This window comes from Saimiri boliviensis, chromosome 6 (genome assembly GCF_048565385.1).
Source record: "Saimiri boliviensis isolate mSaiBol1 chromosome 6, mSaiBol1.pri, whole genome shotgun sequence".
NCBI lineage: Eukaryota > Metazoa > Chordata > Mammalia > Primates > Cebidae > Saimiri > Saimiri boliviensis.
Window position 1 is genome coordinate 124,919,602 of NC_133454.1, and position 108,390 is coordinate 125,027,991.

A 108,390-nucleotide genomic window follows, 5' to 3' on the forward strand; every position below is an offset into this window, starting at 1 on the left:
GAGCATACACCCCCTACCATCTTCTTTATCAGGCTTTCCCCACAGGCTGCCCATCACTTCTCTGATCACCCCAGGGCCTGGTATCAGACCAGAAGGACAGCCCCTATGCCCCAGAGCCTGAAATTGGTCAATCCTGAAACTGGCCAGCCCTGCAACTGCTTATCCTGTCCTGCCAGCCCGTTCCCTCAGAAACCACAAGACAGCCTCTTGTACAACTCCTTCTGTCCCTTCTGCTCTTGACCAACACCCCCTCCACCATGGTGTGCATGTATGTCCCTTCCTTACGGGAAATGCAACAAGCTCTTCAGTGGTCGTCATCTCCTGATCTGTTGGCCTTACCGGCCCTCAAATTTTCTTTTTTTTCCTCTGTCTGTTGCCCAGGTTGGAATGCAGTGGCATGATCTCAGCTCACTGCAACCTCTGCTTCTCGGGTTCAAGGGACTCTCCTGCCTTAGCCTCCCAAGTAGCTGGGAATACACAGGCATGCCACCATGCCCGGCTATTTTTTTTTTTTTTTTTTTTTTTTTGGTATTTTTAGTAGAAACTGGGTTTCACCATGTTAGCTGGGATGGTCTCAATCTCCTGACCTCATGATCTGCCCAATTCAGCCTCCCAAGGTGCTGGGATTACAGGTGTGAGTCACCACATCCAGCCAGCCCTCACATTTTTTATTCGTGCATTATTTATTTATTTACTTTGAGACAGGGTCTCCCTCTGTCACCTAGGCTGGAGGGCAGTGGCACCCTCTTGGCTCACTGAAACCTCCACCTCCCAGGTTCAAGCAATTCTCCCACCTCAGCCTCCCAAAATGTTGGGATTACAGGCATGAGCCACCAAGCCACAGTGTCTGGCATATTCATGCATCATATTTTAGAACCATCACACAGAATGAACTCTGAACGGGAGAGGACTACACAAGGATGGCAATACTAGAAGGTAGGGAATCACTGGAGCTAGAAACTACCCACCATACCACCTATTTCCCATGGGAAAAATAAAACAGGATAAATATATGTAAAAGCCCCTCGTAGTACAGTGATCCAAACACTCAGTTAAAAGGCCAGGTGCAGTGGCTCACACCTGTAATCCCAGCACTTTGGGAGGCCAAGGCGGGTGGATCATCTGGGGTCAGGAGTTCGAGATCAGCCTGGCCAACTTGCTGAAACCCTGTCTATACTAAAAATACAAAAATTATCGGGTGTGGTGGTGGGTGCCTGTAATCCCAGCTAATCAGAGGCTAAAGCATGAGAATCACTTGAATGTGGGAAACGGAGGTTGCAGTGAGCTGAAACCATGGCACTGTACTCCAGCCTGGGCAATAGAGCGAGACCCATCTTGGAAAAAAAAAATTAAAAAAAAGGAAAGAAAGCCGGGTGCGGTGGCTCAAGCCTGTAATCCCAGCACTTTGGGAGGCCGAGGTGGGTGGATCACGAGGTCGAGAGATCGAGACCATCCTGATCAACATGGTGAAACCCCGTCTCTACTAAAAATACAAAAAATTAGCTGGGCATGGTGGCGTGTGCCTGTAATCCCAGCTACTTAGGAGGCTGAGGCAGGAGAATTGCCTGAACCCAGGAGGCGGAGGTTGCGGTGAGCTGAGATCGCGCCATTGCACTCCAGCCTGGGTAACAAGAGCGAAACTCCGTCTCAAAAAAAAAAAAAAAAAAAAAAAAGGAAAGAAAGAAAGAAAAAAAAAGCAAAAAAAAAAAAAAGAAAAGAAAAGAAAAAAGAATAGTAAAGGATGCACATAAGCAGAATTTAGAGGGAAATTTATAGCACAAAATGCCCACTCTAAGAAAAGAAGATGCCAGGCACGGTGGCTCACAACTGTAATGCCAACACTTTGGGAGGCCAAGTGGCGGGTGGATCATCTGAGGTCGGGAGTTCAAGACCAGACTGACCAACATGGAGAAACCCTGTCTCTACTAAAAATACAAAATTAGCAGGGCGTGATGGCATGTGCCTGTAATCCCAGCTACTTAGGAGGCTGAGGCAGGAGAATCAACTGAACCCAGGAGGCAGAGGTTGCATCGAGTCAAGATCACACCATTGCACTCCAACCTGGGCAGCAAGAACAAAAACTCTGTCTCAAAAAAAAAAAAAAAGGAAAAGAAAGAAAGCTGGTGCAGTGACTCATGCCTGTAATCCCAACACTTTGGGAGGCCAAGCTGGGCTGATCTTGAGATCAGGAGTTCGAGACCAGCCTGGCCAAAATGGTGAGACCCCCCGTCTCTACTAAAAAAAAAAAAAAAAAAATATATATATATATATATATATATATATACATATATATATATATGGGCAGGGTGGTGTGCGCCTGTGATTTTTAGCTTAGGAGGCTGAGGTGGGAGAATTGCTTGAACCTGGGAGGCGGAGGTTGCAATGAGCTGGGATAGAGCCACTGTACTCCAGCCTGAGCAACAGAGCAAGACTTTGTCTCAAAAAAAAAAAAAAAAAAAAAAAAAAGGCCGAGTGCGGTGGCTTAACGCCTGTAATCCCAGCACTTTGGGAGGCCAAGGCGGGCAGATCACAAGGTCAAGAGATTGAGACCACTCCGGCCAACATGGTGAAATCCCGTCTCTACTAAAATACAAAAATTAGCTGGGTATGGTGGCACACACTTGTAATCACAGCTACTCAGGAGGCTGAGGCAGGAGAATCACTTGCACCCAGGAGACGGTTTCAGTGAGCCAAGATTGCGCCGTCGCACTCCAGCTTGGCGACAAAGTCTCAAAAAAAAAAAAAAGAAAAAGAAAAGAAGATATCAAATTGATGCCATTAGCTTCTACTTTAAAAAACTAATTAAAAATATAAAAAAAAATATACAAATATCATACTTAATGCTGAAAAATAATGTTCCTCTCTGGATCAGTAATAGACAATGATGTCTGCTCTTACCACTTCTAATCAACATTTTACCAGAGGTTCTAGCTAGCTAGTACAGTAAGGCAAGAAAAAGAAGTAGGCTGGGTGCGGTGGCTCATGCCTGTAATCCTAGCACTTTGGGAGACTGAGGTAGGTGGATCACCTGAGGTCAAGAGTTCAAGACCAGCCTGGTCATCATGGTGAAACCCCATCTTTAAAAAGAAAGAAAGAAAGAAAGAAAAAGAAGTAAAAGACATCAAGATGGAAAAGGATGAAGTAAAACTCAAATCTTTTTTTTTTTTTTTTTTTTTTTTGAGACAGCGTCTCATTCTGTCACCAGGCTGGAGTGCAGTGGCACAATCTCAGCTCACTGCAACCTCTGCCTCCCAGTTCAAATGATTCTTCCACCTCAGCCTCCTGAGTAGCTGGGACTACAAGCACGCACTACCATGCCCAGCTAATTTTTGTATTTTTAGTAGAGACAGGGTTTCACCATGTTGGCCAGGATGGTCTTGATCTCTTTTTTTTTTTTTTTTTTTTTTTGAGACGGAGTTTCGCTCTCGTTACCCAGGCTGGAGTGCAATGGCGCGATCTCGGCTCACCGCAACCTCCGCCTCCTGGGTTCAGGCAATTCTCCTGCCTCAGCCTCCTAAGTAGCTGGGATTACAGGCACGCACCACCACACCCAGCTAGTTTTTTGTATTTTTAGTAGAGACGGGGTTTCACTATGTTGACCAAGATGGTCTCGATCTCTCGACCTCGTGATCCACCCGCCTCGGCCTCCCAAAGTGCTGGGATTACAGGCTTGAGCCACCGAGCCCGGCCATGGTCTTGATCTCTTAACCTGTGATCCGCCAGCCTCAGACTCCCAAAATGCTGGGATTACAGGCGTGAGCCATTGCACCTGGCCTGAAACTTCTAAAAATATATACATATGCAGGAAATCTTAATTCCAAGACTGCTTTCACTTCCTTGCCGCAGGACCTGGAGCCAGGGCTGGCTATCTCAGGGCCTCTGGCTCCCCCTGGCAGAAACTATGTGCTGCCAGCCTGGACTTGGAGAGTCTGAAGGGATGAAGGTCCTGCCTCACTTGCAGCCCTCCCTACAGGGCCCCAGCTTGCACCTCACGCACCAGCTCCATAGGGGGCAGTGTGCGCCCCTGGAAGGACTCCCAGGGTCTGGTACTTGTGACTCAGGAGAGATCATTCCCCGCAGATCATTCATCTGCCAATTTATGGGAGAGAGACGATGGAGGCCCATCTGCCTTCCCTGCCAGCTCCTGCTCATTGCTGATGGCTGCGTCCCGAGTTCTGGGACCCCTCTCTGGACTGTGGTAAGAGTGCCAGGCACACAGCATGTCTGCCACACAGCAGTGGCCACTGGTGCACCAAGCACACTCCCAGCTCCAGGACTATGGGAAGACCTTTTTGGGGTATGGACGTCCCCTCCCTGTCGTAAAGAGGAGCTCTTCCATGGCCCCCACCTGAGGGGCACAGGAAGTCCACGGCCCGGATCCTCCCTGTTTCCTGGGGCTGGCCCAGGGCTTCTAGCCTGGCCTTTATTAAGGCGGGGGCCAGATGCTGGCCCTGGGGGCCTGTCAGCTCAGCCCCACGTGCCCCTCTGTGGACTCTCAGTCTCACCTTTGTCAGGGTTCTGCCATTTAGAAATGATCAGCCCACCCCAAGACCACGTGCCCCCTAGAACGTCCTGTCCAACTTATTCACCAGCTCATCCTTCCGGGCCTAATCAAGGCCCCACCCTGTCTCTGAAGCCACCCATGCACATGACTCTCCCTGACGCAGGTTCTCAACGCACCGGGTACCTCAGCGGCAGCGTCTTTCACAGTCCATGATGCGTCACAGCTATTTATAGGTGTGCTTAACTCCCTGTGAGGAAGCACTTCAACTTAACGCCCAAACACAAGTTCCAGAAATATGCTTATAAAGATAAAGACAGAGAAAAGGTCTGGAAAAATACAGTGTTGTTGCGTCAGGCACAGTCTGCGTGTGTGTGTGTGTGTGTGTTTTCACTTTTTGCCTCATCACATTGTTTATAAAATTTATCAATATTACAAAGTTGTAAACAAGGTTATTTAAAAACAACAAATTAGCTGGGAGAGGTGGCTCATGCCTGTAATCCAAGCATTTTGGGAGGCCGAAGCAGTCAGATCCCTTGTCTTTTTTTTTTCCTTTTTTTTTTTTTTTTTTTTTTTTGAGACGGAGCCTTGCTGTCTCCCAGGCTGGAGTGCAGTGGTGTGACCTCAGCTCATATTTGGGTATTATTAAAAAATAATAATAAACAAGTCATAGGATGGAGCCAGGAAGCCTGAGGCAGGTGAATCTATGAGGCAAATGTCACGTGCAATAGAGTATAATTGCCTCTGGCAGCTGAGACCAATTGGACATCTTGGTGTGACAGTCTCCCAATGTATCACAGGATATAATTTACAAAGTCATAAACATGACTGTCTTTAACGTGCGTACCAAAGGTTACATTAGGTGTTAAGGAACTACCATCATGGGAAACACTAGTTCAAAGGGAACTGGAGAGACTGAAATATTCAGAGGCACTGGAAAAACTGCTGGAATAAGATTACCGAGTTACATACAAAGTAGCTACTGCCCTGCAGGGTAATAAGTCCATTATCTCTCAAGGTGTAGAGGTAGAAAAATTTTTTAAAAATAATAATAAGCCCATTATCTTGGGTCATCTTTTCTACCTGTGTGCAGAAGCTACCTAAGTCTTATCAATCTACTCAGCACATTTCCCAGCCTCGTCAATGGTAAGTCAGAGACGTGCTATGCCTAGAGAATCCCAAAGGTCATCCTATGGCCACCTGTTGGGACTGGTCATCATTTTGCCTTTTCAAATGTTTGATTTTTTTTTTTTTTTTTTGAGACGGAGTTTCGCTCTTGTTACCCAGGCTGGAGTGCAATGGCGTGATCTCGGCTCACCGCAACCTCCGCTTCCTGGGTTCAGGCAATTCTCCTGCCTCAGCCTCCTGAGTAGCTGGGATTACAGGCACGTGCCACCATGCCCAGCTAATTTTTTGTGTTTTTAGTAGAGACGGGGTTTCACCATGTTGACCAGGATGGTCTTGATCTCTTGACCTCGTGATCCATCCGCCTCGGCCTCCCAAAGTGCTGGGATTACAGGCTTGAGCCACCGTGCCCGGCTGATATTTTTTTCTTAATAGAGGAATGTTATTTAACCCTTTCTTAGGAGCTTCTCTGCTGCCCCCAGTAACTCTCAGCAACCTGAGCCTTGCCCAAGTTACTGGTCAGACCTGGGCCAATAGGGGACTGACCACACCTGGTGGCAGCATTTTGAGCTCTGAGGAGATACCCTGGGCTCTTGTCTTGAGGCCTAAACTGGGCCTGAGAGGGCAGGAACAAATCAGCTCTCTCCCTAAGCTCAGGGAGTCCACAGTGGGACCCCCCATGCCCAGTCTAAGAAGACCACTGGGCAGAACTGAGATTTTTTTTCAGAGACAGAGTCTTGCTCAAGTTGGAGTGCAGGGGTGCAATCTCAGCTCACTGCAACCTCTGCCTCCTGGGTCCAAGCAATTCTCCTGCCTCAGCCTCCTAACTAGGATTACAGGTGTCCACCACCACGCCCAGCTAATTTTTGTGTTTTTAGTAGAGACGGGGTTTCACCTTGTTGGCCAAGCTGGTCTTGAACTCCTGGCCTCGTGATCCACCCGCCTCAGCCTCCCAAAGTGCTAAGATTATAGGCATGAGCCACCGCCTGGCCAGAGCTCAGATCTTAAGGACAAATTGGAGTTCACTCCGTTTTTGGGGAAGGAGGTCTGGGGTGAGCAAGGAACATCAGGAGAAGCTAGAGCAGAGAGGGGCAACCGAGTCCTGAAGGGCCTGCTATAACCCAAGAGAGGCCTGCATTTATTCAGCAAGGTGGGGTAGGAGCAAAGGTTGGCTTATGAAAAGCTTCCTATGGCTGGAGCCCAGGAGTTCGAGGTTACAGTGAACTATGATCACACTACTGTACTCTGGCCTGGGCAACAGAGCCAGACCCTGTGTTTATTTATTTATTTGTTTGTTTGCTTAGAGACGGAGTCTCACTCTGTCGCCAGGCTGGAGTGCAATGGTGCGATCTCAGCTTACTGCAACCTCTGCCTCCAGGGTTCAAGCGATTCTTCTGCCTCAGCCTCCCGAGTAGCTGGGACTACAGGCATGCGCTACCATGTCTAGATAATTTTTTTTGGATTTTTAGTCGAGATGGGGTTTCACCATGTTGGCCAGGACGGTCTCCATTTCTTGACCTCATGAGCCACCTGCCTTGACTTTCCAAAGTGCTGGGATTACAGGCGTGAGCCACTGTGCCTGGCAACCCTGTGTTTTAAAAACAAATCCTGAAAAGTCACAAAATTTCCTAAAATGGAGCCAAGGGTGGGCGCAGAGCCTATAATCCCAGCACTTTTGGAGTCCGAGGTGGGCAGATCACCTGAGGTTGCAGTTCAAGACCAGCCTGACCAACATGGAGAAGCTCCGTCTCTACTAAAAATACAAAATTGGCCAGGCGTGTAATCCCAGCTACTCAGGAGGCTGCGGCAGGAGAATCGCTTGAACTGGGGAGGCAGAGGTTGCAGTGAGCCGAGATTGTGCCATTTCACTCGAGCCTGGGCAACAAGAGTGAAACTCCCTCTCAAAAAATAAAAAAGCCGGCTGGGCGCGGTGGCTCAAGCCTGTAATCCCTACACTTTGGGAGGCCAAGGCGGGTGGATCACGAGGTGAGGAGTTCAAGACTAGCCTGGCCAACATAGCGAAACTCTGTGTCTTCTAAAAATACAAAAATTAGCCGGGAGTGGTGCCGGGAACCTGTAATCCCAGCTACTCAGGAGTGTGAGGGAGAGAACTCCTTCAACCCAAGAGGCAGAGGTTGCAGTGAGCCAAGATCGTGCCACTGCACTCCGGCCTGGGCAACATAGCAAGCCTCCATCTCAAATAAATGAATAAATAAATAAATAAATGAAATTTAAAAAGCCGCAAAACTTCCTGGACGCAAACATTGTAGGGGTTCAAGGAAGGAGATGGGGAGTACAGCGGAGGCAGTGTTCAGTAAGGCCCAGGCCTGGGCAGGTGACCACCCTAGATGCCGAAGGGAAAAGTAGAACAAAATCAGAACTGGAGCCCATGTGAGGAAGCAGGGGATGAAGGTCCAGAAGGGAGCATCGGGCTGACAAAGCCAGGGTGGCAGCCTCGCCCCACCCCACTCCGTGTGGGTCCCCACGGTCGGGTCTGCGCAGCCACAAGGTCCTCCCACCACCCTCGCGGCCCTGCGCCCGCCCAGATCCCGTTTCCCCGCCTTTCGAACGCAGACCACAACACCCGCGCAGGAACCACGGAAGGATCAAGTTATGCCAACTCGGCAGGAAAGCGGTTCCCAAATCCCAAGGTCAACCCAGGCCCGCAGTTCCCTCCCTCAGGGCTGCAGCAGCCTGCAGTGGCCACCGCCGCGGGGACTCCAGCCCCGTGCACGCGGCCTCCTCCCCCACCCTCTGCGACGCAATTCCGGGCTGGGGACACGGCGGGGGGGGGGGGCGGGGGGAGGGGACGTGGCTTGGAGGAAGGCGGCCCCGGCGCGGGGTGGGGGCAGCGGAAGCGGCGCGGGACTCCCAGCAGCCCCTGCGCGGGTACCCACCGCCGTCACGTGACGCGCCGCGCGCTGAGTCACCGGGAAGCGTCTGGCTGCGGCTAGGCCTGGCCAATCTGCAGGACCGTCTGGCCCGGAACGGGGTAGCAGCTGGTCCTGCTTCCCAGGATCTCTACTCAGGTCTTACGAATTGTTGAGCCCAGGGGGTTCCAGGACGGGAAGGGGAGTTTGAGACCAGCCTGAACAACCTGGCGAAACTCTGTCTCTATTAAAAACAAAAATACAACTCTCAGCTCCTTCAAACCAAAATAAATAAATAAAATAAAAAATACACAAAACACACACACTACACACCCCACCCCACGTACCACACAGGGCCAGCGGCCCTCCCTGTCATCGACTCCGTTCCCCTCGCCAGGGCCCTCCCCTGCTCCGTCCCCTTGGGTCCTCTTCTGTACACGTGCCTTCCCTGCCGGCTCCCACCCGGCCCCTAAGGCGTCTCTGCGCCTCCGCACTGGCTATTCCCTCTCCCGGGCGCCATTTCCAGCACACCGTCTTCTCCCTGGTGAACGCCTGGGCCTTCCGGGCTCCGCTCGGGTGCAGTCCTTTCTGAAACGCCTTCTCTCAGCTCCACGATCGGCCTTGCTTCCTTTTTGGCTTCCGCAGGGCCAGGGACCACTGCGCGAAGCCCTGACTCTTTCTTCTAGGCTTGGAGTCCCGGAGCCGCGCAGGGCTGAAGCGGCGGGTCTCCGGGCCGGTCCCTTGGCTTCCGTGGGAGTTGGGAGTTGGCTGTCAAAGGGCTGCGGAGAGAAACCTGTCCTGGGGGCAGGGGTCCAGGGCTGTGCCTGGCCTCGATGGGAGCTGGTGGGCAAGGGGTCACTGTCAGCATGGTCGGCTGGCAGGCAGTAAGAAGAATTTAGGGAGGGCAGTGTAGGTTTGAAATGCAAAGTTTCATTACACAGAACACTACTAAGGCAGACGCGGTGACTCACGCCTGTAATCCCAGCACTTTGGGAGGCAGAGGCTGGCGGATCACTTGGGGCCAGGAGTTCAAGACCAGCTTGGCCAACATGGTGAAACTGTCTCTGCTAAAAATACAAAAGTTAGCCGGGCATGGTGGTGGGTGCCTGCAGTTCTAGCTACTTGGGAGGCTGAAGCAGAAGAATCGCTTGAATCCTGGAGGCGGAGATTGCAATGAGCCAAGATCCGGCCATTGCACTCCAGCCTGGAAGACAGAACGAGACAAGACTCGTCTCAAAAAACAAAAAAAGGAGAAAAACAAACAAACAAAAAAACACCACTACAGAAGAGTGCAGAGGTCACCTCCGCTAGAGGACTGAGCGCACCCTGGTGGATTTTCTTTAGGAGCATTTATGGGCCCTAAAGAAGGAGCTTAGGATAACTTGGACCACGATTGCCACGTAGTTTATGATGAATGATTACATTTGTAGACGCTTTGGTGCCTTAATGTCAGTCAGCAAGGGTTGCACAGTGAGTTTTGACAGGCATGCATTTGGGGAGATGTATAGAAATTCTGATTACTTGGAAATTTTGTTGGACTGGAGCTAGGAAACAATGCTTTAGGGAAGTCTCATTACTTCTGAATTCCTCAGATAAGGAGTTTTGCCTGTGCAGGGTCTGCTTGATGGCTGCCAGGTGACCTTTGCTCTCCTCAGGGGCTGGCGTCGGGTCCAGAGCTGGAAGGAGGATGGGCCGAGTCCTTTCCTCCTTATCTCCCCGCAGCCACACGGGTTCCGGCTGTGGAGGCGGGCTGAGCTCCCTGGAGGGTGTCGAGGAGGGGTGACGTCCAGCTCGTACTGCGGCCCGCAGTCGCGCCGCGCCTCGCTTCCCAGAGCCTGAACCTGCCAAGGGTGCTGGCAGCTGCGTCAGCCCCGTCAGCACCGGCTACCCACCCCAGGCGTCCAGAGCTGGGAGAGGTGCCAGGGAGGTTAGACCGGGGGCTTTTCAAGGCTGGTGATCCTGCAGCTGGTGGACTAGGTCTGCCGCTACTGAGGGGCAGAGGGGTCTGAGGTTCCAAGTTCACCCCGACTCAGCGAACATGTATTGCTTTGTTTGGATGTGATTCCCTTTCCAGGTAATTGTAGGTTACCCTCACACTGCCCTGGCATGGAAGGGATTTAGGCTGTCCTAGGCCCTCACTCCTCCCCGAGATGAGAATCCAGACTTGGAGCCATTTAACAGCTCCCGGGCTTCTCCCACTTAGAGTGTGCCCACTATCTACTACTAAAAACATTTTGAAGTTGACACCCCCTTACGCCTGGCTCATTCATGCATTCAACAGACGTTTACCGAGCACCAAGAGTGTGTTGGAGACTGGCCACTGGTTTACATAATGAACTGTGACAAAACAAAGCCCCAGACCTCTGGGTGATGTTCTCAGGCTTTTTTGAGTTGTGAATCACTTTCCCCTGGAAGCCCTCCTAGCTATGCTACCCTGGTTTAAGCCCCACTTCTGTGCTCTGGTAGCCCCTCAGGGATTCTCCACATCAACACTGACTAAATGTCCACGTCCATGCACCATCTCGCCCAGCTCCTTTAACTCTTTTTTTTGAGACAGAGTTTCGCTCTGTCACCCAGGCTGGAGCACAGTGGCACAATCTTGGCTCACTGCAACCTCCACCTCCCAGGTTCAAGTGATTCTCCTGCCTCAGCCTCCCAAGTAGCTGGAATTACAGATGCACATCACCAGGCCCAGCTAATTTTTGTATTTTTAGTAGAGATGGGGTTTCACCATGTTGATCAGGCTGGTCTCAAACTCCTGACCTCATGGTCTACCTGCATCAGCCTCCCAAAGTGCTGGGATTACAGGCATGAGCCACCACACCTGGCCTTAATTATTTATATCAATCATTTATACAAAGGATTGGAGTCAGCTTGTCAACATACAATGAGATTCAGATAGAGAGGTAAAAATCAAGCAGAGATCGCCGGGCAGAGTGACTCACGCCTGTAATCCCAGCACTTTAGGAGGCCCAGGTGGGAGGATCATGAGGCCAGTAGTTCAAGACCAGCCTGACGAAAATGGTGGAAACTTGTCTATACTAAAAATACAAAAAAAAAAAAAAAAAAAAAAAAAAAAAATCCAAGCATGGTGGTACACACCTGCGATCCCAGCTACTAGGGAGGCCAAGGCAGGATAATTGCTTGAAACTAGGAAGCGGAGGTTGCAGTGAGCTGAGATTGTGCCACTGCACTCTGGCCTGGGCAACAGAGTGAGATTTCGTCTCAAAAAAAAAAAAAAAGAAAAAAAAATCAGGCTGGGCACAGTGGCTCATGCCTGTTATTCCAGCACTTTGGGAGGCCAAGGCAGGCAGATCAGGTCAGAAGATCGTGACCATCCTTGGCTAACACAGTGAAACCCTGTCTCTACTAAAATACAAAAAGTTAGCTGGGTGTGGTGGTGTGTGCCTGTAATCCCAGCTACTCAGGAGGTTGAGGCAGGAGAATCTCCTGAACCCATGAGGCGAACGCAAGCAGAGAAAATTCAGGGCTAAAACATAAGACCAAAAAAAAGGCCAGAGTCCTGGCCAGGTGCAGTGGCTCATGCCACCAACTTTGGGAGGCTGAGGCAGGCAGATCACAATGTCGGGAGTTCTAGATCTGCCTGGGCAACATGTTGAAACCCTATCTCTACTAAAAATTAAAAAATTAGCTGGGTGTGGTGATGGGCGCCTGTCATCTCAGCTACTCAGGAGGCTGAGGCAGGAGAATCGCTTGAACCCAGGTGGCGGAGGTTGCAGTGAGCCGAATTTGTGCCACTCTGCTCCAGCCCTCCAGCCTGAGCAAGAGCGCGAGACTCTGTCTTTAAAAAAAGAAAAGGCCAGAGTCCTGACTGCTAAAATTGTGCCTCAGTTATTGCTTTGAGCCGAAGAAAAAGGAAGAGGAACTTCAGTAGTTGCATGTTCTTGCCTCTAGGGAAAAAGCATCCCACTTCCTCAAGGAAAGGAAGCTTTTTGCTGGCAGTTAATATATAAGGAATTTCTCATATAGGTCTCCATATAGGGATGTGGTACCTACTGAGAACAGACTGCAGCTTTCCTAACTGAGGGCACTGTTCACTGAGCAGCCAAATCAGCAGCATCAGCAGAGACAGTGGGATGGCAAGGAATGACTCAGCTAGCGCAGCTCTGCAAGGCTGCAGAAGGAGCTTTGTGGGGGTTCTGGCCAGACCCAGGGATGAGGGCTAGAACCAAAGAGGAATGGATGGACTGAATTCCCATCAGAGAAGTGTGGCTCCTGGCTTTCTGGCTTACATGGTTAATAATTGTTTTTTTTTGTTTTTTTTTTTAACCTAATGGCTTCAACACCATATATAAAATATTATTGTTTAAAAAAAAAAAAAAAGGCTGGGCACGGTGGCTCATGTCTGTAATCCCAGCACTTTGAGAGGCCCAGGTAGGCAGATCACAAGGTCAGGAGTACGAGACCAGCCTGACCAACATGGTGAAACACTGTCTCTACTAAAAATACAACAATTGGGCCGGGCGCGGTGGCTCACACCTGTAATCCCAGCACTTTGGGAGGCCGAGGCGGGTGGATCACGAGGTCAAGAGATCGAGACCAGCCTGGTCAACATGGTGAAACCCCGTCTCTACTAAAAATACAAAAAAATCAGCTGGGCATGGTGGCACGTGCCTGTAATCCCAGCTACTCAGGGGACTGAGGCAGGAGAACTGCCTGAACCCAGGAGGCAGAGGTTGTGGTGAGCCAAGATCGCGCCATCGCACTCCAGCCTGGGCGACAAGAGCGAGACTCTATCTCAAAAAAAAAAAAAATCCTGGAAAATCAGCCCTTTGGGAAGCCTAGGCAGGCGAATCACAAGATCAGGAGATCAAGACCATCCTAGCCAACATAGTGAAATACTGTCTCTACTAAAAATACAAAAATTAGCTGGGCATGGTGGCACATGCCTGTAATCCCAGCTACTTGGGAGGCTGAGGCAGGAGAAATGCTTGAACCCGGGAGGCAGAGGTTGCAGTGAGCCAAGATGGTGCCATTGGGCTTCAACCAGGGCAATGTGAGTTTCTGAAACTCTGTCTCAAAAAAATAGAAAAGAAAAGAAAAGCAGCTTGGGCAACATTGTGAAACCCCATTTCTACACAAAATACACACACACACACACAAAATAGCCAGGTGTGGTGATGGCATGCGCCTGCAGTCCCAGCTATTTGAGAGGCTGTTAGGTGGGAGGATCACTTGACCCTGGAGGGCTGACGTTGCAGTGAGCCGTGATTGTGCTATTACACTCCAGTCGGCTGATAGACCAAGACCCTGTCTCAAAAAAAAAAAAAAAAAAAAAGAAGAAGAACCCAGGTTGGAACATGCCTCTAGGTCTAATAACTTGTTTACAGGAAATGCAGAGAGAACAGAAGACTATGTCACAACACACCACATCACAGGGCTATGATGGGCAAAATCCAGAACGTGGAAAATTCCAAGGGCAAACCACCCAGATTCATCAGCAAATAAATTCCAAGGAGAAAAAAGGTGGGAAGAGGAAACTTACAGAGTATACTGGAGTCTTAAGAGACATAGAAATCCAAGGAAATGCGTGGATTCTTTTTAGAGCCTGATTGAGCAAACCAACTCTCAAAAAATATTGAGATAAACTGTGTATTTGAAAATTAGTACTTAAAAAAAAGGTCTTTTTTTTTTTTTTTTGAGACAGAGTCTTACCCTCTCACCCAGGCTGGAGTGCAGTGACATGGTCTCGGCTCACTGCAACCTCCGCCTCCTGGGTTCAAGCAATTCTCCTACCTCAGCCTCCTCAGTAGCTGGAACTACAGGCATGAGCTATCGTGCCTGGCTAAATTTTTTATTTTTAGTAGAGACGGGGTTTCACCATATTGGCCAAACTGGTCTCGAACTACTGACCTCGTGATCCACCCGCCTCAGCCTCCCAAAGGGCTGGGATTACAGACATGAGGCACTGCACCCACCTTTTTTTGTTTGTTTTTTGTTTTTTCAGGTGGTCCTTGAATCAGAATAGGTTCAGAGAAGCTCCCTGGTTTTTTTAGGTGTGAAAATGCCAATAGGGTTTTGATTTTACAAATTGAAACAAATTTGTTTTACAAATTGAAAAATGAAAAAAAATAGTTATGTCTGGGGTTTGTTTCAAAATAATCCAGGTAATGGGGATTATAAAGAAAGAAGAAACACTTTCTCCTACCCTCTTATTTCCTGGGCCTTGCAAATTAGACCGACAAAAAACAGACTAAGAGGAAAAAGGCATACATTTTATTTGATGTTAATTTTTTTTTTTTTTTTTTTTTTTTTTTTTTTTTTTTTTTTTTGAGACAGAGTCTCTCTCTGTCAACAGGCTGGAGCGCAGTGGCGCCATCTCAGCTCACTAAGACTTTCTGTCTCCATGGCCATAAACATCCCTGGAAGATATTTATGGCAGTCCTCATTTCTAGGAGTTTGTGCTGCTTGTAGTCCGATAAGGAAAGCTCCAGAAAGGCTTCTTTCTTTTTGAGACGGAGTTTCACTCTTGTTGCCCAGGCTGGAGTGCAATGGCACAATCTCAGTTCACTGCAAACTCCACCTCCCAGGTTCCAGCAATTCTCCTGCTTTAGCCTCCCAAGTAGCTGCGATTACAGACATGTGCCACAACGCCTGGATGATTGTGTATTTTTAGTACAGACAGGGTTTCTCCTTGTTGGTCAGGCTGGTCTCGAACTCCCAACCTCAGGTGATCTGCCCACCTCACCTCCCAAAGTGCTGGGATTACAGGTATGAGCCACCACGCCTGGCCTTCTTTTTTTTTTTTTTTTTTTTTGAGAGGAAGTCTCCCTCTGTCTGTCGCCCAGGGTGGAGTGCAGTGGCTTGATCTCTGCTCACTGCAACCTCTGCCTCCCAGGTTCGAGTGATTCTTCTGCCTCAGCCTCCCGAGTAGCTGGGATTACAGGCTCGCCCCACCATGCCTGGCTAATTTTTGTATTTTTAGTAGAGACGGGGTTTCACCATATTGGCCAGGCTGGTCTCGAACTCCTGACCTTGTGATCCACTCTCCTCAGCCTCCCAAAGTGTTGGGGTTACAGGCATGAGCCACTGGGCCAGGTCTTCTTTTGAGTTTCTGATTAGCGTTTCACGGATGGATATTCAGTCCATCCATTCCTCTTTGGTTCTAGCCCTCAACCCTGGGTCTGGCCAGAACCCCAACAAAGCTCCTTCTGCAGCCTTGCAGAGCTGCGCTAGCTGAGTCATTCCTTGCCATCCCACTGTCTCTGCTGATGCTGCTGATTTGGCTGCTCAGTGAACAGTGCCCTTAGTTAGGAAAGCTGCAGTCTGTTCTCAGTAGGTACCACATCCCTATATGGAGACCTATATGAGAAATTCCTTATATATTAACTGCCAGCAAAAAGCTTCCTTTCCCTGAGGAAGCGGGATGCTTTTTCCCTAGAGGCGAAAAGAAACATGCAACTACTGAAGTTCCTCTTCCTTTTTCTTCGGCTCAAAGCAATAACTGAGGCACAATTTTAGCAGTCAGGACTCTGGCCTTTACTTTTTTTGGAGATGGAGTCTCACTCTGCTGCCCAGGCTGGAGCTCCGTGGCACAAACTCGGCTCACTGCAACCTTTACCTCTTGGGTTTAAGTGATTCTCCCGTTGGAGCTGGGTATTAATAACATGGGGATTCATTAAACTCTTCTTTTCACTTTTTTATGTTTGAAATTTTCCATAATAAAACATTTTAAAGAATTGGATATATTGACAAACAGTGAGCCAACTTTTCCCAAATAAGAAACTTATAGGCCGTGCATGGTGGTACACTCCTGTAATGCCAGCACTTTGAGAGGCCAAGGCAGGTGGATCACCTAAGGTCAGGAGTTCGAGACCAGCCTGACCACTCCAGCCTGGGCAACAGCAGTGAAACTCTGTCTCAAAAAAAAAAAAAAAGAAAGAAAGAAAATTATAGATCTGGCATGGTGGCTCACGCCTGTAATCCTAGCACTTTGGGAAGCTGAGGCAGGTCAATCACAAGATCAGGAAATTGAGATCATTCTGGGTAACATGGTGAAACCTGGTCTCCACTAAAAATACAAAAATTAGCTGGGTGTGGTGGCACAAGACTGTAGTCTCAGCTACTCAGGAGGCTGAGGTAGGAGAATCGCCTGAACCTGGGAGGTGGAGGTTGCAGTGAGCTGAGATCAAGCCACTGTACTCCATCCTGGCAAAAGAGCAAGATTCAATCTCAAAAAAAAAAAAAAAAAAAAGAAGAAAGAAAAAGAAAATTAGGCCAGGCATGGTAGCTCACGCCTGTAATCCAAGCACTTTGGAGGCCAAGGTGGGCAGATCACCTGAGGTCCGGAGTTCAAGACCAGCCTGACCAATATGGTGAAACCCCGTCTTAAAAAAAAATTAAAAAACATTAAAAAAGCCGGGCGCAGTGGCTCAAGCCTGTAATCCCAGCACTTTGGGAGGCAGAGGCGGGTGGATCACGAGGTCAAGAGATCGAGACCATCCTGGTCAACATGGTGAAACCCCGTCTCTACTAAAAATACAAAACATTAGCTGGGCATGGTGGCGCGTGCCTGTAATCCCAGCTACTCAGGAGGCGGAGGCAGAATTGCCTGAACCCAGGAGGCGGAGGTTGCGGTGAGCCGAGATCGTGCCATTGCACTCCAGCCTGGGTAACAAGAGCGAAACTCTGTCTCAAAAAAAAGAAAAGAAAAAGAAAATTAAAACAAAATAACTACCCCAGGACAGGCACAGTGGCTCATGCCTGTAATCTCAGCACTTTGGGAGGCTGAAGCAGGTGGATCACGAGGTAAATATGATGAAACCCTGTCTATACTAAAAATACAAAAATTAGCTGGACATGGTGGCTCATGCCTGTAATCCCAGCTACTCAGAAGGCTGAGGCAGGAGCATTGCTTGAACAAGGGAATCAGAGGTTGCAGTTGTTATAAGCAAAATTTCGACACCACAAATTAGCACTTGAAGATAAGTCCTCTCAGCAAGGCAGTTTACTTCTATACAAGGGTGTGGCATTCAGCTGGAACAATGGCAGCTGCATGCTTGGATGGGGGGGAGGGGGTACTTACCCCGATGGGGGTTGTCCCTACTGCTGTATCATCCCACACTTATTGGCTAGGGTTATACTGCACAAGCTAGACTAATCCCGATTGGCTATTTTAAAAAGAGCAGGGGTCCGAGCTGGAGTGGCTGGTTGGGTGTCTTGGCAGGAAGGTCCATCGGGTCAGAGCAGATAGCCAAGGGTGATCAGGTGACCTGGATGAGTCAGGATGCAGGGAGGGGAGGTATAGCAGATGTTAACTACTGATAGAACTGGTGGAGAAGGTTGTTTACTGGAATTACAAGGAAGTTAAATTTTAAAATAGAGAATTAAAGAATAAGAGAGCTGAACATACTGACATACTGATTCTTTAGGTGATTTCTTTAAGTAATACAGCCAGGCTGGGTGCAATGGCTCACCACCTGTAATCTTAACACTTTAGGAGGCCAAGGTGGGCGGATAGCTTGAGTTCAGGAGTTTAAGAACAGCCTGGGCAACACGGCAAAAACCCATCTCTAAAAAATGACTTGGGGTTCACTGTAACACAGTCAGCCAAGATCGCACCATTGTACTCCAGCTTGGCAACAGATAGGGACTCCATCTCAAAACAAAACAAAACAAAACAAAACTACCCTGCACTGTCACTACAATTTCTTTCTTTTTTTTTTTTAAAGATGGGATTTCACCATGATGGCCAGGCTGCTCTTGAACTCCTGACCTCAGGTGATCCACCCACCTCAGCCTCCCAAAGTGCTAGGATTATAGGCGTGAGCCACTATGCCCGGCTGTCACTACCATCTCATAGGAGAAAAAGTCTGTATACCATCAAAGATACAAGAAGGGCTTGTGAACCCAAAATATCTGAGACAGGGCTCAACCAATTTAGAAAGTTTATTTTGTAGGCCGGGTGCGGTGGCTCACGCCTGTAATCCAAACACTTTGGAGGCCAAGGAGGGCCGATCACCTGAGGTTGGGAGTTCAAGACCAGACTGACCAACATGGTGAAACCCCGTCTTAAAAAAATAAAATAAAATAAAATAGTTTAAAAAGAAAGTTTATTTTGCCAACGCTAAGGACACACCCATGACACAGCCTCAGGAGGTCCAGATGACACGTGCCCAAGGTGGTCGGGAAACAGCTTGGTTTTATACACTTTAGGGAAACATGAGACATCAATGAGTATATTTAAGATGGTGCATTGGTTTGGTCCAGAAAGGTGGGACAACTTGAGATGCCGACAGGGCTTCTAGGTCATAGGTTGATAAGAGACAAACAGTTGCACTCTTTTATTTCTTTTTCTTTTTCTTTTTTTGAGAGTCTTGTTCTGTCACCCAGGCTGAAGTGCAGTGCTGTGATCTTGGCTCACTGTAACCCCCACTGCCTGGGTTCAAGTGCTTCTCCTGCCTCAGCCTCCTGAGTAGCTGGGATTACAGGCACCTGCCACCATGCCCAGTTAATTTCTTGTTATTTTAGTAGAGACAGAGTTTCGGCCGGGCGCGGTGGCTCAAGCCTGTAATCCCAGCACTTTGGGAGGCCGAGGCGGGTGGATCACGAGGTCAAGAGATCGAGACCATCCTGGTCAACATGGTGAAACCCCGTCTCTACTAAAAATACAAAAAACTAGCTGGGCGTGGTGGCGCGTGCCTGTAATCCCAGCTACTTAGGAGGCTGAGGCAGGAGAATTGCCTGAGCCCAGGAGGCGGAGGTTGCGGTGAGCCGAGATCACACCATTGCACTCCAGCCTGGGTAACAAGAGCGAAACTCCATCTCAAAAAAAAAAAAAGAGACGGAGTTTCAACGTTTTCGCCAGGATGGTCTGGATCTCCTGACCTCTTGGTCCATCCACCTTAGCCTCCCAATGTGCTGGGATTACAGGCGAGCCATTCAGCCAGGCCTTTTTTTCAGTTTCTGACTAGCCTTTCACTGAACATGCAATTTACATTTGAGACACGGGCAGAGTAATAGTCACTTATGCCTTAGTCTGGCCTAGTGAAATAAGAGAGCAGGGAAGCAATAAGATGTGCATCAGTCTCCGTGAGATGACTTTGAATTCTGTCTGTCCTTTGTCCACAAGAAATTTCCTTAGGGACAAACTGTGAGGGTGGTATGTAGCTTTCTTATCTTTGTAGCTATCTTATTGAGGGATAAAATGGGACCGAGGTTTGCTTGACATAGTTTCCAGCTTGACGTTTCCCTTGGCTTAGGGATTTTGGAATTCCAAGATTTATTATCTTTTCACAGGCTTAATCTCTGAATAAAGGACCCTCTTAAAATGGGATGTAGTTAGTTTTCTGGAAAAGTCACAGCAGATATTCCCACAAACTGGTTCTGGTTCACAGGCCCTAGATTCAAACAACTCTTCCCAAACCTTGTTTGTTTCAAAGGTTGAGATCAAAGCTAGTGGGTAGCCCATAAGGCTGTGCTTGTTCGCTCTGTGACTCGGGCAAGCTGGCACTTGTCTTCTCTGGGCAGGTTTCTCTCAAAGACTGAGAGTGTTTAGCGTATAAAGGCCCTCAGAGATCTAGGTTAACCTCTTATTTTTACAGATGGGAAAACTGAGGCCAAGAGGGGAAGAGCGACTTGCTGGAAGTAACAGGGTATCACTCAATGGCACAGCCTAGGATAGAACCCGGGGTTGCCGGTGCCTCGTTCAGGGTTTGCTCCACTCCACGTTTTACCTGCTATGAACTGACCCACGTTGTTTCCATCATCATTCCAGTCGGTACCTAGAAAGACAGCTGTGTGGACTAGCTGCTGGGTCACCATGCTCTAAGTCTTGACCTTGCTACTTAGTGGCTGTGCAACCTTGGGAAAGTTTACTTAACTTCTCTGGGCCTCCATTTCCTCATGTGTAAAATGGGTAGGTGCTGTAATCATGACAGCGGTCTTCTGTGAAAAGTGAGTGAATGCATGTGCCCGCAGTGCCTGCCACGTAGAAAGTACTTGACAAGTTCCACAGATTTATTATGGAAAGCAGGCCGGCCTTTAACTTAGGGGTGTGGAATAGGGCTGGAAGGGGCCTCTTCTTTTTTTTTTGAGACGGAATTTTGTTCTCTTTGCCCAGGCTGGAGTGCAATGCCACAATCTTAGCTCACTGCAACTTCCGCCACCAGAGTTCAAGTGATTCTCTTGCCTCAATCTCCCGAGTAGCTGGGATTACAGGCATATACCACCACATCCGGCTAATTTTGTATTTTTAGCAGAGATGGGGTTTCTCCATGTTGGTCAGGCTGGTCTCGAACTCCCGACCTCAGGTGATCTACCCCCCTCAGCCTCCCAAAGTGCTGCTATTACAGGCATGAGCCACTGAGCCCAGCCAGGGGCCTCTTTATTTTGAGACGGAGTCTCACTCTGTCGCCCAGGTTGGAGTGCAGTGGCATAATCTCGGCTCACTGCGACCTCTGCCTCCCGGGTTCAAGTGATTCCCCGGCCTCAGCCTCCTGAGTAGCTGGGACTACAGGCACCAAGCACCACACCCGGCTAATGTTTGTATTTTTAGTAGGGATGGAGTTTCACCATGTTGGTCAGCCTGGTCTCAAACTCCTGAGTACTCGGCCACCATGCCTGGCCCCAGGGCCTCTTGAGATAACTAGAGAGGGCCCTTTCACAGAAGGAGAAGACAAGTCCCTGGGGGCCTTCGTGGCCTGCTGAAGGTCCCCAGGGGCTTTTGGTGACAGAACAGGAATCAAACTCCAAAGGGGCCCTCTATCCTGGGGCTCTGGGCTTGTTGAACAAGTCAGCTGCCCCCATCATCCACTCTACAGAGCCATTAGCCCTAGGGAGTATCAGTGTTGGTCAAGTCATGGCCGTCGGAAGTGCACGGAGCTTTACAGTTTACTAGGTGCTTTTGCAAAGTTGGAGCCTTACTCCAGCCTAGAAGGCAGTGAGTGCTGGAATGAATATCCCATTTCACAGAAAGAAACCAAGGCCCCCCGAGTTGGGTTGGTAACCAAAGCCGTGGGTAGAGGCACAGGAATTCCTTGACTACTCAGGAAAATGAGGGAATTCACCTTCAAAAGAAGAGTTAGGTCAATGTAAAATGGCTGACACCTTCTTCCACCTTCAGAAAAGTACTTCAACTGCAGAGTCAACTACTAACTTCCAAGGAGGACAGGAAGGAAAGCAGTTGCTATGGCAACATCTTTGGCAGCTATTTTCGTCCTTCTCTGGTTCAGAACAGCTTCCAGCAGGTTCCTGTGGGAGGGGTGGGGAAGAAACGGAAAGGCTAGCTTTAGCCCAGCAACTGCCCTCCGCCAATCTCCCACCAGCTTTCGGTGGCAAGAGGAAGGTGGCGGCCAATGAGGAGGCCTGGAGCTTGCATCATCCTCCCGACCAGGGTGGAATAACCAGGAGGCAGGCGCACGTGACGGTTTCCATGGTGACCTCCCTTAGCAACACTGACTGGTCCTGTTTATGAGCCTGGAAAATTCCACCCAGCCTCTGTCCTGATTTTTTTTTTTTTTTACCTACTCTGCCTCTGCCTGCTCCCATGCAGGGATGAAGTCATTGCCAGCATTTAACCCTTTCCCCACTCGGGCCTGGCTCCAGTCAGATCAGGGGTCTGGGAGGGCTGCAGGCATCTGTCAGTTCCCAATGGTTGCAGCTGATCCAGTAACCCATAGCTGTTACCTGCTGCAGCTAACCCTGCCTGGGCTGAGTACCGAAAGCAGGAGGGAAGGTAGCCGCATCTCTCAAGCCAGGCGCTGTCCTAAGCTCCTGACGGCCCCACAGGCCTGAGAAGCGGGCACCACAAACAGGAACCAGGCTTGGACTGAGCCTGTGGACCCTAGTGTGAGGCACCCTCTCTCCACAAAGCCCTCTGTCATGCTGCTGGTGTTGCAGGACACCCAAAGCACAGGGGATGGGTGCAAGGAGGGAGACTTCCGTGGTCTGCAAGGGAGCTGAAGGCAGGCCCCGAGTAGGTGGACATTTAGGCTGAGTGGAGGAACAGGGAGGCAGCAGGACCTGCTGGCTCCAGGACCCCAAGTTTCTAGGCTAGAGCTGAGGCTGGTGGCTGAGGCCAGCCAGGCTCCAGGGAAGGCTGCTCCAGGCAAGGCTGAGTCCTTAGGGCTCAGCCTTTAGAACTGGCCAAGTTGGAATTCCGGCTGTGGGCAGAGAGGGAGGGCAAACCACAAACACTTCTGGCTGGGGAATCCACAGGGACCACCAGCTGGGACCGGAATGAGCCTTTCAGACCCCCAGCACCAGCCCAAGGCCGCATGGGACTGACAGTGCGGAGGGACATGGCCTAAGCCATGTGCAGAGCCATCCTGAGCTGAGGCAGAACTCTAAGACATAAACTCTGTTATCAAGACAGGTGACAATGACAAACAACAATAAAAGCCACACACTATAGCTTCGGATAACAACAGCTGAGTTGGGTTTGGACAATGAGAAGAAAATAAATAATAGACATTTAAAAAACAACAGCTGAGTCACTAAGTGAAGGGCACAGTCCCAGGCATGCTGGTGACATCACTGGGCAGGGAAGGCCGCAGGAGTCTGCAGCATGGACTGACCGTTCAGTGGGGAAGGAAAGGGATCTTGACCTGGTTCCCGAAGTTGGGGGGCTTCCATTGCCGGGAGCGTGGGAGCAATGGAGGGAGGTCAGTGCAAGAAGGGAAAGTGGGGATCTGTGGCCACCAACAAGGGGGGCGTGCCGGGCAGGAACGGAGGAGGCTGGATTGAGGAGGTTTATGGTCCTGGCTCAGGTTGGGGCAGTAGGTGATAAAGAGTCCAGAGAGAGAAACAGTGACCTTTTGTGAGCTGGGCCCCGTTTTTGTTGACATGTTGCTGCAGCTTTGCTTGAGCAGAAGAGTCATGGAAATTTCCACCCAGGTTCCTTTCCCAGTACTCAGTCCCCAGTTCCCCATTCTTCTAGGCCCTGCTGGGCTGAGTAGTGCTTGTGGAGGCTGCAGGGTTGAAGAGGCCAAGGACAGTCTCCAGGTCACAGGGACAGCCACAGAAGGCCGGTGGAGTGGATGTGTCAGAATTTCAAGCATGCAGGGCATTGTGTTACCATGAAATACCAGAGCCATCCCCGTGCCTGACAGGTCCCAGATGCCCCAGGGTCCCTGCTCCTGGAAGGGCAAAGGGGAAGAGTGACAGCTTCTTCCATCACTGCAGAACTCAGATCAGCTCCTCACAGGTGTGCCTCTCCTAGAGTAAGGGCAGCAGGGGTGGAAAAGCCCAGGGGCACCTGAATATTGTGGGTTCAGCACTTCTGCTCCCCAGAAATAATCTGGGTGCACTGTTTTGTCATGGACAGTATTTTATATATCTATCTCTAGAAGCTTCCAAGGGGAAGAACTGACTTCAAGGGGAAAGAAGAGGCCAGGTACGGTGGCTCACACCTGTAATCCCAGTGCTTTGGGAGGCTGAGGCAGGTGGATCACGAGGTCAGGAGTTCGAGACCAGCCTGGCCAACATGGTGAAACCCTGTCTCTACTAATATATAAAAAATCAGCCGAGCGTGGTAGTACGCACCTGTAATCCCAGCAACTGCAGAGGCTAAGGCAGAATTGCTTGAACTTGGGAGGTGCAGCTTGCAATGAACTGAGAAGTCATCCACAGCACTCTAGCCTGGCCAACAGAGTGAGTCTCCATCTCAAAAAAATAAAAAAATAAATAACCAAATTAAAAACTTTTTTTTAATTTTAAAAAAAGTGGGGGAAAGAAGTGCTGGAAGGCCTTGGCAGCGCTTTCCCCTTGCCTGGACTTCCTTTCCCTACTCTGGGCTCCATGCTCCACCCTATCTCCTGTTAGACTTACCCAGAACAGCAGCGGCAGCTGGGAATGCAAAATGATGTCCCTATGATGTCCCCACCCTTTGTGAGGAAGGGTTTCACGATGTTGGCCAGGCTGGTCTCAAATGCCTGACCTCAGGTGATCCATCCACCTCGACCTCCCAAAGTGCTGGGATTCTAAGCGTGAGCTACCACGCCCAGCCTGGTTTCTGGAATTTTCTAGCCAGAATACAGTCTCCTGTGGGCTTTGTTGCTGTTCTAGCACTTCCTGTACTAATCTGTTCCCTCATGGCTAGGCGGAATGCAGCCTGACCCCTTGGATAAGCATTCAGGAGAGAGCCCAGAGCGTGTGCAGCCAGGGTGTGGGTGTCCCTACAGCTAACTCTGGGAGATGTCTGGGCCCCAGAGACCATCTGCCCACATCTCTGCAAAGTGCTCTGGGAAGGTAACTTTTCTTAGTCTTTGATTCTTCAATTGTAATATAAGGGGGCTACTTAGAATTACGGATTTTCAGGATTGGAAGAAAAATCTCAAGTTTTCTTGACCAGCTTCTTTGCAATGCAGGGATACTGCAGAACCCTAGGAAAGTCACCCAGCTTCTGCAGGATAGTTGCAGGAACAGGAACTTGCTACATAGAAAGCTTTAAGGCACAGTCCAGTCAAACACTGAGCTGCTCTGATCCACTTTTACCAGTGCAGAAGGTCCTGTCATTCCCAGGGCTTCTGTTTTAATCTGTCATTGTTGAGAAACACACCTCAGGCAAAGTGCCTAAAACCTTGTGGCTGCTGAACACATCTGTGGGGTGTGTGTGTGTGTGTGTGTGTGTGTGTGTGTGTGTGTGTTTGTGTGTGCTCACGGAGCATGTTTAATCAGCCTCATGCTGGGTGTGCCAGGCCAACACAAACATCCGCCAGGGACCTGAATCGTGACTGAACAGATCAAGGACACAAGAACGTGGCTGTGACTCCCTGGGAGCCTCATTGTTCCTTCAGGCCACTTGGGAAGGCATCTCAGCAGCAGGCATCTCCCACAGTGACTCAACATGCAAGGACAAGGGCTGAGCCGGGCTCACTACCCTGCACTGGGCCAGGAGTGGGTAGGAGGTGGGGGGGAGGGGTGAATGCTCCCGAGCTGCATGGCAAGTGGCCTTTGGGTTTCTTTTTCTCCCCTGCCTCTGTGGATCGAAGTCTGTTCAGAACTTCTGAAAGCAGTTCCCAGCTTCCCACACAGTACAACTAGCTCAGTGCCATTCCTTTCCATCCTGATAGGCAGTCACATTTATGTCAGATCTAAATCTGTTCTGTTCCTGTGGAATGTTCTGTTCCCGTGGGAGCTTTTTGGTATTCTGGGTGTGTTTGTGTATATGCGTGTTGTTAAGTTCCAAAAAAGATACCATTCCTATGTATTCATTGAGTCATTACTCAGTAGACACACATGGAGCTTCTACTGTGTGCCAGGCTCTGGTGACATAGCAAGAGACAGCTCTCTGCCTCAGTTTCCTCATCTGTCTAAGGGGAAAGCAGCAGCACCTCCCCCACAGGGGTGTTGTGAGCACAGCGTTCATACATGCTACAGAAAATAAAGATGCACATGGAGTGGACAGACTGTCCTGCAGACACAGCAGGGACGATGGAGGCCCCCAAGAAGGCATGGGGGCTCTGTTCTGTTGGAGGAGAGGAGGGCAGTTAGGAAATCTCCATCCAAGATGAACTGGGCTCAAAGGGAGGGGCCAGTGGGAGGGCAGGCAGCCTGGGGAGGAAGTCTAGAAACCAGAGCCTAGGATGAAGCCAAGGAGGGGCTTGCAGAGTTTTTAAAGTGGGGAGGAAGGGCCAAACAGCTCCTCTGGACAGCCCTGTTGTGCCCTTCAATGTCAATCTGTCCTCCCACAGCCCACAGTGCTACAGCTGGGCTGCCACAGCCAGACCTTCCGGAAGGATCCACCAACCGGCTGCAGGGCCCAGGGCCAAGTACATTATGCAGCAAATACCAAGGAAGGAACTAGGAGCCTGGAACTCTCAGGCTGGGGGGGTGGGGAATTGCTCTCTTAAGACACTTTCTCCTAAGAACAAAAAATAAAAAAATAAAAGACACTTTTTCCTTTATTCCCTCCGCAAAAGAGGATTCTATCTAACATGGCATCCTTTCGAGAAATAGAGGTGGGTACATTTAGACGATGCTTTTTTGTCTCAGGAAAAGAGAATCTGTTTCCCTTACCCTTCTGCCCTGGTGATTTCATGGCTGTGATGGAAGAGGCCCCAGCTGCCTCTTCCGCATATCATTTTGGGAAGGTCAATGACACAGCCACTTCTAGTTACTACAACTCATTCTTGCTGGAATTGCCCTCAGCTGTCTGTAAAGTGTTAGGCGTGTCTGCTGGGTTTCAAGGGGTGATTTTACATGTTCTTCAGGATAAACTATTAGCTGTCCAAAATCCCCTCGAAGACAATGCTCTGTCTTCTGTATCATGGAGCTTTTAGCTGCGTCATCTCTATGGGTTTTTTCCTGCTGTGGGTGCAGTCACAGTAAGAGATGGAGCCTAAGTTTGTGCAGCAGCTACAGAAGGTCACATTGTTCCAGAAATCAGCTCTGGAAGGTGAGCAGCCATGGGAGGGGGATTGGGAACTGCAAATTCCTAAAATCTTTAGGAAACAAGAAAGTTTGGGCTGGGTGTGGTGGCTCATGCCTGTAATCCCAGCACTTTGGGAGGCAGAGGCAGGCGGATTACTTGAGGTCAGGAGTTCCAGAACAGCCTGGCCAACATGGTGAAACCCCATCTCTACTAAAAATACAAAAACTAGCCGGGCGTGGTGGCAGGTGCTTGCAATCTCAGCTACTTGGGAGACTGAGGCAGGAGAATTGCCTGAACCCAGGAGGCAGAGATTGCAGTGAGCCAAGATCCTGTCACTGCACTCCAGCAAAACAATCTCAAAAAAAAAAAAAAAAAGTTGTTTTCTTGGGACTATCTTTGCCCTTAATTTCTGACCTGCATTTCTTTTTATTTTCTTTTTTTTTTTTTTTTGAGAGGCAGTCTTGCTCTGTTGCCCAGGCTGGAGTGCAATGATGCAATCTTGGCTCACTGCAACCTCCACCTCCTGAGTTCAAGTGATCTTCCTGCCTCAGTCTCCTCTGAGTAGCTGGGATTACAAGTGTGGACGATCACGCCCAGCTAATTTTTTTGTATTTTTAGTAGAGACAGGGTTTCACCAGGTTGGCCTTGAACTCTTGACCCCAAGTGATCCACCCACCTCGGCCTCCCAAAATGCTGGGATTACAGATGTGAGCCACTGTTCCCAGCTTCTGACCTACATTTCTAAAGAGCTCTGGAAACGCAGAATTAAAGAAAAAATTACAGGATTAGATAAAAGGAAGCCTGGGAGGAATCCAGGTGCCATGAAGACTCAGCCACTCTGTCCTCTGGCCTCCAGGGCCATAGATGAAGGGCCTCTCAGAAGCTTGTCTCTTGACTAAGCCTGACTGGGCTTGCCAATCAGGGAAGGGGTGGAGTGGATTCTGGTATTCTCTGGAAGTTTCTGGCCTGGTGTGAGTCAGGAGGATGAAGGTAGAGCCTTGCTGACCGTATGCGTGGAGGCTGGATGTTAGCATTTTTGCCCTTTTAGTCCTTTTCAGCACCCAGCTAGCCTCCTCCAAGGTACAGCTAGGAGGCCTAAAATCTTTCATGTCCTCTCCTCACCCCTTCGGTTATTGTATTTTATAGAATCAGCATCACGGCTTCTTTCATCTAATCCTCTCACTTTACATATCTCAATTGCCACTGAGAAGTTATTTCGGTTGGTGCCGGAGATCACAGGGCTGTTTGTCAGTGGAGTAATTGCCAGAAACCAGAACCAAGGGCCTTCTATTTTTAGCCTGGGCTTTTTTGAAGGAAGCATGAGATGACTGGCTAAAATGGATTTGCCCTCTTATATTTGTGTCCTTAGGCCCAAATGAAGTCTAGGTTTGAGACTAAAGTGGAAGGGAACAGACACGATATTAAAGGACCAGTGGAGGGGACAGCTTCCATCGGACATTCAGAAGTTAAAAGGAGCACGAATCCGGGCCAGAGAAAAGGTGCCCTGAAAAAATTCAGTGTTACGTTAAAGGGATCCTTAGTTTCAAGAGTGGAGAGAAGGCCACATAATCAAATGTAGGTCTCCTCCTTTAGTCTCCTCACTAAAGTACATGGCAATTTTAGGCTTTTATTATTTCATTTTTTAGAGATGGGTTTTTGCCGTGTTGCCCAGGCTGTTCTTAAACTCCTGAACTCAAGCTATCCGCCCACCTTGGCCTCCTAAAGTGTTAAGATTACAGGTGGTGAGCCATTGCACCCAGCCTGGCTGTATTACTTAAAGAAATCACCTAGGCCAGGCGCAGTGGTTCATGCCTGTAATCCCAGCACTTTGGGAGGCCAAGGCGGGCGGATCACGAGGTCAAGAGATCGATACCATCCTGGCCAACATGGTGAAACCCCGTCTCTACTGAAATACAAAAAATTATCCAGGAGTGGTGGCGCATACCTGTAATCCCAGCTACTCGGGTGGCTGAGGCAGGGGAACTGCTTGAACTGAGAAGGGGAGGTTGCAGTGAGCCGAGATCACACCACTGCTCTCCAGCCTGGGCAACAGAGCAAGACTCTGTCTCAAAAAAGAAATAAAAATCTTCTAGAAGAGATTCACAAGACAAAGAAGAAGAAAAATAATTAGAATTTTTTTTTTTTTTTTTTTTGAGACAGAGTTTTGCTCTTGTTGCCTAGGCTGGAGTGCAATGGCGCGATCTCGGCTCACTGCAACCTCTGCCTCCTGGGTTCAGGCAATTCTCCTGCCTCAGCCTCCTGAGTAGCTCGGATTACAGGCACGTGCCACCATGCCCAGCTAATTTTTTGTATTTTTAGTAGAGACAGGGTTTCACCATGTTGATCAGGATGGTCTTGAACTCTTGACCTCGTGATCCACCCGCCTCGGCCTCCCAAAGTGCTGGGATTACAGGCTTGAGCCACCGCGCCCGGCCTTTTTTTTTTTTTTTTTCCTTTTCTGAGACAGAGTCTCACTCTGTCGCCCAGGCTGGAGTGCAATGGCATGATTTCAGCTCACTGCAGCCTCTGTCTCCCAGGTTCAAGCAATTCTCCTGCCTCACTCTCAAGTAACTGAGATATACAAGCATGTGCTATCATGTCCAGCTAATTTTTAAAATATATATAATTTTTTCAATACAATATAACAACTGTTTACATTGTATTTGGTATTATATGCAACCTAGAGCTGACTTAAGTGATATGGGAGGATGTGTGTAGGTCACATAGGAAGTTGAGCATCTTCAGATTTTGGTATCCAAGAGAGGTCCTGGAACCAATGCCCCATGGACACCAAGGGACGACTGGACAGCCATTATAACAGTATAAGAAACATTCTGCAATCTATAAAGGTAATGGAATTAATGTGGTGACAATTAACAATACTTTAAAGCACTTTAGGGCTCTAAACATTCATCTCACTAGCTCCAGAGTAAGGGAGAGAGCAGAGATAGCACAGACCAGGTCCTACGGTCTCCCCCAAATCCAGAAAAACCGCAGCTGGGGAGACTGACAGAAGTGCTGGAGAGGAAGGGAGGCAGCAGGACGTGGAAGATCTGGGACTCAAGAACATTTTCTGCTATTAATTAGCTGTGTCTGATATCAGGCAAATCACAAAGTCTCCAGGCCCCCAAATCCCCCTTCGCAAAACGAGGTGACCTGACTCAGTTTTCCTCCATCCAGTGATAAAATTCTACTAAAAAATTTCCAACCCCAGAGCACACACCCGGACTGTGCCTAAGGGATCTGGCTGCATCTCAGTAATATTCCACTCTTACAGGTTTAAACAAACGAAAAAAAGATACAGAGAAAAGAAGACGGTTTCACCAGCGTCAGTTGAAAAGAGCTGCTTCAATGGGCACTGCTTTATAGGGGAAGGTGTGGAGAAGGGGAGTTGGCCCAGAAAACAGGGCCCTCATTTGCTGGAGCCCCCAGGGAAGCTCCCCCACACCTACACAGCCTGCATCGTTTACAGGAGCCAAAGGGGTTTTTAAAAAATCAACTCTGGGCCAGGAATAGTAGTAGCTCATGCCTGTAATTCCAGCACTTTGGGAGGCTAAGGTGGGTGGATCACTTGAGGACAGGAGTTCGAGATTAGCCTGGCCAGTATGGTGAAACCCTGTCTCTTATGAAAAATACAAAAATTAGCTGGGCGTGGTGGCACATGCCTGGAATCCCAGCTACTCTGGAGGCTGAGGCAGGAGAATTCCATGAACCCAGGAGGTGGAGGTTGCAGTGAGCCGAGATCGTGCCACTGCACTCCAGCCTGGGTGACAAAGCAAGACTCCATCTCAAAAAAAAAAAAAAAAAAAAAAAAAAATCAGCTTTTTAAGAGTTGTTGCTGTATCATCGTGTGGTTGACATCCTAACCTAGATAGTATCACTAATCTCTCCCCTTGGGTTTGACCGCCTAAAACCAAGCCATGAGAGGGGTGCCACCACCTCGTCCTTGGCTCCAAGCTTTGTGTGCCCCGGAGAGCTCCATTTTAGGTCATTGCTTCAGTTTTTTTTTCCTAAAATAATTAGGCTGCTGCTAGGTCAGCCTGAGACCACTTCCGCCCCGAGAATTCCAGACCAGTAAGACCTGGTGACACACAACGAAGATAAGTTACAGTAACGACGTAGCCCTTGATAGCTACATGAGGGTAGCGTTCTGATCTTGAATTAATGGACGACATCGAGCTTATGTGGAGGAAACGACAAAGAACAGGAGAGAGGTGGGAAAGGAAGACCTAGACAGAAAAGAGAACTTGGGCAGCAGCACCCCGAAAGGAAGACCAACCCGCAAGTGCGAGGACAGCGCAGAGAGGCGGCCCAGAAGCCCCCAGTTCAGCTGCCACCCCACCCCCGCCATTCCCCAAAGCAGGCACAGGCGATAGGGCGGGGCGCGCGTGCGCAGTCACGCGCTGCACCAACCTCCACAGCCCCGGGAAGGCGGCCAGGACCGGCTGGAGCCGGTTAGAACCGGTGGCACCCGCCCGCGAGCCAGCGCCTCACAAAGGGAGGGCGGCTCACGGCCCCCGCGTATCCCTGCGCGGTGCGGCGCTTGCGAGCCGCCCCTCCCCCTGGCTTTGTCCCCTCTGCGGCCCCGCCGGCTGCCCAGGCGCTCCCCGCCCCCCCACCCCGCCCCCGTTTTCTCCGCGGCCTGCGGATGCTTCTGGAAAGAACTGGGGACCCGCACTGGCCTGTCACCTGATTTCTCAGGCGCCGCGCCATTTGAGCGCCGCGGAAGGCTGGCGCCGGGAAGCCTCAGCCTCCCAGAAGGCAGGTTCCCGCGCCGCTTCCCCGAGCCCAGGTGTCCCCGAGTCCTTGGGACGCCGCGGCGAGTTGTGTCGTCACGTTAGCCGCCCCTTTAGGTGGGTCCTTCCACGTGGTGGGCACAGAAAGCATTCAGACCGTGCCGTTTGGTCTTGGCATCTGGAGAAAAGCTTTATTTTTCCTCCTGCTGCGGTTCAGAAAGTCTCCACCTCAGACCTAACCAGACGTTACGCAGAATCTGCGAAGCAAAAACCCCCCTAGAAAAGCAGACCCGGCGCGGGGTGTCCCTGGCGGGCTGCCCAGGCCCCTGTGTCTTCGGACACCGGCCGTTCGCTTGCCGGGCGGCTTCCAAAGGCCGCTCGAACTGGCTCTCCGTGGCCATTTGCCTTGTGAACACGTTCAGGAGCTTGGACGCTGCAAAACGGCTCCCGTTGGCAAGGAGCAAAGGGGCGTCTCGGGCTTGCTCGGGAAACGTCCCCGCGGGCCGCGGGGCGCGGCCGGCCTCAAGGGGCCGCAGGTCAGAGCGAGCCCCGGGCAGCGCGTGGACCCCCGGGGCGCAGGCTGGGGGCGGCTGTGGGGTGTGGGGTCGGGGCGTTTTCCAACATTGGGATTTTCACATGTCTGAGACTTCTCAAAGCGGACAGCCCGTGCTGCTCGGATTTCCCGCATAAAAGGGGCAAGCAAAACGTGGGGCTGGCTCCGGAGCGGGTCGCAGGACCGCAGGCAGCGAGCGCGGGGGAGGGAAGTCCGCCATGTTGCCACTTCTCTACCGTCCCGGAAAGGCTGGGGTTCAGTGGCGTCGTGTAAAACCAGTCCCTGAGCTAGCCCACCTTCACCTTCCTTCAAGGGGTAGGAAACGATCCCTACTGTCCCTCAAGAAAACACAAACAGCATTTTAAGAGGGATTAAAAACGTTCCGGGGGAGGGGGTTGGGAGGTGGTCGATGACCCGTTTAAAATGTGATTCCCACGTTTCTTTTGTCTCAAGTTTTCAGCTCAGATCTTTCCACAGGCTAGCAGTTTAGAGATTTCTGAGTGCGCAGTTTGCAGCCAAGCTGTTAGGAAAAATCTAGAAAAGTCTCGTAGAACCATTATCTATTTTTAACCCTGCCGAGGGACTATTTTTTTTGCCTCCCTCACAAAGACGGCGGAAGGTGACTGGATTCCGGGGATGTGAGCTGTCCTCCGTCTATAAATACGCCTCGCCCGGGCTGTGCGGCAGGCATTGAGGCAGCCAGCGCAGGGGCAGGAGGCAGGCGCAGCTTGAGGAAACCGCAGATAAGTTTTTCTCTTTAAAATAAGATAGACGTTAATACAACTGCTTAAATATAAATAGCCGGTAGCTTACTAAGATAATTGCTCAGCATTAAGTTCTTAATTTAATGTTAATAGTTTAAAAAGATTTTTTGATCGTCTGCGCGCGTAAGAGAAAAAAGTTAAAAAGATGAGAAGAGAAAATAGGAAGATTTAAAAGAGTAGCATGAGGAAGGAAGAGAAGAAGAAAAGGTTTCTGAAGCATGACGGAGGTTGAGGTGAAGCTGCTTCATGGAGCAGAATATGTATTTAAAAGAAAGTTGAGAAGGAGGACTAGAGTCCTGAATTAATACGTTTAATTAGAAGGGCAGTGCTTTTAGATTATTAAAATGAAGGTTACTTAGACGTTAAACGTTAATTTAAAAAATCATAGGTGACTAAAATAGTTTGAAGGCGATCATATAAAAAGAGATTAAACCAAAGATGATTAAAAGACCTTGAAATCCATGACGCATGAAGAATTGCGTCATTTAAAGCCTAAGTTAATTTTAACGCGTTTACTAAGCGCAGACGAAGATAGGAAAGATTTATTTAATTGGGAGTGGTAGGAAGAAAACAATGTGGAGAAGAAGTTTGAAGTGGAAAATTGGAAGACAGAAGTACAGAAAGGCGAAGAAAAGAATAGAGAAGATAGGGATATTAGAAGATAAAAACACCTTTTAGAAGACAAAAAAAATCTGAGAAGTAGGAAGCAGAAGAAAAAAATTAGACAAGCTAGAAAACAAGAAAAAAAGCTAGAAAACAAGCAACTAAGGGCAAAATGTGCAAACTTAGAAGAAAACGAAGATAGAAACAAGCTAGAAAATATTGTCAAGAGTTTCAGATAGAAAATGAGAAGTTAAGAAGGACAAGCATAGAAGATAGAAAAATTGGATAAAATAGCACTGAAAAAATGAAATTATTGATAACCAATTTATTTTAAAAGCCCATCAATTTAATTTCTGATGGTGCAGAAGTTAGAAGGTAAAGCTTCAGAAGATGAGGGTCTTTACGTTATGTAGACCAGAAGCACTTTAGAAGAATATTTGAAGCTAGAAGGGAAGTCGGTTAAAATTCTCAACAAACAGCTGCTGAAAGGAATGGAGTAATTTAAAAAAATTAAGGCAGAAGGCTTTTGGAAGAGTTAGAAGAATTTGGAAGGCCTTAAAGTACGGTAGCTTAGTTTGAAAATTTAAAGGACTTTTGTAACGGAAGTAATTCAAGATCAAGAGTAATTACCAAGTTAATGTTTTTGCATTGGACTTTGAGCTAACATGATTTTTAAAATCTTGAGGACTAGCGTTAATTGACAGCTGACCCAGGTGCTACAGAGAAGTGGATTCAGTGAATCTAGGAAGACAGCAGCAGACAGAATTCCAGGAGCCAGTGTTTGGTGAAGCTAGGACTGAGGAGCAAGCAGCAGTTCGTGGTGAAGATAGGAAAAGAGTCCAGGAACCAGTGCGATTTGGTGAAGGAAGCTAGGAAGAAGGAAGGAGCGCTAACGATTTGGTGGTGAAACTAGGAAAGAGGATTCCAGGAAGGAGCGAGTGCAATTGGTGATGAAGCTAGCAGGCGGCTTGGCTTGGCAACCACACGGAGGAGGCGAGCAGGCGTTGTGCATAGATAGAGGATCCTAGACCAGCATGCCAGTATGCCAAAGCTACAGGGAAAGCGATTGGTTGGTAAAAATCCGTGAGGTCGGCAATATGTTGTTTGTCTGGAACTTGAGTATGGTAATCTTTTATTTACTTTCCTAATGTAATGGGGGAGCTTCGTACTGAGGTGTGAAGGGATTTATATGGGGATGTAGGCCGATTTCCGGGTGTTGTAGGTTTCTCTTTTTCAGGCTTATGCTCATGAATCTTGTCTGAAGCTTTTGAGGGCAGACTGCCAAGTCCTGGAGGAATAGTAGATGGCAAGTTTGTTTTTGTTTTGTTTTTCACCAATTTGAGGAAAACCAAATGAATTTGATAGAGCTAAAATTGAGACAATTTCAGCAAATCTGTAAGCAGTTTGTGTATGCTTAGTTGGGGTAATGCAGTGTTTCAGTTTTGTGAATAGATGACTTGTTTTTGCTTTCTCACCCTGAGTCAGTTTTCTAAATGTGGAGTTTGAATGTGTAACTGATGGGGGGAATTTTGATTGCTTTTTTTGTGGGGGTGGGGGCAAAATATGTTTTGAGTTCTTTTCCCCTTAGGTCTGTCTAGAATCCTAGATGCAAATGACTCAAGGTGTAACAGAAAACAAGAAAATCCAGTATAAGGATAATCAGAACACCACAGGTTTACAGTTTATAGAAACTAGAGCAGTTCTCACTTTAAGGTCTGTGGAGGAGCTGTCCATTGAAGAAATGGCTGGTAGTTACTCTTTTTTTCCCCCTCTCCCCTTAATCAGACTTTTAAAGTGCTTAACCCCTTAAACTTGTTATTTTTACTTGAAGTGTTTTGGGATGGTCTTAACAGGGAAGAGAGAGGGTGGGGGAGAAAATGTTTTTTTCTAAGATTTTCCACAGATGCTATAGTACTGTTGACAAACTGGGTTAGAGAAGGAGTGTACGGCTGTGCTGTTGGCACGAACACCTTCAGGGACTGGAGCTGCTTTTATCCCTGGAAGAGTATTCCCAGTTGAAGCTGAAAAGCACAGCACAGTGCAGCTTTGGTTCATATTCAGTCATCTCAGGAGAACTTCAGAAGAGCTTGAGTAGGCCAAATGTTGAAGTTAAGTTTTCAAATAATGTGACTTCTTAAAGTTTTATTAAAGGGGAGGGGCAAATATTGGCAATTAGTTGGCAGTGGCCTGTTATGGTTGGGATGGGGGGGGAGGGTTTAGGTAATTGTTTAGTTTATGATTGCAGATAAAGTCATGCCAGAGAACTTAAAAGTCTTAGGATGGAAAAGGTAAAGAAATCTCAACTTCCAAGTTGGCAAGTAACTCCCATTCCTTTAGTTTTTGTTTCCCCCAATTTTTTAATTGGGAAGCTGGGAGAAGTTAAATAAGAGCCACTGGGTGTACCAGTGCATTAATTTGGGCAAGGAGAGTATCATAATTTGATACTGTGTCTGTTTTCCCTCAAAGTATAGAGCTTGGGGAAGGAAAGTATTGGACTGGGGGTTGGTCTGGCCCACTGGGCTGACAGTAACTATTACGGGAAATGCAAAAGTTGTTTGGATATGGTAGTGTGTGGTTTTCTTTTGGAATTTTTTTCAGGTGATTTAATGTAACTTAAAACTACTATAGAAACTTCAGAGCAAAGGAAGTGGCTTAATGATCCTGAAGGGATTTCTTCTGATGGTAGCTTTTGTATTATCAAGTAAGATTCTGTTTTCAGTTGTGTGTAAGCAAGTTTTTCTTAGCTTAGGAGAAATACTTTTCCATTGTTCAACTGCAAAACAAAGATGTTAAGGTATGGTTCAAAAATTGTGTAAATTATGTATTTTAAATGTATCTGTAAGTCATAACTGATTAAGAATTGTGATAGTTTAGCTTGAATGTCTCTTAGAGGGTGGGCTTTTGTTGATGAGGGAGGGGAAACTTTTTTTTTTCTGTAGACTTTTTTCAGATAACGTCTTCTGAGTCATAACCAGCCTGTGGCAGTATGATGGCCTAGATGCAGAGAGAACAGCTCCTTGGTGAATGATAAGTAAAGGCAGAAAAGATTATATGTCATACCTCCATTGGGGAATAAGCGTAACCCTGAGATTCTTTACTACTGATGAAAACATTATCTGCATATGCCAAAAAAAAAAAAAAATTAAGCAAATGAAAGCTACCAATTTAAAGTTACGGAATCTACCATTTTAAAGTTAATTGCTTGTCAAGCTATAACTACAAAAATAATGAATTGATGAGAAATACAATGAAGATCCAATGTGCATCTCAAAATACTGCTTTTACAAAAGCAGAATTTAAAACAAGTGAAATGAAATGAAAATGGTTATACTACATTAATCCTGGAATAAAAGAAGCCGAAATAAAAGATGAGTTGGGATCAAGTGGATTGAGGAGGCTGTGCTGTGTGCCAATCTTTCGTTTGCCTCAGACAGGTATCTCTTCATTATCAGAAGAGTTGCTTCATTTCATCTGGGAGCAGAAAACAGCAGGCAGCTGTTAACAGATAAGTTTAACTTGCATCTGCAATATTGCATGTTAGGGATAAGTGCTTATTTTTAAAGAACTGTGGAGTTCTTAAGTATCAACCATGGCAGTTTTTCCTGACCCCTTCCCTAGGGGATTTCAGGATTATGAGAAATTTTCCCATCGAGCCTCTTTAAAATTGTAGGATTTGTTCCTGTGGGCTTCTGTGATGGGATAGTACACCTCACTCAGAGGCATTTGCATCTTTGAATAATTCCTTAAAAGCCTCTGAAGTGATTAGTGCCTTAATGCAAGACTAAGGAAATTTGTTTAGCATTGCATCTCTGAAGACTGAAAGGAATAGCATGATGTGCTGTTAGAATCAGATGTAAATCTTGCTAAAATTTACATGTTGTGTTGTGATGTATATTGTGCAGAAAACCATTAAATCAATCAAAATAATAAACTATTTTTATTAGAGAATGTATACTTTTAGAAAGCTGTCTCCTTATTTAAATAAAATACTGTTTGTAGTTTAGTGTTGGGGCAATCTTGGGGGGAATTCTTCTCTAATCTTTCAGAAACTTTGTCTGCGAACTCTTTAATGGACAAGATCAGGATTTGAGCGGAAGAACGAATGTAACTTTCTTAAGGCAGGAAAGAAATTTTATACTTCATAAAGTGATGAGCATATAATAATTCCAGGCACATGGCAATAGAGGCCCTCTAAATAAGGAATAAATAACCTCTTAGACAGGTGGGAGATTATGATCAGAGTAAAAGGTAATTACACGTTTTATTTCCAGAAAGTCAGAGGTCTATAAATTGACAGTAGAGTAATGAAGTACTTTTTCACATTTCCAAAGTTTGCATGTTAACTTTAAATGCTTACAATCTTAGAGTATTAGGCAATGTTTTACACTATTGGCCTTTTATAGGCATTGTGGGGGGGCCTGTGGGTTTTTAAAGAATTTTCCTTTGCAGAGGCATTTCATCCTTCATGAAGCTGTTCAGGATTTTGACTTGCATATGAGTGCTTGGCTCTTCCTTCTGTTCTCCTAGTGAGTGTATGAGACCTTGCAGTGAGTTTATCAGCATACTCAAAATTTTTTTCCTGGAATTTGGAGGGATGGGAGAAGGGGGTGGGGCTTACTTGTTTTAGCTTTTTTTTTACAGACTTCACAGAGAATGCAGTTGTCTTGACTTCAGGTCTGTCTGTTCTGTTGGCAAGTAATAATGCAGTACTGTTCTGATCCCGCTGCTATTAGAATGCATTGTGAAACGACTGGAGTATGATTAAAAGTTGTGTTCCCCAATGCTTGGAGTAGTGATTGTTGAAGGAAAAAAATCCATCTGAGTGATAAAGGCTGAGTGTTGAGGAAATTTCTGCAGTGTTAAGCAGTCGTGTTTGTGACTGAAGCTAAGTACGTTTTGCTGTGCGTTTTTAGGTAAAATGCTTTTTCTTCATTTCTGGTGGTGGGGGGGCACTGAAGCCTTTAGTCTTTTCCAGATGCAACCTTAAAATCAGTGACAAGAAACAAATGCCAAACAAGCAACAATCTTCAAGAAATTTAACTGGCAAGTGGAAATGTTTTAACAACAGTTCAGTGATCTTAGTGCATTGTTTTTTTGTGGGTTTCTCTCTCCCCTCCCTTGGTCTTAATTCTTACATGCAGGAACATTCAGAACAGCAGACATACGTATGAGAAGGGCCAGAGAAGCCAGACCCAGTAAGAAAAAAATAGTCTATTTACTTAAAACAAACCAAACATTCCATTTTAAATGTGGGGATTGGGAACCACTAGTTCTTTCAGATGGTATTCTTCAGACTATAGAAGGAGCTTCCAGTTGAATTCACCAGTGGACAAAATGAGGACAACAGGTGAACAAGCTTTTTCTGTATTTACATTCAAAGTCAGATCAGTTATGGGACAATAATACAGTATTGAATAAATTTCAGCTTTATGCTGGAGTAATCGGCATGTGAGCCAGCTATGTTGGCATGGGGGTGGAGGGGTGAGGTGGGCGCTAAGCCTTTTTTTAAGATTTTTCAGGTACCCCTCACTAAAGGCACCGAAGGCTTAAAGTAGGACAACCATGGAGCCTTCCTGTGGCAAGAGAGACAACAAAGCGCTATTATCCTAAGGTCAAGAAAAATGGTGTCAGCCTCACCTGATTTTTATTAGTAACAAGGACTTGCCTCAACTCTCTTTCTGGAGTGAAGCATCCAAAGGAATGCTTGGAAGTACCCTGGGCTTCTCTTTAACATTTAAGCAAGCTGTTTTTATAGCAGCTCTTAATAAAGCCCAAATCTCAAGTGGTGCTTGAAGGGGAGGGAAAGGGGGAAAGTGGGCAACCAGTTTTCCCTAGCTTTTCCAGAAGCCTGTTAAAAGCAAGGTCTCCCCACAAGCAACTTCTCTGCCACATCGCCACCCTGTGCCTTTGGCCTAGCACAGACCCTTCACCCCTCACCTCGATGCAGCCGGTAGCTTTGGATCCTTGTGAGCATGATCCATAATCTGTTTCAAGGTAACAATGGTGCCGAGGTCTCTGGTGGGTTGTACTATACTAGAAAAGGCCATTAATTTGCCTTCAAATAGTTAACAAAGATATTAAGACCACAGCTAAGTAGTTCTGTATAACACCCAGTAACTAAAACCAACTTAAACCAGTAAGTGGAGAAATAACATGTTGAAGAGCTGTGATGTTGGGTGGGACCGTGTAACTTGTAGACTGAAGGATAGGCATTTTAGTGGCTGAGAGAGGACTGCTGGGTGGGAATGCAAAAATTCTCTGCTAAGACTTTTTCAGGTGAACATAAGAGACTTGGCCAAGCTAGCATCTTAGCGGAAGCAGATCTCCAATGCTCTTCAGTAGGGTCATGAAGGTTTTTCTTTTCCTGAGAAAACAAGTTTTGTTTTCTCAGGTTTTGCTTTTTGGCCTTTAGCTTTTTTTAAAAAAAAAAAGCAAAAGATGCTGGTGGTTGGCACTCCTGGTTTCCAGGACGGGGTTCAAATCCCTGCGGCATCTTTGCTTGTCTACCAATCTGTCTTCTGGACTCTGTATTTCTCCTTATCTCTGCAGGTCCTAGTTCTTGGAGTTTTGGGGAGGTGGGAGGTAACAGCACAGTATCTTTGAACTATATACATCCTTGATGTTTAATTTTTCAGGAGCTTAACTTGATTGTATATTTGTATTTACAAAAGAACCTAATGTAATGCCCTGTCTTTTTTAGGTAATACGGTGCAACTGGTACTTTGAGAAGCCCTACTGCTGAAAACTTAACATTTTTTTTTTTTTTTTGTATTTATCTTACCTTTTTGTTTTGTTTTGAGATGGAGTCTCACTCTATTGCCTAGGCTGGAGTGCAGTGTCTCCATGTTGGCTCACTGCAGCCTCCACTCCCCCAGGTTCAAGTGATTGTCCTGTCCCAGCCCCCCGAAAAGCTGGGATTATAGGTGCCTGCCACCTCGCCTATAAGCTCTTTTTTGTCTGTTTTTGTTTTTAGTAGAGATGGGATTTCACCGTCTTGGCCAGGCTGGTCTTGAATCCCTGACCTTGTGATCTATCCGACTCGGCCTCCCAAAGTGCTGGGATTACAGGCATGAGCCACCGTGTCCGGCCAATTTAACAATTTTATGTAATAAAAATGGAGACGCTCTAAATTGTTCTTTTGTGTATGAATAAATCTATGAGTAAGTGGGAATAAACTGATTCTTTGTGGGCTTGTTCCTAATAAACCTTTAGATTTACAAACACGGCTACAGACAAACATGGCTCCCTTAATTACGGCATAATCTTAAGGAGGGTAGGGGCTTGAAGTGGGGTGGGGGGTGCGGAATTTGGGGGAGGGCTGTGGGTGAGTGGCCTACTAAAAAGCTCAGTAACCCCACAGAAAAATGGGAACTTTAGCCTCCTTTCCACTGTTCAGCAACTGGCCGTGAGCTGGGCTGAGTGGAGAGAAGAGGGGTGGGGGGGTGTGTGTGCACACATGCACACGTGCTCTGGTTCCCCCTTAACCGTCTCAAGTTGCTGGGTTACTGAGGATCACATTTTCCTTTTACCAGTTGTCACTTTTGTCTCATTGAATGTACTGCAAGGCTAGTAGTAGCATCTGGCTGTTGGGAGGACTGGCAAGGATCTCAGGTGAAACAACCTCCCTGGCCCTCCTTACCCTTAAAATGCCCCTGATGTGTCAGATCTAAGAGAGAGACTTCCAGCTTGGGGAACCTGTGATTGACCACACCCTCAATGGAGGGGCCTCAGTAAACCCAGACCTAGGAGAGAAGGGACCCATATGTGAAGAATCTTTCATCCTGGGGAACCTGTGGTTTGCCGCCCCTTGAGCCTCAGAAGCAGAGCTTTTTTTTTTTTTTTTTTTGAGACGGAGTTTTGCTCTTGTTACCCAGGCTGGAGTGCAATGGTGCGATCTCGGCTCACCGCAACCTCCACCTCCTGGGTTCAGGCAGTTCTCCTCCCTCAGCCTCCTGAGTAGCTGGGATTACAGGCACGTGCCACCATGCCCAGCTAATGTTTTGTATTTTTAGTGGAGATGGGATTTCACCATGTTGACCGGGATGGTCTCAATCTCTTGACCTCGTGATCCACCTGCTTCGGCCTCCCAAAGTGCTGGGATTACAGGCGTGAGCCACCGCGCCCAGCCAGAGCTATCTTTTTCTTACTGGCATTACATTTTGCAAATGGAGAGGTAGACTCTGGGTCTTTTTGCCAAGGCAGCAGAGCTGGAGTTTGAATCCTAGTCATTCAACCCTTAAACCTCTATGTTGCTGTTTCTTCAGTGTGTAAAATATTCTCATAGATGAAGCAATGGCCCAGCAGGTCAGCAGCAGACCAGCCCCCAACTTACCCAGCCTCTGTAGGCCTTGGCCACAGGAGCTTTCTCTTCCCTTGAAGTGATCTAATGGGGGAGGAGCTGTCTCTCCGGTGGTTATGGAAGAAGCTCAGTTAGACGCTCTCCTAAGTTGATTGCTAAGTGTCTATTCTGAACTGATGCCCAGTCAGTTTCGTATGAAGAAAGTCGTTTTTCCAAAGCAGGAGGTTTTGTGGAGGCACAAAGACTTCACTGGAGAGCAAATGAGTAAGAGTAGGAGCTGGGGATTTGACGGGAGCTGCATGGTTCCTGGTAATAAGGAAGTTGTCTAGGACTGAAAATGTTAAGGTCAGACACTGATCACAGCAACAGGAAAAGGCTGAAAAGTAGGCCGGAAGTTATTTCCAGCTTCGGAGCACAAAAAGGGAATGGAGAGCACAAATTTCCCTAAAGGGAAATTTGTCCAAATCAAAGGGACTGCTTTTTTTTGGAGACAAAGTCTCACTCTTTCCCCAGGCTAGAGTGCAGTGGCCCAATCATGGCTCACTGCAGCCTCCGTCTCCCGGGTTCAAGCAATTCTCCTGCCTCAGCCTCCCGAGTAGCTGGGACTACAGGAGCACCATCATGCCCAGCTAATTTTTGTATTTTTTTTAAAGTAGAGACAGGATTTTACCATGTTGGCCAGAATGGTCTCGATCCCTTGACCTAGTGATCTGCCTGCCTTGATCTCCCAAAGGCTGGGATTATAGGTGTGTGCCACTGTACCCGGCCAGTTTTGGACTTTAAAATTTTTCTTTATATTTTATTTTTTAGAGACAGAGTCTCGCTCTGTTGCTCAAGGTGGAGTGCAGTGGGGTGACCTCAGCTCACTCCAACCTCCACCTCCCAGGTTCAAGAGATTCTCCTGCCTCAGCCTTCTGAGCAGCTGGGACTACAGGCCCACGCCACAATGCCCAGCTAATTTTTGTATTTTTGGTAGAGAGCCAAGATGACTCCACTGCAGTCTGGTCCGGGTGATAGAGGGAGAAGCCACCTCCAAAAAAGTAAAGAAAAGAAAAAAAAAACACAAGACAAACAAGACACTTTGCCAGAGAAGATAGGCAAATGCGGCCAGGTGGGGTAGTTTACGCCTGTAATCCTAGCACTTTGGGAGGCCAAGGTGGGGGGGAATCACTTGAGCTCAGGAGTTCTAGAACATCCTGGGCAACATGGAGAGACTCTATCTACCAAAAATAAAAAAATTAGCTAGGCCTGGTGGCATGCACCTGCTGGTTCACCTACTTGGGAGGCCAAGGTGGGAGGATCGCTTGAGCCTAGGAGGCGGAGGCTGCAGTGAGCTGAGATCCTGCCACTACAGTCCAGCCTGAGCAATGACAGAGACCCTGTCTCAAAACAAAACAAAACACCAGTGCGGCGTGCGGTGGGTCCCACTTTGGAAAACTGAGGTGGGAGGATTCCTGGTGTCCAGGAGTTCCAGACCAGCCTGGGCAACAAAGCAAGACCCAATCTCTTTTATTTTCTTTTTCTTTTTTCTTTTTTTTTTGTTTGAGACAGAGTCTTGCTTTGTTGCCCAGACTGAAGTGCAGTGGTGTGATCTCAGCTCATTGTGGCCTCTACCTTCTAGGTTCAAGCAATGCTTCAACCTCCCAAATAGCTGGGATTACAGGCACCAGCCACCACGCTCAGCTAATTTTTGTATGTTTTTGATCCTGCTATGTTGGCCAGGTTGGTCTCAAACTCTTGGCCTCAAGTGATCCACACTCTGTAGCCTTCCAAAGTGCTGGGATTACAGGCATGAGCCACCACGCCTGGCCACTATTAATTTTTAATTTTGATTTTTTTTTTTGAGACAGGAGTCTTGCTCAGCTAATTTTTATATTTTTAGTAGACATGGGGTTTCACCATGTTGGTCAGGCTGGTTTTGAACTCCTGACCTCTGGTGATCCACCCGCCTTGGCCTACCAAAATCCTGGGATTACAGACTGGAGCCACCCACTGCTCCTGGCCAGGGCGGAGTTTTTCTGACTAGCAAATAGATGAAATTACCAGAGACAGCACTTAGGGGAAGGAGACAGTGTGGGGAAGAGATCTGGGAGGATCCTCGTGGGTTGTTGATTTGGAAGACCAGAATCCTGGCTCTGACACAGCGGTCTTCTCTACACCTCTATTTTCCTATCTTTAACTGGGGACAAAGCTCTGTCTGCCTGCTGTGACAAGGAAGCGTAGCCACAGTAGACCCACCTGGAAGCAACTAGAAATGACTTGGCTTTTTCTGCCATCTAGTGAATAAATGGGGCATTGCATGCCTTTTCTTCGGAATACATTGTAACACTTGGAACACACTTGTTGCACTTTTATTGCTGAATAATACTCTCTTGTGTGGATATACCATGAAAATATTTTTAAAAATATTGTCCGGGCATGGTGGCTCACGCCTGTAATCCCAGAACTTTGGGAGGCTGAGGCAGGTGTATCACCTGAGGTTAGGAGTTCGATACCAGCTTGGTCAATATAGCAAAACCCCGTCTCTACTAAAAATAAAAAAATGTAACAAACCTGCATGTTCAGCATATGTATTCCAGAATTTAAAGTATAATTTAAAAAAAAAATTAAGCTGGGCGCGGTGGCTCACGCCTGTAATCCCAGCACTTTGGGAGGCAGAGATGGGCGGATCACGAGGTCAGGAGTCAAGACCGACCAACATGGTGAAACCCCGTCTCTACTAAAAGTACAAAATTAGCCGGGGCGTGGTGGTGCATGTCTGTAATCCCAGCTACTCAGGAGGCTGAAGCAGGAGAATCGCCTGAACCCGGGAGGCAGAGGTTGCAGTGAGCTGAGATTGAGCCATTGCACTCTAGCCTGGGGGACAGAGCAACAATCTATCTCAAAAGAAAGAAAGAAAAAAAGACATGACCCAATTTTTGCATCATAGTAAAACTAGTCCTTTGGAGAGGGGATTAGATTGCTCTGTGGAACAGTGATTGTTTATAATTGTTCCAAGGCTGCTGCTGTTTCTTTTTTATTTTTTTGAAATGGAGCCTTGCTCTGTCACCCAGGCTAGAGTGCAGTGGTGCAATCTCGGCTGACTGCAAAATCTACCTCTCAGGTTCAAGAGATTCTCCAGCGTCAGCCTCCCGAGTAGCTGGGATTATAGGCACCCACCGCCATGCCTGGCAAATTTCTGTATTTTTTAGTAGAGACAGGGCTTCACCATGTTGTCCAGGATGGTCTCGATCTCTTGGCCTCGTGATCTGCCTGCTTCGACTTCCCAAAGTGCTGGGATTATAGGCGTGAGCCACCATGCCCAGCCTAAACTTCTTAAAAATGAAAACTAATCTATGATAACAGCAGATTAGTGTTAAAAAGGGCACAAGGAAACTTTGGGGGTGAGGCAGATGTTCACGACCTTGATTGTGGCGTTGGGCTCATAAATGCATACTTACAACAAAAATCATCAAACTGTGTGCATCAAATATGTGTAGTTGGTTGTACACACACAAAAAGAAGCATACACTGAGCACTTACTGCGTGTCAAGCACTGAGACGGTGGACAGAGGCACAAGAAAGGAGTCTCGGGAAGGCAGATTCAAGATGGCTGATCACTAGCAGCTCGGGATTGTAGCTCCCAGTGAAAGCGCAAAGAACAGAGGACGCCACACCTTCACATGAATTCTTGTTGCTCACGCACCAGGAGATTCCCAGCGGAGGAGCCCCACGGGTCGCCAGCGCGACTCTTGTGACTGGCGAGGCGGTTTTGCCAGCGCCTTGGAGCTTCGGTTCTTGGTGCAGAGTCAGAAAAGCACCATCAATCTTAACGCCGCTGATTTGGTCGGCGCAGTGGGTTGCTCAGATTTCGGCGCTGAGAATCAGTAAGTTGGACGTCCACTCAGAAACCCAATTACAAAGACGGTAAATACGAAGACCACAGATGGATAAATTTATAACAAAGGGAAGAAAACAGCCCAAAAAGGCTGAGAATACCCAAGATCAGAACGCCTCTCCCTCAGCAGGGGATCACAGTTCCTCATCAGCAACGGAACAAGGCTTGATGGAGAACGAGTGTGTTCCAATTACAGAAGCAGGCTTCAAAATGTGGATAATGAGAAACTTCTGTGAATTAAAAGAACTTGTTTTAACCCAATCTAAAGCAACTAAGAACTTCGAAAAAAGATTTGACGAAATGTTAACAAGAATACACAATTTAGAGAGGAATATAAGTGAATTGATGGAGCTGAAAAACACAATACGAGAACTTTGTGAAGTATGCACAAGTTTTAACAGCCGAATTGATCAAGCAGAAGAAAGGATATCAGAGTTCGAAGACCAACTCAATGAAATGAAACAAGAAGACAAGATTAGAGAAAAAAGGATAAAAAGGAACGAGCAAAGTCTCCAAGAAATATGGGACTATGTGAAAAGACCTAATCTACGCTTGATAGGTGTACCTGAATGTGACGAAGAGAATGAATCCAAGCTGGAAAATACGCTTCAGGACATTATTCAGGAAAATTTTCCCAACCTAGTAGTGCAGGATAATATTCAACTCCAGGTAATACAGCGAACACCACAGAGATATTCCTCAAAAAGAGCAACTCCAAGGCACATAATCATCAGATTCACCAGGGTTGAAATGAAGGAGAAAATACTAAGGGCAGCCAGAGAGAAAGGTCAGGTTACCCACAAAGGGAAGCCTGTTAGACTTACAGCAGATCTCTCAGCAGAAACCCTACAAGCCAGAAGAGAGTGGGGGCCAATATTCAACATCCTTAAAGAAAAGAACTTTCAACCCAGAATTTCACATCCAGCCAAACTAAGCTTCACAAGTGAAGGAAAAATAAAGTTTTTTGTGAATAAACAAGCACTCAGAGACTTCATCACCACCAGGCCTGCTTTACAAGAGCTTCTGAAAGAACCACTACACATAGAAAGGAACAAACAGTATCAGCCTTTCTAAAAAAATACCAAAAAGAGCATCAATATAATGAAGAATTTACATCAACTAATGGGCAAAATAGCCAGCTAATATTAAATGGCAGTATTAAATTCACATATATTATTATTAATTCTAAATTTAAGTTGACTAAATCCCCCAATCCAAAGAGAGACAGGCAATTTGAATAAAAAACTAAAACCCACCAGTATGCTGCATCCAGACCCATCTCACATTCAAGGATACACAAAGACTCAAAACAAGGGATGGAGAAGGATTTACCAACCAAACGGAGAGCTAAAATAAATAAATAAAAAGCAGAAGTTACAATTAAGCAACAAAGATCAAAAGAAGCAAAGAAGGACATTATATAATAATAAAAGGATCAATGCAACAACAAGAAGAGCTAAAGATCCTAAATACATACACACACAATACAGGAATACGCAGACATACGAGACTAATAAAGAGACTTAGACTCCCACACAATAATAGTGGGAGACTTCAACATTAATGTTAGACAGATCAGTGAGACAGAAAATTAACAACGATATCCAGGACTTGAACTCAGATCTGGAACAAGTAAATGTAATGAACATTTATAGAACTCTCCACTTTAAATATACAAAATATACACTCTTATCAGTACCACATCATATCAACTTAGAAGTTTTTTTTTTTTTTTTTTGGAGTTTCGCTCTTGTTACCCAGGCTGGAGTGCAATGGCATGACCTCGGCTCACTGCAACCTCCGCCTCCTGGGTTCAGGCAATTCTCCTGCCTCAGCCTCCTGAGTAGCTGGGATTACAGGCACGTGCCACCATGCCCAGCTAATTTTTTGTTTTTTAGTAGAGACGGGGTTTCACCACGTTGATCAGGATGGTCTCGATCTCTTGACCTCGTGATCCACCCGCCTCGGCCTCCCAAAGTGCTGGGATTACAGGCTTGAGCCACCGCGCCCGGCCTCAACTTAGAAGTTTAAACGAAATGTTGGTTGGCTCCTTGTTTGTTATTCTCTTCCCTCATTTTCTTTTATGTCTCCATTATTAAGGACAATTATAGGCATACCCATATTTAGACTGCATTCTAGCCGGGCAATAAAGCAATACCCCCATCCTCTCTCCCTCTTCCTCTTTCTCTTTCTTCCTCTTCTTTATTCTTTTTCTTAAAAAGAAAAAAAAAAGCAGCAGCAGCAGCAGCAGCAGCAGTGACCTTGCTTTTTATTTCAAATGGTCATAGGCAAAAGAAAAAAAAATTTTTTTTGATCTTCTTTTCTCAAGTAGTGTTATCTCAGTTCTTCTAACCTTTTCTCCCTTCTTTCTAATATTTACCCATCTGTCAAAGACTGCATGAATTCTGTCCTACATGTTGAGAATTTGGACCCAGTGAGGTCTCCTCAAAAAAAAAACAAACCAAGGCAAGGCTTTGTTCCTTTCAGGAAGCTCTAGTGCAGATTTCGTTTTCAGGGGCAGTCAGGCTGTTGGCAGAATGCCGTCCATGTGGCTGTAGGACTGAGGTTCTTGGTTCCTTCCTGGCTGTTGGCCTGGGGTTTTCAGCTTCTAAAGACTGTTGACATTTCCTAGTCTCCTGGCCCCCTACAAAGCCAGTTACAGCAGATTAAGTTCCTCTTGCTTCCAATCTCTGTCTTTCCCATTTGCCACATCTCTGTGATGCATCTTTCTTAGCTCCAGCCAGAGAAATTTATCCCCTCTTAAGGGCTCATGCGATTAGATTGGGCCCACCCAGATAATCCAGACTAATCTCTTCATTTTAAGGTCTGTGACATTAATTACATCTGCAAAATCCCTTTGTAGCAGTACATAGATTATGTTTGATTGACTAATTAGGGGACAGGAATCTTGGGGAGATATCTTTAGAATTCTGCCTACTACACAGGCCTCATAGAATTAATTAATTAGGGAATATTCTTCTATTTTCCTTCTGTCTTTTTTTTGAGACAGAGTCTCACCCAGGCTAGAGTGCAGTGGAGTGATCTCAGCTCACTGCAGCCTCCAACCCTCTGGTTTAAGCAATTCTTCTCCCCCAGCCTCCCAAGTAACTAGGATTACAGGTGCCCACCACCATGCCCAACTGATGTTTTGTATTTTTTTTTTTTTTTTTTTTTGAGACGGAGTTTCGCTCTTGTTACCCAGGCTGGAGTGCAATGGCGCGATCTCGGCTCACCGCAACCTCCGCCTCCTGGGTTCAGGCAATTCTCTTGCCTCAGCCTCCTGAGTAGCTGGGATTACAGGCACGCGCCACCATGCCCAGCTAATTTTTTGCACCTTTAGTAGAGACGGGGTTTCACCATGTTGACCAGGATGGTCTGGATCTCTTGACCTCGTGATCCACCCGCCTCGGCCTCCCAAAGTGCTGGGATTACAGGCTTGAGCCACCGCGCCCGGCTGTTTTGTATTTTTAGTAGAGACAGGGCTCGCCATGTTGGTCAGGGTGGTCTTGAACTCCTCACCTCACGTGATCTACCCACCCCCCCCAAAAAAAAAAAAGAAAGAAAGAAAGGAGTCTTGGACTCTGCGGTAGCTCCAAGTCTTGTGGCAGGGCAGGTGGAGAAACAGCTAATTACCTTCAAACTTAAGCTCTAATCCTGGCTCCTGCACACACTGGCTACATGTACTTGGGCCACTTACTTAACCCCTTTAAGGAACGGGGTGTGTACGTACACCACTGATTATATCATGATATATATAAATATATATATATATATATATATAATTATATATTATGTATATGATATCAATATATATATTGCTCCTCTAGTACATGCTTCACAAGCGATGCTCTCATATATTATGACATCATGTATTAATATCATACATATACACACATGTTTATCTCACTGATTACTAACTTAATTAAAGAGTCTGAGAGGTCTTTTTTGAGACAGAGTCTCACTCTGTCACCCACGCTGGAGTGCAAGCAGCATGATCTCAGCTCACTGCAACCTCTGCCTCCCAGGTTCAAGCAATTCTCCTGCCTCAGGTTCCAGAGTAGCTAGGATTACAGGTGTGTGCCACCACACCTGGGTAAATTTTTAGTAGAAACCGGGTTTCACCATGTTGGTCAGGCTGATCAAGAACTCCTGACCTCAAATGATTCACCCACCCCAGCCTCCCAAGGAGCAGAGATTACAGGCATGAGCTACGTCATGCCTGGCCAAGAGCATTTTTTTTTTTAATAGAGACAGGGTCTTGCTATGTTGCCCAGGCTGGTCTCAAACTCCTGGGCTCAAGCAGTCCTCCTGCCTCAGCCTCCCAAAATGCTAACATTACAGTCATGAGCCACTGTGCCCAGCCTCTGAGGGCAGTTCTTTTTTTTTTTTTTTTTTTGAGACGGAGTTTCGCTCTTGTTACCCAGGCTGGAGTGCAATGGCGCGATCTCGGCTCACCGCAACCTCCACCTCCTGGGTTCAGGCAATTCTCCTGCCTCAGCCTCCTGAGTAGCTGGGATTACAGGCACGCACCGCCATGCCCAGCTAATTTTTTGTATTTTGAGTAGAGACGGGGTTTCACCATGTTGACCAGGATGGTCTTGATCTCTCGACCTCGTGATCCACCCGCCTCGGCCTCCCAAAGTGCTGGGATTACAGGCTTGAGCCACCGCACCCGGCCTGAGGGCAGTTCTTTTTTTTCTTTTTCTTTTTTTTTTTTTTTTTTTGAGACGGAGTTTCGCTCTTGTTACCCAGGCTGGAGTGCAATGGCGCGATCTCGGCTCACCGCAACCTCCGCCTCCCGGGCTCAGGCAATTCTCCTGCCTCAGCCTCCTAAGTAGCTGGGATTACAGGCACGCGCCACCACGCCCAGCTAGTTTTTTTTGTATTTTTTTAGTAGAGATGGGGTTTCGCCATGTTGACCAGGATGGTCTCGATCTCTCGACCTCGTGATCCACCCGCCTCGGCCTCCCAAAGTGCTGGGATTACAGGCTTGAGCCACCGCGCCCGGCCTCTGAGGGCAGTTCTTATGAGGCATACTGGAGAAGCACAGAAGCAATGTTTTTTAAAATTTAATTTAATGTAATTTAATTTAATTAATTTTTATTTATTTATTCTGAGACAGGGTCTCACCCTGTTGCCCAGGCTGGAATGTAATGGCTGGATCACAGCTCACTGCAGCCTCAACCTTCTGGGCTCAAGCAATCCTTCTACCTCAGCCTCCAAAGTAGCTGGGACTGCAGGTGCACACCACCATGCCTGGCTAATTTTTTGATATTTTGTTAAAATGAGGGTCCTACTATATAGCCCAGGCCAATCTTGAGCTCCTGAGATCAAGCAATCTTCCCACCTCAGCCTCCCAAAGTGCCAGGATTATAGGTGTGAGCCACCTTGCCAGGCTAGAAGCAATGCTTTTGACCTGAAGAATTCAGGGAAGGCTAGACAGAAACAGGGACATTTGGAGTGAGACTCAAAGAATGAACAGGAGTTTGCTGGCTAGAAAAGATCAGGGCAGTTTCTTCCAGAGAGAACAGCTTGGAGATGAGAAATGTGGGGAATTAGCTACCCAGGGTGGCTGGAAGGGAGGCTGAGAGGAGGAGGAGGAGAAATGGGGTGGAGTGGGGGAAAGAGACAGAGACAGAGAGAGGGGAGAGAGAGAGAGAGAGAGAGGGAGAGGAGAGAGAGAAGAGAGGCAGAGAGAAAGAGAGAGAGAGACAGAGAGAGGAGAGAAAGAAAGGAGAGAGAGACCGAGAGAGAGGAGAGAGAGACAGAAAGGAGAGAGAGACAAAGAGAAAGGAGAAAGAGAGACGGAGACACGGAGAGACGAAAAGGAGAGAGAGAGGAGAGAGTTGGAGAGAAAGGAGTGAGAGAGAGACAGAGACATAGAGAGAGAGAGAGTAACAGAGAGAGAGAGACAGACAGACAGAAGCTGGGGTAGGTTGAGGGTGGTTAAGCCCTGGAACAGCAGATTTAGGGACTTGCCCCTGGGGAACAGATGATGGGACTGATGATCCTGGCGACCCTGTGGAGGCAAGGCAAGCCTAGAGGCCGGGAGACAGGCGTGGCGGGAGCAGGCCTCTTTAGCAGGTGCAGATACCTAGCCCAGATACTGAGAGGGAGAGTGGCTTTAAGGAAAGCCTCCTGTTTCTGCCTTGAGGGGTCTAGAGGATGGAGCTGCATCCCCTAGGACAGAGAGGGTGGGCGATGCAGAGGGCAGGGAAGACAAGCAGGCAGGTTCTGGATGGCTGAGTTGGGTTTGAGAGCTGTGCAGGCGGAGTGAAGACGTCCAGCGGGCGATTAGAATGGACAGGCTATAGCTCAGGAGTGGCCTTGACTCTACCGGCCAGCTACAGGTGACCGTCCCGAAGGGGACATCAAGTGCGTTAGATGCCTGGGGCCTCGTGCAGGAGGGGCCAGGGAGGGCCTTTCTTGTTTCTCTGTGTAGTCTGGTCTGCTTTGGGCTCTGTTCTTTTTCTTGCCCCTTGAGGGCAGTTTCATTTATGCATTCACTCATTCATTCATTCAATCATTTGTTCAGCAAATCCTGCGCTGGGCACAGTGAAGAAGCAGGCTGTGAGGGTCTCTACCCTCACGGAGCCAGCACCTGGAGGAAGGAGCCGAAGAAAACAAAGCGAGTTTCTGTCTCTGTGTCACAGGTCCCCGAGCTGGGAGGAGAGAAGGCAGGAATTGGCACGGGGTGTTGGGAGGGGCATGGCCAGGGAAGGCCTCTCGGGGAAGGGGCTTCTGCAGCATCACCCGTCCTCTTCCTGGGCCCATCAGGAGCTCTGAAGGGTGACATCTCCTCCCTGGAGAGTCTCAAACCCCCATTTCAACTCTGGGCTGGAACCTCTCCAAGTGGATGGCCCCCCAACCACTCATTCTCCTGCTGGCATCTCCAGCCAGGAAGTCAGTCGGCCCCGCCCACCTCAGCGGAGGGTCCCCTGCCCTGCCCGTGTGGCCTTGGCACTAGGCTGCCCTTTGCGTCCTCTCCCCGGGGCTGCTGCCGCCAGGGTGTCCTCCAGACCCATAGAGCTTATCAAGACCTTCCTCTGTCATCCACTTTCGGTGACTCCCCAGAACCCAGGGTTCCTGTTCAGATTTCATCTGGGGCCCCCTCGCCTGCCTCCGACACCCTTGCTTCACTGGTGACCCTTCCTTCCCTTCAAGGAACCACCTGCTCCACCTCAGCCCCTCGCTGTCCCATCTCGGGCCGTCCCTCATGCCTTTCCTGCCTCTGGAAGCATTTCCCCTTTCTCCTGCCCAACCTAAAGCCCACTCCTCCCGCGAGGCCCAGCTCGGGATCCCCTCCATGACTGTCTTTCGCCTGGCTGCGCTGCCTGAGCCTTCCTTGCCCACCTCTGGAATGCCCTCTGAGCATCCTGGAGTCCTGGCTGCTGGGTTCCAGCCTCATCTCTGCCTTGACAACGCTGACCGTGTGGCCTGAGACCACGCCCTAGTCTACTCAGCTGAATGACAAGGAAAATAGCCCCCTGAGCAGACCTGTGCATACGTGCGTGTGGGTGCCTGTGTGTGTGGAAGGCCCACGCAGCCCCAGGTGTGGCTGCACACTTACCCGTCACCACACCCTCTCACCCGGTCACGCCAGGTCTGCACACCACTCCTTTTTCCATATAATGGCTCTCTCTTTCTCTCCCTCTCTCTTTCTTTTTTTTTTTTTTTGAGACGGAGTTTCGCTCTTGTTACCCAGGCTGGAGTGCAATGGCACGACCTTGGCTCACCGCAACCTCTGCCTCCTGGGTTCAGGCAATTCTCCTGCCTCAGCCTCCTGAGTAGCTGGGATTACAGGCACGCACCACCATGCCCAGCTAGTTTTTTGTATTTTTAGTAGAGACGGGGTTTCACCATGTTGACCAGGATGGTCTCGATCTCTTGACCTCGTGATCCACCCGCCTCGGCCTCCCAAAGTGCTGGGATTACAGGCTTGAGCCACCGCGCCCGGCTCTCTCTCTTTCTTGACAGAGTCTTGCCCTGTTGCCCAGGCTTACAGGCACACATCACCACACCCTACTAAGTTTTCATATTTCTTTGTAGAGACAGGGTCTTGCCATGTTGCTCAGGCTGGTCCCAGGCTCCTGGGCTCAAGTGACCCACCCACCTCAGTCTCCCAGTGAAAGTGCTGGCATTACAGCTGTGAGCCACCATGCCCCACCCTCTTTTTTTTTTTTTCTGCCAGGGTCTGGTCTCTCTGTGTTGTCCTGCGTGGAGTGCAGTGGCGTGATCAGAGCTCACTACACCCTTGACCTCACAGGCTCAGGTAACCTCCCACCTCAGCCTCCTGAGGAGCCACCACCACACCCAGCTAATGTTTGTAGTTTATGTAGAGATGGGGTCTCACTATGTTGGCCAGGCTAGTCTCAAACTCCTGGACACAAGTGCTTCTCCTGCCTCACCCTCCCAAAGTTCTGGGATTACAGGCATGAGCTATCACACCCAGCTGACTTCTTTTTCTCACCAAGAAACACACTAAATAAATTTACTATTAGATATGGTGGGGTTTTTTTTATTATTATTATTTTTTGAGATGGAGTCTCACTCTGTCTCCCAGACTGGAGTGCAATGGCGCGATTTTGGCTCATTGCAACCTCCAACTCTCTGGTTCAAGCAATTCTTCTGCCTCAGCCTCTTGAGTAGCTGGGACTACAGGCGAGTGCCACCACACCTGGCTAATTTTTTGTATTTTTAGTAGAGACAGAGTTTCCCTGTGTTAGCCAGGATGGTCTCCTGATCTTGTAATCCGCCCGCCTTGGCCTCCCAAAGTGCTGGGATTACAGGAGTGAGCCACCGAGGCTGGCCCAATGCCTCCACCCCCAGGCTGGAGGCAGTGGCGCCATCTTGGCTCACTGAAACCTCAGCCTCCCGATTCTCCTGCCTCAGCCTCCTAAGTAGCTGGGATTACAGGCACCCACCACCACACAAAGCTAATTTTTGTAGAGACAAGGTTTTACCATATTGACCGGGCTGGTCTCGACCTCCTGACCTCATGTGATCTGCCTGCTTTGTCCTCCCAAAGTGCTGGGATTACAGGTGTGAGCCACTGCACCCAGCCTGTTTTGTTTCATTTTGAGACAGGGTCTGGAATGGCTTGCTCTGTTGCTCAGGCTAGAATACCATCGTCATAGCTCACCAGCCTTGAACTCCTGGACTCAAGCAATCCACCTGCCTCGGCCTGCCAAGGAATTGGGACTTTAGGCATGCACCACCACACCTAGCTAATTTTTAATTTTTTTGTAGAGATAGGATCTCACTGTATGGCCCAGGCTGGTCTCAAACTCCTGGGCTCAAGCCATCCTCCTGCCTTGGCCCTCCGAAGAGCTAGGATTATAGGCATGAGCCACTGCACCTGGCCTGTACCTCTTTTCTTAGATTTATTCCTAGTGATTTTTTTCTTTGTGTTATTAAAAATAGAGCCAGGCGTGGTGACTCATGCCTGTAATCCCAGCACTTTGGGAGGCTGAGGAGGGCAGATCACGTGAGATCAGGAGTTCAAGACCAAGAAACATGGCAAAACCCCATCTCTACTAAAAAAAAAAAAAAAAAAATTAACCAGGCAAGGTGGCACATGCCTCTCTATGGGAAGAAAGTGGCCCAGGTGCAATGGCAAGAGACTGAAGGCACAATCTGTCCTGGCATAATAAATAACTGATTACTTAGTTATAGCAATAATTTCAAACATATTTACTGATCACTTAGTTATAGCAATGATATATTTACTGATTACTTAGCCACAGAAATGACACCAAATAGATATTAGATTCAATCACATAATCAATTATATAATCAATCTTACTACATCATTATTCTCTATTAATCTTTGCTTTAGTGTAGGAACATTTAGTCTTTTTTTTTTTTTGAGACGGAGTTTCACTTTTGTTACCCAGGCTGGAGTGCAATGGCACGCTCTCGGCTCACCGCAACCTCCTCCTCCTGGGTTCAAGCAATTCTCCTGCCTCAGCCTCCCGAGTAGCTGGGATTACAGGCACGTGCCACCATGCCCAGCTATTTTTTTGTATTTTTAGTAGAGACGGGGTTTCACCATGTTGACCAGGATGGTCTCGATCTCTCGACCTCGTGATCCACCCGCCTCGGCCTCCCAAAGTGCTGGGATTACAGGCTTGAGCCACCGCGCCCGGCAGACATTTAGTCTTACAGACATAATCGGGTGAAATATAATTAGGAACTGGAGGGACGTTGTGAAAAGTGACCAGGAGGTGAGAGTGAATGCCTTGTGGTAGTGCCAGCGCCTGAGAAGGTGCCCTTACTTAGCAGGCAGGCCTTGCGGTAATGCTAGTGTCAGTGGGGTGGGGGTCGGCGGGGGGAGCCGTTACTTAGCACTCTGTGAGGGGGAGTTTCCATCTCACTGGGGGCTTCAGAGAAAACTCTGCTCTGCCGGCTCTTGAGGAACATCTGACACTAGCCAGGCCGGCCCACGGACATCCAGGGTTTTTTTTTTTTTTTTTTTTTTTTTTTTTTTTTTGAGACGGAGTTTCGCTCTTGTTACCCAGGCTGGAGTGCAATGGCGCAATATCGGCTCACCGCAACCTCCGCCTCCTGGGTTCAGGCAATTCTCCTGCCTCAGCCTCCTGAGTAGCTGGGATTACAGGCACGCGCCACCATGCCCAGCTAACTTTTTGTATTTTTAGTAGAGACGGGGTTTCACCATGTTGACCGAGATGGTCTCGATCTCTTGACCTCGTGATCCACCCGCCTTGGCCTCCCAAAGTGCTGGGATTACAGGCGTGAGCCACCGCGCCCGGCACATCCAGGGGTTTAAACACCTCTCCGCGGTGCTGTGCTCCGACGGTCACCATCCTTGTTCACTTTCATGTTCCACTTTCCCACCCGATGCTCCCTTGTAAATTCTTAGAAGCTGTGAGAAGAATAGAGGAATCCTAAAAAGCCTTTGCTCTCTCTGATAAGTGCATAGAAAGATACTGACGTATGTGCCTCCCCTCCTTGCAGCGGCTACCTGAGAGGGAGGGGCCCTCTGTACTGTACCCACGTGATCCTCGGTACTATACCCATGGGGCCCCCTGAACTGTACCCACGTAGCCCCACGTATTGTAAAAACGTGATTTGCTTGACTCCTACCAATCGTGTCAAATGAGTTATTCTCCAGCTCTGCCCCTCTGGCTGTAACAATAACTATCAGCACGTCCAGGCATTCAGGGCTGGACCACTGCTGGACTCTGCCCCTTGACAGCAGTGGTCCCCTGGCCCAGCTGAATTCTTCTCTTAACTCTGTGTTTTGTATCTTTCTTTTCTATGCTCTTTCATCTCGGCACACAAAAGAACACCCACTAGATCCTGTGGGGCTAGACCCAGCACCTCTAATCCCAGCTACTTGGGAAAAGCTGAGGCAGGAGAATCGCTTGCATCTGGGAGGTGAAGGTTGCAGTGAGTCGAGATCATGCCACTGTACTCCAGTCTGGGCAACAGAGTGAGACTTCATCTCAGAAAAAAAAAAAAAAAATGAATAAAGGAATGATTTTCTTAGTTTCATGTTTCAGATTGTTTACTGCTACAGTGAATAGAAATACAATTGATTGGCTGGGCACAGTGGCTCATGCCTGTAATCCCAGCACTTTGGGAGGCTGAGGCGAGTGGATCACGACGTCAAGAGATTGAGACCATCCTGGCCAGCATGGTGAAATCCCAGCTCTACTAAAAATACAAAAATCAGCTGAGTGTGGTGGCATGCTCCTGTAATCCTAGCTACTTGGGAGGCTGAGGCAGGAGAATCCCTTGAACCTGGGAAGTGGAGGTTGCAGTGAGCCAAGATCATGCCACTGCACTCCAGCCTAGCCAATAGAGGAAGACTCCTTCTCAAAAACAGAAAAAAAAGAAAAGAAATACAATTGATTTTTGTATATTGATCTGTTTTAACCTACCTTGTGTTGGCCTTACCAACTCATTCTTAGTTGAAGAAGCCGGACAAACTCCATCTTAGCTTCTTCACTTACAGTTATTTTCCCTCCGTTAGGTATGTAGCTGTAGTGTGTAGCTGTGGCAGGATGACACCAGGCACACTCAGGAATGCATTCGCTGATAAGGTACTGAGTCAAGCAGTACCAGCAGACCCTGGGAATGCAGATGTTGCTAAGTACCCAGAGCCCCCACATCTGTAAGTTGTATGTCTTTTGTGACAGCTTCACCTCCTGCACCTGGTACTGTTTCTAGTTTATCTTTTAACTTTTTGCTTGCTCTGCTTCTGTGAGAAAAAAAATGCTTCGGCTAGGTTCCCCCTCCGTTTTCAAACCAGGGTGTAAGAAACCACCTAACTCTTTCTTCTGGGCCCAGAGAATTTGGGGCGTTAGCCATCTCTCGGTCACCGGCAATAAAGGACTCGCAAGACAAATCTCAGAATGTGGCACATTACTTTACTTGCTTGGGTATAACAGATCTTGTATCCTACAACCTTGCTGAACTCATTAATTCTAATAGCTTTCATAGACTCTATAGGATTTTCTGTATATAGGATTATGTCATCTGTGAAAACAGAGTTTTACTTTTCCCTTTAAATGCACATGATGAGATGAACATCCTTGTCTTGTTCTTTATTTTAGTGGGAAAGCATGAAATCTTTCATCATTAAGCATGATGTTACAGGAGGCCCGGAGTGATGGCTCACGCCTGTAATCCCAGCACTTTGGGAAGCTGAGGAGGAAGGATCACCTGAGGTCAGGAGTTTGAGACCAGCCTGGCCAACCTGGTGAAACCCAGTCTCTGCTAAAAATACAGAAATTAGGGCCAGGCGCAGTGGCTCATGCCTTCAATCCCAGCACTTTGGGAGGCCAAGGCGGGCAGATCACAAGGTCAGGAGTTCGAGACCAGCCTGACAAACATCATGAAATCCCATCTCTACTAAAAATGCAAAAATTACTTGGATGTGGTGGTGCATGTCTGTAGTCCCAGTTACTTGGGAGGCTGAGGCAAGAGAACTGCTTGAACCCAGGAGGCAGAGGTTGCAGTGAGCCAAGATCATGCCACTGCACTTCAGCCTGGGTGACAGAGCGAGACTCTGTCTCTTTTGTTTTGTTTTGTTTTAGTCCCAAAACACTGTCCTTTTGTTGTTGTTGTTGTTGTTGAGACACTGTGTCAGAAGAAAAAAGAACAAAAGGCTGGGCGCGGTGGCTCAAGCCTGTAATCCCAGCACTTTGGGAGGCCGAGGTGGGTGGATCACGAGGTCAAGAGATCCAGACCATCCCGGTCAACATGGTGAAACCCCGCCTCTACTAAAAATACAAAAAATTTAGCTGGGCATGGTGGCACGTGCCTGTAATCCCAGCTACTCAGGAGGCTGAGGCAGGAGAATTGCCTGAACCCAGGAGGCGGAGGTTGCAGTGAGCCGAGATCGCGCCATTGCACTCCAGCCTGGGTAACAAGAGCGAAACTCCATCTTAAAAAAAAAAAAAAAAAGAAAAAAGAACAAAAACAAAAATTAGCCAGGTGTGGTGGCGTGTGACTGTAACTCTAATGCCAGGTACTCAGGAGGCTGAAACAGGAGAATGGCTTGTACCACCACACCAAGCTAATTTTTTTCATAGAGACAGAGTCTTGCTATGTTGTCCAGGCTTGCCTCTAATTCTTGGCCTCAAGCAAGCTAACCACTTCAGTCTCCCAGGTGCTGGGATTATAGGTGTGAGCCACTGCATCAGCTAGAATTATTTTCCTATGCTGCTGGATTCAGTTTCCTAGCATTTTGTTGAAGATTTTGGTGTCCATATCCACAAGGGATTTTGCTCTGTAGTTTCTTGTGATGTCTTTGTCTGGTTTTGTTATCAGGGTAATAATAATACTGGCCTAATAGAATGAGTTGAGAAGTAGCCCCTCCTCCTCTTCCATTTTTGGGAAGTGTTTGTGAAGAATTGGTATTAATTCCCTTTTGGCCCTCTGAGCAGCACCATGGCGGTTGGCAAGAACAAGCGCCTTACGAAAGGCGGCAAAAAGGGAGCCAAGAAGAAAGTGGTTGATCCATTTTCTAAGAAAGATTGGTATGATGTGAAAGCGCCCGCTATGTTCAACATAAGAAATATTGGAAAGACGCTAGTCACCAGGACCCAAGGAACCAAAATTGCATCGGATGGCCTCAAGGGCCGAGTATTTGAAGTTAGTCTTGCTGATTTGCAGAATGATGAAGTTGCATTTAGGAAATTCAAGCTCATTACTGAAGATGTTCAGGGCAAAAACTGCCTGACTAACTTCCATGGCATGGATCTTACCCGTGACAAAATGTGTTCCATGGTCAAAAAATGGCAGACAATGATTGAAGCTCATGTTGATGTCAAGACTACCGATGGTTACTTGCTTCGTCTGTTCTGTGTTGGTTTTACTAAAAAACGCAACAATCAGATACGGAAGACCTCTTATGCTCAGCACCAACAGGTCCGCCAAATCCGGAAGAAGATGATGGAAATCATGACCCGAGAGGTGCAGACAAATGACTTGAAAGAAGTGGTCAATAAATTGATTCCAGACAGCATTGGAAAAGACATAGAAAAGGCTTGCCAATCTATTTATCCTCTCCATGATGTCTTCGTTAGAAAAGTAAAAATGCTGAAGAAGCCCAAGTTTGAATTGGGAAAACTCATGGAGCTTCATGGTGAAGGCAGTAGTTCTGGAAAAGCCGCTGGAGATGAGACAGGTGCTAAAGTTGAACGAGCTGATGGATATGAACCACCAGTCCAAGAATCTGTTTAAAGTTCAGACTTACAGTAGTGGCAAATAAAAAGTTATTTGTGAAAAAAAAAAAAAAAAAAAAAAAAAAAAAAAAAAAGAATTGGTATTAATTCTTTTTTTTTTTTTTTTTTTTTTTTGAGACGGAGTTTCGCTCTTGTTACCCAGGCTGGAGTGCAATGGCGCGATCTCGGCTCACCGCAACCTCCGCCTCCTGGGTTCAGGCAATTCTCCTGCCTCAGCCTCCTGAGTAGCTGGGATTACAGGCACACGCCACCATGCCCAGCTAATTTTTGTATTTTTAGTAGAGACGGGGTTTCACTATGTTGACCAGAATGGTCTCGATCTCTTGACCTCGTGATCCACCCGCCTCGGCCTCCCAAAGTGCTGGGATTACAGGCTTGAGCCACCGCGCCCGGCCGGTATTAATTCTTTAAATGTTTGGTAGAAGTTAGTAGTGAAGAAGTTCCTAGTCATCTGGGCCTGGACTTTTCTTTGTAAGTAGGTTTTCAATTTTTTTTTGAGACAGAGTCTCACTCTGTCGCCCAGGCTGGAGTGCAGTGGTGAGATTTCGGCTCATTGCAACCTCTAGCTCCTGGGTTGAAGCTATTCTCTTGCCTCAGTCTCCCAAGCAGCTGGGACTACAGGTGCACACCACCACATCGGCCAATTTTTTTTTTTTTTTTTTTGTATTTTTAGTAGAGACAGATTTTCACCATGTTGGCCAGATTGGTTTCAAACTCCCGACCTCATGTAATCCGCCCACTTCGTCCTCCCAAAGTGCTGTGATTACAGGTGTGAGCCACCGTGCCTGGCCCATCTCCACAGGTTCTGAGAGGTAGGACGGGGACATCTATGAGGGGCCAGTGTTCTGCCTACCACCAGAACCCTGAGCAGTTATTTTTTAGGTATATTTGCTAAAAACAAGACAAGACAAAACCAAAAAAACCCAACCAACTAAATGAACAAGCAGAAATCAAACAAACAAAATATATGAAACCCTTTTTTTGAAAAACAGTAATCGGAAGTCAAAGTAACTATAATATTGGGGTTATTATTCGTTATTTTATTTTACTTTTTTGGTTTGTAAAATTTTTTTTTTTTTTTGAGATGGAGTTTCGCTCTTGTTACCCAGGCTGGAGTGCAATGGCGCCATCTTGGCTCACCGCAACCTCTGCCTCCTGGGTTCAGGCAATTCTCCTGCCTCAGCCTCCTGAGTAGCTGGGATTACAGGCACGTGCCACCACGCCCAGCTAGTTTTTTTTTTTTTTTGTATTTTTAGTAGAGACGGGGTTTCACCATGTTGACCAGGATGGTCTCGATCTCTTGACCTCGTGATCCACCCGCCTCGGCCTCCCAAAGTGCTGGGATTACAGGCTTGAGCCACCGCGCCCGGCCAATTTTTTTTTTTTTTAAGTAGAGATGAGGTTTCCCTGTGTTGCCCAGGCTGATCTTGAATGCCTGAGCTCCAGCAATCCTCCCGCCTTGGCATCCTGAAGTACTGGAATTACAGGCATGAGCCACCTTGTCTGGCCTGAAGTTATTTATTAATTTTTTGAGACGGAGTCTCACTCTGTCGCCCAGGTGGGAGTGCAGTGGCTTGATCTCAGCTCCCTGCAACCTCTGCCTCCTTGGTTCAAGCAATTCCCTCCCGAGTAGAGTAGCTGGGACTACCGCTCCTGGCTAATTTTTGTATTTTTAGTAGAGACAGGGTTTCACCATATTGGCCATGCTCATCTCGAACTCCTGACCTCAGGTGATCTGCCCACCTCAGCCTCCCAAAATGCTGGGATTACAGGCGTGAGCCACCGTGCCCCCGGCTGCCTGATGTTATTCTTATATGCTTTTGCAGATATTAAAACTTTTTTAAAAAGATTCTCAACATGTAGATCTAGGACAGAGCACAATTTAAGTACTTTCTAAAATTAAATTTGGTTAACTGTTATAGAAGATTCAGCATTGTTTAACAGCAGCCTTTCTGTTTCATGCCCGAAACCTCACAATAGAAAGTAGAAGGACCACCAAAGTTTTTCCTATGGTAAGCCATCAACAAAGAAAGTGTGGGCCATTAGCAAGTAGCTCTTGGTATCTTACAGTGGGGCTGCGAGCAACACACACTTTTCCTTGAAGAATTTGGATCCCTGTTAGTTAAGCTTAAAGTTCCTACTTTGGGGCCGGGCGCAGTGGCTCAAGCCTGTAATCCCAGCACTTTGGGAGGCCGAGGCGGGTGGATCACAAGGTCGAGAGATCGAGACCATCCTGGTCAACATGGTGAAACCCCGTCTCTACTAAAAATGCAAAAAACTAGCTGGGCATGGTGGCGCGTGCCTGTAATCCCAGCTACTCAGGAGGCTGAGGCAGGAGAATTGCCTGAGCCCAGGAGGCGGAGGTTGCGGTGAGCCGAGATCGCGCCATTGCACTCCAGCCTGGGTAACGAGCGAAACTCCGTCTCAAAAAAAAAAAAAAAAAAAAAAAAAAAAAAGTTCCTACTTTGGGAGTGGGGAGTGGGATCCGAGCCCCTGGGGCGATGTAGAGGGGGCTGGTGTGTAGGGCTGTTGGGACCCACAGGGTCGTGGGGTGTCTATGCTGTGCTGAGGTGCAGGATCTGAGAAGTAAAGAGACAGGACACTGAAGAAGTGGTGAAGAGCATCTGGACTCACACCACCTGTGAGTGGAGATCGGCAAGAGCCTCGAACGCCCAGAAGCGTCCGTATTTATTAGGTACAAGCAGGGGGCAGGGTCGTAAGTGAGGTCATCATCTATAGGCTTTGTAATAGGGCATACATAATCACGTGAGTCACAAACGAGGGGGCCACCCCATTATGTCACCTGAGAAGAGAGGTGGGCTGTGCGCAGCAGGGGGCCATGCCGTGTGCAGTAGTAGAGGGACATGTACAGAAAAGGGGTCCACCCCCATCAGGTCACTGAGGCAAGGAGGTGGGCTGTGTGCAACAGGTGTTTTGCGCAACACTTCTTATCTAGGGGCTGGAGACTTCAAAGGATTTCTAAGAGAAGGATGCTGTAAGCCAATGCAGATATTTATGGGAGGATGATTTGAGCTAGCACAGAAGTGAGGAAAGACTGACAGCGTGTACAGCCACCGCGACCTAGTCACACCAGAGGGGTTCTTCTCCCTCGGTTACTTCCGGGATCTCAGGCCTGAGGCCGATTTTCCACAGGAACTGGATGCAAGGTACCACAACTCCTTTATCAGGAGGAGAGACACTTGTTCCAAGCCTGCCATACAGCGTATGCCCTTTCAGGCAGGGCCGCCACCGCCTGGATCTTTGGTTCTCGTCCTGGTCTGGCTGTTTTCCCACGTACTGCTTCTGTGCTGTGACTGCTCTAGGCATTCCTCCTACTACAAACTACTATATGGTTCTATGGAAGGATTCTATAAATCAGCACTAAATGTGTCAGTACAGCTCCGACTGCAATACCTACATGATTATATAGAAAGATTATATAGAACTAAGTATGCTAGATATAAGTAGTAAGTATGATTATATAAGCTAGATATATGTAAGCAGTAAGTTATACTTCAGGCACTAATTCTATACACTAATATGTGATTATATATAAAGGATTATATAAAGGAAATAGCTGAGTAATAACACTAGAAACTAAGATATTCTTCAGGCACTAATTGTGCCTGGGGTCTGGACAGTTCTCCTTCCTCAGTGCCCATGGGGGTGTGACCCACACGGTGGCCTCTGCTGCGGTTTTCTCCCGGTACCCAGCAGAAACTGCGGCAGTGCAGGATGTGGTGGGGCCATTCCATGATCCCCTGGGACCCTCGGCTCTGCTCAAGGGGCCCGCACTTGCCAAGGCCGAGGGGCAGGGGTCAACGTGGACCCCGTGGATCTGCGGCCTGGATAGGAATTTAAACCGTCTCTCAGAGGTATACAGTAGAACTCAAGAAGACAGTCTACCAAGGGTCATCTAGATCGTGATTGGGTCACTAACAATATCAGGACGAAGTTAGAGGTCACTGCTCAAGCATAAGCCCAGTTTTCATACGACTGCTATGAAGATGCTGATATGAAGGCTTAGGCTGAGGATGTTGTGGAACGGGCTACAAAGGACCCATATGGCTTCCTTACCACTGTTATTTTGGCCCTTACTCCACTGTTCCTAGTAAGTGCTGTATTGTCTTGGAAATTGGCCAGAATGATTGAGGCCAGGGAGAAGGGGCAAGAGAAGAAACGAAAATGCCAAGAAAACATTGCAAAACCTAAATGACTGAAAAAGGGTTGAAGGACTGAACAGGCTCTGCAACCAGAGAAAATCATTTGGAAAATTATGCAGCTTTGGGAGAAACCACTGAAGTTTCTTCTTTGGATTTCTTGACGGTATTATTTAGTAAAGGAAACTGACCAAATGGAAGAATCATGTTAGTTTTGACCTCAATACTGTAGTGACTTTTAGGCTTGGGTGTAAAGGTTATAGGTTTCTATTGACAGTTAATGTAAATTAGCATTTCTTAGGGTACAAATTCCTTATAACCGACTTAGTCATTTGCCACTTAGCAGTTAATGTACTGAAAGGAAGACATCCTGGCTGGGCGCGGTGGCTCAAGCCTGTAATCCCAGGTTCAAGCAATTCTCCTGCCTCAGCCTCCCGAGTAGCTGAGATTACATGCATATGGCACCATGCCTGGTTAATTTTGTATATTTAGTAGAGACAGGGTTTCTCCATGTTGGTCAGGCTGGTCTTAAACTCCTGACCTCAGGTGATCTGCCCGCTCGGCCTCCCAAAGTGCTGGGATTACAGGCATGAGCCACCACACCTGGCCATATTATTATTTCTATAACACCAACTCAAACCAGATTTTCCATTTTTCCATGATTACAAACAGCCCCATGGTTTACATATGAGCCAGCATCTATTGAACACTTAAGTGCCATACACTGTCTGAAGTAATTCCACATATTAACTCATGAATCCTCTCAACATGCCAATTGTATTAGTTACCTATCGATGCTGTAACAAATTACCACAAGGTTCATGGTTTAAAACAACACACATTTGCCAGGGGTGGTGGCTCATGCCTGTAATCCCAGCACTTTTGGAGGCTGAGGTGGGCAGATCACCTGAGGTCAGAAGTTTGAGACCACCCTGACCAACATGGAGAAACCCCATCTCTACTAAAAATACAAAATTAGCAGGGCATAGGCCGGGCGCGGTGGCTCACGCCTGTAATCCTAGCACTTTGGGAGGCCGAGGTGGGTGTATCACCTGAGGTCAGGAGTTTAAGACCAGCCTGGCCATCATGGTGAAACCTCATCTTAAAAAAAAAAAAAAAAAATTAGCAGGGCATGGTGGCACATACTTCTAATCCCAGCTACTCAGGAGGCTGAGGCAGGAGAATCACTTGAACCTGGGAGGCGGAGGTTGCAGTGAGCCGAGATCATGCCATTGCACTCCAGCCTGGGCAACAAGAGTGAAACTCCATCTCAATAAATAAATAAATAAATACACATTTATTATCTCACAGTTCTGGAGATCAGAAGGGTAAAATGAAAGTGTCGGCAGGGCTGTGGTCCTTCTGAGAGCTCTAGGAGAGAATCTGTTTCTGCACCTTTTCTGGCTTCTAGAGGTACCTGCATTCCTTGGCTCATGGTCCATCCTCACCTTCCTCCAACCTCCTGCTCTCATTATTACATCTCCTGTCCACAGCTGATGGTCCTGCCTCCCTCTCGTAGGGACCCCATGACTATACCAGGCCCATTCGAAGAATAATCCAGAACCATCTCCCATCTCAAGATCCTTAACTTTATCATATCTGCAGAGTCTCTTTTATTATGTAAGGTGAGAGGTTCCAGGGATTAGGAGGTAGATATCTTTGGTGGGGACATTTTTCTGCCTCCCATGCCTATGGAGTAGATACTATTACTCTACCCATTTTACGCATGGGAAAACTGAGGTACAAAGGGAATAAGTAACTTGCCTGAGGCTATCTAGCTCATAAGTAGCAGAGCTGGAATACAAATCCAGGCAGTCTGGCTTCACAATCTGGCTCTAATGATTATACTACCTAGAATAAATCTTTGCATACTTGAATGAGGGGTTTATAGAATACATTTCTAGAAGTAGAATTACTGGGACAAAGGAGAGGCATTTACATGTGTTGTTTTTTTTAAGTTGTGGAGACCGGGTGTTGCTGTGTGACCCAGGCTGGCCTTAAACTCCTGGGCTCAAGTAATCCTCCTGCTTTGGCCTCCCAAAGTGCTGGGACTACAGGCGTGGGCCACTGAGTCCAGTGCAGAGTTACTTTTTTTTCTTTGTGAGATGGAGTCTCGCTCTGTCGCCAAGGCTGGAATGGGATCTCAGCTCACCATAACCTCCGCATCCTGGGTTCAAGCAATTCTCTGCCTCAGCCTCCCAAGTAGCTGGGATTACAGGCACCTGCCATCACATCCGGCTAATTTTTGTATTTTTAGTAGAAATCGGGTTTTACCATCTTGGCCAGGATGGTCTTGAACTCCTGATCTCGTGATCTACCCACCTCGGCCTCCTAAAGTGCTGTGATTACAGTTGGGATTATGGTGTGTACCGCGCCTGGCCCATAGCTACTTTCTTTTTTTTTTTTTTTTAGATGGACAAGAAGTAAATTTATTGGTTCATATTACGAGGGGGCAGCACAGGGGAAGCCCTCATGAGTGCAGGGCCCGCCACTTGTCCAGAGGGCCACAATTGGGGATGTACTTAACCCCACAGCCATCTGGAATGAGCCGCTTCTCAGCCACTATGTCTTCAAATTCATCGGCATTGAACTTGGTGAAGCCCCACTTTTTTGAGATGTGGATCTTCTGGCGGCCAGGAAACTTGAACTTGGCCCTGCGCGGGGCCTCAGTCACATGCTCCTTGTTCTGCAGCTTGGTGCAGATGGACATGATCACTTGGCCAGTGTGAACCCTGGCCACAGTGCTCTGGGGCTTTCCAAAGGCACCTCGAATGCCTGTTTGGAGCCTGTCATCCCCAGCACAGGACAACATCTTGTTGATGACGTGGAAGGGGTGGAGCCGCACTCGGATATGAAAGCCATCTTTGCCACAACTTTTCACCATGTACTTATTGGCGCAAATTCGGGCAGCCTCCAGGGCTTCAGAGGAGAGCTGTTCATATTCATCTGATACCATGTGGCCACAGAGTGGAAACTCATCCACTTTTGCCTTCTTCCACCCCAGGTCAAAGATGTGAATCTTGGCATCAGGGACACCTCAGCAGACTTTGGGTATGGCTTGTTATTACAATATCGGTAACAACGGGTGGGGCGGCGGCCCATAGTGACACCAGGATCTTCAGTGGCGTGCCGAAGGAAAAGAGCCATAGTTACTTTCTTCTTCCTCTTCTTTTTTGAGTCAGGGGCTCACTCCGTCAGCCAGGCTGGAGTGCAGTGACATAACGTGGTTCACTGCAGCCTCGATCTCCTGGGTCCAAGTGATCCTCCCCTCGAGTAGCTGGGCCCATAGGAATGTACCACCATGACTAGCTAATTTCTGCATTTTTTTTATAGAGACAAGGTCTTGCTATGTGCCCAGTCTAGACTTGAACTCTTGGGTGCATGTGAGCCTCCCACCTCAGCCTCCAAAAGTGCTAGGATTACAGGCATGAGCCCCTTTGCCTGGCCTGTAGTTACTTTTATTATCTTCACTTTTACAGATGGGAAGAGGGGGCAAAGTGATTCCCCAAAATCCCAGAAATAGGATGCAAACCAAGGTGACTGCCTCCAAATTCTGCCCACATGACATCCTACTGCAGCTCCTCTGGAGCAGCTGGGCTCCTGGGGGCCTGGAGGACCCCATGGCTGTCCATGGCCTGTCCCAGGACACCCACAGGTGATGGCGGAGCTTGCAGGGCAGCTGGAACTCATCCTGGCTGGTGAGGCAGGCAGCGAGCATCACAGTGTTCAGGCCCTGCCACTTCCTATGGTGTCAGGTTTCACAGCTTCAGTTTCCTCACCTGTAAAATGGAAACAACATGGTCCCCCTCATAGGGCAGTGATGAGAGGGTTGTATTATCCCCATTTGACAGGTGATGAAATAGATGCTCATGTGAGCTTGGGGCAGGCGCAAGGTGAGAACTTCAGAACAGGATGCTGCCCCCATGCTAAGATGGCAGCCTTTGGGTTCATTAACAGAGAATCTGAGGGCAGCTCCCTTTGCTGGCTCTTCATCTCCAGGTGTCCTGTTACAGACCTGCACTAGCACTGGCCGCTGCCTCCCTGCTGTTCCTCGGTTCCCTGAGAACTCGTAGATCTGCCCCTAGCCCTTGGCCGGGCGCGGTGGCTCAAGCCTGTAATTCCAGCACTTTGGGAGGCCGAGGCGGGTGGATCACGAGGTCAAAAGATCGAGACCATCCTGGTCAATATGGTGAAACTCCGTCTCTACTAAAAATACAAAAAAGTAGCTGGGCATGGTGGCACATGCCTGTAATCCGAGCCACTCAGGAGGCTGAGGCAGGAGAATTGCCTGAATCCAGGAGGCGGAGGTTGCGGTGAGCCGAGATCGCGCCATTGCACTCCAGCCTGGGTAACAAGAGCAAAACTCTGTCTCAAAAAAAAAAAAAAAAAAAAAGATCTGCCCCTAGCCCAATGGCCCTGCGCTTCCTGTACTGTTTCCTCTCCAGGCAAGGCCCTGTGCCCTACACAGCCCTGACATCTGGTAGGTGCTAAGGGAATGTGCCACTAACAAAATGCCACCACAAGCATGAACTCTATGTGTGTAGACCCCTCGCCTCCAACTGTGACCAGAGCATCACCCGCCAGCCTCCCCCTCTCCACCATTCAACCCTCACAGACATACAGCTCAGGCTGTGGCTCATGTCTGCAATACAGTAACATTCTAGACTCCATATTCTGGCATTAAAGACCTCTGCTTGTTTTAAACATTACAGGAAAAAAAAAAAGAAAGACCCCTGCTTGCTCCCTCCAGGGACAGGACATTCTCCACCCTCAACATTGCTCATTCCACATTCACAATGTTGTCACTGGCTTCCTTTTTTCTTTTCTTTCTTTCTTTTTTTTTTTTTTTTTTGAGATAGAGTCTTGCTCTGTTGCCCAGGCTCAACTGAAGTGGCCACAATCTTGGCTTATTGCAATCTCTGCCCCATGGGTTCAAGTGATTGATTCTCCTGCCTCAGCCTCCTGAATAGCTGGGATTATAGGTGTCCACCACCATGCCCGGCTAATTTTTTTTGAGAAGGAGTCACGCTTTGTCTTCCATGACGAAATACAATGGCACAGTCTTGGCTTACTGCATCATCCACCTCCTTGGTTCAAGCAATTCTCCTGGCTCAGCCTCCTGAGTAGCTGGGATTACAGGCGCCCGCCACCAGGCCCAGCTAATTTTTGTATTTTTAGTAGAAATAGGGGTTTCACCATGTTGGTCAGGCTGGTCTGGAGCTCCTGACCTTAGGTGATCCACCAGCCTTGGCCTCCCAAAGTGCTGGGATTACAGGCGTGAACCACCTCGTCCAGCCCTCACCCCGGTTTATAGATGGGGGACCTGACGCTTCCAGAGGGAACTCTGTGAGTTCTCGCAGCCAGTGAGGGACCATGATTTGAACCATGATTCAAACCCAGCTCTGTCTCACTGTGGCATCTCTGCCCTTGAGTTATCTCCCAAAGGCATCCCAACCAGACTTTTCATAACTGGTCCCAGAATCTCACCAGTGCTCCACAGGGTATGGTTGAGGGACTATCCCCAAGCCTGGGACTCGAGACCCTACCTGCAGAGGAACCACCACCTGTCCAGCCCCTCCTACATAGCTCAGGGGCCGGATCTCCACAGTATGATGGGCTGATTGAGCTACCACCACTCCATGGCTGACCACACAGGAACTGAGAGGCCTGGAGGAGATGCGGGTCTCTTCTGGACTTACCCAGCTACTCCTCCACCCCTCCTTTCCTGGGGTCACTTCCTCTTCCCTTCTCAGTCTCTCCTTCCTCCCTTCCCTGGATGCCCGCCCCTGCCCCCAGGGCTCTGCACCTCCCTAGAACTTTGGCTTCACTCTCTGGCCGAGCTACGCTGTTTCTGAGGGGCGTCTCCTCCTGGTTCTGTCCTGGTCACTACACCAGCACCGACTCCTCCCGGGAGCCTGGAGGCGCCCACTTCCTGGTGAGAGCGAGTGCCTGGCGTGGGGCTAGTCTCCCTTACTGGGTCTCTGTCTCACTCCTCACTGCACCTCCTCACGCCTGTCACTACGCCTCCGCCTTTTTGCGTCGGTATCCTCATCCGTTTGTCCGTTCTTAAGCTCTCATCCTTAGAATACGCTAGGAGGCAGGCTCTGTTACCCCGCCCCTTTAGATATAAGGACTCACAGGCTTAGAGAGTTTTAGGTGACATATCCGGCGGCAGAGTGTTGGTCTTAGCACCACCCGCCGCCCCGGCGGACCCCGCCCATCTCCTCGCCCCTCCCTCGTCCCTGTCCCCACCTCCGTCCCTCGCCCCGCCCCGCTCTTGGCCCGGCCCCACCTCCTTCCCGCCCCAACTCAGGTCCTGCCCCGCCCCGACGCAGGCCCCGCCCCGCTTCGGGCCCCGCCCCCGCTCGACGCAAGCCCCACCCCTTCCCCGGCCCGCCCCGGCTCGGGCGGCCGGAGGACCCGGAGCTGAGGCGCCCGAGCCTGCGGCGGCGGCGGCGGCGGCGGTAGGGACGATGTGGTTCTTTGCGCGGGACCCGGTCCGGGACTTCCCGTTCGAACTCATCCCGGAGCTCCCCGAGGGCGGCCCGCCCGGGCCTTGGGCCCTGCACCGCGGCCGCAAGAAGGTGAGTGCGGCCGAGCTCGGCAGGCCGCTGGCGACCTGGGCCTTGCCTAGTCCGCACCGCTGGCCCCGCCGCGTCGCGCCCGGCCTGACGTGGCGGCGGAGTCTCGGGGCAACGGGCCGGGGAGGGGGCGGGCAATGCCTACGTGGCGGGCAGAGGGACCGAGGGACGGACAGGCGGAGGGGCCAGGGTCACGTGGGCCCGGCGAAGTGCCTAAGGCTGACCTGGGAGATACCTGGCTGCCGGCCCTTGTCTTCCGGCCACACAACAGCTCTGCGACCATCTTCGGCCCCGCTGTCCTCTCCCAGGCCACAGGCAGCCCGGTGTCCATCTTCGTGTATGATGTGAAGCCTGGCGCGGAAGAGCAGACCCAGGTGGCCAAAGCTGCCTTCAAGCGCCTCAAAACTCTACGGCACCCCAACATCCTGGCTTATATAGATGGGCTGGAGGTACCCGCTGCCCTCTGTCCCTCACTATCTCCTGGTTACCCACTTCTGTTTCCCTCCTTCCCTGTTTCCACCCTATGTGCCCCAGCACCCCCAGATTTGGTTTCCTCTTCCCCGTCTCACTCCACATCAAGTCCCTTATCTCCCCTTCCTCTCTGCTCCTCCACCCCTGATATACCTGTGTCTCCTTCCCCAGACAGAAAAATGCCTCCACGTTGTGACAGAGGCTGTGACCCCACTGGGAATGTACCTCAAAGCGAGAGTGGAGGCTGGTGGCCTGAAAGAGCTGGAGATCTCCTGGGGGCTACACCAGATAGTGGTAAGGTGGGGGCAGTGGTGATGAGAGCAGGGATGGGGGGTTGCAGGTGCTGGGGCGTGATGGCTCCTTCTGCCCCCAGAAAGCCCTCAGCTTCCTGGTCAACGACTGCAGCCTCATCCACAACAATGTCTGCATGGCCGCCGTGTTCGTGGACCGAGCTGGCGAGTGGAAGCTTGGGGGCCTGGACTACATGTATTCAGCGCAGGGCATCGGTGGGGGACCTCCCCGCAAGGGGATCCCCGAGCTTGAGCAGTATGACCCCCCGGAGTTGGCTGACAGCAGTGACAGAGTGGTCAGAGAGAAGTGGTGGGTGACTGGGGGCAGCGTGCCCCAACCTGCCCTGTCCTGGAGGCCCCTGCAGCCTCAGGACCCCTAGACTAGTTGGCATTCCCCTGTTCCCTGCTGCCTGGCTGGGGAGGGAATCAGTGTCCCAGGAGTGATGGCCATTCCTCTGTCCCCAGGGTCCTCAGGGCGGTAGGGCAGGATGGACGCAGGCTTCGGGGTTGGGCTATTCCAAACTTGAAAGCTGTGTGACCTGGGCAGATGTGCCTAGTTCTCTCAGCTTTGGTTTTTTTAATCTGTTAAGTGAGGCTGATAAAACTTGCCTCTTCGGACTGATGGCTCAGCTGAGGGACATAGCCAGGCCCTGCCATGCAGTGGGCGCCTGGTGCCCAAGGCAGGTTGGAGGCCTGTACAGGTGTTTGGTGGGGCCCTAAGAGCTCTGGGTCACTGCCACAGGTCAGCAGACATGTGGCGCTTGGGCTGTCTCATCTGGGAAGTCTTCAATGGTCCCCTACCTCGGGCAGCAGCCCTACGCAACCCTGGGAAGGTAAGTTTCTTGCCCCTGGCTGTTTGCCCTGCCTCAGCCCCTCTGCCAGCTGGCTACCCCTGCCCTGACACTGACCTCTCCCCTGCAGATCCCCAAATCGCTGGTGCCCCATTACTGTGAGCTGGTGGGAGCAAACCCCAAGGTGCGTCCAAACCCTGCCCGCTTCCTGCAGAACTGCCGGGCACCTGGTGGCTTCATGAGCAACCGCTTTGTAGAGACCAACCTCTTCCTGGAGGAGATTCAGGTGAGCTCCCAACCCACCCTGGGCTTTGACCCTACCTTCTTCATTCTGCCCTCTACCCTGCTTTTCAGGGTCTTTCACAGTTGACCCTCAGGAGACAAGCATGGACTGTGGAGTAAGGCCAATCCGGGTTCAAACCCTGGCTCCAACTCATACTCGCTGTGTGACTTCCCTTGGCTGAAGTTCAGTCCCAGTAATAGTACAGGTTGAGTATCCCTAATCTGAAAATGCACAATCCGAAGTACTCCAAAACTGGTAACTTTTTGAACACCAACATTACAATCCAAGGAAATGCCCATTGGAGCATTTTGCATTTCAGATTTTTGGATTAGAGATGTTGAATTGGCATAATGCATGTATTCCAAAATCTGAAAACATCTGAAATCTGAAACACTTCTGGTCCCAAACACTTTGGACAACGGAGACTCAAACTGTACCTACTTCAAAGGGGCCCAGTGAGGAGTCGGAGCTGAAGGCGCGTGGTGCAGTGTTCGGCGCCTGCTCTGGTTACTCCAGTAACTCCAAGTGCACATTCTGGCTCTGGTTCCCCGGGGTGTAACGCTCTGTGCTGGCTCTGGCAGGGGGGTGGGCAGCATGGTGGGAAGGAAGGTGAGGCAGACCTAGATTCCTACCCTCAAGGCTCTGGCAAAAAGTAAACAGACCAGGTCCCCACCCTTGGGAACTCTTGTTGGGGGAGAGACAGAAAACTTGAGTATCATAAATAAGCCAGGCGCAGTAGCTCATGCCTGCAATCCTGGCACTTTGGGAGGCTGAGGCGGGTGGATCACCTGAGGTCAGGAGTTTGAGACCAGCCTGGACAACGTAGTAACACCCCGCCTCTACTAAAAATACAAAATTAGCCAGGCGTGGTGGTGTGTGCCTGTAATCTCAGCTATTTGGGAGGCTGAGGCACAAGAATTGCTTGAACCCAGGAGGTGGAGGTTGCAGTGAGCTGAGATCGTGCCATTGCACTCCAGCCTGGGCAACAAGAGCGAAACGCTGTCTCAAAAAAAGAAAATCATAAATAAGAAAACCAGTGCAGGAAGGAAAGTACCGGAGTGGGGTATCCTGGGATGGGCTCTCTGAAGTGTGATATTTGAGCTGGGACCTGAAGGATGTGATGGTAGAGACAGAGGGATGGTACTTGGAGGGAGAGTTCCAGGCAGAGGCGACAGCACACGGAAGGATGCTGAGGAGGGAACCCTCTGCTGTGCCTCTGAACCTCAGCGTCCACATGTGTATAGTGGAGCATCCGGGTGTGCTGGCCCACAGGGTTGCTGTGGGGAGGAGGGAGGGAGGCTCTGCTCTGCACACTGCCTGGACCCAGCCGTTCATGGGGAAACAGCGGGGGCTGAGAATCAGAATCAGGAGCAGGAGAGGACAGTGGGAGACATTCCACAGACCCTGACCCAGCAGAGGCTGCTGCAGGGCAGGGAGGGCCTTTGGAAGATGGGAACCTAAACTGCATCTTGAAGGAGAAGCTGCTGGAAACGCTGAGCCCTGTTGCCTCCTGGACAGTGTCGGGGCAGCAGGAACTGTTACGTGGAGTTCTCCTCATATGGCTGGCTCTGCCTAGCTCTCCGTCTCCTTAAAATGTGCCCCATAGGAAATGGGCTGTTTCTGGAGCCTCCAGGAGAACATGGGAGGGCAGTGCCTAGGGGCCCTTCTTCCCACTATTGGGTAGAGTGGTGGAGAGAACCCAGCTGCAGCTCTCTTGATTTGTGACCTTGGATGTGATTTATCCTCTCTCTGGGCCTTGGCCCCACTGTACCCTATGATCAGAGCACCAAGCCTGCCTCTCATGCTGGTCTGAGCTGCTCCAGCCATCTAGGTCCTCCTTGTCCCAAGCCAGAGGTCACCTCTCCTGGGCCAAGCCATGGCTCTAGGGGTGGGGTACAGCAGAAAGCACAGGGACTTTGGAACACAACACCAGGTCATGATCCCTGCCTGGCCGCTCTTGGCTGCTGACCTTGACCCTCCATCTCCCACTTTGTGAATGAGGGGAGTGACAGCATCTTTGGAACAGTGCAGCACGGGAGAGGTGCCAAATCACTGGATCAGACCTTCCTCTGACCGCTTCATAGCTATGTGATTTTGGACAAGCTCTTTGCCCTCTCTGTGCCTCAGCTTCTTTGTTGGTAAAATGTGGATTACATTAGCACCTACCTCATAAAGTTGTGGAGAGGTCTGAGACAATCTGTGTAAGGTTTTAGCACAGCCAGACGTGTTGGCTCACACCTGTAATCTCAGCACTTTGGGAGGCCAAGGCGGGCGGATCACCTGAGGTCAGGAGTTCAAGACCAGACTGGCCAACATGGTGAAACCCTGTCTTAAAAAAAAAAAAAAGAAAGAAAGAAAGAAAAAGAATTTTAAAAGGTTTTAGCATATAATCTGTGCTCAGGAAATATGAGTTGGGGGTATTATGGCCTCAAAGTGGGGTTAGGAGGACTAAAGGAGACCATTGAGCTTACAGCCTGGTCCATTTTGGCTCAGTGGGAGGACAAGGTCTGGGGGTAAAGTACACCTAATCCCTGCCATCCACGGCCTACCAGGAACTTCATGCCCACCCCAGCCAGGGCAGGGAAACCAAGTTAGCCCCTTTACCTCTTTGATCTTCAGTGTCCTCCTCTGGTGCTCACACCCTGGCTGGCGAGCAGTAGAGGCAACACTGATAAAGGGCCTGATGCCCTAGTGATGCCCCTAGTGGCTGCTCTCCCAGCAGCAGGTCAGGTGGCAGCTGTGACAGCAACAGTCCATAACCAACTGAGCGTCTGCTGTGTGCCAGGTCTGTGTTGCAGCGTTTTGTTTTTTTTTTTGTTTTTTTTTTTTGAGATGGAGTTTCACTCTTGTTACCCAGGCTGGAGTGCAATGGCGAGATCTCGGCTCACCGCAACCTCTGCCTCCTGGGTTCAGGCAATTCTCCTGCCTCAGCCTCCTGAGTAGCTGGGATTACAGGCACGTGCCACCATGCCCAGCTAATTTTTTGTATTTTCAGTAGAGACGGGGTTTCACCATGTTGACCAGGATGTTTTGTTTTGTTTTGTTTTGTTTTTTTTTGAGACGGAGTTTCGCTCTTGTTACCCAGGCTGGAGTGCAATGGCGCGATCTCGGCTCACCGCAACCTCCGCCTCCTGGGTTCAGGCAATTCTCCTGCCTCAGCCTCCTGAGTAGCTGGGATTACAGGCACGCACCACCATGCCCAGCTATTTTTTTTGTATTTTTAGTAGAGACGGGGTTTCACCATGTTGACCAAGATGGTCTCGATCTCTTGACCTTGTGATCCACCCGCCTCGGGACCAGGATTTTTTTTTTTTTTTTTTTTTTGAGATGGAGTTTCGCTCTTGTTACCCAGGCTAGAGTGCAATGGCGTGATCTCGGCTCACCGCAACCTCCACCTCCTGGGTTCAGGCAATTCTCCTGCCTCAGCCTCCTGAGTATCTGGTATTATAGGCACGCGCCACCATGCCCAGCTAATTTTTTGTATTTTTAGTAGAGATGGGGTTTCACCATGTTGACCAGGTTGGTCTCGATCTCTTGACCTCGTGATCCACCCGCCTCGGCCTCCCAAAGTGCTGGGATTACAGGCTTGAGCCACCGCGCCCAGCCCTGTGTTGCAGCTTTTATGTGCATTTTCTGGTTGACTCTTCAGAACAATCCTGTAGATAGTAGTTGTTATCCCATTTTACATGGCAGGTAAGCGGGACAGTTGGGCCTTGAACCCAGGCAGCCAGGCTCCAGAGCCCATGAGCATCACTTCTCCTTCAGGCTGCTGGTGGCTCTTGTCCTCACCTGTGGCTGGGTTTGGGCTGTGACCAGGCTGATCTCCTCCCTGGGTCCCATCCTCACTCCCCCAGATCAAAGAGCCAGCCGAGAAGCAGAAGTTCTTCCAGGAGCTGAACAAGAGCCTGGACACGTTCCCTGAGGATTTCTGTCGGCACAAGGTGCTGCCCCAGCTGTTGACTGCCTTTGAGTTCGGCAATGCCGGGGCTGTTGTCCTCACACCCCTCTTCAAGGTGAGTGGAGCTATGGGGCCCAGAGAGCTGCTGAGTGCACAGGAATTGCCAGAGGAGGCCCTGGGCTGGGGCAGCCTGGTTAGGGCAGACCCAAAGCCATATGAGCAGGAGCTTCCTGCCAGCGTCTATATAAACAGGCACCTGACCAGCTCTCCCCTGGGGAGGAGAGACTCTGTGCTTCTAAAATCTTTTTTCCACAAACCCTTGGCTTCACAACCCTCAGCCCTTCTGCCATTTCCCCTGGTCTGACCTGTACACCTTGGTTCCCAGGGCCCAGGGGGATTATCTGCCCACCACCCCACTTCGCCATCCTCCCTCCTAACCACTCAGCACTCAGCTTACCTGGCTTCAGGGAGCTGGACCCTCCACCCCTTCCTCAGACCCTAGCCCACCCTTTTATGGGCGCCTGCCATTCCCTCCTCTGCTCACCTTGGGGAGAACCCTTTCCCCGCAAGGACTTGCCAGGAGGGGAGAAGACAGCAAGCAAATCCTGTGTAGCTGGGAACCCCCAGAAACTGCAGGCAGAACATCTGCATATGGCACAGTGGTGCCTGTTTGTAGGGAGGGGCACACAGTTTTCATCAACCTCCTGAAAGAGGCCTTGGACCAGGTTAAGGGCAGGGCTGACATGGAATATGGGTAGAGGGCCTTCTGAGGAAATGCCTGTCCCCCACTCTGCCATCACTTCATTCCCACCCTGAGATATCAGCCCCCAGAACTTAAATGAGCCCAGCAAAGTCAGCCTATTCCTGCGAGTGGCTGCACCTGTCTTCCTGTTCTTTCAGGTGGGCAAGTTCCTGAGCGCTGAGGAGTATCAGCACAAGATCATTCCTGTGGTGGTCAAGATGTTCTCCTCCACTGACCGGGCCATGCGCATCCGCCTCTTGCAGCAGGTGGGGCCTCCACCAGCCCTACGCTGGTCCACCCCTGCCAGACCCCACCCTGGCTGCTGGGGAGGCAACTGCCCTGGCTGCACAGGGACCCCAGAAACCCTACCCCTGAACATATGCACAAGTGAGGGACCCACTGAGGACAGGCTCTCAGGAAGTTGGCCACATACAGGGCTCACTGGCAGTTTTGGGAGTGCCCAGCCTGCCCAGGCTCCAGTACTCTCATGCCCCCTCCTCTTCTGGCTCAGTCACTTTCGCCCTCTGGAGTGGGGATACAGTCTCTCTTTTGCCAACCTGGGGGCAGCTGGGAGCATCAGACAGGATGGATGATCTATGAAGTACCAGTGGCTCCCAGGTGCCATTCCCTCTGCCACCACCAATCGTGCCACTTCTCTTCATGGCACAGTGGGCAGGCAGGGAGGAGTAGGGCAGGGATGATACCCTCTTTTATAGAAGAGGCTCAGGCCAGGTGTGGTGGCTCATGCCTCTAATTCTAGCACTTTGGGAGGCTGAGGCGGGAAGATCAGCTGAGGTCAGGAGTTCAAGAGCGGCCTGGCCAACATGGTGAAACCCCATCTCTACTAAAAATACAAAATTAGCCAGGTGTGGTGTCAGGTGCCTGTCATCCCAGCTACTTGGGGAGCTGAGATAGGAGAATCGCTTGAACCCGGGAGGCAGAGGTTGCAATGAGCACACTACTGCATTCCAGCCTGGGTGACAGAGTGAGACTCTGTATCCAAAATAAAAAAAAAAAAATAGAAGAGGCTCTGAGAGGGTGGCCAGATGAGCCAGATTATGAGCCAGGCCTTCCTAGTGCCCTCCTGGCCTCTCCTCACCTCACTCCTCCACCTGGGCCTGAGGCCAAACACCTGGGCGGGGTCTCAGGAGGCTGACATGGCTGCCCAGTGCCTGCTGGGTGGAAAAGCTAAGCCACGGGTGGTTCCATGGCTGTGGGGGCAAAGTGGGAGGGGCTGACCATGTTGACACATCCCAACCTGGGCCACAGATGGAGCAGTTCATCCAGTACCTTGACGAGCCAACGGTCAACACCCAGATCTTCCCCCACGTCGTACATGGCTTCCTGGACACCAACCCTGCCATCCGGGAGCAGACGGTCAAGGTGGGTGTGGAATTTAAATGAGCCCAGCAGTCAGCCCATTCCTGTGAGTGGCTGAACCCCTCTTCCTGCTCTTTCAGAGTGGCTACCTCTGGTTTTCCAAGGCTTGGAGGGGCTCACCCTAGACACAGAGGCCTTGGCTTCCACCCATGGGTCCGAGCAGGCACTGTCCTTGATGTATGGGTCCAGGCTGTGGGTGCAGCTCGGCAGCTGGCAGGGGAGCAGGTCCTCTATTCAGCAAACAGGGAGCACCTGCCTGTGCCTGGCCCAGGCCCCATGCCGGGAGGCAGCATGCATGAGGTGGCCGAGCACCCTGCACTTATGGAGCTTCCTTTCAAGGGCCCAGAGAGTGGACTTGCCAGACAATAAACAGAAATAGAAAATAATGTATTATTGGCCGGGTGCAGTGGCTCATGCCTGTAATCCCTGCACTTTGGGAGGCCAAGGTGAGTGGATCACTGAGGTCAGGAGTTCAAGACCAGTCTGACCAACGAGGCAAAACCCTGTCTCTCCTAAAAAATACAAAATTAGCTGGGCATGGTGGCACATGCCTGTAATCCCAGGTTCCCAGGAGGCTGAGGCAGGAGAATCAATTGAACCCAGGAGGTGGAGGTTGCAGTGAGCCAAGATCACACCATTGCACGCCAGCATGGGCAACAAGAGTGAAACTCCGGGCCGGGCGCGGTGGCTCAAGCCTGTAATCCCAGCACTTTGGGAGGCCGAGGCGGGTGGATCACGAGGTCAAGAGATCGAGACCATCCTGGTCAACATGGTGAAACCCTGTCTCTACTAAAAATACAAAAAAATTAGCTGGGCATGGTGGTGCGTGCCTGTAATCCCAGCTACTCAGGAGGCTGAGGCAGGAGAATTGCCTGAACCCAGGAGGCGGAGGTTGCGGTGAGCCGAGATCGCGCCATTGCACTCCAGCCTGGGTAACAAGAACGAAACTCCGTCTCAAAAAAAAAAAAAAAAAAAAAAAGAGTGAAACTCCATCTCAAAAGAGAAAAAGAAAATACGTATTGTTAGAAAGTGTGGGGAGAAGAGTTTGTGGTTTTAAAAACAGTGGTCAGGGGCTGGGTGCAGTGGCTCACACCTGTGATCCCAGCACTTTGGGAGGCTGAGGTGGGAGGATTGCTTGAGTCCCAGAGTTTGAGATCAGCCTGGTCATGATAGCCAAACCCCCGTAGCTACAAAAAAATACCAAAGTTAGCCAGGTATCGTGGGGCACACCTCTAGTCTTAGCTACTCGGGAGGCTGAGGTGGGCAGATCGCTTAAGCCCAGGAGGTTGAGGCTGCAGTATGCTATGATCGTGCCACTGCACTCCAGCCTGGGCAACAGAGTGAGACCTTGTCTCAAAATTTAAGAAACTATTTTATGCCAGGCATGGTGGCCCAGTAATCCCAACACTTAGGGAAACCGAGGTGGGTGGATCACCTGAGGTCAGGAGTTCAAGACCAGCCTGGCCAACATGGTGAAACCCCATCTCTACTAAAAATACAGAAAGTCGGGCTGGGCGAAGTGGCTCATGCCTGTAATCCCAGCACTTTGGGAGGCCAAGGCGGGCAGATCACGAGGTCAGGAGATTGACACAATTCTGGCTAACATGGTGAAACCCCATCTCTACTAAAAATATAAAAAATTAGCTGGACGCGGTGGCACGTGCCTGTAATTACAGCTACTTGGGAGGCTGAGGCAGGAGAATTGCTTGAACCCGGAAAGTGCAGGTTTCAGTGAGCTGAGATCGTGCCACTGTACTCCAGCTTGGGCGACAGAGCGAGACTCTGTCTCAAAAATATATATATACAAAAAGTTAACCAGGCATGGTGGTGCACACCTGTAATCCCAGTTACTCCAGAGGCTGAGGCAGGAGAATTGTTTGAACCTGGGAGGCAGAGGTTGCAGTGAGCCGAGATTGCACCACTGCACTTCAGCTTGGGCAATGAGAGTGAAACTCTATCTCAAAAAATAAAACAGTGATCAGGGAAGACCTGGGTGAGGAGGTGTCATCTAAAGCAAGGATGCAAGAGACTGACCTGCCAGGAGACCTGGAGGAAAGTATTCCTTGGGGGAGGAACAGCATGTGCAAAGGCCCTGAGCTGGAATGTGGCTGGAGTGGAGAAGTGGCTGCAAGAGGTTTAGCATGACTAAAGGGGAGTAGTTGTAGGAGGTGGGGTCAGAGGGGTAATGGAGGGTTAGGGCCAGGGCCTTGTAGGGTGAGGAGGGCACTTGGTACATTCCCTGGGAGTGAGACAGGAGCCACTGGGAGGTTGAGTGGAGCAGTGACATTGTCTGACTTGTTTTAAAAGGATTGCTGGGTTGCTGTGTAGAGAATTGACCGTCAGGGCAAGGGTGGATGCTGGGACACTGTTAAGGGCTTTGCAGTGGCCCAGATGATAGATGACAGTGGCTGGCAGTAGGTGGCGAGAAGGGGCCACATGCTGAAGGGGGAGCTGCCAGTGTTTGCTGATGGGTAAATACGAACTTGAGGGGCCAGGCACGGTGGCTCACGCCTATAATCCCAACACTGGGAGGCTGAGGTGGGTGGATCACCTGAGGTCAGGAGTTCAAGACCAGCCTGACCAACATGGTGAAACCCTGTCTCTACTAAAAATACAAAAATTACCCAGGTGTGGTGATGCATGCCAGTAATCCCAGCTACTTGGGAGGCTAAGGCAGAAGAATTGCGTGAACCCGGGAGGCGGAGGTTGCAGTGAACGGAGATTGTGTCATTGCACTCCAGCCAGGGCAAAAGAGTGAGACAGTCTCAAAAAAAAAAAAAAAAAAATGAGGGTGGCTCTGAGGCTTGTGGCCTGAGCAATTGGAAGGTTAAGAGTTGCTGTTTACTGAGAAGATGATGCAAGCAGGTTGGGCCCCATCGTGGCTTTTTCTGTTAGGCCTCTGGATGGAAATGTTGAGTTGGTTACACAGGTGTGAAGCTTAGGGAAGTCTGGGCTAGGGGTATACACCTGGGAGTTGTCAGCTCACAAGAAGGCATTTAAAGCCATGAGATGGCTGAGATCACCTAGGGCAAGAGTGTTAGATATAAAAGAGCCCTCAAGATTGGCCCCGAGTGTGTGAACGTTAGAATCTCAGCAAAAGGAACAGCCAGCGAGGTCAGAGGAGAACCAGGAGGGGCTGGTGTCCTGGAAGACCAGAGACCAAAGTTTCAAGGAGGAAAAACTAGGGGTGTCAGAACTGCGGAGGGTCAAGTCGGGTGTGTTGGAGAAGTGGCCGTTGAAGTTAGCACTGTGGAGGGCATCGGTGACCTCACCCTGAGCCAGTCGGGCGGAGTGTGGGGCTTTTTGTGAGCCTAGGTGGAATGCCATCAGGAGAGCAGAGAAAATGGGAGACAGGAGTACAGATGGACTTGGGAGACTTTTCTGTGAAGGGGGACAGAAATGGGGTCCCTTTCCTCAACACGTTGGACAGGGCCAGGCCCAGGCTGGGAGGTGGCTTTGCAGGCCCTGACAGGTGTGCTCTGTGCTGAGGGCCGCCAAGAGGCTGTTTGTGCACAAGGCCCTTTGCCTGCCACAGCCCACAGTTTCCACTCTCCTTTCTGCCCTGCAGTCCATGCTGCTCCTGGCCCCGAAGCTGAGCGAAACCAACCTCAATGTGGAGCTGATGAAGCACTTTGCACGGCTGCAGGCCAAGGATGAACAGGGCCCCATCCGCTGCAACACCACGGTCTGCCTGGGCAAAATTGGCTCCTACCTCAGTGCCAGCGTGAGTGTCCTGTATGACTGCTGAAGCCTGGTCCCTGTCACAGGAGCACGGCTTCTTCCAAGGCCAGGAGTCCTGCGTGTGTGGGTCCTCATCCTCCCAGATACCTAGGCCCTGGTCACTGTTGGCCCCATATCTGGGTTCCTGAGGTGGAGTGAGTTGGGCCAGGTCACACAGCCAGGAGCGGGTGGATCTGGGATCCGAATCCAGGCCCACTTGGCCCCACGGCCTGTGTGGGTCCCGTCAGCCAGGGTTTGTCAGCTCAGGTGCTTGCCGTGCCCAGACAGGTAACAGAAATGAATGATCAGCTGGGCAGGGAGGAAGGAAGCCTGTGTCCCAGCCCTGGGGGCAGCTGCTGTTGTGGTCTCATGCCCCGAGGCAGCGGTGGGAGGTGGCAGCAGTGGCAGGTGGCAGCAATGGGAGGAGCCCAGTGATTTGGGAAGAGAAGCCCAGGTCCAGAGTTTTCGGTAAGCGCTCCCCACTTAAGTGATTCATTCACATTTTTCTGGCTCTGGGGGCCTATGGGTGGCCCTGTTCTGGGAAGTAAGGGCTGGTGGTTCTGGGCCCCAACATTGACCCCACACTCAGGAGCCCTCTCCTTCCTGCCCCATCGCAGACCAGACACAGGGTCCTTACCTCCGCCTTCAGCCGAGCCATGAAGGACCCGTTTGCACCATCCCGGGTTGCGGGTGTCCTGGGCTTTGCTGCCACCCACAACCTCTACTCAATGAATGACTGTGCCCACAAGATCCTGCCTGTGCTCTGCGGCCTCACTGTAGATCCCGAGAAATCCGTTCGGGACCAGGTGAGACATAGCCAGCCCTGGGCTGGGGCTGTGGGGGCTGTCGGGCCCTAGCTGGCCTGGCAGGCTCTTGGGAACCCCAGAGGTCCCAGCTCTGCCCCTTGTTACCCCACAGGCCTTCAAGGCCATTCGGAGCTTCCTATCCAAACTGGAGTCTGTGTCAGAGGACCCAACCCAGCTGGAGGAAGTGGGTGAGTGGCTTACACTCATGTTCCCTCTTTCTGTGCCATGTCTTTGACTGTGACCTGTTTGTGCCCCACCCCCACTGGAGTTTCTGAAAGGCCCTAGGAAGCCGACTGGTCATGGCCCCCGCTTCACAGATGGGAGAACTCAGGCCTGGAGAAGGGAGGGGCAGCTACAGGACACTGTCCGTTCCTGCCATCCTATCATCCCATGGGTGCCTGAGGTACCCATACCCACCTTTCTCTCATGCCACTGCCCAGAGAAGGACGTCCATGCAGCCTCCAGCCCTGGCGTGGGAGGAGCCGCAGCTAGCTGGGCAGGCTGGGCCGTGACTGGGGTCTCCTCACTCACCTCCAAGCTGATCCGTGCGCACCCCACCACTGCCCCCACAGAGACCAACGTTCCCCAAAGGCCCACGCCTGAAGGTGAGCATTCTGGCCTGGCTGCATCAGCAGCTGAGAGGGCTGGGAGCTCAGGCACCCGGGAACTGTTATTGTCTGACCCCCGGAGATGGTGAGGGGACATAGGGACTGGGGTAGGCCCTAGGCACCTTGTGGGCTTCCTTGGTGCTCCTTTCCCCCAGTAGCCCCCTTCCCCCAGCAGCCTCTGCCCTTTCCTAAGACCCCCCTGAAAGCTCAGTGAGCCACTGCTCCGCAGGAGTTCCTGCCCCAGCCCTTACCCCTGTTCCCGCCACCCCTACAACCTCAAGCCACTGGGAAACGCAGGAGGAGGACAAGGACACAGCAGAGGACCACAGTGCCGCTGACAGATGGGATGATGAAGACTGGGGCAGCCTGGAGGTGTGTGGTGCTTGGGAGCCTCCCCCGGGGACCCCAGCTCAAATCCACAGCCTGCTTTTCAGGGAGCTTCCATGGGGCCTGGTTGGAGTGGGCCTGGCCTCATCTAGATGGCATCCCTGGCATGTAGGCCTCATGAAGGGGCTGCTGTAGGCCAGAGCCAGCAGCAGGGCTCCACTCAACCCTAGCAGCCCCAGGGAACAGGCCGGGCAGATGGCACTTGGGACATTCCCTGGACTTTCTCACTCTCCCCCACACCATGTCTCTCCTCCAGTGCCCCCCCAGCCCTGGCGGTCAGCAAGGAGAGTCCACTCCTGGGTCTAGAACCAGACCAGTTCTGCTTGGGGGATGGGCTTAGGATGGGCTGAGGGAGGAGTGGGGCTGCCCTTGGGGGAATGGGGCAGAGCTGGAGGCCCAATTTCTCCATCTGGCTGACAGCAGATTCCAGCCCTCAAGGCTGTTGGAAGGAACATCTAGATCTCATTCCTTAGCCTCACAGAGGGGTAAGGGAGGCCGGGCACGGTGGCTTATGCCTGTAATCCCAGCACTTTGGGAGGCCAAGGCGGATGGATCATGAGGTCAGGAGTTTGAGATCAGCCTGGCCAATATGATGAAACCCCATCTCTACTTTATATTTATTTATTTGTTTTATTTATTTATTTTTTTTGAGACGGAGTTTCGCTCTTGTTACCCAGGCTGGAGTGCAATGGCGCGATCTCGGCTCACCGCAACCTCCGCCTCCTGGGTTCAGGCAATTCTCCTGCCTCAGCCTCCTGAGTAGCTGGGATTACAGGCACGAGCCACCATGCCCAGCTGATTTTTTGTTTTTTAGTAGAGACGGGGTTTCACCATGTCGACCAGGATGGTCTCGAACTCTCGACCTCGTGATCCACCCGCCTTGGACTCCCAAAGTGCTGGGATTACAGGCTTGAGCCACCGTGCCCGGCTATATTTATAAAAATATAAAAATTTGCCAGGCATAGTGGTGCATGCCTGTAGTCCCAGCTTCTTGGGAGGCTGAGATAGGAGAATCGCTTGAACCCAGGAGGCAGAGGTTGCAGTGAGCCAAGATCATGCCACTGCACTCCAGCCTGGGTGACAGAGCTAGAAAAAATGAGGGGTAAGGGCAGGCCAGGGTCAGCTTGTCCACTTAATAGATGGGAAACAGAGCCTGAGAAGCAAATGAGGAGGAAGATAAAAGACAGTGGTGGGGCCCGTGGCTGGGACGGTGCTGGGGCTGGCTCACTTGGCCTTTAGCATGGGGTGGGATTCAGTGGTCCCTTCCCACACTGCAGCAGGAGGCCGAGTCTGTGCTGGCCCAGCAGGATGACTGGAACACTGGGGGCCAAGTGAGCCCTGCTAGTCAGGTGAGCTGGGGCAGGTGGGCGTTGGCGGGGGGGGGGGGGGGGCCTTTCCTCACGGAGCCCAGGGCTACTTCCCCCGCAATCTTCTACAGGTCAGCAACTCCCACCACAAATCCTCCAAATCCCCAGAGTCCGACTGGAGCAGCTGGGAAGTCGAGGGCTCCTGGGAACAGGGCTGGCAGGAGCCAAGCTCTCAGGAGCCACCTTCCGAGGGTATGAGGCTGGCCAGCGAGTATAACTGGGGTGGCTCAGAGTCCAGTGACAAGGGTGACCCCTTTGCTACTCTGTCTGCACGTGCCAACACCCAGGTACCCAGCACGGGTCTGGCGGGAGGGTAGAGATGGTGGACCTCGGCCGTAAGTCGGCCCCACTGCAGCCCACACTTCTCTTTACAGCCCAGGCCAGACTCGTGGGGTGAAGACAACTGGGAAGGCCTCGAGATTGAGAGCCGTAAGTGCTTCCCCTGGGTGGGCTGAAGACTAGGGCTCCCAGACTATCCTGCCCCTACAGGCCCCGGGAAGGCGCTGGCTGAAGAGCTGAGACCCGGCTTCCCCTTCCTGACCGCAGGACAGGCGAAGGCCGAGCTGGCCCGGAAGAAGCGCGAGGAGCGGCGGCGGGAGATGGAGGCCAAACGCGCCGAGAAGAAGGCGGCCAAGGGCCCCATGAAGCTGGGAGCCCGGAAGCTGGACTGAACCGTGGCAGTGGCGCTTCCCAGCTGCGGAGATCCCACTCCACGGATGTATTTATTGTACAAACCATGTGAGCCCGGCCGGCCCGGCCAGGCCCTCACCTGTACATAATCAGAGCCACATTAAACTCTATTTCATACCCCCTGTGCCCGGCTCAGTCTAGCCCCTGGGAGGCGGCTGGGGTCTGGCACCGCCCTGCGCAGTCCGCGCCCACGTCAGACGTGAACATCAATTTGCTTCGAAAGCTGAGTAAAGAGGCACGATCTGATTTATCAGTTTCTAGGAGACGCCCTCTGGGAGGAAGGCGGGCAGCGCCGGCCCGAGACCTTACAACCGCTTGCCAACTGGGTGGGCCAGTAGGGGCGCCTCGGGTCCCAAGGCACAGGGAGGGGTCTGCGGGCCCCGAAAGTCCCTGGATCCAAGCCCCGAGTCGGGGCAGGAGTGAGAGGCCGAGCTCGCGGAGACTCGCCAGTGATCACAGAGGTCTGGCTGAGGGCGGCGTCAGCGGCGGCGCTGGGGAACGCAGGCCCCGTGCGGGCGGCTGCGCGCGAAGCCGGCTTTGCAAACGCAGCGGAAGGAGCCGCTAGTGTTCACGCAGCGCTCGCTCTTGCACAGCAGCCCGCGCTGGTTCAGCTCTCGGCATTCATCGATGTCTGCAGGTGGGGGCGACAGGTGCAGCTCCGCTGAGTCTCCAGGCGGCCCCTTGCCACCGGCCCCGCCCCTGTCCCACCCGCGATCCCTGCTCACCCACGCAGCGGGCACGGGAGGCGTCGAGCTGGAAGCCGCCAGGACACTCGCATACTGCGCCACCTGGCCGCGGCATGCAGCGGCCGCTCACGCAGCGACACTCGTCCGAATCTTCCTCTGAACTGTCCTCATCTGCGTGGCCCGGGACAATGTGGACTTCAACACTGACCCCTGGCAAAAGGCTACCAACCCCGCCACCCCCCCCATGGCAGCACCTACCTCTCGGGGGCTTCCCCAGCAGCAGGGGGCTCGTGTCCCAGAAGGAATTGCTCTCGCTCTGCGATGTCGGGCACTGGGACCCTGGGAGGGGCAGGACTGGTCAGCAACCTCCAGGTCCCCAGGCCCTGGCCCCCATCCTCGCTCCCAGCCAATTCCTTCCTGACCGCCTTACCGGTGCCGCGAGGCGGGCACGGGCGGCACTGAGCGCCCCAGCCGCGGCCCTGGCGGCAGCAGCAGTCGTCGAAGGTGAGGGCAGGCCCAGCCAGGGGGCCCGCGCACATGCCATCCTCTCCGCGCTGGCTCCAGCACACGTCGCGCCGCTCTGGGGCACGTTCTGTGGACAGCACCTGGCATCAGGGAGTGGCCGGAGGCAGGGACCGCCCCCCTCCGCTCCGCCCCACCCGCGAGGGGGGCCGCAGCCCTGGGGCTCCACACGAAAACAGGGCCCCGGGGTTGGCACAAGCCGACCCTCGCCCTCACCGGCCGGGCTCTCGGGGAGCTGGCAGTCACGGCCGGAGGGCCCAGGCACCCAGGGCGGGCGACACTCGCAGCGGTAGGATCCCGGCAGGTTGACGCAGCGGCCAGGGCGGCAGGCTGTCGGATCCTGGCACTCGTCAACGTCTACGAACAGCGAGGGGGTGGGTGGGGCCGTCACAGTTCGGTCCGGGCCCCGCCCCTCCTACTGCCCTGCTCCTGGGCCCGGGCCTCACCCATTTCCTCCGGGCTCAGGCACTGGCGCTGCGCGGGGCTGTACTCAGCTGGGGGTGTGCAGGCGCAGCGGTAACCGCCGCGCGTGTTCTCACACACTCCGTTCCGGCAGTTGGATTCGTCCAGGCATTCGTCCACGTCTGCGGGGAGGAAAAGCGTGGGTGGCAGGGGCAGGTCCCGGGTGGGCGCGGTGGCGCAAGTCTCCCTTCCGCTTGCCCACGGCCGTCCGCCGGGGAGCTGAGCTCACCCACGCATTCCAGCAGGTTCCCGTCGTAGTAGAAGCCCTGCTTGCAGTAGCACTCGTAGCCAGGCTGCGTGTTCACGCACTTGCCCTCCTTGCAGATCTCGGCCCCGAACAACATGCACTCATCAATGTCTGCGGGTGACAAACCATGGCTGCTCCAACTCCGACGGGTGAGGGGCGGGGCCGGCGAGGAAGTTGCGGGCGGGGCTTACCCGGTAAGGGCAGCTGACCCGCCAGCCCGGCAAGGGATCCGGAGGAGCCCAAGCCCGGGTGAGTGGGCACAAGGCAGGGGCAGCCGCGGGGCGCTTACCGCGGTGGGCTGGGATGCCGTAGTTGACAATGTTGTTGTCCTGGGTGTAGCCCTTTCCGTCTGGGCAGAGGCTGTGGAACTCGGCTGCGGTGGCAGGGTGGCCGTGGGGAGGGAAGGGGCAGGGCTGAGCGTGCGTGTGGGCTTAGGGCCGAAGCCCGCCGCCTATTTCCTAACGGCCAGGGGGCGCTATTTCCCACATTTGGCTTCCAGATGAACAAACGAGATCTGGGAAGGGACCTGCCTGGCTCCTGACCTGAGCTGTAGACTGGGCAGGGGTAGATTTCACAGTGGTCGCCCCAGCCGGCGCCCAGCGAGCAGCAGCACTCCTGCTGGGTAACGTTGGTGGCCAATACGCTGTCGCAGAACACCGTGTCATCGAAGTTCAGGTAGCACTCCTTCTTGTGGTGGGGCTGCTCCACCTCTGAGGGACGGAGGGCAGCTCAGGGGCATGCACAGACCGCCTTGGCCCGGTCCACGCTGCCCACCCACCGCAGCTCCCTCCTCCCACCTTCCCTGGCTCCCCTGAGCTGCCGCCTGAGAGCTGGCTCCGTTGTCAATGGGGTGTTCTGGGCCCTTCATGGTCTGGTCCCACTAGACTCCCCCAGCCAAAAGGGATTTCTTCTGGTTCCCCAAATGCAGGAGGATGGGGCCAGGACACGTCTGAACCCCAGCTGCAGCTCAGGGGAGTCGTCCATTCCGATGGGGAGCTGGGAGGACACTCACCCTCACAACCGTGCTGGTCCTGGGTGGGAGTGAAGCCCTCATCGCAGACACACACATAGGAGCCCTGCAGGTTCCTGCAAGCCCCATGGGGAAGGCACAGTCCTGGGTCCTGGCTGCACTCATCTATGTCTGGGGGGCAAGAGTAGCTCAGATGGAAACCCAGCCCCTCTTTCCCTGGGGCTGTACCTCAAGGTCCTCACACAAGTTCAGAACCTAAATTTCCGCTTTGGTTTCAAAGTGTGTACAGCAGGAAGTCTGCTGTGTCAGTGTGCGTGCATGTTGCATGTGCACGTTCGCTGCTGTCCTTCATAACACCTTCAGTGGCTCCCGCTACCTTTACAAGACCTAAAGGTATTGGAAGCTCAAAGAGAAAGGCCTCAAATGCCACTCACTCAGCTTGGCACTTGAAGCCTTTCGAACTGGGCTTCCAATACCTTTAGGTCTCATTACGCCTTACTGTAGACCACCCTCCATTCCCCAACTCTGTGCTCAGGTAACCCTCCCCTCCTCTGTAAACACAACTAGCTCCTTCCAGATCTCTGTGTTTTGCAATTGCTGCTCTTTGGTCCTGGAATGACTTCCTGTGCCTTGCCTTTCCCATGCCTAGGGAACTCCTACTTATGCCTCAAGTCCAGTTCAACATTCACCTCCCCATTGCAATTAATCATTAGTCCAGAACTTTCTTCGCACCAAGGACCCTGAACTGTCAGAATCAGTTTACATGTCGGCTTCCCTTAGCTGGGAGCCCTGGGTCATTCTGATTACCTAGTACAAAGCACAGATCCTAGAAAATAGTAGGTACTCAATAAACTTTTTTTTGAGATGGAGTCTCGTTCTGTCACCCAGACTGGAGTGCAGTGGTGCAATCTCAGCTCACTGCAACCTCCGCCTCCAGGGTTCAAGCGATTCTCCTGCCTCAACCTCCCAAGTAGCTGGGACTATGGGTGTGTGCCACCACGCCTGGCTAATTTTTGTATTCTTAGTAGAGATGGGGTTTCACCATATTGGCCAGGCTGGTCTCGAACTCCTGACCTCATCATGATCTGCCCACCTTGGCCTCCCAAAGTGCTGGGATTACAAGCATGAGCCACCACACCCAGCCTGAGCCACCATGCCTGCCCTAAACTTTTGTTGGATGAATGCACGTATAGGTGAGTTGATGGGTAAGACTAATACGTTAGTATCTGTAAAGAGCTTAACAAGAGTGTCTGGCACATAATAAGCCCCACAATAGCACTAACTGTCATGTTTACTGTGATCATTGTTATTCTAGGTGAAAGAGTGGAAAGCTGAGTGGATGGATGGATGGTTGGATGGATGGATAGATGAATGGATAGAAAGAGAAAGGCCATAGTGTGTCTAGGGAATTACTGCTCCCTGCCGCACCCCTCAGGAACCCTCAGCCAGTCCCCCATACCTTGGCATTTCCTGCCACCCACCAGCCGATGCCCCTGGGGGCAAAGACATTTGTAGGAGCCATTGGTATTGATGCAGTCACCCCCAATGCAGGCTGCAGGGAAGTCACACTCGTCAATATCTGTAGGGGAGGGAAGGGGTGGAAAATCTCTGAGCCTGAGGCTGCCAAAGCTTTCCCCCAGAGCCCTGGGTCAGTCCCACACCCTCAGGCCCCAACTAAGATCTGGATGGGGACTGGTCCTGGGCAGTGGGGGTCCTGGGGTAGGGAGGGACAGGTCAGCCCCCCAGCTCTAAGATGCCTTACCCTCACAGCGGCTCCGGTCCCTGGACAGGTGGTAGCCAGAGAGGCACTGACACTGGAAAGATCCTGGTGTGTTTGTGCAGATGCCATTGTCACACACGTCCCCAGCCTCACACTCGTCCACATCTGCAGGGCACAGACAGCGTCAGAGGGCCAGGCTAGGTGGTCTTGCATTTCTACTACTCTTTTCTCACTTCTACCCACTGCCTGGAGCACCAGAGCTCCAGCACTCAGGAGCATGGGCCTCACCCTGCTTCTGGGTGGCACATCCTGGGCCAGGTCTGTTGCTAGAGCCTCCTCCACCATCTCTCCCTCCTCCAGCTGCTTTCAGGGCTGCTCCCACCCTTACCTGCCACTGCTCCCTTCTTCCTGAGTGGATAAACTCCCTATCCTTGTCCTTCCCACTTACTTCTGCTTATGCAGGAAAATAACTTGACCCTCCCTGGAACACACTTTCCTGAGTCCTCTCTGGTGGAGCTGCTTGTCCACACCACAGACCCCACCAAGCCATGACTCTGCCTCTGAGGTGCCCCCCCCCCCCGCCTCCTGCAGCCTCTGCCCTCCTGTGGCTGTCAGCATCCACCTTCCTTGTTCTTCCTGCTCTGTTTTCCTCTCCATTCTGGGAGTTTCCAACATCCCCTCGGACGATCAGGCCAGCCTCTGACCTCACATTCCTGGATCCCTCGGCTTCCGTGACCTTCCCCAAACTCTCAGAATTCCAAGGGGTTTCATCACTCAGATCTGCCCCACCCCAGGGCCCTCAGAGGCTGCCTTCTTTCCACTATTCTCAAGTCCTCACCTCCACCTTCTCTCTCAGGGCCCGGTGGCCTCCCTCTCAGTCCTCCAAGCTTGCCTGATACCCCCAGACTCTGACAGTTCCCAGCGGGACCCCAGGGCTCATCATCCGTAGGACTCTAGTCCTTGATCCATAAACATGTCTCCTTCCTCCTCACTGGTCTGGCAAAGCCCAGCCTCTAGTCAGAGCTGTGGCCTGTGGATCCTGGGTGCAGAGTGGGCCTGGAGCAGCCACCAACCTGAGCATGCTGGGCCACAGCCACACGCTTCAGCCTCAGTCCAGCAGAGCCCCATGTGGCTGGCACCTCCCTCTCTGACTCTTCTCAAGCCTTGACTTCCATAAAGCTCCTAGGCAGCCCCTATGTCCTGGGGCACTTCCGAACTGCCACTGTTCTCCAGAGTCCCCTACTCAACCTATGCTCTTCCCTGTATATTGAGAGGATTAAGGGTAATCACCCTTAACCCACTGAACATCATTATCTACATCAGGCGTCCCCAAACTACGGCCCGCGGGCCGCATGCGGCCCCCTGAGGCCATTTATCCGGCCCCCCGCCGCACTTCAGGAAGGGGCACCTCTTGCATTGGTGGTCAGTGAGAGGAGCACAGTATGTGGTGGCCCTCCAACGGTCTGAGGGACAGTGAACTGGCCCCCTGTGTAAAAAGTTTGGGGACGCCTGATCTACATCCATTCCCCTCTTGCTCCTGTTACACTAAGAGATGTCCCTTCCCCTGTCCACAGCCAGCTGCCCAATGGCTCTTCTCCCTCCTCTCCTGACCCTGAGCCCGCGTCTCCTGGCCTACTCCCCTGGATGACCTCCTCAGCCTATACCAAAGCCCCACTTAGAAAGAGCAAGAGTCCCCAGGTCTTCCTCTTCCTTGCTTGCTGCCCACATATCCTGGCCTCAGTCCTCATCATGTCACAGAAGCCACCCTGCCAAGGTCACCAGAGACCTTCTTGCCAAGGAAGGCATCACTAGAATTTCCGCGTAGGATTAGGGGGCAGACCCCCAAGTCTCGTCCTAAGACTTATTGTCTCACCAGTTCTTATTTTCCAAGAACCCCTCTACGGCACTTGGCTCAACCTCCTCCTTCCCTGGAAATATATCCTCTTGAGCTTCTCAGATGGTACCCCTCAGGCGCCCCCATCATCCCTCCTCCACCATCTCCTCCAATGCCCTCCCCAGCCTGCCCTTGAACTGTCAGTGTTCATGAGGCTCTGCCAAATGCTCCGCTTACCCAACCCCCCTTGGACTGGCTAAGCAGACCCACCCAAGACGCCACAGCTCCCCAAGTCCGTGGTCCGTCATTCCAGGTGGGTTTGCTGGCATCTCCTGCTGAGAGGCTCACAGAGACGACCCACTCAATTTGTCCAGGGTGGAGCTCAGCATTTTCCCTCCCAAATATGCCCACTCCTGAGGACCCATTCCCAGTAAGCAGCACCACCCATTCACTCACCCAAACTGGAAACGGGGAAGGTTTGTTACCCCCACCCCCTTCACATGACATCCAGTTAAAAAACCCAGGGGGTCTCATATTTCTCCAGTATCATCGTCTCATGGCCATCCTGAGGCCACCGCTCATCCCTGAGTCCACCACTGTCTCTGCCCTGTCTCTCCAACAGACCTCCAGCCACCCTCCACGCTCAGCAGCAGGGGATGTTCTAAGACAAATGGCAAATCATGTCACTCTTGCCCTTAAAATGCTTCAGGTGCCCTCTAACACCTTCTGTGCAAAGCACAACCTCCCAGGCAGGAATTAGGGGGCACTCCAAGGGGTGGGAACCTACCTCTCCGCAGCAGGCCTCAGCCCCCATCCCCTGGTCATTCCTTACAGTTCCTGCTCACCCCGCCCTCTCTCATCTCTGATCCGACAGCAGTGCCAGCCCCTGTGCCTCGTGTGCTGTTCCTCTCCTCCTCCTTTCCTGCTTCCTTAATTCCTAGTGATTCTTTAAGACGACCCAGGCCTCCTTCCTCCCATTCCGCTGTGTCCCCAGGAAGCAGCCCAGCTCCATCCAGGCCCAGCACCGCATGCTAGCCTGTGTCTTTCCTTCTCTAGTTTTTTCTGAGTCACAGCCCCCAGGCCCGCCTCTCGGTATATAATAAATATGAGTGCAGGGGAACTACTATCGCCTCCCCCCATTCTTTGATTTTTTTTTTCCTTCAAATTTAAGTAACATGCTTTGCAAATGCAGCTTGAAGCTCTGCCCCCTAACACTCTTCCTACGTGGAAATTCTAGTGGTAGCTTCTTTGGCATGGTTCGTTGAGAACGTGAGTGACCAGAGTCACCTGGGGATGAATAAGCCACCTTCCACCCACCATTTACAGACAGACTGACACGCTCCCCGGTTTCAGCGTGTGAGGGGTGGCAGAGGCCCGGGGCAGGGTTGCTGGTGCTTACCCACGCAACTGTGGCCGTCGGGTGCAGGCGCGTAGCCCTGGGCACAGGTGCAACGGAAGGAGCCTGGCAGATTCTCGCACCAGCCAGGCGAGCAGGGGCTGCCCTCAGCGCACTCGTTCACGTCTGCGGCGGAAAGAGCTTGCCTCGGACTCTGCCCCGCACCAGAAGGCAGACCTGGCACCACGCTAGTGTATGGGTCTCCTCCTCACACGGACGCAGGGTTGAGGGGGGCAGCCTCTACTCCAGGGAGGCCCCGCCCACATACGCCAATCACCACCGCTGGCCCCGCCCTGCCCCAAGTGGAGCCAGATGGGGGAAACACCGGGGAGGGGCAGCACCCGGAGGCCCCGCCCACTCACCCCCGGACCTCGCCCTCACCACGACAGGCCCCGCCCCCCTGGCTGCGGTAGCCAGGCTGACAGGCGATGCACTTGAAACTCCCGGGCTTGTTCTCGCATTTGCCATCCGGGCAGGAGCTCGGGTCCCGGCACTCGTCAATGTCTGCGCCAGCGGGAGAAGAAAGAGGACTCATCTGGGGACAACGTGGGTGGGCTGGCTCCCAGAGTCCACAGCAATGCCTTCCTCCCACACAGATTAACGAGACCCCCAACCTCTGAGAGCCCTGGAGCTGAGCAGAGACAAGAATGCAGGACGGGCCGGGTGCGGTGGCTCACGCCTGTAATTCCAGCACTTTGGGAGACCAAGGTGGGCGGATAACCTCAGGTTAGGAGTTCGAGACCAGCCTGACCAACATGGTGAAACCCCGTCTCTACTAAAAATACAAAATTAGCCGGGCGTGGTGGTGCATGCCTGTAATCCCAGCTACTTGGGAGGCTGAGGCAAGAGAATCGCTTCAGCCCGGGAAGCAGAGGTTGTGGTGAGATGGGATCACGCCACTGCAGCCTAGGCAACAAGAGTAAAACTCCATCTCAAAAAAAAAAAAAGAAAGAAAGAAAGAAAGAAAGAAAAGAAAAGAATGAATTAAAATGCAGGCTGGGCGCGGCGATTCATGCCTGTAATCTCAGCACTTTGGGAGGCCGAGGTGGGTGGAGCACCTGAGCTTGGGAGTTCGAGACCACCCTGACCAACATGAAGAAAACCCAGCTCTACTAAAAGTACAAAAATTAGTCGGGTGTGGTGGCGCATGCCTGTAATCCCAACTACTCAGGAGGGGAGATTTGCTTGAACCCGGGAGGCGGAGGTTGCAGTCAGTGAGCCGAGACCTCGCCACTGCACTCCGGCTTGGGCGACAGAGCAAGACTCTGTCAAAAAAAAAAAAAAAAAAAAAAAAAAAAGCAGGCCTCCTAGCCCCACTCCAGGTGGAGAGACAGCTAAGGAGCTCCCCCTTTGGTCTGGATGGGGTCCCGTCACCTTCGCACACAGGAGGCCGGGAGGCTTTGAGCCGGTAGCCGGGGTAGCAGTTGCATTTGTAGTGACCCGGAAAATTGATGCAGAATCCGCCGTCGCCGCATAGGTGGGGCTTGGCACACTCGTTCAGGTCTGTAGGGGAGGAAGGGACCACGAAGGGGGTGTAGGTAGTGGGGAGGGGATTACACAGCCGTCCGGGGGGGGGAAAGCCCTTCCGACTCAGGGCCGCCCCCACCCTGGCAGTGCTCACCCACACAGGAGCGCCCCCCAGCGCCCACGTGCAGGCGGTAGCCGCGGTTGCAGTGGCAATTGTAGGAGCCGCCGGTGTTCATGCAGATGCCCCTCCCAGGGCCACAGGGCTCTGCCTCGCACTCGTTCACATCTGAGAAGAACAGGAAGGCCAAGAAAAGTCAAAAGAAGCATCACAGTCTAGGGGTGCCTTCCCTCCACTACCCATCTGCACCCTCTGCCCTGCGCTCACCCACGCAGTAGCGGTGCTGCGGATGTGACCGGTAGCCAGGATTGCAGTGGCAGGAGTAGTCTGGGGGGCCCGGGACGCACTCTCCATGGCCACAGATGTTCTGGTTCAGGCGGCACTCATCAGTCTCTGCGGGCATGGCCAGGTCAGGGGCGGAGCAGGGAGTGCTCCCCTTCTGTCATATCCCCAGGTGTACCTCAACACCCAAGTCACACCATGACCTTGAGTTCCTGTAAACCCATCCTCCAACTCCAGGATGTCCTATTTCTCTATTCCAGATAACCCCAGTATCAGGATCCCAGAGAGCTCCAAACCAGGACTCCGGGTTCCTGACATCCCCGTCACCTCACACTCAGGCCCTTGATTCTTCCATTCCTAGCTCACTCCAAGCCCCTGACCCCAGTCACCTCAACCAAACCAAACCACTTCCCCTCAGGGCTCCTCAGTTGTCCCAGTACCCCCACCCAAGGGACTAAAACCCCCTTCTCTCTAGTCACCTCAATATCTTAAACCCTATAGCCTGTCACACCAATGTCCTCTAGCCCAGTGACTCCAAAAACCCTTGCCCCAGGGACCTGACCCCCTCATTCCAGAAGGGTTATTACCCCCTCCCAGGGCTAGCAAGAGGTGGTTTCCTGGGAATCCTAACTTGTACCAAAGCTGTGCACAGGCAGGCAGATGCAGGAAACTCTCCACTCTCTCTGTCACCAAGCCCAGGACTCCCTGCCTACCTCTCCATCCTTGGGATCCCCACTGCTCACCAGCTCCATCTCCCACACCCCTTCCCCTCATGCCTGCCATGCAGCCTGGGCCATGACACTGAACTCTGCTCTGCCCCAAATCCATCTGGCAAGTGGGCTTTGCAGGCTCTTCTCCCTGCCTGGAATACCTCTCCTTAGGCTCCCTTAACAGCTCCTCCTTTGAGGGACCTTGTCCACATTACCAAAGCCCCCAAGAGCAGCCATCTCCCAACTGAGCCCTCACCCCAGGAGCTCAGTGAGGCTCAGGGTTTCAGTTGGGCTGATAGCTCCCTTGTGGCTTTGAAGCCCACACTGGCATGGGCTTGAATGTGGCTCAGCTGTGTAACCTGGGGCAGGTTACTATACTTCTCTGAGGCTCAGCTTTCTCATCTGGAAAATGAGGCTAACAAGGCTCACTTAGCAGAGTATGAGAAGGTTAAATGGTATTTACAACATAAAACTCTTCAGATGGTACCTGGCACAGAGGGACTGCTCAGTCTGAGCTTGCAATTATGACGCTCAAAATCCTGCAGGCACTGCCCATAGCCTCTGGCATCAAACTCAAGCCTCGGCCGGGCGTGGTGGCTCAGGCCTATAATCCCAGCACTTTGGGAGGCCGAGGCAGGTGAATCACAAGGTCAAGAGATCGATCGAGATCATCCTAGTCAACATGGTGAAACCCCGTCTCTACTAAAAATACAAAAATTAGCTGGGCATGGTGGCACGTGCCTGTAATCCCAGCTACTCAGGAGGCTGAGGCAGGAGAATTGCCCGAACCCAGAAGGCAGAGGTTGTGGTGAGCCGAGATCGCACCATTGTACTACAGCCTGGGCAACAAGAGTGAAACTCTGTCCCCGCTCCCCGCCCCCCAAAAAAAAAACTCAAGCCTCCTGACAAGGCTCCAGGCACTGGACTTCCCCTGGCTCAGAGACACTGGTCTGTGTGTGGTTTCTCCTCCTCCTCCTTGGCTTCCCAAAGCACTAGGATTACAGGCGTGAGCCACTGTGGCCAGCCTGTTTTGTTTTGTTTTTGTTTTTGTTTTTAACAGGGTCTCACCCTGTCACCTAGGCTGGAGTGCAGTGGCACGATCATGGCTCGCTGCAGCCTTGACCTCCTGCCTCAAGTGATCCTCCAGCCTTGGCCTCCCAAAGTGCCAGGATTACAGGTGTGAGTCATATCGTGGCCGGCTTTTTTTTTTTTTTTTTTTTTTTTTTTTCTGGCCTGGGGAGTTTTCCTGTGAAAACTGGGAAACCTGCTAGACAAATTCTAAAAGACCGGTAACACTAGTAAGTATTTGTTGAACGAATGAACTCCCTTATATTGAGCTGACCTCCGTGCTACTTGGATCGTTTAGAGCAGGGTGGGATCTCTGCTGCTCACCAGGTTTCCCCAGTGCTGAGCCGGGATAAAAGCTAGCCTGTTATCGCTAGGGAATGCCTGGAGGCGGGAAGGGAGGAAAGAAAATTAAACTGAGGGCGTCGCCTACGTAGGGCGTGGTTTCGCTGGGCAGGCCTTACCTGTGACCTGAGTGGGAGCGATCTCCACCGCGCTGCGGGAAGGAGGCAAGTCGGGCAGAAACCAGCGCATGGTCGGGGGTGAGGGGCGAGAGATCAGCTCTGCGGGGGGCATTGCACTCCGGTCAGAGAGGACAGTGACTGAAGCCTCTCTTCCCACTTCAGCCTTGGCTGCCCCCCACACCCCAGCTTGATGGTCCCCGAGTACTCAAGCTGTGAACTGCCCGTCCACCCAGTGATTTAGCCAATGAGGACTGATCCCTACTGTGCCCAGCTCACCGGGGTAGGGCCGGGCAGGAGACGTGGTGGCAGTGGCGTGGCTCTGCTGTACTGACCGCTCCTCACTCACCGGCTGCGGGTGACAGCAGCATGAGCTCTCCTGTCCCTCGCCTGCCCGCCCCTCCCATCTGGGTTCTCATACTCACTGAGTCTGTGGTCACCCCTAAAACGGAAGAAGATGGGCCATGAAGTGTTGGGGTGGGAGAAGGGAGTCAGATCTGGGATCAACAGCTGAGTGTTTGTAGTTAGGGTCTCTGGGAGTTCAAAAATCATGTCTCCAGGTCAAGGGTCAGGGGTTAGATTCTGGGGTTAGGGTGCGTGTTTGCATAGTCATATGATCACCTTGATAGGCCTTAGGTTACAGATTGGGCTGTAGGAGGCTTAGGAGGTTATAGCTCAGGGTCAAATCTCTGGGTCAGGGGTCAGAGGATCAGGTGGGAGGTCAGTGGTTGGGTCAGGGATAAGGAATTGGGGGTTAGACTGTGAGGTCAGATCTGTGGATCGGGGTCAAGGGGTCAGGGATCAGAAGGGGCCAGGCTAGACCTCTCTCCTCCTCTGTGTTCTCAGGTGGTGGAGCCTGGCTGGGGCTCTCCGGAAGCTGCTGGGGCTTGGGTGGCCCGTCAGGGTGCAGGAAAAGGGAAAAGTCACTTTCGCCCTGAATGGTGAGTGTCTGGTGGGAGGTGAGGATGTGGTATCCCTTCCCCGCTGGGCAGATCTCCTTGAACGCAGCTGCAGTCAAGACACAAAAGTGAGCATTTCCTGGATAGGTGCGTGAACCTATGAACCCGAGGCCCTGGGCACCCGACTCACCGGTGCCATCTGCCGGGCAGCGCTGACATCGCGCGCCCCAGGCCTTGCCGACGCTGCAGCAGCAGAGCTGGCGGGTGAGGCGGGTGGTCAGTGGGTGCTGGCACTGGTGCTCAGGGCTCACCAGGCGGAAACACAGGCTCTTCTCCTCTGGTTTGTCTGCTGCACGGGGCAGTGGGAGGCATGGGCATCTGAGCCTGCACATTGCCCATGTCCCTCTGCCCAGCTACTGCAGACCTTGTCTCTCTGGCCCAAACAACCCCTGATCCCCTTGTGGTCTCTGACCCCATATGACCCTGAACTAATGTGATGCCTGAAACTTATGTGACCACTGACCCCACTGACTCCCGATTCTTGCTATCCTGGACTTCGCCACTCCTACTTGTTAAATCTATGATCTGCATGAGCCTGACTCCATGTAATCCCTGACCCCATATGACTGCTAATGGCAGCTCTCAAGTGATCCCGGACCCTGCTGATCCCTGATCCTATTGGCTCTGGGCCTTGTTCCTCCTGCAGTCAACCCTTAACCCCACTCTGATCTCTTGCGACCTCCGATCCTTGCTCCCATCCATGCCTTGTGGCCTCCCCAGAAGCTGAGCCCCCGTCTCACCAATGCACTGCGTGCGGGAGGGGCCTAAACTATGTCCAGGTGGGCAGACACAGCGATAGGAGCCAGGGTTGTTGAGGCAGTCACCATGGCGACACATGCCGGGCATTGCACACTCGTTGATGTCTGTGATAAGTGGAAGTTTGGCCCTTCTGGTCTGAGGCAGTGGAGTGACAGCAGGCTGCTCCAAGAACCTCAGGGTCCTGCCCCAGCCCCGCCTCCTCTCTCGCCCACTTTGGGACACCCCCTACCCCCAGTGATGGCTGGCCTGCCCCTCCAGTCCGCAGAATCTCCTGGCCAGCCATACCCTGGCAGTGGGTGCTGTTGAGCCTCTTGTAGCCCTGGGGGCAGTCAGCGCCCACCTCCCCACGTAAAGGCCCTGGCTTCTGCACGCCTGTGTCTGCAGAGAGAGAACAGCTTGGCAGGGAAGGGCGAGGAGGGAACTGGGGAGGGCCAGAGAGGATGTAGAAAAGAATCCGGTAGGCTGGGGACTCCACTGCTACGGTGGGTGGGGCGGGGCCCCCAGGTGGGGAACGTTCATTGAGCCCAAGCACTCACACTGCAGCTGGGGACACTTGTGGCACTTGCTCTGGCCCCAGGCAGTGCCGATGCTCCCGCAGCAGTCTTCCTGCTTGGTGAGGCCAGGGAGGGGGTTGCTGCCACACTAGGGGGAGGAGGGGTAGATGGGGTCACAGAGCGCCCTGCCTCTGCGCCGTTTGTGGGGGTTGGGCCTTTTCCTCTTCCTCCACCCCTCAGTTTTCTGCTATCCGGGTGAGTTGGGGCAGAGCAACTCTTGAGAAAAGGAAAGGCCGGTCGATCGCAACTGTGGATTCACTCACTGGCTGCTTGGGGAGAGTGTCCTGGAAGCAGCGTCCCAGGGGCTTCTGGGTGGGCGGCCGGGGGTGCGAGGGCTTGGGGTGCGGCAGCAGGTGCTGGGAGGGGGCCGCGCCCTCGGCGTTCCGGCCCTCGATGCGGTGCACCTGGACCGAGGCCTCGGCCGGGTGATGGACGCGCACGTTCATCACGGGGGGCGGGGCCTGCACTGGGGGCGGGCGCGGTGGCCTCAGGGCTGCCCGCACCGCGCCGCGGGTCACCGCGCTGAGCTCCTCCGGGGCAGACCCCGCCCAGCTCTGGCCACCCTAGGGCCCGCCCACCGCGACCTCCCCGGGTTTGCCCATCCCCTGGTACCTTCTGCCGAGATCTGTCCCGGGCCTAGGGGCACCAGGAAGGCTGCGTGCTGGGCAGGGGGCCCCTCCCCCGGCCCAGGAGGGTCGGCGATCACCTGGACGGCGTAGATGGCGTGCTTGCTAGCCACAGACTCGCCCTCCGGAGCCAGGGGCGGCAGCGCCCCTGTGGACAGGGCCCCCGCCCGGACCAGGCCAGGGCCTAAGCCACCGGTACTCCCGCCGGCTCCTCCAGCGGGCACCTGGCAGAAGCGCCCGGTGAAGTCCGGGGGACACAGGCACTGGTTTCGCGAGGAGCACTGGCCGCCGTTCATGCAAGGCAGAGGGCAGACCACTGGGGAGAAGAGGGGGGTCAGGGCAGGCGGCCCCCAGGCCCTCACCCACATCCTGTCTCTTCTCCCTCCTCCCTACTTCCTTGCCACTCACTGGCTCTGTCCTCCCGGGAAGCCAGGTTTAGAGATACATCCTATACGTGAAAACTGCCCTCTAGTTCCCCATCGTCCTTACACCCATGTTGGGTTCTGGAGTCTCAGGTCCAGGATTTAAATCCTAGCTAGGCCATGTGCCAGCTGTGCGACCCTGAGCAACTCACATCCCCTCCCTGTGCCCCAGCGTCCTCATCTGCAGAGCTGTGTGTTAGATGAGGTAAGACCTGTACAAATGCTTACCCTGGGGCCTGGTACACAAAGATGCTTAATAAGTGGTAGCAAATAATTACGGTGATCTGGCTTTCCCCTCGGGCCTTCCTAAGGGATAGGCTCCGTCCCTGGTGCCTCCTCCTCTTCTCCCCTAAACCCTCCCCTCCTTCAGGCCTCAGCCCTCTCTACCTGCTCTCCACCCGCTCCCTCCTCACCATCCCGTGGCCCCCACTTCACCAATGCCAAAAGTGTCCTCATCTCAAGACACAGCCACAGCCCCCAGCCTGTCCAGGGTTCTGTTGGGCACCTCCACCCAGGGCACACTGTCAGAAGTCAGCATCCTGCCTCCCCACCTCCTCTTCACCTGGCCACCAGGCATCCACAGCTGAGCCCCCACAGCTCCGTCCCTCCTGCTCTCACCTGCCCAGCTACAGCCTCTCATGTCCCATGAACCTGCCTCCCCTCCTCCCCAGGGCCACTGCTCCTGCCCTGGCCTGGCACGGCCAGCCGCCCAGACCCCTCCTTGGCTTCCAGCCTGTCTCCTGCTGATCCACAATCTCCGAGTCCCAGAGAAATTTGCCTCAGGCAGAGCTCCCTCCTTTTCAGCCCAGCCCCCTCTGCTCCCTCCACGTGCACCGCACACCCCGACTCACCTCCCTCTGGCAACTGTGCCTGCCTCCTGCCTCCTGGCCTCATTCATGCCCTTCCCTCCACCGCTGGGCTCCACATTCTCCCTCTCTGCATATGCAGATCTCATCCTTCCCAGCTCAGTGTCTCCACAAGGAGGGAGCCTTTCCTCCTATCCCGCCCACCTGAGCTCCCTCTCCTGCCTTCCCATCCCCTGGCCAGGTCTGCCTAGCACCCGCTTGGCTATGTTCTTGTCTGCCTCCTTATAGAGGGTACTCTGGAACGCAGGGCCCAGATTGGCCTCAGATATTGGATCTACAGGGGTTTTGGGGAATGAATGGAGTGACTAAGGGAGAGGATGAGACCTCTGTCTGTTTCTGTCCCATACCTTCTGCATGTGCTACTACCAGCCTCGGGGCTCTGACTCATGCCAAAGCCCTAGCCTCTCTCCTGCCCACCCCATAGCTGCCCTTACTTCCCATGGGCAGGAGGGCAGGAGGGCGGGGGGTGGGGGTGTCGGTGCTCTCCTGGATGCCTGCAGGGCCTCACAGGAACAGAAAGCCCACAGCCATGGACCTCATGGTCGGGCGAAACCCATCATTCCAGCCCGGCCCATCATCCTGCCTGGCCTTTTGGGGCCAGGCCTCACATAGCAAAGGGGTGTGTCCCGGGCTGGGGGAGGTAGAATTCTCTTTTTCCGGTCTCCCAGTGAGTCACTTCTAGCGGTGAGAGTGACCTCCCAATGACACCCGCCCACTGTGGCCTGGGCACTGAGCCTGGGGGATGTGGGCAGCACAGATGGAGACAGCAGCTTGGGCAGGATGGCCAGGGAGCCTGGGAGATGGACACTTGTACACTCACTCCTACTGCCCTCTTGTCACACACACAGACTCATCCTGACACCAACACAGGTTCACATAAACACTCCCATAAACTTGGCTGGGCGCGGTGGCTCATGCCTGTAATCTCAGCACTTTTGGAGGCTGAGGCAGGTGGGTCACTTGAGATCAGGAATTTGAGACCATCCTGACCAACATGGTGAAACCCTATCTCTACTAAATACAAAAAAATTAGCCTGGCATGGTGGCGAATGCCTGTAATCCCAGCTACTCAGGAAGCTGAGGTAGGAGAATCACTTGAACAAGGGAGCTGGAGGTTGCAGTGAGTCAAGATTGCAACACTGTATACTCCAGTCTGGGCAACAAGAGTGAAACTCCATCGGAAAAAAAAAAAATCCCATACACTCTCTAACAGCAACTAGAGACACACACCCGAGACAACACAAAGACGGGTACTTCATAGGGTGCCACAGCATGCCCACAGCATGACCCCAGACACAGGGGCAATACACACACAGACACATGCATGCACACTCCATCTCATGACAAATGTGAACCACATGAATGGGGTTCCTTAGCTCTGTGAGTGGGGAGTGAATATAGGAATGTGTAAGAAGGGCTGTTTTGCTGGTGCCATCCTGGGCCTGGCCTAATTACCCTGTCCAGGAGGGTAATTACTGCTGGGACACCTCCCCGAGCTTGGCCCATGGGGCCGAGCAGGAGGATGACTGAGCCCCAGGCCTGACCCTTTGAAGAGAGATGCTGCGGAGGGGGTGGGCTCCAGACTGAACTGGGGAGGTGGTAGAGGGTTGGGGTAGGGGCTGGCTGTGAGGTGGGGCCCTGAGGACCTCTGAGTCAGGATGTTGGGAGCTTATGGGAAGGCATTGGAAAAGCAGAGGCTGAGAACCCCAAACCAGCCTCTACCTTCAGGCCTGCACCCTACTTTTAGGCCTCAACATCCTCCCTTCTCAGACCTTGCCAGTAACGAGCTCCCACCCCCAGCCCTGACCTAAGCTCCTCCTCCTAGGGAATGCAGGTGTCTACCCTGGCCAGCCTCACTTTAGACATTTTGTAAAGACTTTTCCTGTTTCTTCCAGCAAGTCTGTTTCTTGGGGGAATATTCATCCCTTCTCTGAGGCTTCCTGTCTTCAGCTCACATTCCTCAAAACCCCCATGTGCTCCTGCTCAGAACTCACCACCTCCTGGGAAGCCTGTGTCATCCAGGACACCTGAATTTCCCTACCCCTGAAGCCCCAACCCTAACGCAAAGCCTTACAGTCCAGGCCTCCATGCAGCCCTCCAACTCTGGCCCCCAGAGTTCCAGCCTCCCAAGTCCCCTGAGACCTCTGGGCCCCCAGACCCCTGCCCTTTATATCCTCAGCCCCCACTCTCTTAAGGACAAGACCCCACTAGCTCTCCCATTGGGCCTGGTGCCTGTCCTTCCCCTGCCCGCAGCCGTGCCCCCGGCCCTCACCCACGCGGAAGCCGGAGCCTGTGAGCGTGTCTGTGCTGTGGCCATTCTCTCCGATGAGCGTCATGTTGGAGCCCTGCTGACAACTGTCCCGACACTGGCCCTTGAGACAGGTCCGCTTGCAGATCACCGGCGCAAAGACCACCTTGAAGCGCTCGCGGGCCAGCGCCCCGCCCCCGCCTGCGCCCCGCTCGCCGGCCGGCCCCCCCTCGGCCCCGCCGCCCAGGCCCAGCAGCGGCAGCAGCAGCAGCGCCAGCAGCCCCGCCGCCCCCGCCCCGCGCATCTCAGGGGCCAGGCCGCCAGCAGCCCCTCGGGGCCCGGGCATCCGGGGCCGCAGGACCGGACCCCGGGGGGGCGCGCCCGGACGGGGCAAGGGGCCCGCGCCCGAGGTGGGTAGAGGGCCGGGAGCCCCGGGAGAGGGTGGGGGGCAGAGAGGGAGGGCAGCGGAGGAAGCAGGCGGGAGAGGACGGCGGGGCCCGGCGGGAGGCGCAGAGATGGAGACTGGACCGCGGGGAGCGCAGAAACTTCCCGGCCCCGGGACGAAGCCCAGCCCAGGCCCCGAACTCAGGCAGGAGCGAGGAGGCCGGAGCAAGTTGAGGCGGAGAGGAGGAGCGAGGGAGAGGAAGGCCGGGCGGCCGGCCCGCTCCGCGCCTCCCCCTGGCCGGGCTCCTTTCCCGCGGCCGCCGGGAGGCAGGGAGCGCGCGGGGAGGGCGCAGGGAGAAGTGAGCAGTTGTTTTCCCTGGCTGGAGCGCAGCGCGGCGCGGCGGCGGCGAGGGGGGCTGGGACGCTGGCCCTGGGCCAGGCACAGTTTTTTTTTCTGTTTAAAGCGTCGTCGCTGCCGCCTGGAGGAGCGAGGGTGTGCAGGCGGGCCGAGGCGGTGGGTGGGGGACGGTTCCCACCCCAGATGCCCGCCCCCGCCGGAACCCGCCGCCGCGCTGGGCCCTTTCCAGAGGGCCCTCACCTGGGACCGTCGGGCCGGCCGCGGATTCCTCCGGGCGGGGCCGGGAGGCCTGCGTAGAGCGTAGAGCGAGACACCGAGGCTTGGAGAGAGGTGGCCCTGCAGGGTCACACTGACGATGGAGGGCGGGTGTGGCGGGAGCCCAGACCTTCCAGCTCTTTCCCAGCCTCCCTTGCACACGTGGGGGTCCCACGGCCCCGAAGTCACTTCTCATTAGTGCTGGTCCATTCCCCTCTGGGGAACGGCCTCAAGGGTGGGGGCAGCCTTTGACCAGGGCTCACGGAGGCCCCAGGAGGAAGTCTGTGGGGTCCAGAAGAGGAGCAGAAAGAACAAAGCTAGAACCCAGCATCCCTGCCAGCCCCTCGGAATGCTTCCTGGTGCCCACCCTGCCACCTCCCCCCTTTCCCTTCGTCTGGCCATGCTGGCGGGGCTGGCTCTGGGCCTCAGACACTCTGGAATCGCCAAGGTCTGAGCTCAGGGCCTGGCCCCCTTCCCAGGCTATAACAGCCGGGAGGAGGGGGGCGCTACTCCAGGGCCCAGAGGCCGGAGAGGGGCAGGGGCTGAAGAGGGGCAGGGGCTGGCAGGGGGTGGGAGTGGCTGCTTAAGTTTGGCCATGGCTGGAGAGGAGCCAGGCTTGTCCACTGGTCTGGAAGGAAAGGCTGCAGCGTCTGGGGGCCCAGGCCTTACTGTGGGGCCTGCCAGGAGACCCCAGGGTTCAGTCTCTGATTCACAGAACTCAGCAGGATGTGGGGATGGCTAGGGTACATCCAGGAAGAGCGCTGCTGCCAAGTCAGGGCGGCACCGAACCCTCTCCCGGACAGCACCTGGGGCAGCGGTCTAACTGGGGAGAGGAGGCTCAGAGACCCACTTCCAGCCACACCTGTCCAAGGAATTCAGTTTTTACTTTGAGCATGAGTTGATGTGGTTAGCTTTAGGCGGACCCTTAGTAAGTACAGCCTGGCGGTGCAGGGCTGGGAGGCATAGTCACATGTCCCCAGGTGTCCCTGCTGCAGGAATCCAGGAGGGGGTATGAGGGGCAAGCAGCCCCTTCTTCTCGGGCCCTGGTCGACACTAAGGCAGGGAATAATGCTAAATGCCGACCACCTGCCAGGTACAGGGCTGAGCATTGAATATTTAGTTTTTCCTCATACTCATTTGAACCTGTCCTGACCCTCCTTAGAGCTGGCTATGGCTCACAGTTGAGCATAGCACAGTCAAACACTCCAGGGTTGGATTCTTACTGTCTTTAAGCCTCTATTTCCTTGCTTGTGAGATGGGGATCTATGTTCAACATCTATACTCAACATCTATGTTCAGCTACTGATAATAAAAAATTAAAAATAAGCTGGGCGAGGTGGCTCACACCTGTAATTGCAGCACTTTGGGAGACAGAGGCAGGTGGATCACGAGGTCCAGAGATCCAGACCATCCTGGCCAAAATGGTGAAACCCCGTCTCTACTAATAATAAAAAAATTAGCCAGGCTCAGTGGTGCGCGCCTGTAGTCCCAGCTTCTACTCGGGAGGCTGAGGCAGGAGAATAGCTTGAACCCGGGAGGCAGAGGTTGCAGTAAGCTGAGATCATAACTCTGCACTCCAGACTGTCGATAGAGCAAGACTCTTGTCTCAAAAGAAAAAAACATAGTAAAACAATCACTCAACAAACAGACTCCACCACATCCTAAGCTCTTGCCTTATACACAGAACCAGTCCTGCCCTCCTGGAGCTGCTGGACTGGGGGAGCTAGAAATGTGCCAAGTCAGTTTCACACAGAACGGTGGCTGCAACAGAGGCTGATACTGTGACAGAGAAGAGCAGGGAGTCAGGACAGGAGAGGGCTGGGACCTGGGGACAAAGGGACTCTTCCACCGGAAGCTGGAAGATGAGTAGGAGTGAGTGGCACCTGTGGGCATCTGACCTCAGGGGAAGCTGCAGGGGGAAGCTATCCAGATAACTGAGGGAAGACCGTTGGGACAACAGGATTTTGGGGAGAGGGAGAGCTGAAGGTGGTGGTTTTGGTGGGAGGGGCCAGCCACGGTGAGGAATTTGCTGTTATTTTCATTGCAGTGGGACTGTGTCAGGGCGCCCTGCCTTCATCCCAGGAGAGCAGATCTCACTTGGCCCTGGGGAGATGTATTTGGGAGGTGAGATGTAAAGACTAGGTGAAGTGGGGGTGCTGGGGAGGCGGGTGGCATGAATGGCCCCAACTTCCTGGCCTGATGCCTGGATGGGTGAGGAAGAGGGGAGGCAGAGGAGCTGGAAACACAGGGCAAGGTCCACAGCTCCATTCCAGCCCTGCTGAGTTTGACATGCTCGTGAGTCATCCAAGTGGAGGCTCCCGAACTTGGGAGTCTGCAGCTCAGACAGGACGTCTGGCCTGGACACAGAGGCTTGGGGTTATACAGGGGGCATCTACGACAGTGGGAAAGGGTGGGCTTACTATGGAGAGAAGAGGGCCCAGGGTGCCCCAGGGAGGTCACCATTCC

At 51.5% G+C, this 108,390-nt stretch overlaps 3 protein-coding genes, 2 long non-coding RNA genes, 1 other non-coding gene and 2 pseudogenes across 15 annotated transcripts; 4 read left to right on the forward strand and 4 right to left on the reverse strand.

Annotated features, from left to right (window-relative positions):
* Positions 1-16,883: 16,883 nt before the first annotated feature.
* LOC141584907 (uncharacterized) lies at positions 16,884-32,689 on the reverse strand. 3 transcript variants are annotated; one of them, XR_012518199.1, is made up of 4 exons: positions 31,520-32,689; positions 24,001-24,120; positions 21,525-21,708; positions 16,884-17,729 (listed from the first exon to the last, which is right to left on the reverse strand). It is a non-coding gene; the product is annotated as an uncharacterized LOC141584907 (long non-coding RNA). The 3 variants fall into 3 exon arrangements; XR_012518200.1 differs by lacking the exon at positions 31,520-32,689 and adding an exon at positions 24,286-24,881; XR_012518198.1 differs by lacking the exon at positions 31,520-32,689 and having other exon boundaries at positions 24,001-24,881.
* A 26,874-nt stretch (positions 32,690-59,563) lies between these two features.
* Positions 59,564-60,456, forward strand: LOC120364678 (small ribosomal subunit protein eS1). The gene has a single exon (XM_039471349.2). The coding sequence runs from the start codon at positions 59,583-59,585 to the stop codon at positions 60,375-60,377; it is 795 nt and encodes a 264-aa protein (XP_039327283.1). The 5' UTR covers positions 59,564-59,582; the 3' UTR covers positions 60,378-60,456.
* A 3,938-nt stretch (positions 60,457-64,394) lies between these two features.
* On the forward strand, positions 64,395-64,610 carry LOC120364567 (small integral membrane protein 15-like; annotated as a pseudogene).
* A 2,333-nt stretch (positions 64,611-66,943) lies between these two features.
* On the reverse strand, positions 66,944-67,676 carry LOC101038386 (large ribosomal subunit protein uL16-like; annotated as a pseudogene).
* A 3,237-nt stretch (positions 67,677-70,913) lies between these two features.
* On the forward strand, positions 70,914-86,670 carry SCYL1 (SCY1 like pseudokinase 1). 6 transcript variants are annotated; one of them, XM_039471351.2, is made up of 18 exons: positions 70,914-71,123; positions 71,429-71,569; positions 71,763-71,885; positions 71,965-72,191; positions 72,624-72,714; positions 72,803-72,958; positions 76,810-76,968; positions 77,754-77,861; positions 78,865-78,978; positions 82,544-82,699; positions 83,313-83,501; positions 83,614-83,689; positions 83,942-84,106; positions 84,339-84,481; positions 85,774-85,845; positions 85,935-86,150; positions 86,238-86,292; positions 86,410-86,670. In XM_039471351.2, exons 1-18 carry the CDS (start codon positions 71,013-71,015, stop codon positions 86,532-86,534), a joined length of 2,427 nt encoding a protein of 808 aa, XP_039327285.1. In that variant the 5' UTR covers positions 70,914-71,012; the 3' UTR covers positions 86,535-86,670. The 6 variants fall into 6 exon arrangements, with proteins under 6 accessions (XP_039327285.1, XP_039327286.1, XP_039327287.1 ...); XM_039471352.2 differs by having other exon boundaries at positions 85,777-85,845; XM_039471353.2 differs by having other exon boundaries at positions 85,935-86,055; positions 86,410-86,499.
* LTBP3 (latent transforming growth factor beta binding protein 3) lies at positions 86,551-106,206 on the reverse strand. 3 transcript variants are annotated; one of them, XM_010348314.3, is made up of 28 exons: positions 104,952-106,206; positions 101,378-101,707; positions 101,029-101,258; positions 100,748-100,853; positions 100,497-100,589; positions 100,193-100,315; positions 99,583-99,741; positions 99,316-99,501; positions 98,919-98,935; positions 98,773-98,845; positions 98,497-98,595; positions 96,243-96,368; positions 96,012-96,143; positions 95,765-95,893; positions 94,772-94,894; positions 94,394-94,516; positions 91,203-91,325; positions 90,900-91,019; positions 89,483-89,611; positions 89,013-89,180; positions 88,760-88,843; positions 88,453-88,581; positions 88,208-88,345; positions 87,978-88,118; positions 87,670-87,831; positions 87,498-87,578; positions 87,279-87,410; positions 86,551-87,184 (listed from the first exon to the last, which is right to left on the reverse strand). In XM_010348314.3, exons 1-28 carry the CDS (start codon positions 105,271-105,273, stop codon positions 87,033-87,035), a joined length of 3,930 nt encoding a protein of 1,309 aa, XP_010346616.3. In that variant the 5' UTR covers positions 105,274-106,206; the 3' UTR covers positions 86,551-87,032. The 3 variants fall into 3 exon arrangements, with proteins under 3 accessions (XP_010346616.3, XP_074257808.1, XP_010346617.3); XM_074401707.1 differs by having other exon boundaries at positions 99,583-99,738; positions 104,952-106,061; XM_010348315.3 differs by having other exon boundaries at positions 101,029-101,231; positions 104,952-106,059.
* LOC141584908 (uncharacterized) lies at positions 88,576-94,118 on the forward strand. The gene is made up of 2 exons (XR_012518201.1): positions 88,576-88,719; positions 88,970-94,118. It is a non-coding gene; the product is annotated as an uncharacterized LOC141584908 (long non-coding RNA).
* On the reverse strand, positions 98,204-98,265 carry LOC120364794 (U7 small nuclear RNA). Its single transcript, XR_005579934.1, has one exon. It is a non-coding gene; the product is annotated as a U7 small nuclear RNA (small nuclear RNA).
* Positions 106,207-108,390: the final 2,184 nt, after the last annotated feature.

Bases quoted from the DNA above. Each gene is read 5' to 3' on its own strand.
- LOC120364678 (XM_039471349.2), top strand. From the start codon at position 59,583: ATGGCGGTTGGCAAGAACAAGCGCCTTACGAAAGGCGGCAAAAAGGGA.
- SCYL1 (XM_039471351.2), top strand. From the start codon at position 71,013: ATGTGGTTCTTTGCGCGGGACCCGGTCCGGGACTTCCCGTTCGAACTC. The intron at 71,124-71,428 runs GTGAGTGCGGCC...GTCCTCTCCCAG, and splicing joins TGCACCGCGGCCGCAAGAAG to GCCACAGGCAGCCCGGTGTC. The intron at 83,502-83,613 runs GTGAGACATAGC...GTTACCCCACAG, and splicing joins AGAAATCCGTTCGGGACCAG to GCCTTCAAGGCCATTCGGAG.
- LTBP3 (XM_010348314.3), bottom strand. From the start codon at position 105,273: ATGCCCGGGCCCCGAGGGGCTGCTGGCGGCCTGGCCCCTGAGATGCGC. The intron at 89,612-90,899 runs GTATGGGGGACT...CTTGCCCCCCAG, and splicing joins GGGTGGCAGGAAATGCCAAG to ACATAGATGAGTGCAGCCAG. The intron at 89,181-89,482 runs GTGAGTGTCCTC...TCCGTCCCTCAG, and splicing joins GGACCAGCACGGTTGTGAGG to AGGTGGAGCAGCCCCACCAC.